The sequence below is a fragment of the Corvus hawaiiensis genome, chromosome 4 (assembly GCF_020740725.1).
Source record: "Corvus hawaiiensis isolate bCorHaw1 chromosome 4, bCorHaw1.pri.cur, whole genome shotgun sequence".
In the NCBI taxonomy this organism is placed as follows: Eukaryota; Metazoa; Chordata; class Aves; order Passeriformes; family Corvidae; genus Corvus; species Corvus hawaiiensis.
Window position 1 is genome coordinate 76,125,875 of NC_063216.1, and position 143,540 is coordinate 76,269,414.

At 44.4% G+C, this 143,540-nt stretch overlaps 1 protein-coding gene across 3 annotated transcripts; it reads left to right on the plus strand.

Annotated features, from left to right (window-relative positions):
* The first annotated feature begins 2,461 nt into the window (after nt 1-2,461).
* SFMBT2 (Scm like with four mbt domains 2) lies at nt 2,462-108,121 on the plus strand. 3 transcript variants are annotated; one of them, XM_048300992.1, is made up of 21 exons: nt 2,462-2,651; nt 15,545-15,705; nt 20,435-20,529; nt 23,231-23,471; nt 47,007-47,095; nt 50,285-50,531; nt 55,271-55,368; nt 67,207-67,308; nt 67,951-68,098; nt 73,521-73,603; nt 76,800-76,926; nt 81,084-81,197; nt 82,493-82,535; nt 83,132-83,202; nt 84,323-84,462; nt 88,754-88,863; nt 95,791-95,966; nt 97,454-97,626; nt 99,363-99,611; nt 99,797-99,925; nt 101,897-108,121. In XM_048300992.1, the coding sequence occupies exons 2-21, from the start codon at nt 15,600-15,602 to the stop codon at nt 102,035-102,037; spliced, it is 2,682 nt and encodes an 893-aa protein (XP_048156949.1). In that variant the 5' UTR covers nt 2,462-2,651; nt 15,545-15,599; the 3' UTR covers nt 102,038-108,121. The 3 variants fall into 3 exon arrangements, with proteins under 3 accessions (XP_048156949.1, XP_048156948.1, XP_048156950.1); XM_048300991.1 differs by lacking the exon at nt 2,462-2,651 and adding an exon at nt 3,325-3,438; XM_048300993.1 differs by lacking the exons at nt 2,462-2,651; nt 15,545-15,705; nt 20,435-20,529; nt 23,231-23,471 and having other exon boundaries at nt 47,012-47,095; nt 50,476-50,531.
* Nucleotides 108,122-143,540: the final 35,419 nt, after the last annotated feature.

Consider the following 143,540-nt stretch of genomic DNA (forward strand, 5'->3'; position numbering starts at 1 on the left):
TGAAAACAACAACAAAATTCAGATGTGAAACTTCTGTTCTCAACTTGAAATACAAGGTCAGGTGTCATGGTTGCCAACAAATGTAGCACTAAGGAGCATGGATAGCAGTGAAATTAATGGAGTTGCTTCAGATCAGTGGAAGATACATCCCTGAGTGTCACTGAGTCTGAAACTGGAGCTGATCTCAGTGTGGTTTTTCTGACAGGGCTTAAATCCATTTTACATTTTGGGATACTACACTGGGACAATTCAGTATTTCTCCAAGCACTTTCTTTTTTTCCCAATGCTGCTCTCAAAGGTTGTATTAAAATGAAATCTATTTCATCATTTCAGCTATTACTGCAGTTCATGTCCATGAAACACAATTTGTATTCTCAGCTATGTACAAGATGCAAAGTCTTTGCTGCCAGCTGGAGCAGTTAGTCATCCCCAGACCAGACTGATATAAATCTGCACCTTTTCATTCATATCTGAAAACTTTGCTGTAGCAGCCACTTAGAAAAGTTCCAAAGGAATTTTGTTCCTCAGCTTTAATTACTCCTAGTTTCTTTTTTTTTCCAGACCACTTCCTTAGACACCATCCACAGACGTAAATTAGATCACAAACTCTTTGGACAAGGAGAAGGCTTTCTTCCACATCTCTACGTACAGGACCAATTGCATTGTCATTGCTTCAGAAATAGTCTCTAAGTAAAACTAAAAGAGGCCAGGACAGAGAAAATCAAGGTGAAGAGGGAAGAAGAAGCTCCAGAGAAGACAGAGGAACCAAAGCCTCTAAGAAGACCACTTAAGCATGAATGGAAATAAAGCATGAAGGTATCTGGTGTTAAAAGAAAAGAGATGGAGAAACACCTGAAGTGCTGTGAGAACCACTGTGACTGTGTCTGTCCCAAAACTGGATGGTGCCCCCAAGCTTTAGATGAAGATAGGCTGCAGCCAGAGGAATCTCAGTGTAAACTAACTCAGAGCAGATTAAAAGGACAGAGAACACAGACATGGTGTTTGCAGAGCATCTTCCTTTCAAAAGTATGTTGAAAATTTGAAATGTCACCATGCTGAAAATGTCACCCACTTTCCACAATCATCTGGAAAAACAGGAGTTCAATGCTCTGCTGGCATCTGGTTGGGTTTTTGGTCTTATTTCGAAGTTCTGACAGTGTTCCCTTGCTGTTTTGAAATCCCATCCAGCCCAAAGCCTGAAAATAGGAGCTGCTTGATTTGTGTGTTTTCCAGAAAATCTGCTGGAACAGGAGAGGCTGAGCTCATGCCCGTGGCCTCTCAGAAATGGAGTGTGAATAGCAAGAACATGGATTGTGGTGAAGAAACACTGTCTGCAATATTTGCCCTTTTTTCCCAGTCTTCACTATCTTCTCAAATGTATCCCAGAAAAAAATCACATCTTTCTTCATCTTTATTCCACTCCTCACTTGTCCTCTTGCACAAAATCCATGTGGTGTGCTGGGGGTGTCTATGAGACGCTCGTGGAAAAGAAAGGGATTGAAGAGAGTGGAAGAGAAACGGACTGGGGAGGTTCAGTGATGAATCCCCAGCAAGAACCAGTGAAAAGGGTGCTGGTGCTTGCAATGGGGCAGAGAAGAGCTGGGGTCACCTGTGGGAAATCAGGGCTTCCCCAGGTGTGAGACCACCCTCCCTGCTCCTGCAAGAAGGGATGCTCACAAAATCAACCTGGAAACTTCAAGCCTCGGCTCAGAAATGACCTGAGAAAGGCAAGTGGAGACAGCACTTGCATCTGAGCTTGAGGGGTGATGTAAATTTGGCAGCCCGGGCGTGGGGACGGACACAGCAGCGTTTGGGGTTAATTCCAGGGTGGAAAGGACAAAGCCCAGGACTGGTTGCTGCCTCGAAACAGGGATATCCCTTCCCTCCACTCTCCTCCAGACCTGTTGAATGTGTGTTCCCTGCACCAACCCCCACCCCGGAGGATGCTCCAAAAGCATCCACTTGAATTCTCAACCGTACCAATCATGACTGCAGGAAGGCAGGAGCTGGGGCTCTAAAAATCCCCATCAAAGATGCTTTACGCAGTCCCTGAGCAGGGCTGCAAAAGGGGAGGCGAAAACCCTGCAAAATTCACCCCCAGCCCCGCTGCTGAGCAAACCGGGACAAGGGAACCTCTGGGATCTGCCGGCGGTCGGAGCCCCCCGAGAAACCCCGGCTGCAGAGGGGGGGTTTATCCCCATCCCACTCATCCCTGCGGATTTTTCTGGCCCCCCCGAGGACCGGACCAGCCGGGGTGGGGGGCATGGACAGTAGTGTCTGGCATAATTTTCCAGCCCTGCAGCGGGGCTGATTTCTCGAGACGGGAGAAAAGAGTATGTGTACCATCTGAAAAATCCCGCAGTGTGCCTGTACGTGCAAACACCCCCGCACCAGCACGGCCGCGCACACCGGCGTGCAGCGCGATGCCGCCGTGAATGCCCCGCAACCGCAGAGAAAGGAAAAACCATCAAATAACCCGAAAGAAAAAAACCCATCCAATAACCTGGGGAGCAAAGGAGGGAAAGTTGTGCGTGTCCCTGCGCGCCGGGAGGGCGGAGGGTGCCCCACCAGTTGATTTTGCATCCTGCCTTGTGCCTTCGCCGGCTTTTCTTGATATATTTTATTTATTTTCTGCAACAGGGAATAAACAGGTAATGCCGGAGCCCGGCGAAGCGGAGGGAACGGGCGGGCTGAGGGATGCGGTGCATTTTTTGCTTTCCCTCTTTTCCCTATCTTCTTCCCCCATCTCTTTCCCTGGAAGTTTCTTGGCGACACGAAATGAGGAGGAAAAGCTGAATAAAAGGTGGCGGGGAGCGATGGGGAGGGCAGGCTGGGAGGCAGCGCTCCGGTGTTGAAGGCTGTATGATATTTTATGGCATTTAACACGCGGGCGGCCAGTCCGGGATGCCGCTGCGCGCTGCCCCGCGCCGCGGAGCGCGGCCGAACCGCGGCATCACTTCCACGCGTGGATTCCATCCCTCCCTTCACCCGCTGAGCCCAAATCCCCGGCGGAGGCGCGGCTCGAGGCGCGGAGGCACCGCGGGCGCGCAGCGCGGCGCAGCCGGGGCGGTGTGGGTTGGGATGCGAGCGGGATTATTTTTAGGGATTTTTTTTTTTTTAATCCCTTTCCTTGAAACTGCTGAAAAAGGTCACCGAAGGAGTTGGCTGCTAAATATTGAAAAAAAAAAAAAAAGAAAAAAAAAAAAAAAGAGAGAGAGAAAGAAAGGAAAAAAAAAAAGAGAGAGAGAAAGAAAGAAAAAAAAAAAAAGCCCTAAAAAGAGCGGCAGGCATGCGCATTGCGCGGATGCCATATTGGAATGAGTCTGCCGCGGGTGCGGGCGCAGGCACGGGTGGGCTTCGCTCCGCGCAGCACCGCGCACCGCTCCGCGGGGGGGGAAAAAAGGGGAAAACACCCCAAAATAAGCCAAACTCGCACAGGTAAGGCACCGCGCCCGGCCGTCCCCCGTTCCAAGCCATCCCGGCTGGCATTTCCCTTTATTTTATTTATCGGGTTTGGCAGCGCTTGGGTGGAGAGAGTCGCTTTCCCCTTTCCAAGATGTATTAAAAAATCTGTATAATTTTTTTTCTTTCTTTTTAAAGCGCGAGAGATGTGTGTGGACTTCTCCCCCTTTTTTCCAGAGGGTGAGCCCGTGGTGGAGTTGTTGGAAGTGTTGGCGTGCCGGGGCTGAGCCCCCGGCCGGGACCGGCGCTCGGAGCGCGGCTGCCGCTGCCCGGCTGCGCTCCGCGGGCCGGGAGGGTCCGCGCTGCCTCTGGGATCCAGCGCAGGCGTGGGGAGCTTTCTTTTTACCTCGACAGATCGCATTTTAGATGCTCCTATTTAATTTTTCCCCCCCGTTTTCCCGCCCTCCCTTTCCCCCTTGTTTTCTATTTCCCCCTTATTCTTTTTTTCTTCTTTTTTCCCCTCTTATTCTCTTTTCCCATCTTTCTTTTCTTTTTTATTTTTAATTTTTTTTTTAATGCCTATGATTTTTTTGCTTTCCTCGGGCGACCTCCTTTCAGATTTACGAGGCTGATGCACATCTCTCGGAAAGAGTTATTTTGGGTGTGCGGGTGGGTTTCTTCTGAATCTGTGGGGGAAGAGGAGGGGGGTAAAAAAGCTGCTGCAGGAGGCGAGAGGGAAGGGGGGGAAAAAAAAAAGAAAAGAAAAGAGAAGAAGGCAATCAGCTGTGCCAAAATGTGGAGCCCTGATCTAGACATATTTTCCCGTAGCGCTCCCGAACTGCGGTAAATGAATATTTATAAAGCTTGTTCAACATGGCGGGTTAAGGTGTCTTCAAAAACTGCAAATAAACATTTTGCGAGGAGAAGAGGAGGGAAGGCGGGGTGCCGCGCGTTTGGTTCAACTCTCTTTTGTTGCTCGGAGAGGTGCGCTGGGGGATTCAGTGCGGAGGGATGAGGATGGATCCCAATTAAGGGTCCTCCCCCCGCAGGACCCAGCGGTGGGAAAAGTACCGGAGCATTTGTGTGTGCTGGGAAGGGACGTGTGGAGTTGGGAGCGCGGCCGATTTGCCTTTGAATGCCGAAATTGCAGGCGTGCCATGAGAAAAAAAAAAATAAAATGCGCCGGGAGACGGAGCGCTGATTTATTTTGCATTAGCCGTAGACGTGTCGTGGGATGAGATGTCCTGTTGGAGCTGTCAAACCTTCCTGGGCGCAGTCAGCCGGGAATGTCTGGGGTGGGATTTTTTTTGCTTTTTGCATGTTTTTGTTTAGCAAAAACACTCTGGAATTGCTCCACGCAGAAATTTGGGCGGCAAACAAGTGACTTGAGCAGTGCGACCTGCGTCTCTCTTACAGAGAAACCCTAAAAGCCCCACAGTGACGGAGGCAAATCGCAGCTTTTGCAAAGCAAGAGAAGGACTTTGCAGAGAGTTCTCAGGGAGTTGTCTGTGCCCTTCCCCGTTGCCTTTTCCAAATGTATTTTCCAGGGGATTGGAGGAGTGAGGCTGCCTCAGAGGCAGGGAGAACTTCCCCGTTCCCGTTCAGGGAGCACTCGGTGCTGCTGTTCTGGGGCTGTTTCACCGTGGCTGTAAGATGTTAACTTTGGAGCATCGGTATTTTGAAGTGCGGGAGGCAGTGGGATGCTCCAGCTTCGCGGGCTGTCAGTGCCTGGCTGTGGATGGAGGAGCCGGGGAGAACCCAGGAGTGGCTGAAGAGCTGATCTGCTGCTCATTTCCCTGTGCCTCTTGGAGGTGCTCCCCAGAACCTCACTGTGATTTCATTTAGCAGGAACAGTTGGAGATGCTGTTTGCACACCTTGTCATGCAGGGTGAGGTTTCCCATTCCAAAAGGGCTCATCATGATCCATCTGCCCTCCCATTTTCCCCCTCCTTTCTCCAGCTCCCGGCAGGACCAAGCTGGCTCAGGGATCCAGCAAGCTCACACTGGAGCATGTGGTGGTGGGGAGGGGGGCAGAGGAGAAGATGGGGGTGACATTGTGGTTTCTTATCAAAATAGCAGAAAATGGTATTAATTATAAGCAGAGAGGCTTGGAGGACAGTTATCAAACTGTGGTGGGATTTGAGTGGCAAAATCCAGAAGCTGCAGTGGGGTTTTCTTTGGGGTGGGAAGGGATAGAACCATTGCAGAAGGGGAAGGTGTCTTCGCTCTCTGCTTCCTTGCATCTCCCCATCCCCAACTCTGCTGTCCCTTGGACAGGACAGCTTCTAAAACCAGTTTGTGCCCCTGGTGCTCTTGGGAAGAAAGTGTGGTAGCACAGTGGTGACCTGGTGTCTGAACAGAGAAGCAGCTTTTCCTGGTTGTGTGATGGGGACGTGGAAATGGAAGGGATTTGATAGGGTCTCTGGAGATCCCTCTGAAGCTGGGGCAAACCTTCTCCAAGGAGTTTCTTCCTGCAGTGCCAGAGAAGGGTGCTGGCTAGGATTTAGTGCAATTTGTTTTCCTCTCTGGAAGCCTTTAGGTGAAAACAAATTTGATTTCCTTTGCTGGTGGCAGAGTAAGTGCAGGCGAGGCAGGTTCTTTCTCTGAGGTTGGCACTGCTGCCTGGGTGAGCAGGGATGCAAGTGGCTTTATTCCTCCTTTATTTTTTCCCCCTCTCTCCAACAGATTATTTATGAAAGGGAAGAAAACATCATCACAAGTCTAGTAACTTCAGTGCTTATAAAGGATTAGGTCCTAATAACTCCTGCGATAAGATGGAGGCTTGGTGTAATCTAAGTGAAAATCTAAAAGCCATGTAAATAAATGCAGCAAAGAGCTATAGCGAGATTGGTACCTTGTACAAAGCAAGGAAATACCTTTTTAATGATTTTTAAGGGGTGCACAGGATAGTGGCACAGTAAATATATTATTAGCAAGACAGAGTAATTTCAGTTCTATATTGAGGAAACATTTGCAAATATTCAGCAGATGTTCCATGTGGCAGAGGTGGAGAGTGTGTTTTGCACAGATGTAAGAACATCTGTAGAAGACAGTATATAGTTATATAGCTGTGATTATGAGTGATAATTGACTGGCTGGACAGACAGTTGATGTTTTGATGACGCATTTATTAAAACTTTATGGAGGTGTTACTAGAAATAGGATAAACACCACAAGTGCCAATGCTTCAGACTGGGATGCTTTTCCCCCACTCTTGGCTTGTGCTGTGCTGAGCTGGTGTATTTTGGGTCATTTCTTCTGGCCTTTCAGAGCTGTGGGATGCCGGTCTGATACGCGTGAGGGGCTGTGATGTTACCCTGTTGAAGGACAGGAGATGGTAGAGAAGGTGCCATCTTGTTTCTCAACAGATGTTGTGAAGAAATTCTTGGCTGTGAGGGTGGGGAGGCCCTGGCACAGGGTGCCCAGAGAAGGTGTGGGTACCCCTGGATGCCTGGAAGTGTCCAAGGCCAGGTTGGACAGGGCTTGGAGCAACCCGGGGTAGTGGAAGGTGTCCCTGCCCGTGGCAGGGGCTTGGAACAAGATGGTCTTGAAGGTCCCTTCCAGCCCAAACCATTCTGTGTTTCTGTGAGTCTTCAAGGACTTTTCACTGGTTAAATTCACTGGTTAAATTGGGGTGGGGTAAGCAGAACCATGGAGAGTGTCCGAGGAGGTTTGCAGGGATGATGATGGTTGAAGGAGGTGTCTGGTCCCTGACTGTCCAAGTGACAAAGTAAAGGAATTGTGGAAAACTTCAAAACTTGTGACAAGTAGCCAAAGCTTGAAGCAGAGGAGCCAGAGGTATGTTCATCAGGGTTCACAGAAAAAAATTAATGTGGTGATCACAGGGTCCATGTTCTAGATGACCTAAAGGTGTCAGAAGTATTTTATTACTATAAATATTGATGCAGAGTCTATCAGCTGGTGCAGCAGGGTCCTCAGTGCTGAAAATGAAATGCTTTTGATAACAGTGATGCCACCTGAAATATGAGTTTGTTCTGTCATTGTAACATCTGGTCCCTGGGAGCAGGGTTCTTTTAGGATTAGAGTAGCTGATGGTACCTTGTCAACATTTAAAACTCATAATTTGAAACTGTTATCTTTGCATGACAGACCCTGATGAAACCTGTCAAATACATCCTATGGGTTTTTTTGCCAAAAGATTTCTCTTTCCTTTATTTTCTGTGTCTTGAGGTATGACTCCTACAGTGGTTAAAAAGGTTTGAGTTACAAAATAAGGAAATACAGAAATAAGAGTGAAGACTTTGTCACTGACATTTAAAAAACTCCTGAAAAATTCTATTTTGAGATTGGCCTTTTGTAAGACCTCAACAAAGCATTCTTGTGAAGGCTGGTTTGGAAAATGTGTTCACAGTGTACTCCCATTTTTATGAATCAGAAGTGTTGCTCTAAAATTAAATAGTAACAGAAAGAAAAAGAACCCAAAACCAAGTAATTCTTGACAGCTGACCCAGAGATCAATTCTGAGTAGGTGTGAGGCTTAAAAAAAGTATGTGCAGAATCCTTGCTATTTTTACTCCCAATTCCTGCTTTCATGACTAATATTCTTAGCATCACTGGATGTCTTGTGCAAAGGAGCCCTCTTTTTCTGGGTAAAGTTCTGAGACCCAATTTAAATATAAGTTAATTAGAAAGTCTTGCATTTATTTGCTTGGCAGGGAAGTGGAATTCCCTCCTAAAATCCAGGAGGTGACATTATACTTGCCCCTGCAGTGTAGGAGATCAGACAGGACAACCATGGGTTGAGGATCCTTAAAGTCTAAAACGTCCTAAGTCCCTTGTGGAGCCTTTTGGGTAGAAAGCCATATCTCTCCTAGGTGCATGAAAAATACACCTTTAAAGAAGGTTCAGGAAAAAGCAAAAATAACTGGTTCTTGGAAGGTGTTTTGAGCGTGGGATCTCAGGGCAAGTGTAAGATCAGACTGCAAAATGCTTTGTTGGGATGGTGGTGGGGCATTAAATCTGGATGCTTTGCAGCAGTTCTCATGTTCACATGAAAGGGAATCCGATTTGTTTTTGGAGAAATTGGGTGGAATTAGCCCTGTGAATGGGACTTGTAGGACTCTATGAGTTAAAATGTCTTGTGCAATTTGGGTCTGGATAGACCTTGGCAGGGGTCTGCTGGCTGCTCTCCCGTGTGCTTGGCCAAGGGAAGGGTCCTCCTCTTCCTGCTGTTGTACTGTGAGGTGGCTGGAGATGGTTGTGGGGGCTGGATTTTTAAACATTTTTATTTTTTTAGCAGATCCTGCCAGTCGGTGGAGCTGCTTCTGGATGCAAAGCACCGACAGGGATGTAAGTGCATGTAAGACTAAGAGCCCAAGCACTGATCAGCTGTGCTGTTTAAATGAACCAAACAGTGCCAAGATCTAAAATGTCATTTTTTTTCCTAAAAAGTGTTGGAAGCAGATGGCAGATGTTTCCTGGATTCTGGTTTGCATCTTGTATTTTTTTTTTTTTTTTTAAATGGCTCTGACTGCTGCAAAGGCATAGAAGACAGAACTGATTGCCCTGGACAGTGGGAGTTTGGTTGATGAGGGACTTCTGAACTGGCCTCTAAATTAAGTCCGTGAAAACAGCGTTTTGTGATTCCTGCTGGGTGACTTCTGTGGCTGGGCTGATTGGTCACACTCAGGGGGTCTGACTGATTAATTTGGTCCATGTGGCTGGTGTTTCGAGGTGATACATCAGGTGATGGGGGTTGGAACTCAGTGATCCTTAAGGTCCCTCCCAGCCCACACCACTCTGTTCTGTGGTTTTACCTAAGGAGATGAGATGTCTCAGGACGATAAAGCAGCTCTGTGTCTTCAAGTTACCCCTCTCAAAGGCTTCCTATTTTCAGCTCTGTTTCAAACACAGAGGTGGATGAAGACAGAGTGTTGCACATGATTGTTGCTGTGTTTGTTCCTTGCAGTTCCTTTTCCTGTTATAAAGGGCCCCAATCTTCTTCATGGCCCTGGCTCAGGTGAGAGCTTTAGAAGATGCCCAATCTTAAATATGCCATATTTCCAAGTAGTTGGTGTATGTTGGGTGCTTAGCATGGGTAGAAGTGCTTTACCAAAATGGGAAATTGTGGAAATTGCCTGTGGAGTCATGGAGAAGGTGACAGAACAGCTGGAAACAGGAAATGTTAGTATGTGGTGACCTCCTTCTCCTTGGCACGTGTGCTTCATGGGATGCTGAGCGTGGGGATGTCCAGGGTTCACAGGGGTGATGGCAGGCATAGAGGTGGGGCAGCAATACCTCCTTGCCCTTGCTTGTAAAACATCCAGCTCATTCAGAAAGAAAACTTAATCAGAAAGTGCTTAAATTTTTGAGGTTTGATCTAGTCTTCAGAGAAGTTTGTGGCAGGTTTTGGCTTGGAAGTCCATCTCTGGGGTCCTTAGGTTTTATTTACACACAGGACAGCTAAGAGGGGGATCTGTACCCAAGCCTGGGTGTCTGCCTGTTATCTGTCTTTTTTTTTCTTACTACTGCAGGGCTTTTTGCTGTAAACAAGTTAAGAGTCTCTAGTTAGATTTATTTTACTTCCTGTTATCTTATCTTACTACCATTTATCTCAGTGTGTATCCTGGACTCGGGAGCATGCCAGCTAGGGAGGATGAGAAAATTGCTTTGTGAGACAGGTTTGTCTCTGTTGGCATCAAAAGTGTGAAGCTTTTGGCACCAGTGCAAGAAGAGAGGAGAGCAAGGACCAGCTGAGTTACAGGGACTGCTACCACCTTGCATAATCCCTTCTCTGCCATGTGCTTTCAGAGAAGTTTGGTTCCTGTCCTTCTCTGACTTTGAGGTGGACAATCCAGGCCTTCCCTACTCTGGTGGTTCCCTAGTTTCCTGTTCTTGCATGTTTTCCCTCCAGGCTGACTCATTTATTTTCTGCTGCTGCTCAAATGTTGACTTCAAGAGCAGAAAGATGAGCCCTGTTGAGTGGCTGGAAGGGGCCTTGTACAGACCATCCCATACCCCAGGGCAGGATTAACTCTACCAAGATCACTTTCTGGACAGATCAGCATCCTGACTCCTCCAAAAAGCCCTTTCCACAGTGTATCCCACTTCTTCACCAGATTCATTGTAAGTGATTTCTTCTCCTGCCCAAATCAAATGTCCCCTCCCTGCAGTTTAAACCAAACTGCCTTCTTTGATCCACCAAGAACATGGAAAACACATTATATTCTTTCCCCATTCAGCTGTTTTTTATGTATTTGAATATTGTGAAGATTCCTGGTTCTCTAGAGTACATGGTATTTGTTTCTTCCACCCTAGAGTACAACACAGAGCTGTTCAAAGCAGTAAATTTTCCCTCATTAAAATCCTATGGGGTCTTCAATATGAAAGAGAAATTGTCACTTGATATAAGTGAAAACATTTGGTGAGGGAAGCTCTCAAATAAATAATAAAAAACCCCTCACAGGAATTTGGAATAAAAGGTTCTTAAAAGGTTTCCAACTTGTACTTTGTCTGAGAGGAGAGACAGGCCCTTTTTCTAGGAGGTAAAACTGTGCCTTGATGTGTTCAGTAGCCCTTTTGAGTGAGCTTGCACTGCATTGTGCGGATGCTCAGGGATGTAAAAGTTGTGGAAGGCTGCCACTAGCAGTGCATCCTGGATCATGTCCCACAGGGATGAGTCCCCCTTCATCCTGATCCACGAGCAGCACCAGTACCACATGGCATTTGAGCATCTCCCTTCACTTTGTCTAGTGGAAGGTCTCCCTACCCGTGGCAGGGGGGTTGGAATCAGATTATCTTTATGGCCCAACCCAAACCATTCTATGACTCTGATTCAGCTTGTCTGCTGGGGAATTTGGATATTTAAAATCTTAACAGGTGCTGTGCAAGAACAGGAACCCCCTGAGGGCTGTTCATCTCATCTGAATTTCAGGTGTCTGACTTGGACCACTTAAGTCATCCTTTGGGCACGATTTTTCTTGGCTTGGTTTAGGCCAGATACTTGGAAAAGGTTCTTCACCCAGAGCGTGGTTGGGCACTGGAACAGCTCCCCAGGGAAGTGGCCACAGCACTGAGCCTGACAGAGTTCAAGAAATGTTTGGACAACACTCCCAGACACATGGTGGGATTCTTGGGGTTGTCTTGTGTAGGGCCAGGAGTTGGACTTCGATGATTCTGGTGGGTCCTTTCCAGCTCAGGATGTTCTGTGATCCTCTGACCTTGCAGCCCTGCTGCCACTCTCAAGTGTCACTGCGCTGAGAGGTGGGAGCATCTCCAGTCAACGTCTCTTGCTGGATTTTGGAGGGGCCAAAATCAGTCCCAGTTCACTGGGAAAGCAGTGGAAGTTATTTCTCCACTTAGCATTACATGGGCACACCTGATTCACCATTCAGGCAAGAGGTTTCAAGGATGTACGGTCTTCTTTGTCCTTCTTGTGTCAATCCCAATTAACCAAGTGTGTATTTGAGGGAGAAACTAAATTTTTCAGGGGTACCTTTAAGCAAGAGCCCCAGGGTGCTGGATTTGTGTGTGGGTAAGGGACCTCTCCCTACAGGGAATTACTCCAAAGGGAGAAAACCCAGGATTGAGTTGACAGGAGAAATGTAAAATGGTGTGAGGAAGCCAGTGCTGGTGCTTGTACAAGGAGCCAATATTGATACAGATGACAAGGCTGGAGATAAAGGCAGGGCTGAGACTGACAGCTGTGGGAAGAAGGAAATAAAAGAGATTCTTTATTGTATTGCCTGGCTTTTCCTGCCTGTGAGTTAAGAGCCTGGATCTGAACTAAATACCAAGGGAATGGGAACTGCGTGGGGGGAAGAATCGGATCAGGCTGAACCACCACTGTGCAGAAACAATGAGCAAGGGATCTGAAACCAGGGAATTTCCCCCCTCCCTGCTCTCTCAAATGCATTTCATAGAATTTTCCTTTGTGCTCCTGCCTGGTGTAATGTCACCTCGAGCCTCTTTTGGTGCTGTTTCCCATCACCTTGTTCCCGGGCTGGCTGTGTGGCGTTTGTGGTCCTTGATTCGGTTTCCAGTGGATTTCCGCTGGCAGAGGAATTGGAGTACAGTGGTGTGTGCTGCTTGTGTAATGTTGATGATTGCAGGCCAGCCAGCGTGCTACTGTTAACAATATGGCTGGGGACTCTGTTTGAAGTGTTAATTAGCAGCAATTAATAAGAAGTGAAAAATTAATACCCTGTGTCAGCTTTCTTTGCTAGTTAGTTATATCAACACTAAAGCTCAGAGCTGTTTTGAAGCTGGTGTTTGCGTGAGAGTTTGGTCTTGTTGTCATGTGGTATTGGGAGAATACTGAAGTGCTCTCCTACTCTAATTTGTAAACTAGTTATTCCCAAAGTAAGCCAAGTAATGGCCTCTAATAGATCCAGTTTCCTTGGCATGTGGGTGCTCTCGACATGACGTTTGAAAACCAATAAGTTGCCCATAGCTTAAGCAAAAAATACATTAAAATAGAGTTTAAAATAGAGTTCAAAAACCCAAACATGTTGATGATGTTGCTGAATGTGCCTCAGAGGTTCTGTATTTCCCCCCTCTTAACTAAAGTGGGCTCCAACCCAGTCCCAGATGGGGCCACTGAGGATGGGTTCCAGTTGTGTTGCAGACACCTTGGGCAGGTTCCTGCTGGTTTGCCCATCCATTTTCCATTTCTGATGGGAAATTCCATGATCCAGGGGTTTGAGTCCCTCATAGGTCTGGTGGCAGATTTGGGGCTTGGCTGTGTCAAAAAAAAAAAGGCAAGTACTGTTGTTGTCTGGTAGGGCACCTTCAGCTTTTTATCAGCTCATAACTTCGTTTTATCAGCATCATAGAGGCATCACGAGATTTAACTACAATACCAAGAGGGTTATGTTCCTTCTTGGTATATATATTGTTACCCGTGAGCTCTCTTTAAGATGGTGGATTTGTTGTGTTTAAATTGATCTCTCTGTTTCTCTCTGTTCTTTGAATTTTTTTGGTAGACCTGGGTTACCTTCCATCCTTGTCTGGTCCCAGGCAAAAATGAAAACAGCCATGTCCACCCAAGGTTTATCTTCAGCTGGCATCTCCCCTCCTCTCACATTTAACAAGCCTGATGTAAAATCCTGATACTTAACTAATTTATTATTAATGATATTTATGGAAGTGTTCTCTACCAAAGGAGAAGTGGGGTTTTTTTGGCTTTCAGTAAACTGACTGCTTCTAGTTTCATGGTTAATTGAAACTTAATATACACTGGGGATGAGTGATGTGTATGTTCTGAGGTTAGCTGCACTCAGAACATTCGGAGTCTATAATACACTTAATTCATTAGCAAGTCTCATGTCAACAAAGAATGAAGATGAAGTGCTGTAGTGGCAGTGGGAAAAGGGTCGTATTTATGGATAACTGAAAGTTCAAAGAGCATTTTGTGAAGAGACCAACAACCATATTGCTCTGAGCTGGTTTATGATCTTCCTTTTTAAAAATACTTTTTTATCTTTCATTAGCAGGTTCCTTTGGGGTGGGGAACATGAATTTCTAACTTTGCCTGAACAACCTTCAGTGGGGGGTCGAGTCACCTGCCTTGGTAATTTGCTTCCACCAGTGATTTTTCTGTGAAACACCCGTGGTTTTTGCAGGGTTTAATTGCAGCTGTGATTGCTCCAGCAGACAGTCCCACTGTGGTCCAGTTAATGGATATCAAACACTTGACATGCTCCTCGTCTTTTTCGCTTCTGCTATAACTGCTCACACACGTCTGTTTCTTCTTTTAAATTGCCATTGTAGCTGCCTTAAAAACTGGGAGTGAGAAATCCATGACAGAACACTCTCCTCCTTTCTATTTTATAACCATCATATCTAGTCTTCTAGAATATGCCTCCAGAGTAGTAAAAGTTGAAAAAAATCCCATATATTTTTACAATCTTATTACACCCTGCTTTGCCTGGCTTCTGGCAGTAAACTTCTTTCCTACTTTTAGTCACACATTTTGCAGAGCATTTGGCATGGGTGCTGCCAGCACAGTCACCTCTGTCCTGCAGGATTTGGAGGCTCCTCTAACAAGCAGGACCAGTCCTCCCCATCAGATATTCTGGACACACACCTTCCCTACTGCCTGTCTTTGCTTTAGCATATCTTGTGTGAATAGCTGGTTCCCTCTGTGCCCATAACCCCAGCTCTTGGTTTCTCTTTTTCAGTCGTCCTTTGACATCTCGTTATTCATCAGCATCTCAGAGTTTTACTGAAAAGCTCACTTTGGAGTTCTTTTTAATCTACTCCTAAAGGTGTATCTCGGGGTATTGCTTGTCTGGTGGCTTACTGGGGCTGGAAATGCAGTTCTCATTTAGTCTGGTGTCTGATGCAAAATCTGGTCAGCCTGGATGCCCTTTCTCATATAATTTTTAATTTCTGTGTGTTTTTATTCCACTTTGAATTTACTATGGTCATTCCTTCTAGAAGAATCTCCTCTGCTAACGTAACCCAATTTAAAATGAGTTAGTATTTGCTGCCCTGCATGTTAAAACTGGTAGTTACCTTAGGTCAGTCTGCATTCAATAAACAGTTGCAGCTAGCACTATTTCATGAGGGTATCTGCATTTTGCATGCTCAGTTTTATTTTTTAGAGTTACTTCAGTCTCTCTCTCTCTCATGAGTATTTTTGCTTCAGTGTTTCCTCTGTTTCATTATCCCAAATCTCCCCATTTGGAAGTTTGAATATTTATGGAGTGAGATACCTCACACAGTGTTAGCCCTCAAAAAGCTGGAAATCAAGGGCTGAAATGGGTGGAAGATGGTGGAGATGGTTCTTGCCTTTTTTTATTTGTTTGTTTTTTTACCATGGGTTGTGCTGCCTTGTGGGCTGATCCTTCTCTCTCTGTTGGTGGCATTGGGAGCTGGAGGGAACTTGGAGATGTGAAGCCTCTGAATACTGCTTATTTCATTATTGTTGCTGTTGATATTATTGCCACTATGGTCCTTTTTTGTGGTTTTCATCCACCCCCAGCTTCAGCTTGGAGACAAGAGCAGGATGGAAGGGTCACCATCAGAGAGTCATGGAATTTTTTAGTCTGGAAAAGGCATTTAAGATCTTTTATTCCAACTGCATCCAGATGGGATGACATGAGTACCATTGGGAAAGGCTGAGGGAATGGGTTGGTGTAAAATAAATCACTCATTGCTTTTTTTATTTTTCCTTTAGCTTGTCCTCCTTGCTGCAAGATGAATTAGGAAGGCAAAGCCTCTTCCTCTGAGCCATGGAGACAAGGGCATCCTTCATTGCCAGCATGAGAGAGACCCAGCACCTCTCCCCAGAGCAGGATCCCAGCCCAGCCAACGGCGATGGGGAGCAGTTTGATTCAGGTGAGCTCCCCCTGCCCTCCACGAGTCCTTGTCACTGCTGCAGCTCATCACAGGTAGAGGTGGGGACAGCCATGCTGCCAGGGAGGCGTTGGGAATGGTTGTACAGCTCCAAACCCTTTTACAGTCTTAGGGATTCGACTGCGTCCTGCGATTGGTGGGAAACAGGAGCTTTTCTTCTTCGGGGTCTCTTTGACAATATGTATCAGCTATTCAAAATTTAAACAAAAAGCCATGGAAAACTTTTCTCAAGGCATCATATTGTGTTCTCCCAGCTTCCCCACCATTTTTTATTACGTTGAAGTTTTGTGGTTAAGAGAGACGAAACAACCATTCAGAAATTACAGCATTTCTCTTCTGTTTTGACCTGCCCCCTCATTTCCTTCACTATTTTTCAGAGTGCTTCAGGTGAGGGGGCTTCACGAAAACTAGACCAGCCAGAGGAGAGCTGGTCACATGTTGTCCTTGTGCTCATGACTGGATGCTTTGTAGTGTTCTGGGAGGGGCTCCCGAAGCTGAGGATTTGCTGTGCTAAATTTGTTCATTCCGTGATAGATACAGAAAAGTGGATGCTACATTCTGATGATTTCTGATGGAATTAGGTGCTTTAACTTCCCATATCCAGCCTTAACAGGAGGAGACCATGTCATATGATGAAAAAGTACAGTCTGGCTAGACCTAACCTACTTTCTTTCTGATGCCAAGCTTTTCCCTGCTTCTCCCTCAGCATGACAGACATTTGGTCACCCAGCCTTCAGTTTCTGCACTTCTTGTAGCAGCTCAGTGATTTTCCTGTTTCCTTGGACACCAGGTCCTTGGATTTCCAGCGTGGACACGTCCAGGGTGATACAGTCACCCTGGATCTGTTTTAATCTGTGGAACAGAGATGGGAGCCTCTAAGATGAGGTTCAATTGGCCACCCATAGACCTTTTTTTGGGAATGAGAAGAAACTGGCCTGCAATGCCTAAATTTCTGTGAGGATAAGGATTTTGATGGCTCTTCCGAGGCCATTTGTGGTTAATCAGGTGTCTGTGTGTCTCCTTGTCCCCACCCCTCGTCTGTGAGCACTTCAGTGTTCTATTCACTCAAAAAGTCATGTATGTGTATCTAGCTGCTATAAATAGGATATTTAAGCAATTTGCCTTAAATACTTTCTCCTACAGTGAAGCTTGGGGGAAAAAAAACAAACTTGTGTTTCTGGAGCCACAGAATTTGGGTATTTTATCCCCTTTTTTTCCACAGCTGAGCATCCCAGGGGGCTGTTAACAGCTGGAACAGTTGCATTTTTATGGTGTCAATGCACGAGCACTTTAAAGCCATTGAGAGGCTCGCAGATAATGACTTGTTGATTTTATTTGCCATCCTGGGCTTGTTTATACATCACTGTATTGTAAACCAGCCAGCCTTGACTCCTTCATTAAGAAAAAGCTCTGGACCTAAGTACCAATAATTGGAAAGGGAGCTGATATGTAAAATAGGTTTAATGCCAGATTTATCACCTCTCAGGGGGTCCTGTGCTCCTCAGCTGTTGGGTTTTTCTGATGGATGAGGAGATTTATGTGCAGCCCTGTTGCATGTGTAGGTGGTGTTGGGTCCTTCGGGCTTGTCTCATCCCAGTGCCACTCTGTGCCTGCTCTGGATGCTCTCCTGCCAGAATTCCAGCAGGGAACAAAGTCCATTAAAAAACCGTTTTGAAAACATACAGTCCCTTCAAAATTCGTTGTGGTGAAATGAAGCAAAATAAACCACTGATGCTGTGATAAATGAGTACTCTGACATTATTTTTACGGACCTTGTAAAAGTAATTTCCTGATAAAGTCTGCAGATAAAACACGGTAGAGGAGCCAGGCTGGTGATGTGTCAGAGAGGAATGAGCTGACAGGGAGGGAAGGCTGCAGCTCTCACTCTGCCTCACCTGCTGGCCTTGCAGCCTCTTTATTTGGGTTTAGAAAGGAGAGATCTGGGTGATATTTTGTTGAACAGGTGCTGTTGAGAGTTTTGCTGGACAGCATGTGAAAGAACCTGCCAGCAAATATCTCTATGCTGGCCTGTGGCAGAGTAGGTCAGGGTTAATAAGGTTATGAAGCACAGCAGGACTTCATGCATCCATAACTAGCACCTATTTATATTTATTGAAAAGTTTTGCCAAATTCTGGAGATGACTTCGACTCCTGGAGACATTGCTCCTTGCAAGGGCTGGAGATTAGGCACTGAACAGACTAAAAACCTCTGCTCCCACTGCTCTGTGGAATGAATCTTTCCCATAAGATTGCTGAGGAAGGCTGGAGAAAAGGAGACATGCTGAAGGAGGGCTTGGCTCACAAAGGAGATTAGAGCAAAAACAGGAATAAAGATTGAGAGTACACAGAGAGCATCCTGGGCTGAGGGAAAGGGCACCTGCTCTGAAATGGAAGTGTGTGAGCAGGACAGAAGAGAGCCCAGGGCTGACCTGGAAGTGATAGAATCACAGAATTATTTAGGTTGGAAAAGACCTCTAAGAGCTTTGAGTCCAACCACTCCCCCAGCACTGCCAAGGTCACCACTAAACCGTGTCCCCAAGTGCCACATTTGTGTGTCTTTTAAATCCCCCCAGGGCTGGCGACTCCACCCCTGCCCTGGGCAGCCTGTTCCAAATCTCCTGTCCATGTCCTGAGGTGGAGATGCCCTTGGGGTTGTAGAGCAGCCCATCCCCAACCCCACAGACACAGATGGGTGTGGGAGCAGGGAGCAATGAGGCAGAGGGGATGATGCACTTTTAGCTTTTCATGTCAGGTGCTTTTGACTTTTGGTGGGATGGGGGTTGGTTGTGCTCAGGGTAAAAAGGTAAGCACTTTTAAGCCTGGAATGGATAATCATATGTGCCCATCTACTGATGGACTAACATACTTGGTTTTAGAGGCCCAGCCTTTGAAATCTCTGCACCCAGCTCTTCTCTGTAACATTAACTCTGCAGGGTTGCAGGCATGAAGGCTGAAAAATATCCCTGTTCATCTAAATTGCCTGCCTGCACGATACAGAATTTTTCCACCAAGCTCCTACCTTGTGGTTAAGTTGTGGCTTATCATTCAGTCAAGGTTGAACAAAGCCCTCATTCTGGGTCAGATATCTCAAGTAGAGCCAGCTTCTGTGCCTCAAGGTTTTTTGCAGGGACTGCAAAAATGAAAACGAAGCCCATTCGCATTGAATGCGTTGAATTTGTCTGGTTTTGGATTGTAATCATGGAGTTGGGTTATTTCTTGCTGAGTTGAAGAGTCATCTGGTAGCCTCTTTATCACTGAAGTAAATGTTGATTTACATCTCCATATTTAAGCAGATTATTGGAGTTTAGGGCAAGGAGTTAGACTTGATGCAGCAGCGTGCAAGTGTTTAACAGTGTTGACAGCTCAGCTTTGAACTCCCAGACGGATCTTTACCCTCCAACAGCTCTGTCTCAAAAAGCCTCTTCTGATGCCCTTTTTCCCCCCTCACCTACGTGGGTCTGGTGCCACAGGCAGCAAATAAAAACTGAGTCTTCCCCTTTTAATAATGAGAGATTCCCCTTGCACAACATAATTTTCTCTGGTCCTGGAAACTGGAGACCTGTAGCAATAATTGCAATAAATTAACCCTGCCTTTTTCTTCATAAAACTGTCTGGGGAGGGTTCTTAATTCAGTTTGTCATGAGTCACTTTAATTACATCATGACCACGCTGATGAATGTTTGGGCAGGTAAAGGGTCTCTGAGAGTTTGCCTGATAAATGCTTATTGCAAAGAGCTCATTGCTAGACTGTAAATATTTTTGCTCTGGGGATGAAACTGGGCTTGCAAGATTGCTTGGGAACAAAATGAAAGCAATCAGATTTGGCTGATTTTCTGTAAGTGAAAGAAGATTTATTTTTAATTATTGCTGTGTGCATTTCTGTGATGGTTTGGGGCCTTGGCTCTGCTCAGCGTGGTTATAAAGAAAGAAAAGAAAGAGTGGTCATGTCAAGCCCTTCCTGTGGGGAGGGATTGTGTGGGGCAGCAGTGTGGCTGGGCAAGAGAGAGTGCAGAGTCCCAAATCTGAAGGGGAGCAGGGAGCAAGAAGGCTGTAGGGGTCTAGTGAGGTGTGCTGGGGGGTTTGGGGAAAAGCAGCTGTAGTCTTGGGGGAAGAGGGAGGCAGGGGGGGTTTATCTGAGATTTATGGGTGGAGCAGTGCTGAGGAAAGAGAAAAAGGATGGCAGGAGTGAAAATGGGTGTCCCTCACCCCAAGGACTGGGGTGTTTGGTCTACACACTGCTCAGCCAACAGAAGCATCTTCTGATTTATCACTGGGGCTCTGCTGTAATTGACGGTGCTGGGTGAGCCACTTGGAGGGAACAAGGACATTGCACCTCAGTGACAGTGGGCAGGCAGCCACCTCCCTCGCAGCCAGAGAGTCATCAAATGCAAAATAAAAGAGCACGAGTGCCTGTTGCAGTGTATGACAGTTTTTGTGCCCCCACTGCCATGGAAGCAAAGTCATCGCTGGTGTCAGTGTTGGCTGCTAAAGCCCCAGAGTCTGCTGAAAGCATAATAAGAGCTGGTCAAAACACAGATCCTTACAGCAAGCTTTCTGTTTTCCCTTCTGTTGATGTTTATACTGGTTGCTATTCTCACCCTGAACTCTTTGACACAACTTTTGCCTTCTTTGGCTGTGCTTTAGGCTGCTTCTCTTTCTCTCGTTTGGTTGTTTTTTTTTTTAATTTTTAAATTTTTTTGCTTTTGAGCAGATGAGGGCTCCAGCATTGAGGACACAGACTTCAACTGGGATGAGTTCCTGGAGGAAACAGGAGCCAGTGCTGCTCCCCACACCTCCTTCAAACACGTACGTGCTTCCTCTGAGCCTTGTGGGTGTTGTACATGTTCCCTCTTCTGGTTTTCAGGGGCTCCCTGGAGAACTGGAGTGGAGTCTGACCATTTTGGGGAGAAACTGTCCCTCCACACATGTGACAACCTGAAGGGGAATAGCTCTCAAGCTGGTGTTAGGTCACCTTGGGGTGTTTGCAGTCATAGCTTGGAGCTCTGTGTCTGTGCCACTCCCTTATCTTCTCTCTTCCCATCAAATTTTCCATTTTTGAGGGCTTATGTTGCTCGCCTTTTGCTTATAATGCACTCATTTTTTTCTCCACCTATTTTCCCCTCTATATTCATTGTTGTCCATGCCAGCCTGTAGAGATTGATGTCACAAGAGTTTCTTATTTCTCCAAAGGTCCTTTTAATGCCTGATTTACTGACTGGCAGAGTCACTCAGCTCTAGAGTTCAGTGTGGCTCGTAGGAAACCATCTCTCAGCCTCGTGCCTGGAGATGCTTTCTCAGAAGTGTGGGAAGCAGGGAGTTGGGCAGGTGGTGCTTTTCCTGGGTGAACATGGAGCATACGGACAGCTGTGGTAGTGACAGGTTTGTGCACAGATCCAGCACAAGCAGCATTGGAAGAGACCTCTGGAGATCATCAGGTCCTCATCTTTGATGATCTCTGGAGATCATCTTTTTCCTCCAAGTGATTTTGTGGCTTATTTTGTAGGGCTAAGGAGCTGCAGGGATGGAAAAACCTCTCTTTTGTCTACCAGCACAGTCCTTCATTCCCTATTTTGCTTTCATTTTAACAACAGTGGAGTACTGCAGGGTGAAGGACCATAATTCTCTATACTGGAGAGTTACAGGGCAATGCTTATTATGGAGTTTATTCTTCATCCAGCAGCTGTCTGGACAGAGCATCTTGTCCCAGATTTCTGCTCCAGGCCCAAAGTAGAAAGTTTTGTGCTTCATGAAGCCCTTAAGGATGTCTTCAGTTGTGTGGAGATGTCCAGCTCATCCTGCTGATCCTGCTGACTGCAGTGACTCACAGCACCTCAATCCTGGGAATGTCAGCGTGGGACAGGTTGGTGCTGGCGACAGTCCTTGGTGACTGTGCTTCACAATCTGAAACTTGATCCTCAAAAATCTGGCCAGGAACCTGAAAGTTGTCAGAGAAAGATTATCTTATCTCTCTGATTCCACTCTTGATGTGATTTCCAGTCACAAGTCCCTTGCCTCCAGAGCACCATGTTGGTGTTATGGTGAGCACAGGGAGAAAAACTACAAATGAATCACACTCTGCAGTCATCAGGCTCAGGTGCTTTGAGCTGCAGCTGCCAGTCTGTACTGGGAGGAGGCCAGGAGATCCAGTTTTTACTGGGATGTGGGCCAGTCTGTACCCTGGATTATTTATGAGGACCCTGAGCATCACCAAGATCCTGTCTTAGCACTAAGTAAAGCAGTGAATGTCACAGACCACCTTCAGTCTTAGACCATCTCCAGAGGTCTCTTTCAGCTGTTCTGTGACTCTGGGCATTGATGCTGCTGGAAATGCCCGCACAAGGAAAGGTGCATGGAATTCTGCCACCTGCAAATGATAAATGGGTTTGGCTGGGCAGCCATTGGGTCAGAAGCTGGAGTTGGATGAGTGAGAGATTGCTGGTCACTTGCCAGAGGAGTGTTTTCTCAGCAGCTTGGCATCCCCCTGTCTGTGAAATCCTCCGTTGACCAAGTAGACCATGTTATATTTGTGAGTAAAAGAGTAATTTTAACCTGCCATTTCAATTGGAAGTCAGTCAGAGACAGGCTTACCCAGATTTAAATCCTTCTGGTTTCAGTAGCAGGTAAAGTTCAAACAAACCTGTAAGAAGCTGTCCTTAAACATCTAGGGAGTAACAGGTTACATTTTGGATGGTTTTGTGAAGACAAGGCTGGCACCTGTCCAGTGAGCTGGCATCCACCTCTTCCTTATCAACAACAGCTAGAGGCATCCCACTGGTCCCTGGGACATAGGTTATGCTGGAGCAGGCCCTGGTGTTCATCAGCAGTGTCCCAAAAGAGATGGGCTGGCATCTCCAGTGTCCTGAAGCAAGTTACAGGTGACCTGCCACTGCTGAGATAAATGGAAGTGACCCAGATGATTTACTTCTTTCAGTGACAGGTCATACCTCAATTACCAGGGTGCTGGGAGGGGGAATTGGCTGAGGCTTGAGCTGGTGAGGATGGGTGCAGTGGAAATTCTCTCCTTGGTCTGTCTGGTGCAGCATTCAGCCCTTGATGCTTGTCAAGCCTCTAGAGGTGTTTCAGTGTTATGTGACTAATTATTGTGGTTGGGCTTAACTCCTAGAGGTGCTTCATACCTGCCTTTTTACCTTGCATGTGTCCTGTGGTTTGCCTGATGGAGCTGTGCAGTGGGAAATGAAAGCTCGTTTGAGTTATGCTGACTGTATCCCAGGCATTAGTGAGATTCAGGGAGTGAGGATGGGTGCCAGTCCTCTCCTGGATGTAGTACACCTGAAGGTACCACTCCTGCACTTTGGGACCTGTGGGACTTGCATGATGGCATATGTGCTGGTGAAGCAGGAATGGAACTGCCCAGACAGATGGAGAAGGAGGTGGTTGGATTGAGACACAGTCAGCTCATGTCCTATCCCAGGGCAGCATTTCTGGGCGGGGTGGGGTCTCCCTGCAAAGCAGAAAAGGTAACACCATGCCTTTCTCATTTTGCAAGGTTGAAATCAGCCTTCAAAGCAGTTTCCAGCCAGGGATGAAATTAGAAGTGGCCAGCAAGAGCAATCCAGACACGTATTGGGTGGCTACGATCATCACCACCTGTGGGCAGCTCCTGCTGCTCCGTTACTGTGGCTACGGAGATGACCGCAGGGCAGACTTCTGGTGTGATGTGATGACAGCAGACCTGCACCCCGTGGGCTGGTGCACGCAGAACAACAAGGTCCTGATGCCTCCAGATGGTGAGTTCTGCCTGGTTTCTGCTCTAGGGTCGTGCTCTGCTATTGGGCTGTGGGTTCATCTCCGGATTTCTGGTTGGTCTGGGATGGGCACTCCAGGTCTTCAGCTGGTGTTGGGTGATGTGGGCAGGGTCATGTCCCCACAGGATTCAGTTTGCCAGTCAGCCTCCAGAAAAGGCATTTTTGCCCTAGTTGGTAACAACAGAAGGCACTTCCACAGGGAGCTGTCTTCTTGCTGCTGAACTGTAATGTTGTGATTTTCACTTCAGGGAGAAAACCGTCCTGTTCTGGTAGAAAGGAGGAGTGAAATTCAAGAGTGAGAACAAACTAAAATAAGCAAGATCAGTTTGGGTGTAACTGAAATCAGAAGCTGACTTTGCACTCAAAGTGTTTTGCCCTGAAAGTTTAAAACCTTCCACCACCAGACTCCAGCAGCTTTTAATTCCAGTGACAGATCCACGTGATTAAAGATAGCAGAATTTGGTCATTACTGGTTAGGACATGTCCTGATTGGCAGCTCTTAGGTGCACAAAAGCTGAATGGAAGCGTTGTAGGTTCCTGAGTGGCCCGTGTGGAGCAGTTTGTTCATGATACAGTTTAATCCCCAGTGTATAAGAATATATATATATATATGTGTGTGTGTGTGTGTGTATATATATATATATATATATATATAGGCTATGTACATCAACAGAGCAGCTGTGGTGTATCCTTGCTACTACATTGCTCCAAGCAGAGACATTGTCAGTGTTGCTTCTAAGCATTCCTGCCATATACCCCATTTATTCTGGATTAAGGGAAGAAGAGATGAGTATTCAGCCTCCAGCTTGTGCATACACTTAAGAAAAGTCTCATTTAAGGGATCTGCTGCTGAAGTTACTCTTTCCCTTTCTGCTACCTGTGGCCATTGGAAGCAGTGCATGTGCCAGCTGTGTGCCACGTGGGATTTCTCCTGGAGTAAGTGTTCCCTGATTTCCCCCTGAAGTGAGCTGTAGACACAGTCTTTGAATCAAAGCTGACATTTCCTGCCTTGCATATGCCCAACTCTGAGCTAAACTTACGTTTTTGTTCTGGTCTGTGTATCTTGAATAAACACAAGATTGATTGTTTAAAAGAAAAAAAAAGAAGTCTTGAAGATAAATACAGCTGAGAAATCTCTTGGCTTAGCACCAGTAAATCAAGCTGATGTGAGAGGGGGTGAGGTATTTTATTTTATTGGCCTCTTAAACTACGTTTTGTTATGTGGATTACAGTCAGCATTACCAGAAAGGTGTACAGTGCTGCAGACTAAATCTCAAAATGTGAGGGTCAGGGGGGTAAGAGAACTTCCTGAATGTCATAATAGAAAATAACAATTCCCTTATAACCAGAGGCAAGTGCTTCTCCTGGATTTGTTGGAATTTGCCCCTTGGGTCGTGGCTGCTCTGTGGGAATTGCCTTGCTTGAGTGACTGCAAGTGTGCAGTGTCCTACATCCCTTCTCCTCTGGTGGGTGATGTAACTGTACACCAGGGTCTTAAATTTGGGTGACTGCCCTGTTGGGTTCTTTTTTTTTGTTCCCCCCCCCCCCATTTTCAGTGAATAAACTTTGTTGAATATGTCATAGTATAATTCTCAGAAAGAATAAATTAAATGCGTGATTTGTTATTTCAAAAGAGATTTAAGCATTTAAAAGCTTGGCTCGTATTTTGGAATGAGGCATCTAAAATGCCCAAGAGGATCTGAACCTTCAGGACTTACAGAATCATAGGATCTATGCGTTGGTAAAAGAGAACCTGGTCTTCTCTGTGAACTCTGTGGAGATTTTTTTAAACCTCTAGAGCATTGCACTGCACCTTATTTTGTTGTCAGACCTGTGGGAGAAACAAAAACCAGCTTTAAATTGCATGGACCCATTTCTGAAGGGATCATTTCTGCACATCTTAATTACAAGAAGTGTATCTGTTGGCTAGAGCATGCAAACAGCATGGCCAGGGCTGGTTATCTGTCATTAGCCTGTGATTTTAATCAGGAGCTGAAGGCTTTGGTTAAAAAGCAGAGTTGCCAGAAGGGGCTAGTTTAACAGCCAGAATGACAGCGCTGGGACAATGCTCTGTACGAGTCAGGTTGGACTGATCAGTGCTCCTCTCATAAATGTGATGCCAGACAAGAATGGCAGAGTGATGGCACAAAGAATTTCATTAGATGGGAGAGAGATGCAACAAAATGGGCCGGTTCAGTTCAGCAGATCGATAGAACTTGATTTAAAGTCCAGCACACACAGAGCTTTTAAGAGGCGGCTGCCAAATAATTGTTGTTTATGATCCAAATCGGAGGAAGCCGATTAATTTACTGACTGCTGCTCCGTTATTTATGGGGTGACGTGTGTGTTGCATCATGGTGCCTGTGGCCTGTGAGTAAAATGTCAAGTCGTGTTCTGTCCTCCCTTGACGTGTTGGTGCAGTCACTAGATAGGAATACCTGAGGTGGCAGTAAAATGTCTTGGTTTATGGCAGGATGGTGCGAGTGCACGTGTGCCTGTGAGCTTCACCCTCCAACCCCCTCCTCCACAGGAAATCAAAGGAATAAAATTGTAGTTACTTCAAGCTTTGCCATTAATTATATTTTTCTCATTACAAATCGGTGTGTAATTTGAATTGCAAACTCAACTATCCTGGCAGAATAGATCTGTTTACCATTCAAAGCAAAATGAAAATTATTTAAATTAGTTAATATAGAACTCATTTGAATGAATTGGATGTTTATTCATGAACTAGCTGAGGCAAGTGTGAAGCTGTCCTTATGGTCTGTAGCTTTGGCACTGCTCAGCTCTAATGTCACGTCCTGGGACAGAGATTTCTTCTTTATTGCATATTAACTGTGGTGTAAGCAGTGGGTAACTACTGCCTGATGTAGCTGAGTGCGAAATTTTCATCCTTCCTGACAGGGCCCTTCAGCAATTGTAATTCATATGAGGAAGAACAACCTGCTTCAGAGTCCGCTGGCAGTGGCAGGGCAGTGATGGTGTGGGAGGCTTTGTTTCCTGCACTGTAAGGGTGGGATGTAAGGTAGATTTTCCATTGTTTAGTTAAAATTTCCCCATTATATCAGCGTGCATGGAAACAGGGACAGCAATTATCCCCTCTTTGTCTCATTCAAACACTGTCTTCCTCCTCAGCAAAGTGCAGTTGTTTGTCGACATCCTTGATCCCGTGGGATGTTTTACCCGTTGAGCATTAAAAATTTAAGCCTAACTAAACTTTCCTGACTAGTGAAAGGAGCAGAGGTGTCTCTCCTCTTTTAGCCTGTTCATTTCCATGTGCCGTTTTCCTCTGTTGATGACAGTTGAGTTCATGGACACATCCGCCATCGGGTGCAGGAGCGGCGTGGAGAACCTGACAAGTGTAGTAGCTAAATTATGCATCGTGAAAGAGCAGGGACGTCCTGTGATTGACACTGGGGGGTTTTTGTACAGATTGCAGATTTACAGCTGAGCCAACAGAGCCCAGTCTCTCCTGGCACTGTTTTAATGCATCCTGAGATGAGCTGAAGACACCGGACGACAGGATTGTTGTGTACACTTGTAATTGCAGCAGTGGCTTTGCTTTAATGTTATTGACAGATGGAAATTCAAACAGGGCATTTCTGTGTGCAGATCTGTGAGCTGGAGTCTGCTTGCCATGCAGACTGGGAGGCTGGAGATGGAAAGAAACACAGCAGGGAGAGAACCAGGTCTATACTTCGATTTTGCAGTGGACTGGTGCGGATGGAAAAACCTCTGAACGCTGGGCCTACCTGGGCTTGGTGACCAAGGTGATCAATCACTCTGTGATTCTGTGTAGGAAAGCAGCTTTTACTTTCCTGTTGCATCAATACAAGGGGGATTAAAGTTCTGAAGTCTGATCCTGGGGTGAAATAACCTCTTTCATGGTGTTGAGCTTTATAAAGTTGAACCAATCAAATACACCATTAAGAGGGGTAGACTTAAAGCATTTTGGCTGCCCAGGCTTTCTGTGAAGGCAAACACCATTATTTGGTCACTATTTGAGACAGGTTTTCGTGTGGCTCTCAGGTGAGATTAGCTCCTATACCAGATCTGGGCCAAAGGAGGGAAATTTCACTGTGGTTCTAAGTGCTGGGTCAGATTCTGGGCAAGATATGGTTGAAAAGGGAGCTAAAACTTGTGTCATGGCAAATTGAGTTGTCTTCAAGTGACAACTTACTGCTTTTTTTTGTTTGATTGGTTTTATATATTATCATCTGAATTTATCACAGAGCAAAATCCTGCTCTTTGGGGTCACTGGTGTAAAGGAGGGGAGAAATGGATCTGGTTGGCCTTGTCAAAATTTACAGCATGATGACTCTGAATGGATTCTGAATGGCCAGAAGATGGTCTGCTGTGTTGCAGGTGTGGATTTGGTGTTCCCCCAAGGCACACAGAAGGCTTTTTTGAGGGTCAAAGCTCAGGGTGGTGGTGATGTGACCCATGCCTTTGGCTTTCAGCATCTTTATTGGAGCTCCCTTGTGACTGCAAAGCTTGTCCATAGGCTTCATAACAGGGGGACACAGAGATCAAAGATAATGTTTCTGACAATGGATGAGGGTGTTCAAAACTTCTCTTTCAGAAAATACAGTCATGGATATTTTTTTTTTTAATGAAGGCAGCTTTTCCCTGGTAATCTCATCCCAGAGGAAGTAAAAATTAAACTGTGTGTGCCTGCAAGTCTGTAATTACAGTGCAGGTGGAGGGATCAGATGGGCAGGGTGGACTTCTCCTTTTGCTTTTTTACTGGTACGGAGAGCAGATCTGGCCCCAGTTTAGCTCTTTCACCTGAAATATTACTTCCTAAGAGCTTGAGGCTGGAGAAAATAAGTAGGCATTCACTGAGCTTACGCTGTTTTACATCAGCTAAGAACTGGGCCCTCAAGCCAAGTAAAATGAAACTCGGAAATCTTCTTTGGCAGGTTGCACTGTCAAAGACTGTGGATGTTTTTAAAGCAGTATCCAGGGCTGTTTTTTAAAATCTCTGCCCAGTCTTTATCCTGTTATTCCATCAAATCTGAGCTTAGACTAACCTAATGTAAATAGATGGCAGGATTTCTTTATTTTAAATGCTGCAAATGACTCCTAGTACAGTGTTTTATGTGTGCTTTTCAAGTCGACTTTAGCAGACTATTAATTATGCAGGGGTGACGTTAGCATAAATAACTAGTCAGCAAATAAATGTCAATTAAATATTCTATTAGCATAGTAGGTAGCTTTATGCATTGGCATAGAACATTTAGCAGATTATACTTAACGAGCATATAAAAAAATAGCTTTTTTTTTTCTTAGCTCTCCTGATGACGGCAAAGGGGAGAAGAGGAGGTAAAAATGCTGGCTTTGGCTGAAATTCGCTGTGGTAGGAGTCAAGTCAGTTGACTCTGGTGTATCTTAGGAGTTTCCAGGAGCTGGAAGTCACTGGAGCATGTCATGGCTTGGCATTTTCCCCCAGCCTCTTGTAGCCCCTTGCAGACTTGCTCCTGAGGAAAACATACTTTCATTACAGCACCTTCAGTAGTTTTTCCTTCCCTTCCTTGGCGTGACTCAGATTCCTCAGTCTGGGATGTGAAAATTCAAGAGTTAGCCCGTGGCTCGTGTGGCATCAGGGTAATGTTGTCTTGATAGGGAAAACGGTCTTTTCACTATTGTGTGAAACTGCAAATCTTTTGCATGTGCTGCTGGCTTTAGTTACTTTCAAAAGACTTAATATTGCTAAGTGAGGCCCTTTTGGGGTAAACTGAGCGTAACAGGCCCCCACGTGTCTTTTGGGAATGTGATTAATTGTTGAGCTACTGTGTAAATGTGGCACAGCCTGGCCAGTGGGTCAGGCTTTGCAAGAAGTTTGAGGCATAGGCTTCATCAAATGCAGAGGGTTTTGATCATCTCCAGGTTTGCTGGGCTTGAGGTCAACATTTTCTGTTTTGATTTTCCTTCTAATACTATTTTTCAGGTCTAGAGGCATAACTGCAGAGAACCTTGCAGGGATGAGATGCTCGCTGGTTTATTAGGTGGAGTGGGGAGTAAATGATTTATCCTGATGTTTCAGTTGTGAAACTCAGACAAAAAAAACACTTCCTGAGTGGGAAACACGAGGTGTGCACTGCTCTGGCTCTGGCTGTGACCGCTGTGAGTGATGGAGGAAATTGAGGGGAAAAAACAATGTTTGGTTAAACACAGGTCTTTTTGTTTAAAGGTTTTTGGGAGTGCTGTAGAGGTGGTGCTTAGGAGCACAGCTACCACAAGATTCCCAGCCTTGGCTCTGCAGTGGCCCTGTGGCTCAGGTACGTGGCCTTTGGGCACTCTTGGCTCTCTGCTAAGGGGAAAGTTTTCCCCGAGGCCAACTCTCATCATCTGGGGTCACTCTTTGTGCTTCTCTTGAGTATCTGGTGGAAATGGCTTAGAAAAGTTCCTTTTTCCCCTTCACAAAACTGTAAATTCAAAGCCACTGCTTTGTATTCACCAATATTTTCCTTTGGGAAAAAGTCAGCGTTTTTCCCCTCAAAAACATCAAGATGGCTGTTTTTGGGATTAAACATCCAAAAAACTGTCTTGAGTTGCTGCAGACTCAGCACCCCAGAAGTGGGTGCTGGTCCCTCCTTGCCCTTTTGCCTGGGTTAGACTTTGTCTCAGGAGGTTTTGGCCTCTCCTTGTGCGTTCATCTTGACATTCTTCTCCTTGATGCCCCGAGATGCGCTTGTGCCTGGGGAACCCAGCCCTTGCTGGGGATCAGGCATTTGAAAAATTGAAACCGTGCAAGATTGTTTACTTTTCCAGTGGAAAAAAAGAAAGCCCAGAGCTTGCACATGAAGTAGGCTCTGTTTATTAAAAGCAAGAAAAGAAACGCACTTTAATCAAAACCTAATTTTCCAGTAAGAAGCCGTTTCAGCAGAAATATGCCCTGCAATCCTAGTTTCCAGGGACAACTGCTTATGCTGTATTTATATTTATTTATGCTCACAAACAAATGGAGGAAGGGAAAGAGGAGCAGGCCGGACCAGACAGCCTGTGGTCCAGCGAGGCAGGGATGTGTGCAGTGCCTGTGGGCAACCAAAACTGCTCAGGACCCTGCAGTGCTCCTAAAGTGCCTCTTCAGCATCTGTGTTCGGGTGCTTTTTTAATCATAGAATCCAAGAATGGTTGGGTTTGAAGGGATCTTACTGATCATCTCATTCCACTCCCTGCCATGGGCAGGGACATCTTCCACAGAGCAGAGTATTTCTAAGGGTAATTTGGAAAAATCAGATTGTGCCTACACCTAGATTAGGTATCAATGCAAGTCCTTAGAGGGTTGACAGTTTCACTGATGCAGTTGTCCCCTAACGCAAATCCTGGATTTTTTCAGATTTATGGGTGGAAAATACTTTTCACCTATAACTACAGCCTGTCCTTGTTCCTGTACTGGACTGAGCCATGTAGTCAGCAAACCTTGTAAAAGAATATTATTTAGTTTTACAGCTAACACTGGGGATAATGCAGCACTGTTTACTCTAGTGTGTTATTAACCCAGCTCGGAGCATGGGTTTAATCTGGAGGTTGGCTGGCAGCCAAGGAAGGGTTCAAGAATTGGTTCTCCAATGGATGAGGTTTGAGAGCCAGTGACTCAGACACGGCCCTACTGAAATGAATCCGCTCTCTGCCTGCTTTTCCCTCGCTTGGGTGGACTCTCTGTCCTGACTTTTATCTCCACATGCTGCTGCCTTCCTCCACAAATGAGGGATGTTGCCATTCCCACAGCAGCTGGATGGTTTGTAGCATCATAAAGGGTCCCTTTTGGGCGGTGCAGGAAAGGCTGAACGATGAATCCTGTTATGATTAAAGAAGCAGCACCTTGTGTACAAGCAACAGCAGAGCTGAGGATCAGGGATATTGCAATGAAAACTGAAAGCCTAATCCTTTTATAAACAGTCTGGAGGGGGGGAGAGAAAAGCAGTGATTTTCGGGGACTTTGACAAGTTATAAATATATCCTGAGTGAAACCAATAGTGTGGAGCTTTATGAAAGATTTAATGAATGAATATTTCATGCCCACATGGTGCTTCTTCTGTAACGTGTGCTGTTGGTAAAAAGCAATAAACAAAGAACCTCCTTCAGGGTTTGTTTGGGCTTTTAAATTAAACTAATTTAATCAACTTTTTCAGTCAAGCTTGATATTAGTTCATTTCTGTACACAGCACTGTACTCGGTTCTGTTTGTTTTCTCCTGATACCTGTTCCGCTGTTTGGAAGATGCTTGAATATCAGAGAATGATTCATTTCATCCTGCCCATATGCTGCATCTGGGTTTTCAAGGCAGAGAGTACAGTCCTGACTTTTTCCTTTTCCTAAAGCCCGAGGAGCCATCCATCCTATACCATCACAGCTGGGGGTGTTACAGGACTCCAGCTGAGGTCGTTATCCAGCAGGAAAATCACTTGAGCGTGTTGGTCATTTCTGATTGTAAGCAAGAAGAATTTTTCTGGGTTTTGGAAGCCTTCAGCACTCAGTTTGCTGCTGCTTGAAGGACTAGAACTGACCCAAACTGCTCTGGAGTCTGGCCCCATATGGCCAGCGAGGCTTGGATGCTTCTGCACTGGATGTCAGAGGTTTATGCAGGGAGATTGAAATTCTCCTCAAGCTCAGGCTCTTGGCAAGGTTGGGGCTTGGGTGTGCTAGTGAAGTTTCTTTATGCTTGGCTGTCATGACAAATAGCCAGGAGGAAATCAGGGTATGTGTTAGCTCTGTGTTCCATGTCTTTTGCAATAATTTCCAAAAAAACCTTGGGGACCTGATTCTTCCTTGGGAGCAGCAGGACTGAAGCCAGTTGATGTTTTCACAGCTGGACCAGCAAGTGAAAAGCCAATGAGACACAGTAGGGAGATAAAAGCAAGGGTGACTGGAGGGGTAGAATTAACTTTGGGGAGGCTTCAGCATGAGCTATGGACCCTCTCAACCCCACACCTTGCATGGAATGGGGCATTTCTTAGCTACTTTTGCCATGAGGAGGAGCAAAAGTGGGGGGCGGGGTGGTTTGTTGTTGTGGTTTTTTTGTGGTTTGTTTTTTTGGTTGGTTTTTTTTTTCCCTTGTGGAACCAGTTGATTTTGTAGTGGGCAACTTTGGGAACTGAAATTCATCCCTCTTGGCTGAATGCAGTATGGTCCCATGGGGTTTCTGCTACATATGAGCAGGGCTTTGTATAGGAAGAGCGGTTGTATTAGAAACAGAGTGAGTTTTGCTTGTCCAAACCCACACAGACCTCAGTTTCATTTATTTTTGTAGCATTATTAGGCAATGTGTGAGATTCTCTCTATAGATCAAAGCTCAAGCCCACTGCACAGCAAAAGGGTTAAACTTCAGCAAAGACTGATGCAGCAAAACTCCTTGCAGATGATGCTGAGCTGCAGCAGTTGACTTATCCAGCCCAAAACGTTGGCAGAACCAATTTCTGTGTCAGCTCCTGACCTCCTGCAAGGAAAACTCATTTCGGTGGCACTCAGGCTCTGTTCAGGATGCTTGGAGCACTTGAGGTGAGCAGTTGAGCCCCCATGGCTTTGCCTTCTGTTGCTCATGATTCTGGTCACAGTCTGCAGGGTAACTCTGCAGCCTCCACTGTGACCAAACCATTGGTTTTGGGCCTGATGTTTAGTGCAGGTTATGCTGGAGGAACAGAGATGGGGAGGAAAGAAGTAATTGCAGCGTGAGGTAGAGACTGTGAATGAGAAGCTGCATTTCCAAGGAAATACTGCAGGAAAAGGCTGTGAGTAGACACCAGAGTTTTCTGGGAGTAGAGATTCAGGTTCCTGAGATTTCCTCCTTCTGTAGCAGCAAGTGGAACAGGGTGGATTTTTGGATGGTACCTTTGAGACCATTTCAGAAAAAATCTCCCATCGACAGTTGTTGCAGAAAACTTCTTGCATCCACTGAATCAAACAGCAAAATCCTCCTCCCAAGACACTGAAGTGCCAAGATGGAAATTATTTCATAATCAGCCTCAGTGAGGCTCCTAAAAAAAGAGTAAGTTTTAGAACCCTGTTGCTCTGTGTTGAGCCAGTGTTTGACATCATCCAGCCCCTTGGTTCAGATCATGTGAATATGAAAAAAAATGCAGAAAAGTTGAGAATCTGTTCAGTATTGAACAGAAGAATTACAGCCCTGTTTGTAGGCTTGGTGTGTTGTCATTGAGGAGACTCCAGTGTCATTATTCATTATTCAAGCAAACATCACTGACCTGTGCACCTTGCTCGTGACTCTGGAGGTCTCCACACCCTGAATAACCAGCAGTGAATATGCATAGTTGTTCTTCCACACTCACATCATGTCCTTGGACATCTGCTCTGAAGCTGTGGAGATAAAAAGCCCAGAAACCAGAGAAAAATGGGAGGATTGACCCTGAAAGCTTAACAGTGGGTGCAGACCACTCATTTTTTGTAATTGTCAATTTAATTAATGTCTGGCTGAATGCATTTTTAATAAAATACTCTTTAAAAATTATTAGTTTGAGAAATTTTTAAATAGTCACTTCTGATAATTGCATTTAATTTCCCTTCCCTAGTCTCCTGTAATTTTCCCCAGAGGAGTTCTGGAATGGAAATGCCACCTCAGCTGTAAGACTAGACTTAGGTAGTTAATGATACAATAGGTAAAACATGGTCAGATTTAATTAATCTCTATTGGAGACATCTGTGGAGACTTAAAAAAAAAAACCCTATTGCCTTCATATTCTGAGTTAGAAACGCTTTTGGGTGTTTGTATCTGAGAAGTAGGTGATTTTTTTGGTGCATTGGATAGGAACTGGGAAGGGTGAGTAGCACAAGGGATTTGATCCAGAGCATGCCAAAGTTGAAGTACACTTTTCTACGGTGGACCTTTTTTGGTCAGTTTGAAGATTAAATTACGTCTTTTAGTCCTGAGCTGAGGGAGGATTTTCTGAGCTCTTTTAGGCCAAGGACAAACCCAACGTGACCAGTGCCACGTCTTCAGCAGAGCTTTCCTTCAGGTGCACCAGGGGCACCTCGGATTTGTGAGGAACAGGCATGGAGTGAATTTGGGAAGCTGCTAGTGGCAGATGCAAGCGCCAGCATGATCCCAAGCCAGCTGTGACTTGCACTTGATTTTTCCTTCATTATGCATGATAATGTGGGCTCCCAGTCACCGTGGAAGGGGCTGGATTCCTGAAGCAGACCATATGCTCCTGGAGCCCATGGAGGTGGCTCGTAACACAGTGCGGAGGTTTAAGGGATGCTCTTAGAAAGCATTTCCCTGATGACACTTAAAAATCAATTCTTCTAACCCAGATACCAAATTCTGGGTCAGTTCTGGTCCTTCTGCGTGACATTGGAAAAGTTTTGCTGTGAATTCCCAAATAATCTGTTTCTATGTCTCTGTGTGTGTGCTCTCACTTCCATTTGATTTCGGTCACAGAAGGAGAAAAGAAACCAGACCCACAAACGAGCTTAAGGACATGCTGAAAGCCATCCTGATTGATGGTTTATTTTGTGTTGTGAGGCAGAGCATCCACCTCCTGTGTTTGTAGCTAAAAAAGGCTTTTTTCCCCACGCTGCCACTTGGGAATGAAGAAATGAGGGGAAAGTCAGCGTTTTTAGGTGTAAAAATATAGCTACTTCCTAAAGTGCTGGAGTTGATGTAGAAGATTAATTATATCCAGGGAAAACCTTGCCAGATTCAGGAAACCATCCTGCTATGTGTTGTACCAGTTTTACTGAAGAGGCTCTGCCACGCTGAGTACAGAACCTAAAGAAGGGGAAATCCTGCAATTCTCCTGTGCCAAACAACTCTGGGAAAGTCAGTGAGGAGTCCCTGGCCACGTGAAGCATCTACACCCTGAATATTTTGACTGCTGAAATGACCTCTTCCATAGAGCCCTGCTTTGCTTTGAGCAATTCTGCTGTTGCCCTTGGCCTTTTCAGCCTGGATATCAGCAGGTGGATCTGTTGGGAAGGCCTCTTCCTGTACACCATCTAAATTTATTTAGAAAGAAAGAAGCCAAAAAAACCTTGAAGCATTATATGATGAAGATGAGATTAAGGGCTCACAAACCAGTTTGATGAACCATGGCTCTGCACTAATATCTGATTTAGCAGTGAGGGCATTTGGGTTCACCAGAGCATCATCATCTCTTGTCAAAATATCCTAGGTTGATGGCGAAGCTGAAGTTTTATAATTCAAAGGAAGTTTAGAGCACTGTGGAAAAGCTGCTCCCGTTTCAGGTCCTGTAGCACATTGTCATTCTCATTTCAGATGTTGCCTTGCATAATGTTCCACGTTGATCTCAGATTCAGATTTAAACTCTTCAAAGTTCGGGGGATGTTTTTGATCCTGGGATTTATAGTTCAAGCCCCTTTTCTGTTTCCAAGTGAAGAAAACACATGTTTAGCAAGCACAAAATGAGCCTTGATGGAGTATTTCTTTGATGGTGTTGTGATGATGATTATGAATTTACATTTTGTGCATAGGATGTTAAGCACCTCATGGGGCCTGGCTGTGCTTCGACTGTACCATTAATTTCGGGAAGGATGCATGATGAATGTTCATCAGGCCCTCTAGGTTCTGATTTGTGGTGCTCACATCACACAGCCGAGAGGCTCCGGAGTGATTAAACGGGATTCAGTCATTAAGAGCTGGCACTACAAATGTGATTAATTGCAGAATGCACTGTATATTGTGAAATGAGTTTGATGATTTTTTTTTTTTTGAAAACATATGTTTCTGCTTCATGGGGCGTCAGAAGTTGGTGTTGTGGTGAATGAGGCTTGTTTGCTATTTCCATGATAACTTGGGAGTGTGCTGGGTCATGGGAGTGGTTAGATTTCCACTATTGTCTCAACATCTGGGTGTGAGCAGTGAGATTTGTTGAGAATCATGGCCAAATCCTTAAATTAGACCTTACAAGTCCAGCTTTGCTATTTGTACCTCACTAACTCAAGCACAGTGGCTCCAGCCTCCCCCAGAGTTTTCAGAGTTTTCCAGCAAAGAATCCCTTTGCCTCTTGCCTCTGAGATGCATTTTTGTGTTGGGGGTCTCAGGCTGAAACTGGTAATGGCTTGCTTTTTTCTTTAAAATCACTTATTTTGGAAAAAAAGTTGGAAAAAATTTGGAACACACTGCCCAGAGAAGCTCTGGCTGCCTCATCCCTGGAAATGTTCAGGTCTAGGCTGGGATGGGGCTTTGAGCCACCTGGTCTAGTGGAAGGTGTCCCTGCCCACAACAGGGGGTTGGAACAAGAAGATCCCTAAGGTCCCTTCCACTCCAAACCATTTTATGATTCCAAAAACACTCCCCCAAAACTTCAGTCCTTTTTTTTTTTTTTTTAGTTGGTGTTTCTTCTGTTGTGTATTAAACAATATACTAAACTTGTAAGCATCATCACCATTCATTCTCCTCTTTCTGTAGAGTACAGAAAATGAAAAAAATAGTCCAAACCCAAAATCAGAAGGGATTTCTTGGACATCACATCCCTTTATTTGTCTTCTGTGTTTTGATGCCTTTATTTGTAGTGGATATTTGCTGTAGTCTGTTGGCACTAGGAGGGAAAAAAACCCATAATTTTGCAGTTGAACTGGTTTATGCAGTGTAAGAACATTGTGCTGCTGTAAATTTGTTGGGTTTTACGGAGCTGTCTCCAAAGAATATCCTTCAGAAAGCGACCATGGGGTTTGGGAGTGAGAAAAGGCACTTAGCATGGGGGATAATTGGATGGAGTTTGGAGGTGTGAGGTCAGAGCCCTGGGCAGGATATTTATTCTGCAGCAACATCCCCGGACAGAATGACCCATAAATTTTAGGTGTTGTTATGCCACAAAGTCTGTCTGGGGCTGGTCTGTGAGATCTCAAAGACACATGACATGGAGCTGCCTCTTCTGTCCGTTGCCAGGGCAAGCCAAGGGGAGGATGTTTGGTGTTCAGGAAAGCTCCAGATTTTCTTTCTTCCACTTTGTGGCATCAATGACACCCGGGGCAATGCAATTTTATGTGAAAGACTCCAATTCATACCCGCTGTTGGCATGGGCCAGTGTGTGCCCGGTGCTGCCCTGAAATACTCAGGTCTGAACCAAGCTGGTGGCTGGCTTGCAATAGTTCTGGCTGTGGTTAGGAATTCTGACTTGGATGGGGATTTATCTAGGAATTTAGCATTTTGCTTTGTAGACATATTTTTTTTCCTCTTTCTGCATTTCTGGTGTGGAACTAGTACACAAGGAGCTGTGGACTGCTACAGGAAGGCTTTACCAGGGTGACGCTGGGCAAGCAGCACAAATATCCTCCCCCACGGCTTTCAAAACTTTTAAATAGGGATTTTACAATCTTTGTTACATTTGTCTGTGCATTTCTGTCTACCTGCAGCAGCAAATCTCTTTTCCTCCATAGATGACTAAATATTCTCTTGGTTTTCACGCAGAGAGACTACCATTTGGAAGGAAGTAACTGTGCAAATGCCTGCTAAGTGAAGTTTTGTGCAGAGAGCCTGGTGTATGTACTTGTGTCTCATATGGGTGAATTCATAACCTTCTCACGCAGTCACACCCTGAGCTCTGTGGTCTGGTTTTGCTTGTGAGCACTTTGGTTAAGATGCTGATTTTCCCTGGATAACAGCGCTCTTTCAATTTTATTGTTACTAATTTTTTATGTCTATGGATAAAAATCGATGTAGAAATTACAATCACAATACCAGGTCCCCCCTCTTTCCCCTGATTTGAACTGCTGATTTGAAAGGGCCTTCATTAAGACTCCTGGGTCTGGAGATTGGGAGCTCTCAGTGCCCATGATCCATCTCTTCTGAGCCCTGGGCATGGTGCTTAATGCACACGGACGGAAAAAATAATCAGGAAATGTGCGTGGAGGCTTGGGGTTAAGTGCCAGGAGCTGCAGAGTTTGGATGCTCATTTTCACAGTGAGCCATCACCCTAATGGACATTGATACTAATGATGGGGGAACCCCTATGGTTATGTGGTGTGTGCAGAGTTTTCAAAATCCAGGCCTTGCCTGGCTCTCAGAAATGCCTTTCAGGAACTCTGTGTACACATCCAAGATCATTTAAAGTCAGCTAATCCTGATTTGTTTCTAAGACCGTTGTTGACAGCAATGAAATTCAGTTAGCTTGTACCTAGAATTGAATTGGGCAGAGAGCAGTGCTACTGCTGTGTTTAAGGAGCATGCAGTTTCTGTTTAGGTAAGAAGTTTTGGAGGAGCACAAACCACTCGCTCTGGGTGAAACACTCTGACTTTGTAGTTATGCCTCAGGTTTTCTCCTAATTTATCACAGAGGTAACTGAGACTAAAATCAGCCCATTTTTGCCACGCTGGATTGTGTAGCAAAATCAGAATAATCAGCCTTCATTTGTGCCTGCAGATACAAGAGAGCAGATAAGTGACCCACTGAAAAATGGTCACGTCAGGAAGATATTTTTGCATTCCCTTCCCAGTTCGTGGTGGTGTTAGTGAGGGTGGCTTTTGGTACTAATCGAGGTGACAACGTTGCAGAATCGTCTTCCAGGTGAAATCAATGTAAAAACATCTTAAAAATAGATAAATAATTGCAGAATCATTTGGGTTGGAAAAGACCTCCAAGATCATTGAGCCCAACCGTTAACCTGGGCTATAAATATGTGGCAAAGGCTCTAAACAGCCGAATGCTTCATCCTTGAATTCCACCCTGTTGAGGCTGGATGGCCACACGTGACTTCTTGTTATGCTGAGGGACCAGCTGAATGAATTGGTTGCATCCCTGCAAAGTGAAGGATGGGAAGAGATTAATTCCCCTCTCTTGCCATGTCCTACCCGTATCTCTCTCCCCTCTTCCCCCATTCCCATATCCCGAGGGAGAGCAGTGTTGTGCCTGGATGATTCCAGGCTGGGTGGTGCTGATCACACTTGAGTGAAGTCCTGAAGCAAAGGGAGGTGACAAGTGCAAGTGGAGCTGATAAATTTGCTGCTATTCGTTATCTGTGTAATCTGATTGCAATTGATAAGTAACACCACCAAGACAGAGTCGCTTCCCATTATCAGCACCCCTCTCCTTTTTATCCTCTTTTTTTAGATTTTAAATAACTTCAGTGCAAGCCAAGTATTGACTTTGACTGAAGGGAGATAATTAATCACAGTACTTATGAGTAGATCATTTATTGCTGGATGGGTACCTGATGCTGTTGTGCTCAGGGAGTCAGGGCAGGCTGATCTGGGTTTGTGTCACTGTGCTGTTGGGATCTATGAGGCAAATTTCTCTTCTGATCTTGGGCAGTTTGACTTGGAAGCAGAAAGCCACCGCAGTGGGATCTCAGAAGAGTGTGTCTGTATATCCGTAATGTTGTGTTTGGGGTGAAGACAGCTGATCCTACTGCATGGGAGTGCCTCAGTATTTGGTGGTGACCCTTCTGCCAGGCAAAGTGTATTGTTCAGCTTCCTGAGCTGCAATGAGTTAATGGAGGGGATTTTTACAAAATTTTGCATAATTAAAAAAAAACCACCTCACTCTAATAGCATCCACCCACCCTGTCTGCACACACTGATGGTTTTCTCCCACAGCATCCACCTCTTCCACCCGTAGTTCCTGCAGCTGGGTTGGAGTTTGTAGCCAGTGCAAACTTCAAGAAATGAAAAAGCAACTCCCAAGCCACCCGCTACTCTTCTTATTGTTAAAAAGATAGCAGTTAATTAAGGACTACAGAAACCTGAGGGGAATAGTGTGTACGTCTGTGAAGGGCTCAAAGGATGTTAGGAAACGAAGTGTCCTGTGGACAGTGAGGCAGCTTTCTGCACATGAACTTTCTTATTTTGACCTAAAGAATATAAGTAGATAATTTCTGGAAACCCTGAATGGCAGCAGGAAGGATAAAAGTAGCATTGTACTGAAATTCAGTGTAGTTGAATAGAAAAAACTGTAAGGGAATTGTTCAGGTGAGAACCTAAAGTGTGTGTTCATGCCTTTCTCTGTTTGGTTTTTTTTTTTCCCTCTACTTTTTTAATCAAGGAGTGCTTTTTCATGCAGAGTTGGGCATGCAAGGATTAAGGTCTGTGTGTTGGCCCTTTCTTGGGTCAAGATGATAGAAACTGCAGCATAATCTTATCTTAGAAATGATTTCAGGATGGTTTAGGTAGCCTGAAAAAACAGAGGGCACCAAATCTCTTGAAGACAATTAAAAAAGCATGCAGAATATTCTTACTAAATTAAGTAGCTCATGTAGGCCAAACATTAATTTGAAGATTGCATTTATCCAGTTTTATTTTTTTAAAGGTGAGATAATTAAGAGCTGTAAGAGCAAGTAGATCAATCAACAGCTTAAAGGAGCATCTACTAAGGGAATACAAGAGCTACACATTGTCCTACAGACATCACGCTTCCTTCCAGCGTCTGTTCATTAGCCTGTTGTAAATTCACATGGATGGGGCCACAGAGTACTGCTGGTCCAGAAGTGTCTTTTAAGCACCTGTATTCTTTGATGGACAGTTGCTTATGACTTCTGGTTTCCATGAAAATCCTCTCTGTAGAATATTTTCCTTGAACACTTTATTTAAGGCAGGTGTATAGAAGGCAGTGCCTGAGCTCTGAAGTTGGGGCCTCATGATATTTGTGGCTGCACCACAAGAAGATCAGATCAGCAGTTCTTGATGAACTTTCTTTTCTTTTCTGGACTGAATTTGCATTGTTTTGTGATCCAGTTCAAACCACAGAACTCTGCTGCTGTGATAACAGAAGACTGTTTGAAGTTTTAAGTAAGAAGTTTGCTTGAAGATGTCTTTAGCCCCATTTGGCTTTTTTTCAGGGAGCCTACAAAAGAGTTCAAGGCAAATAGTAATTTTTATTAAAAAATGCTATTAAAGCACTAAGTAGATTCTTCTAAAATGTAGTTTTTATTTATTTTATTTTGGAAATACTTAATGGAGGATCTGGCTTTGTAGGGTATGCAGTGAAGTGTGTTCCCAGCCCTGAAGGTCTTGGGGAGGGTTCAGAAACAGCCTGAGCCTTTTGCTTAGGGACAGCACTCAACCCCCATCCTGTTTTCACATCCAGTCTGGTTCACAAGGATGTAAATAGTTCAGCAAGACGAATGAAAATGTGGGGATTCAACCGTTTCCTGTCAAAATGCTGTTTTATCAAAATGGAAATATTTTGTGAGAACATGTCAGTTTTGACAAATTGTTTTGATGGCTGAAGTCTAAACAAATTGTTTTAGCATTCTATGTTATTTTGATATAAAGACATCTCATTTCGACTCCCATCATTTAGACCTTTATAACATAGTTACAACATTTATATGTTAATATTTTCGTAACTTATAAATATTGCATCAAATGTGTGACAACTTTAAAATTAAAAGAAAATGTCAATATTGTAAGCTTTCTATAGTTTTGCAATATGCCGTTTAGCTTTTAAAAAACTGTATATCTTATCACAGAGTCACAGAATGGTTTGGGTTGGAAGGGACTTTAGAGATCATCTTTTTCCACCTCCCTGCCATGAGCAGGGACACTTTCCACTAGACCAGGTTTCTCCAACCCCTGTCCAGCCTTAGTTTTCCTGGATGGGTGACATGTAGCAGATCTCCACTACAATGTCACCTGTCCTTGCTGGATGGAGTGGCTGGAATTCCTTTGTGCTGCCCTTCACGTGCTCTCCTGCTGATCTGTGATCCTTCTCCAGGCTCTGGGCATCTCTTGCTGGCACCAGCAGCTTTAGTTCAGTGGATCTTAAATGTATTTCTAATACACCTATATATAAATTTTTGAACATCCTGAATTATTTGTTTAGAAAATGAATTTTTTAATGAGATCCTGGTATTTTAGTTTATTTCACAGTGGAGTGAGAAGAATTGCCTGGGTCCTGCCCAGCTATAATTCATCTTGTTAACTATTTTTGTTCATTCCAGTCCTAGGAAAGAGTTAAATTTTTAATGATAAAAATAGTTTCCACACTGCAAGTGTTGTCACTTAGCAGATTAATCTGAAAGATCTTAAACCATTTTATAAAGCTGTTTAAGATGCTGTTCTTCACGTATGAGAAAATTAAAACTCTGCTGTTTAGAGGTTGATGGGTTCCAGTGGGGATTCTCCTGTAGAGGTGTCGACAGGTTGCTGGTGATCCTGGGTTATTAAAAAAAAAAGAAACCCAACATGAAGAGTGTTTTGTTGGGTTTTTGTTGGTTTTTTTTTTAAAGTATAGGCAAAAATGAGCATAACTTGATATTACTGCTTGTTGGGCATGTGTATCCATGGGACACACTGAGGTGTTTCCCAGGAGTAGCTTATTTTTAGGTGCTGTATGCCTGTAAGTTATTTATGCTGCCATTCCTTTATTTTACCAAATGTAGCAGTTCAGATCCCTGAGTCTTTTTCTTGTCAATCAAGTGGGTGCCTTTGGGGGGGAAAAAGCAGTCATGAAAAGTAAAAAACAAACCACGTTCTTTCCATTGTCTTGTCGGTTTTTCACATTTCAAGGTTTTTCCTGCACTTTGCAGTGTCCTGTTCTTGAAAAAAAAGAAAAGAAAATGAGAATTCTCATGTAAACCCATGGCCTGAGAGGAGCAGCTCTCAGAAAAACAGCAACTACTAGAAAACTAGATAAAATCCCAAGAGTTGCTAATGTGATAATAGTATCTCATATTCATTGAATGGAGTGCCTGTGCCTCAGTGCTGTCATGGGACTGCAAATGTGCTTTTAATCTCTTATTTCTCTGGAGAGGCAGATAAATCTGAACCCATTATGTGCTGAGGCTGAGGTAGGACACAGAGATTTACAGGGTTGCAGGGAATGAAGCTGCTGTCCTGCCTCTCGGGCACTACTTCAGTGGGATTGGAGGGGATGGGCTGTGCTCCAGCATTTCTAGCTGCTCCTGGAATGGTTTTCATGGTCATCACGCACAGAGCAAGGGGAAAGGGCTTGGTTTGAGCAGCTCATGGGGAAAACCTGGTGTCCAGTGATAAATACAGGCCACAGCCTGGAGTCTCAGGACGCAGCTGGGAGAATGAGACCAACGAGTAAAAGTGAGGAAATGGCAGTGGGTTAGGAGGGGAGAGGCCTGAGAGTCAGAGAGGTTGTGGGCCAGGTGAATTGGGTAGAGCAAAGTGGGAGGAATTTGAGGGATATTGGATCAGATCCATTTTTTGGTGGAGTCCAGGCCTCTGCAAGGGGAGCTCAGTTTTATAACCTGAGTCTTAAGGTGGAATGGTCCTTTTTCTTTCTGATTTAAGAATTTGCTTTAATGTTTGCCAAACTAGAAGGTGCTCTCTGAAATAAATACTTTTTTCCATGGAAGGAGGCAGTGAGCTGCAGGGACCTGGTTTTTACTGTTGCAGGTGTGGATAATTTCACTGAGTTCTGTTAGGAGTGGCTCAGCCTTCACCAGCCCAGCCCTGAGCCTGGGAACTCAGGAACGGGTGCATCACTACAACTGCTCCTCAGGAATTGGGGAGGGAAATGTGGGATCTTTCACAGGTCTTTTTGTTGTGATCTGGATTCAGATGGGTTTTCCTGTGTGTGCAGTTACTCCTAAATGAACACAACCTGGAGCAGAGCTACTGGGGAAGTTCACTGGAGTCTTCTGGGAAAATGGATCTGTTGAAAGGTGAAGGAAGCATGGCTGTCTGAAACCCATGGACCACTCCTGACTCACTGAAATTATTTAAGGCAGGAAAAAATGTTTTGAAAATAGGAATTCTAGTGGAGTTTAGGTCACCATGGAGCAGGATCCTTTATCCTGGCCACCTTCCCTTCCCACCAGTGGTCCAGCTGCAAAAAACCAGCTGAGTTCTCCCAGCCTGTCTGCAGTAGGAGAGGTTCAGCAGAGCCTTTTCCTGTAGCTAACGAGGGAAAATGGGAAATAGTGATTGAAATTTCACTTCTTCAGTCCCCAGGTGCTGAGTGTGATATGCCAGAGGAGCGCCCACATTTCTGGAGAGGGATGCTCAGATTGGGCACCCATGCATTGCACTGACAGCTATTCTCATTTACCCAGCAGATTTTCCTTAGTTTGAATATATTTGTTTAACATTTTGCTTGGTCCTCAAAGGCTTTTGCAGATACTGTGATCATTCAGATTCTCTTCATTACTACTAAAAATTAATGTTTACATTGTGGTAACTTGAAGTGTAGAACTGAGAAGGCTGATTGTGCTCTGTAGGCACAGAGGAAGGTACAAATCCCTGTTTCTGCAACTTCCAGTGCAATTTATTGTCTCTCAGAGGTTTTCAGAGTCGTTTTGTCTATGCCACAACAGCGGAATAAAATAAAGGAAAACCCTAGAAATTAGATTTGTGCAGGAGGGATGGTTCTGAAACCAGCTAGAAACTGAGAATAGCTCATTTTTTTTTTTTCAACTGAGCCTGTTTAGTGTGAATACAGAGGTCACCTTGGCACTTAAGGATTTCGGAAGCCTCTAATCGAGATTTGAATGTGGAGGGAGGCATCAGTTTATTTAGATGTCAAACTGTGAGGTGCAAATCTTTTAAAAAGGACAAGGGATTTTTTTTCTCTCTGAAAGGCACTGGAAGGTAGACTGACTGACAGACAGCCAGATCTGTGAATCAGGCACTGTTACGACATCTCCAATGGTGCATCTGGAAGTGGAAGCCCCTGAAATCTGTTAATCTGTTGTCAACTTTGAAAATCCTATTCTCCTCCCACCTCCCCCGACTCCTGCCAGCTTTGAAAGTTCAAACTGTGTGCTTTTTATCACATTTGTCATTCCTTGGTAGTGAAGCTCTGGCATTCAGAATTTGGCTGACAGCTTTGTGGGAATGAGCGAAAATCGAGTTCAACTTGCACCTTTCAGTGCTGTTCTCAGGGAGAGGCAGAAGTCTGAACTAGAGGGACTCCAGCCTCATTCATTACCACAATTACTGTCCTCTCCCTGATGCCAAAATTCAGTTTGTGTTCTTTATCCTGATGTAGGTGGACAGGAACTGATGAGGTTACGCAGCAGGAGTGTTGAGAGAGAAAGTGTCATATCTAAACCATTTCTTCTCAGGCTGTTCTTTTGTCTTAAATAATGCAAAGGTCATAAATCTTCTGGAAATAATGCAAAATCAGTGCTGCAGAAGACTTAGAATGGTTCCAGGCAAGTTCAAGTGTTATTTTATGGAGGCTCGAAGTCCAGCACTGCAAGATTTGATAATTTTAAATACATTTAAATGCACTTTTAATGTAATTTAGATCTATAAACTGGATTTATAGCTCAAGCTGGGAGCACTGGCTTTTGAGGAAGGAGCACAACTCAGAAATGAGGTTGAGGTAAGGTGCACTGGGCATGGCTTGTGTCTTTATCCATGCCCAGTCATATGGATTGCCATGGGGTAATGGTCTTTACACCACGTATCCAGTTGTTTATTCAGAGGAAAGGTTTAAATTTTCAAATGCTCCTGATTTTTCCCTTCTATAGGTGTTTCTAAGGTAACGACATAACTGTATTCCTAATGATTCTGTCACATATAAGTAAGATCATTTTTGGGAGAAAACGAAGTTCCAGATGTAATTTAATTCTCATTTACAGGTGTAATTAAAGTCTGATTTCTGCATTTCTGATTGCAAATGCACAATGCATTTGAAGAGGCATCTCCGAAGCTGAGATTACCTGAATTATTGCCTTTATGTGTCCACTGATTTCAACCAGAACTGACCTGGAATGTGAATCCTAGAGGCAAAATTTATATATTTCAGTTCAAATGTTATAAAACTGTCTGGATGCATGTCCTAAAGTAACACAGGTTCACAGTGTTTAGGTCAGAAATTACTCAGTTTCTTCTAAATGAAACAGAAGTTCCTGATAAAGGAAAGACTCTTTCAATCTTTCTTCTTGCTAGTGTATTGACTCAGCAGCTGATATATGATGTTCTCAGGCTTGATTTTTCTACTTTGTTGGAAAAGCACCTGGAGTTTCTGGTCTCCTGTCAAGGAACTGAAAGTTTGCACAGCTTCTTTTTTTCCCAGAGGTCATTAGTGAACATACAAAAAGACTTTATAAATCACATCTGAGCCCAGGTGATAAGCAGGAAACGAGTGGTTACACAAGCAGTGGCCAATTCTGAATGGGAGAGATGGGGATGATAAGCCACGATGTTGTAAATCACTGTCAGTGGCTACAGTGGAGCAACACCTTCCCTTTTTTGGGGGATTTAACCGTGTGCACAGGTTGCCCAAAGAACTGGACAATAAACCAGCTTTTCTTCTGCTCTGAGTTGCAGTTGCATCCAAAACTTAAGAGCTGGTAAACCCCAAGGAGGTGTTTCTAAAATCATGGAATCACAGGATGGTTTGGGTGGGAAGGAGCTTAAAGATTGTCTCATGCCACCCCCTCCCAAGGCAGGGACACCTTCCACCATCCCAGGCTGCTCCAAGCCCCGTCCAGCCTGGCCTTGGACACTTCCAGAGATGGGGCAGCCCCAGCGTCTCTGGGCACCCTGTGCCAGGGCCTCATCCCTCTAATAATGAAAAATTTCTTCTTACTAAATACACCAAATCCATTGCGTGATACACACGTGGTGAGTCAATGCAGTCTGCTGTGCTAAGCATTTCTTTTCTTCCCTCCCCTTCCCCAGCAATCAAAGAGAAATACATGGACTGGACAGAGTTTCTCATCCAGGATCTGACCGGCGCCAGGACGGCCCCTGCGAATTTGCTGGAAGGTGTATGTATTAGATTGCAGTTCCTCTCCTCCTCGGTGTGTGTGCTCCCAGCCTGCAGAGCCGTGTGCTTGCTGTGTCTGTGTGCCAGCCCTGGGACCTGACCCAGCCCCACCCCAAAATCCATGGCACCAGTGCCTGGACTCTGCTTCTGACCCAGTCACGGGGAGTTTGTTTTGCCTTTTAGTTCTTAAGAAAATTGGGTGCTCAAAAAAGGCTGGGTGGGGAAGGAGAACATCCATACGGAGGAGAACTCAGCCCTTCAGTGCCCCAATAGATCCATCAAACTGGTGACCTGAGCTGCCAACTCAGCCCTGCCCCATCCCTAGAAGCGTCCAAGGCCAGGTTGGATGGGTTTTGGAGCAATCTGGTCTAGTGGACGGTGTCCCTGCCTGTGGCATGGGGTTGGAACTGGATGATCTTTAAGGTCCCTTCCAACCCAAACCATCCTGTAATTCTGTGGCACAGGCTGGGGAGGGGGTTTAGTAGGTTGATGGGGAGCACCGTCAACTTTATCTCTGTATGGAAAGAGCTCCCCCAAGGACATTCCCTCTACCTAAATCCAGCAGTCACATTTAGCGGGGAAGTTGTTGGGTGAGGTGGCCTCAGAGGAGCAGAAGGGTCCATTGTTTAGATGCACCCATTCAGCCAAGAGGCCAGTCTGTGCAGCAGATCCACAGGGTGACTTGCACCCAGGGACAGCCTCTGTGTGCCTTGAGATCCTGGATAAAAATCCCACGGCTTCACCTTGAAACCATGGGCAGCTTTTCCATCAGGGCCTGTCCTGCTCTCATGTGGATGCTGTGGGGTCATTTGGAGAGGACACAGATGGTCCTGCAGGAGCCCCTCATTCTTTGTCCCTCTGCATTTAGGCTGAGAGTGAGGGCATACAGAAGCTGACCTTTGTGAAAGTGCTCATGTTGGCCTGTGGGAAGCCACTGTGCATCCAGGCACCATTTTTGATCTTTTTGTCTGTGGTCACTTCCACCAGCCACAGCTGCATCCTTTTTCCACATGCCCATGCCTAACAGGGAGAATTAATATTGTACCATTAGGGTTTTTTTTCCTCCCCAATCTGAGGGATGAACAGCCTTTGCAGATCCCAGATAATCCACTTCCTTGGGCCTGCTGCATCCCCATTCCTGGACCACTCCCAGGTGGCATATGCAGAAATCTGATGGTGTCCAACCTCCATCTCTGGTGTGTGCCAAACCTCTCCTTTCTGCAGGCAGGGAAGAGAGGCAGCCCTAGGCAGAAAAGCAGAGAGAGAAAACATTGTGTTGTCTTGAAACAGTTTCTGACCCTTTTCTGGTGTTTTATGTGCTCAGTGCTGTCTGTGTCGTGCAATGTATGTTGGCCCCTGTTGACAGATTTGCTGTTCTTGAGTGCTGCAGATTGTTGTTAGACTGCTAAATCAATATGTAGTGCTACTTTTTAAATCTTTTTTTAACATGCCAGCTACGCATGTGAAGGGTTCTTGCATTATGGTAAATGTTAATATTTCATGCAAGCCGATTATTAATCCTAGCCATTCAGTTCTCGTGGGGTAAGTGACAGCCCATTGGCTTAAAATTTAGCACACAAATCAGAGAAGCACTATTCACTTTGATACAGCCAGGGATTTATTATAATAAGTTAAATCATTACACCATAGTTTCATATTAAAGAATATTTTGTTGCAATGAAGCAGTTGTATGAGAGGGGAAAAAAATACACATTAAAGTGGATTTCTGTTGTATTATTAAATTCTGACACTGCATTTTGCCATGAAATAATATTTGAAGAGATTATACAGATGCTTGCAGCTTGCACTGTAGAAAAGTAGCTTATAATGAATGGCAAATATATTGTTCTGAGAAATATCTATTAATCATAAAGCTGTTTAAAAGTGTACATGTGATAAGCTTTTAGTTAATTTTAATTGCATTTTTTTACCATATTCTCATTCTCTTGCCTGCATTTTTGGATTAAGAGAGATGTGTGAAAATCAGTTGCATCTCAAAATTCGAATATTTTCGATATTTGGTAGGAAAATAACTTATTGAAAAATAAGGCTTTCTACTTATTTTGTTTTGTAGCCACTGCTAGAAAGAACCATCCTGGACTGACTCTTGATTTACAGAATTAATATTTTTAAAAGTAACATGAAATGTTTATATGGTTTAATTAAGTAAAAGTGGGACAAACACACAGGAAAAAAAGAAGTTCTTGTTTTTAATGTGTTTTGCCTTTGCTTAGCATTTCCATTGGGGACCAATGCTTCCAAGTCTTGGGGTCATTTTAATATGCTGCACTTAAAGCCCCGAAATCGAGACACTGCATAAGAATTCAAACTTGTATTTAATTAAAAAAAAAGAAATCTAACCATTATGTTAAAGCTTGAGAGCACAGAGATGCTCACAGTCACAAAACAAAAACACTGAGCCCCAAAGTGGTTGTTTTGCAGAGCACCTCATGGTTTTTTAATGGCAGTGCTTGGCAGCTTTGCAGGTGGGAAGTTAGACACGTGTGTGAGTGGCTGCAGAGTGGGATCCCAGAAAATAACCACATATAAGTAAATAACCTCGGTCACTGGGATTTCTTGGGCATGGTGTCTTGACCCAACAAATCCTGTGTGCCTTGGGCTTGGATCCAAACCTGCTGTTGTCTTTGAGCTTTGGAATAACCCCCACAGACTCATGCATCCATGACTGGGGGGGGGTAATTTTCTCTCCACGCCAGTGAGAATGAGATAAAGCCTTGGGTGGAAGAGATCAGTACACAGAGTGAAATTTTTGGGTCATGCACAAAGTGGTCATCTTTCAGGTAAATGTTAGGGTCCAGTCCTGTGATTGGTTCTTATCAGGTGCAATCAATGAGAATTTGGTTTGAAATCCTCCAATATAACTGGGCTTTGAGTAGTTCAGGAGATTCCCAAGTGGATGTGCTATTCGAGCTGTTCCACCTTTTATTATTCTTTCTTCTTGTTGTTGTTGTTGATGATGTCGGTTGAGAAATTAGCACAACTGTTGTTTTCTGTTTTACTTCTGAATTTGCACTTGGAAGACATTGGGTAAAATAGAAGAAGAACAGACTGTTTGCTGATCGCTTGGATGATGGTGTGAAAAACAAAAATAATCTTCTGCTGTCATCTGTTTCCTTGAGAAGTCTTCAAATAAAGTTTAAAATAAGGAGTTTTGCTTCTATTCAAACAGCCTCTGCGAGGAAAAAACCCTGTAGACCTCATTACAGTTGATTCCTTAATAGAGCTGCAGGATTCCCAGAATCCCTTTCAGTACTGGATAGTTAGTGTGGTTGAAAATGTTGGAGGAAGATTACGCCTTCGCTATGTGGGATTGGAGGAGACTGAATCCTATGACCAGTGGTTGTTTTACTTGGATTGCAGACTTCGACCAGTCGGTTGGTGTCAAGAGAATAAATACAGAATGGACCCACCTGCAGGTAAAGAACCTCCCCAGAATACTGTCTCCCTTTGCGGCGTTCACTGATGTTTCGAGATACTTGTGCAGCCTGTTTGTCCTTCTCCAGCATTCACATTGCTTTGTCAGTAGTTTCTGGCTGTGGCACAAATGGGAGGTGAGATCCATCTAATTTGGGTTCAAAGTGAACTGTGTTGTTTATTAAATAAATTCAGTTGACGTCTTTACAAGTCTGTCAGACCACATTAAACATCAGGAGATTACAGCTTGGGAAAAAAGCTCTTTAGGGTTGAGTTTAATTTTCAAACCAGCTGGAATGCAGAGGGATTGGGACTGCAGTTAAGCCAGCCTGGGATTACAAATTGACCCACCTTTTCCTGTGTAGGTTAAAAACGTGTCCAGGTCTGTGCCTCATTTTCTCTGTGCTGCAGGTGAAGTTTTTCCATGGGTATTGAATTCCCCTCCTTTAGGAAGGTGCTTCTGCTGTGGCTTCTGTCCTTCACACCTAATGAGGAGAGTTTACCCCAATACGTTCAATTCTCATGTTCACAAATTTGTCGGGGACTTGGGTCTCGAGTGCTTTTTGGGAATATGTGTTTTTCTTCACTGATAGGTAGGAATCAATGTTCCCCATCACTTCTAATTAAGATGTGAATGCTGGAGAGCATGAATATCACCCACTCTTTTATTTTATAGACTCTTTGTGTTACAGAGAAACAACTTTTTTAGTGAGCGTCTCTGAACTCTCTTGGCCTGTGTAGATAGGTTTGGTGAATATAGAAGTGGCCCAAAGAAGATCTGTGCTTCCTCTTTGTTTATTCCATTTGCTTTCTACTCTTTCCTCCTTTTATCCAGTTGTACATCCTTTTCTGTCGATTCCCCACCCATCATGCCTTTCTTTTTATTTTCATTTTTATTCAGTTGTCTTGTCTGTTACTGGACTCTTACTTGCTGAAGTTGTTTACTTTTCTTCTCCCTTCTCCTTGATTTAACTTCTAAAACTTCTGTCTCTTGTTCTCATCTGTTCTCATCTGATACTTGTTTCCTTTCCATTGCATTTCTCTGGTCATTCACTTTTTAGTCACCATTGTTACTAATGAATTCAGTGTCCAGATCTTCTTCCTGATTTTCATTGACTTAAATAGGTATTCATTACTTTACACCTCCTAAAGTTGAGCTTCATAGGAGTTTGCTGAGAAAAGACCCTTCAAAGAAGAGTGCACTTCTGTTTTTGCCCAAGTCTTCTCCTGATCACTGCTTCGAGGGTCTTTCATTGACCCTCCATTCTGACCCAGTTGTCAGGCTCTGTACTGCAGGGAGTAGGCAGTCAGGAGTGAAATCTGAGGAGTTTCTGGAGGCAGAAATGCTGGTTGTTCCACTCCTGATCATTTGATGTCCACCTAACATGGAGGCACAGAATTGTTAAGACTGGAAAAGAACCTTTAAGATCTTCTTGTTCAACCATCCAACGTGTTCATGAGGCACAATGAATTAAAAAAAGTGTATGAGACCTTAACTCAGAGGAAGAAGAAACTCAGGGATGAAGCTACTAAACCACAGACTCTCAAAGAATGCAGGCTCTCAAAGACCTGAGGCCTGGAGTCTGTACCAGGATACATCCTGGCCTGCTTACCCTTTCCTAGTGGCTTCTTTAGGGAAGAGCATTTGGACTAGGAAGACCTCTGTTGTGTGAAGGACCTAGTGTGGACCTTCTTAGGAAGGAGAGGGAGTCTGCGGGCAGTACCTTGTTTTTTACACATCAGGGATTAGATTCACCTGCTGTAGTGAAGGCATCAAAAGACAGTTCGGGGGAGCAATTGCTTTCTCTTTATAATGGGTAGGGAAAAGGGGGTGCTAAGACACACCTAACGTAGGTAAGATAAAATGACATCTTTATAAGCTTATTTTTGTCACTCACGGGGTTTGCAACCAATGGGCACATACCTGGTTGTCCTAAATTTTGAACATCTGAAGCCAGTTTAGGTGACTCCTTGATTGATAAAGGGAACAGCCTTAGACTGTGTATCAAAGCTGTTATGAATCAGCTCTGAGGAGATGCTGAGGACATGCAGCTGCTTCCAAATCAGGCTGTGTGTCCCCTTGCTATCAAACAAGGGTGTTTTTATACGTCACTTCTGCAGCTTGTGACAGTGCCTTGCCTACCCTCAACTTGGATGCTACATATCCACCTTGAGCTTTATTTTCCTTTGTGTCTGGGGTGTGACTTTACCCTGTTGATCCACCTCTGGCACTTGACAGGCTTCACTTCCAGGTCAGTCTTTCAAGATGCAGAGCAGCTCAGATAAAGGAGATCCCATGGACTGAAACAATATTTTGGATGGAGAGGTCTCTTCCTTGAAGCCACCCACATCCTAACACCCACTTAACGTGCAAGAAGGTCCTTTGGGACTTGGAACTAGATGATCTCTGAGGTCCCTTCCAACCAAACCATTCAATGATTCTATGAAGCAGCATCCCAACTGTCTTCCCACATGGACTCTGTATATCTCACAAGCCCATTTAACTGAAGCAAAGGGGTTATAGCTTATTTTTCCCTTCAGATCTATATCTGAATCTGGAATAAACCTCCTTGGTAATGCAAATTGGCACAGGCTGCTCGACACAGAGCCACTGATGGCCTGAGCTCAGCTGTTTATGCAGGACGAGATCATCTCGGTTTATGTTACTTTCTATTTAAAGACAAATTGCTAGTCATTTTAATTGCTCACTACTTGTGAACCCTAATACAATTTGACACAGTACACTTTGTTCAATTACCTGCTGCCTTGGCACTTAAATAAAATGCTTTATGCTCTTTTAACCATGCAATTTAGTGTCCATACGCTCGCCAGCATAAGCGAGATGCCACTAATTAAATGTGCATATGATATTCCTTGCTGTTCCTTGAAACCACCGGAGTTGCCTTTGTATCTTGAAGTCTGTTGACACTGCCCAGAGAAGTTGCTGCTTGTTTTCACTGATTTTGGCCAAAGTTGCTCAAAACTTGGCCAGAGTTACCCAAAATGCCAATTTCAGCTTTCCTGTGCTTCACTGCCATCACAGCAGAAAATGAGGGTCTGTTTCCAGCAGGGAAGCATCAGGCACAGTTTTTCTAAACTCAGTCTTGAAACAACAGGCTGGCTGCAGCGTGGGGCAAAATCATATTGTATGAAGTATTTCCCTGTAAGTTAAACCAAAAAAAGAAAGAAACAAGTGAGTCGTTCCCCTCCCTGCACTTCATGCTGATCAGAGTTCCTGCAAGCAAGGGAGAAGTGGGGCAACAAAACTATAAAATAATGAACAATTATTTAAAGAGTGCACTTCTTAACACTTGTGCCCCCTGCACACGCTGTAAACAAAGACTTGAAATCTTTATTCCCATTAATAACCAGACAGCTGAGGAATTAAAAATACTGCCCTGAAAGGTTAACATCCCACTTCAAGTGTGTTTAAATTCATATGCATATCCTTGATGTCTGTTCTGAAGTAGTGGGATTTGATATAGTGGAAGTATAAATACATCCACTTCAGTCAGTGATTCTGCAAATCCTGTTTTGATAAGGTCTTAAATCTGTTGAGTTCAGAGCATAAAATTCTCTTGTACCATCAGTGCTAGGTGGAAACAGTGCTTGCCGGTTCCTTTCTTTTTTTTATGCATATTTTTTATTCCCTCCTTCAGAATTGTAAGATACAGCAGTAAATCTTCTGCTAGCCAGTAAATATATATGGTTATTAGATGTACAGGATTTAAATGCAAATTGGGCCAAATTGAACCTTGATGTAAGTGTGGAAAGTCACACTGGCCAAAGAAAAGCTCCACACTCTTCACTCTGTATTAAGTTCAGGTTTATTATTGAGCAAATGTTCATTTCCATTTTAATAATTGTTGCAATCTATCTACCTATCTTCTCTCTTTGAGGCCTTGATATGAATGTTCTGCAATAACTTGTTATGTGCAAGATAACAATATGTTTTCTAGGGCAGGAGTAAATCCAATATAATGTTCCTCATCACAGTATTGTTTCCTACATTGTTCCCTTTGATGATTCATAGGCATTTCACTGCACTGCACTGCACCATAAAGGGCTTGTTAATATAATGATTTTGTAATATTAAACCTGTGTAAAGAAACTCACTGGAAGCAATGTGAAGCTGCACAAAGATGTTGCCTAAAAGTATAATGATGAAAATTCATAAGTGTAAGTTTTGCTGTGGTGTGATGCTCTGGTTTGAGTGTGATACCAACAAATGTCTGGGTAGAGACTGAGCTGAAATGTTTCTTCCCACACCCACCCCAACCCTGCAATTAAAAAAAACCCCAACCACTTTCCAATGAACAGGTGCCTTAATAATTTCTGTTTTGTTCAAATGTAACTAATATTGGCTGAAGACCTGAGGCTTCTCAAACTAGGAAACATCAGGTATTTTGAGAAATGAAAATCAAAGGAGAGGTTTTTTTGCTATTTTCAAGAAATGAGGTAATACAATTCTTATTCCCTCAGCAGTAGGTGAAGAATGTGAATTTTTCTGGGTTTTACTTCAGGATAGAAAACACAATCTTCCTCCAATGTGCCCCTGCTAGTTGCTTTTGTGTTGAATGTATCCATGCTGCATGGCCTGGAATGCACACACTGTTCATTTCACTTGTTCTGTCCAGTCATATGACTTAAGAAGTTTAGGCTTCCAAAAATGTTTGATTTCCAAACAGTCACCTTTTGGGTTTTTGTTTTTGTTTTTGTTTTATTATTGTCATCCCTTTAGATATCTATTCTCTGAAGACTATAACTGAGTGGAAATGCGCTCTGGAAAAATCCCTTAATGATGCAGCAAATTTTCCTCTTCCAATGGAAGTGTTTAAGGTAAAATATACTTTTCCTTTACTTATGGAACCTCTGATGAATAAATATCATGCCATGTTTAGCAGCTTATGTTAAACTTTTTTCAGGAAAGGCCTTTGCTGTAATACATAACCATGGAAGGTCACAAGTGGGATGGTTGTATAAAACACATTTTTGTGTGTGGACTTACCTTATTTCATGGTCAGTATTTTCTGGGGCTGGGGGTGATCAGCCAGGGTTTCTCCAGTTATTTTTTGTGTGTCTTACTCTGTTAGACCTGTGCAGAGACATCATATACAACTGTGAAGTAGTAAGACTGTGGATAGAAAAGTTGACACGAACTGGACAGATTTCTGTGAGCCTTCTACCAAAATTTTTAGCTGATCACAAGCCACAAGGTAGAGAAACCTCCTTCAGGGACTTGTAATGAAAGTGAGAGATAATTTTGTTCCCACGTCTTCCTTTTTAAATTTTTTTTTAATTCTCACTCTGGTTTGTAATAGTTAGAGATGTGCTCCAGCACCGAGGCACTGGCTTTAATTTCCCATGTAAATCTGCACTGCTCTTAACCATGGTGGCTGCAGATAATCCTGATCTATGGCTGTGCCTGCCTGGTTTCCAACAATTCCATCTTGGCTGGGGTGGGATGGGCAGTGAGAGGATGCTCAGGGACGTGTGTGGGAGCACAGCAATGCCCCCGTGTCTCCAGTGTCACCTCCTGCTTGGGGACCTGGTGGAGCAGATTGCCCTCCCCACCACCAGCCTGGGGGACCTCTGTGTTCCTTCCTGGCCCTTAAGCAACACTGCAGTGGGATACTCCAAAACATCCATGGAATTGGTGCAGTCCCTGTGTGGATGTGGCACTCAGTGGTGGCCTTGGCAGTGCTGGGTTAATGGCTGGACTTTGATCTTAGAGGGCTTTTCCAACTGAAATGATTTTATGGTTCTGTAACTGGAACAAGGCCCTCATCGTGCCCCATTCTAGCTACCACAAAACCCTGGTGCCACCTTCACCCTCCCTGTAGGGATGTGCCAGCAGCTTCCCATGAGGAATCCAGGCTCCTCACCCAGCTGGGATGCACTCAAATTAGCAGCATTAATTTGGGGACACTTTGCTAATGGCCTGGGCAGTGGCTCGTGCTGGCGGTGTGGGAGCTCTGCTGTGCTGGGAGACGTGGGAAGATTTGTGTGTTGGCCTTGGGCACGGATGTGGGCTTGAGGAGCCCCGTGTTGGGGTGGAAGTGGCATGCAGAACGTTCTGGGTCTCTGCCATTTATTTCATCCACGACTTCCATCTGCCACCTCTACTAAAAGTTTGCATTGGCAGCTTGGAGATCAAAAATGCGTTGTGTGGGGCAGGGATTCAATCACAAAAGGGAATGTCTAATGTGTAAATTTTATTCCTGTGTATGTGAAAGAGTGAGGAATGTTTCTGATGAGGCTCATGAAACATCCTTTTTGAAAAAAAAGTTTATAACTAACAGCTGTGTTGCTGCCTCTTCCCAGCGTGCCAGACTTATACCCACTTATTTTAATTATTGCATGCAGGTCATAAATTTGAATTCAGCAAATCCCAGTTGCTGTCTGTGTGGTTGTAGCTTGCAAAGATGTTCCTCTTAGAAGACAATGCAAAACCTTGGAATGCTTGAATGGCCCAGGAGAAAAGTTACTTTGGGGACAAATGTAGCAAAATGTCAATGTTTAGGTCATTGATTAGGTCAGTAGGACTTCTTTGTTTGCTGTAAAGTGGAAGCTGAGCACAGGATGAGCAGAATTCAGAGTTTGGTGTTGTCTGAACCCCTGTTCTGGTGCTGGGAAGGCAGGAGACTGAATAAATTTTTTGTGTGTGGGCATCACTTTATTCTGCCCATTTAGGGTGTATCAACCCCATCTTGTGCATCTTAATTAAGGAGAAAAAGACAAGATTTTATCTGTGCCTGTGAACAAGTCTTCTTCTAGTAATGACTTAAACATGAGTTAAGGCTTTAGGAGACTATCTGAGAGTAAACTCGACTGGTCTTGCAAAGAAAGCAAATGATTATGTGTGGGACCTTCAAGGAGAATCCAAGATCCTGGCAAAGAGTGTCATATCCAAAGATATATTCTTTTTAAATTTTTCTTTTTATTTATTTTATTTTACAAACCCAGCACAGAAGTAATGTCTCTACACGGTGCCTGGGGCTCCTTTGCTACTGTAGCTGTCATGTGTTAGATGAGATAAAAAACACAAGGTTTGACAGCTGGCAACTCTTAGAGATCTTGTGGAAAGCTGAAAATGTCTGCTTTGGCAGACGTGGTAAACTGCACACTGAGCAGTTACATTCTGGTTTTTCCACATTTCCCTACAGAATTTCATGGCCGAGGAGGGTGTAGGTGTCTGCTTGCCCTTCGTGAGCCATCCCCAGGGCAAGCACATTCACGTTGGTCTGGATTATGACTTGAATCCATGTTGTCCTTAAAGCTGTGCATCACTGTGGGAAGTGGTGCCATCATACTGTCCCCAGGAGGTGGCACTGGCAGAGCAGAGCCGCGTTTGTAGTGGGAGAAGTAGCTGCTCTTAGGGGTCTGTCAGCCCCTTGCTGCTGTCGGCAGTGACACTCCGTGGTTTTGGTGTCACAGGGTTGGGTTCTGCCTGAGAACTCACAAACCATGGGCTTGAGCCTGAATTATCAGTGCTCAGGAGTGTGGCAGAGCTGGACTTGGCACGTGGTTGGTGTTCAGCAGCAGGTCCAGAAATTCCTTGCAAAAGCTCAGCCCTGATCCCCTCTTGGCATCTGGGGAGAGGACACTGGACCACAGAAGCTGGTTGCAGAAATCAGGGAGAAGGCTGCAAACAGGATTTTCTTTTTTATTTTTTGTTCCTGGTGCTGTTTTACACTTGGCCATATGTTGGAAGTGTTTGTAAAATGCTTTAGGATCCTTTGAGAAAGGAACGTGATGTTTAACTGGCAGAAAATGCTGCTATTATGCAGCTTCTAAACATAGTGTTTTGCAAACTGCACATCCTGGAATAAATTTTTCTCCTCACAAAAGCTTTTTGCAGCACACCTGCTATTTTGTTGTTCCCTGCTTTTCAGAAAACACGTTGATCCTTGAAGAAAAATAAATACAGACAGGATTTTCAAGGATGTTTGAATGTCTTAGGAGCACAAATCCTTCCAAAAGGCCACAACCCAAGGACATGAGTCCTTTGCTGTGTCTGCTCTGATTTCAGGTTACTGTTGGGATGCCCCTACACTTGGTTTGGTACTGGTCATAAATGATGGCTTGGGCTTCAGGGGACACCTGATAAAATGGTCAAGGCTTGTTGTGCATAAAGATGGTCAAAGGGTTATTGGGGCCTGATACCAAGTTGTGTGGAGCAATTTCAGTGGTTTGCTTCAATGCTGGCATTGCTGGTGCTCTCTAAGACAAACACAGCCCTATTACTACAAATCAGTGCATATTTTAGAGTTTCAGCCCAGCAGCTTGTGTAAGGTGAATGGATTTAGTTTCCTGGAGAGAGGCAGACAGGAGGTCCTGTAGATCCTCTCTGACTTCCCATTCTGCTTCCTCCAGTCTCCTGTGGGTCCCATGCAGATGTCGTGGATCCTCACCTCAGACACCTTTGTTTGGGGAACTAAATCCCACCCAGGATTTGGGGTGCTCATCATCTTTCCATGGATTTTGCATATTGGCATCCTATTCCCAATTCCTATGAAGTGGATCCTGATGGCTGCCCTGGATGGAGCTGTTGCCAGCCACATCCCTAAACCAAACTCTGATAAATTGCTTGAAGGCCGCTTGGGAGAGAGAGGTGTTACCTAACACAGGTGGAAGTTCCTGATTCATAGCCTTTGGTCCCATTCCTCTTGTTTTCCACCCTGCTCTCCTTCCCCAAAGTTGTTTGTTTTTTCCAGCTCAAAATCTTTCTGGCAAAAAAACCCCCTCTGCATTATGCCCAGCCTAATGTTCCCCTATTTCTGACTGGTGTTTCTGGATGTCTCCTGTTACCAGTTAATAGAGTAAGACTAATGACATGGAAGGAATTGGCTGGGACAAATCTCTGCTAAGGAGCCTGATGGAGGGACCATCCACCATCCAGGCAAGAGCTGCCCCTGAAATTCAGGACAGAGTGATGCTTCTAGTTCTGCACTCACAAGCCTGAAGACAAATGTTAAACAGGACTCCTTCCTACCAAAAAAATACGTTTTTTCCATTGGATGAATTGTGCATTTTAGTAATGACAGTAAGATTGACACTTTCTCCAAGACCTTGATTTTTTTTTTACTAAAGGAAGGCAGCGTCTCTCAGAATTTGGTAAACACTTTGGGTGTTTTTGAGTGTTCTCTTCCAGTGTTCTGTATTCTGGAAGAGTTTAAGTTAGAGAAACCCATGGGATACTTTCAACTAGTAGGCAATCCTGACCTGGCTGCATGAGTAGCCTTGAAGTCCAGCAGGGTTTTACTGTCTTCATCCCCCCTCAGTTGATGGGCACGTGCTGATGCAGCAGCTTAAAATGAGCATGCCTTTGGTTTCCCTTGGAAGCCAAATCCCAATCCCGAGCCCCTTCATGCCCTGATGGCTTGGCTGGCCCTGGCTCCGCACGCTGCGCTTTAATAACCTGCGAGTTGCTGTTTTGCCTGCAGGCTGCCAGATTATTTATACTCCATCTGTTCTTCCCCACCCGTGGGCTCACCAGCCCTTTTCCACGGCTCCTGTTTGCCTGGCTGGGAGACAGCCATGGCTTCCCAATCCCTCTGTTGTTCCGCTCCCTTTTGACCCACTCTTGCCTCAGCTCTGTTAAAAGCATTTATCTTTGTAAGTCCCAAGGGGTACCACAAAGGGAGTAAGGATGTCTCTGATGCCAAAGGGTGAGTTGGAGCCTGGTGGTACCTCTGTGAGCAGTGAACAGCTCTAACCCTCTCCAGCTCCGTCCTGACTATGGGCTGTGCAGGGATTTGGGTTGGGAGAGCAATCCAAGGGGTGGGTGAAGCCAAGCCCTGTCTGAGGTGCCCCCAGGATCTGTTTGGCAGCACCATATCAAAGTCAGGGTTGGGAGAGAAATGCCAAAGGCAGTTGAAACCAAGCAGATGGGCTGAGTGAGAACCAGGTCCCTCAGCCCTCCTTGTCCCCCTGGCATGTGTAATTTTCTCCATTGCATGTTGGGGTCTCTCAGGATGGGGACAGGTCAGCAAAAGAGCCTGGTTTAGTTTACTTACTGCGTCCAGGCTTGGTTTGAGGGAGGTTGTGGCATCCTGAGCTCTTGCCTTCTGCATCCTTGGGCAGTGTTTTCCACTGAGAGGGGCTGATGTGCACCTACAGCAGCATGTACAGGTTTGGGTGAGAGCTAAAAGTCACCCACTTAGGGCATTTTTCATGGGAATGTAGTGATAGGGCAAGGGGGAATGGCTTAAAACTGAAAGAGGGAAGGTTTAGATCAGGTAATAGCAAGAAGTTCTTTCCTGTGGGGGTGGTGAGGCACTGGAACAGGTTGCCCAGAAGTTGTGGCTGCCCCATCTGTGGAAGTGTTCAAGTCCAGGTTGGATGGGGCTTGGAGCAACCTGGGATAGTGGAAGGTGTCCCTGCCCATGGCAGGGGGTTGGAATTAGATGATCTTTAAGATCCCTTCCAACCCAAACCATTCTATGAGTCTACTTTGTCTACTGTTGTATGATCTAAAGATGCCTTAATGTCTTCAAAGAAAGCAAAAGCAGCTCTGGTCCATAGCTGTTTTTCAGGCTGGTTGCAGCTCACTATGTGCATTGAACTGGCTCCTGATGCTCTCTGCTCCAACAAATTCCTATTGATTTCTCAGTAACGATTGCTGCCATGATGTTACCAAGGGCAGCCTCCGTCCCTCCTCACAGTTGAGGGGCCGTGTGTCGAGGGGGTGTGAGAAGAGACGCTGCTGGTTTCACTCTGAGCGCTCGAGTAGCTGTTCCCACCTGTGTCACCCTTTCTGTGTGACTTCACCCCCCATGAAATGGGACCTGTGTAACACAACCGCGTCTCACAACGCGTTCTCAAAGCGAATGCTTGTGAAACACTGTGGCTCTGAGATGCTAAAAAACCCAAACCAAACACGCCAAAAGAACCCCAAGTGGATGCATATCCATCTCTTTTACCTCTGCCCATGCTTCCAGCGCCCAGGCAGAGCCAAACAGGTGCTGTGTGGGAGGGGATCTTTGCCCTAATGCCATCTGTGGCGGGCTGAGCCATACGGAGAAGGTGTGCTTGGATTTCGACTGGCTACTCTGCAATGTTGCTGTTTCTATGGCAACTATTTTTTATTCAACAAGAGGAGCTTAAAATCCGTAGGGCTAAATCCAGTCCTCGGAAGAAGCATTTGCAGTTTTTCAAGGGGCTCTTCAGTAGGTGCAGTTTGTAGCTGGCTCTCGTTGCTTCAGGGTCGTGGTGTCTCTAAAACCTCCCTCCCAGCACCCTTTCCTCATCATCCCACCCCACATCTCTACATTTTGGTCTTCCTCTGCTGGCTCTTGTCAGAACAAGGGGACAGTTTGCACGTGCTGTGTCTTACGGGGTATTTCTGTCTCCCTGCAGAGAGTGCACCTTCAGGGAAAATTGCCCTGCGTTTAGCAAAGGAAGTTGGTGAATCACAAACAAGGCTGATTCATCTACAAATAATGCAGAGGGTTGCATTTGGTAGCGTTTCTTTCTTTATTTCCTTTCTTTTTCTCAATAAAAAAACAAATGCCAGATTCCTGTGGAGGCAGTTTAACCACTGCTATTACTGTGTTTGTGCCTGGTTACCACACATGAGCTTTGTGATTAAAATTAGGCAATTAGAAACAGCCAGTTTCTTGGAGAAATCAGAGAAAACACAGAGGGGAAGTGATTTCTTCAAAAACAAAAACCAAATCAACTAAGATATTCCCATTCATACCAGGTGGGGCTGGCTTCTTCTGTGTCCTTTATTAAAGTAAACCAGGAGAGATGGGACTGAAGGCAAGAGCATTTCCTGCTTTTACAGTTAAAGGAGGTTCAGGTCAATCGTTTATTAAGTGGTCAGTGTTTCTAATCAGCCTCTCAACCTTGCAACTTTTCAGCATTCAGACTTAGTTCTGAATTTTGCATGAAGCTGCAGTTTTGTAATTTGTGTGCATCTGACTGTCCTGGACCAAAAGAGCCCTGACTTTTAAGAATATTTGAAAGTTAGCCTCTAATTTGAAAATTAGGTTCAAATGAGAGCCTTTTGCTCTTATCTATACACTGCGTAAGCTGCTGTACTTAAAATTACATTATTCCAGTGGTCTTCAGCAGAATGGGCTAAAAGTGGGCATTTTACAATCCGAAGGTGATGCCTTTCCTGGGGTTTGGGGACACAGAGCAACCAGCCCTGAGTGCAGCTTCCCTGACTGTCACAGACAAAAGCAGCTTAGCCAGGTCTCCCTGCTCTGTCAGCTTTACCCAGTGCCCTGTAAAATTGCCTGAGCTCCATTCTTGTGACGTGGACAAAATAGACTTTATTTATACCTAAATGACATTTGTTGAGCAGAAATGACATTTGTTGACCTGGTATTTAGGTGCCAGGTCAGGCAAATGGCTGTGATGATTTTGAAGTCTCTCTGAGTTGATCACCTAAAGCTAATACTTAGTGACTTAATTATCAGGACTTAAGCAAGTCACCCATACAGGTATTTCACTTCCCTAAGGCTTACTCGCATCTTGTAAGAGTTGGAACGCTTTTCTAAATCTGTGGATCTCTTTTGGAGTCACATTTAGGCTGCCATGTCACCTGGCATTTCTGAAACCTGCACTACTGGTGGTAGTTTCTCAGCTGAGAAGCAGAAAGCTGTGTGGCTATCTCAGACCCTAAAGAAGAGGGTTGGGAATTTGGAGCCTGTTTCTCCTCCCAGCACTGTTCCTGACTTGTTACTTGACCTCCAGACGTAGCAGTTCCCAGCCCTGCGTGCGATGCTGGGTACACTGAGCTGTTGCAAAGCTCATCAGTATTTTTTGCAGAAAAATTACAGAAGCACAAGCCATGTGAAGATGGAAATGATGGTGCAGATGTGTATCAAAGCAGGGCTGTCTTTCAGGTGGCCCAGAGAGTCACAGCCTGTGCATTTGCAAATGCACCCTGCTCTAAAGCTGTGAGCGTGGGACTGAGTTTAATTGCTTTTTGGGGATTATAGTGAGAGCTGTGACAGCTCTGGCTTTTGCCACTGGGTTTGGACTGTGAGTGACAGACGTTCATTGAGGGGTTTTGCAGTGCTCCACTCATTACCCGTGAGCTGTAATCCATCGTTAGAGATTGTGACCCTTGGAGTGAGCAGCTGTGCTGCCCATGCCACGTTAATTTGTTGAATGTTTTGTGGCATCATTTTTCACACTGCTCTAAGGGACTCTCCTGCATCCTTGCTGATTGTCAACCCAGTTTATTTGGCTGCTCCTCAGCAGCCAGAGGGTGTTTCCATTGCCCCCTCAGGGCTTGTGAACCCCAGGACAGGCAGTCTGTTGGTATGAATTATATAATCACAAAATCGTTGACTCACTCAGTTTGGAAAACACCTCCAAGATTGAGTCCAACTATTAACCCAGCACTGCCAAGCCCACCATGTCCCCAAGTGCCACATCTACTCAACTTTTAAATCCCTCCAGAGATGGTGACTTCCCTGGGCACCCTCTCCCAGTGCCTGACAGTCAGTGTAGAAATTTTTCCTAATATCCAGCCCAAACTTCTGTGTGGTCAGTGAGGCTGCTCCTGGGAAGCACTGACTGCCAGTAGGAGTAAAGGCTCACGATGCATGGGGCTATAAAATGCTCCAGCTAGTCAAAACTATTCTACCTGTTGAGCTCCATTTCAAAGAAAATTGAAAGTCACTTGGAGAAGTTGCTGAAAAATAATGGCTGGTGAAATCCTCACTGGTGGCATTGAATGCTGTGAAGTAGCAGCAAAGGGTTGAATTCTGCCACCCATAATCATTTCAGGCATTTCTTTTGTTCAGCTGCAGAGCCCAGCGGGGACCAGGAGAAAGTCTCACCCCTCCAGTCCTTTCCCTGTAGCTGCTTTTATTAAACGGGCGTCGTTCCTGTCAATGTGAATAAAGGGAAGAGAGAGCAGTTCATTATCCAGTGTATCACTTTGAGTCTAATACTAATTAAAAGCTTTGCCATCACTTCTCTGGAACCTATTCTTAGAAATTATGTAAATTAATTGGAGTTTTGAAGAGGAGCATATGCCAAATCCTAAGTAATTCCCTGCTGGCTGAGGCAGCTCCAGCACTGGAACCGGAGAACGGCATCAGGAATCTTTTTTCTTTCCTTTTGTGGCTGCAAATATAGAGCTGCTTTGGTAAATTTTGATGATTCTCTTTAGTCAGTATACGAGACAGATCAAATATCCAGACCATTTTCCAGAGAGGTGCGATACAAAGGCTTTTTCGCCATGAAAGCTTTTCCATCTCAAAAATGACATTTAACACAGACAGGGTTTTTACTTCCACAGCATTTCTCCAAAGAAATGCATGTTCCTGCTTCAAAGAGGATTTTGACCCTCAAAAGGGAGATGTACTTGAGATCCTGTGAACTCCCCTGTGAGTTCACTCTTGCGACTGATTTAATGGGGAAAATATTTACTTGCTATGTCGAATGACAAGGGAGATTTGATCCCAAGGTACAGAGTGCTTTTGAAGTAAAATAGCTTTAAATATTATTAGTGCATTTTTCCCCCTATCTGATTACTTTTCCCCTTTGAAAAAAAGCCAAAGCAAATAGAAGGAGAAACACCAAAGAAAATGATTCAGATAAAAAGGAGAAGCAGTATGGTTTGGTGTCAATATATTTTGGTCCTAATCAACAAATCACTTTAAAAGTTGATTAAACTACTTGCATGTTTAAAGATAAACATGATTAAGTACTTTGGTGGTTCTTGGCTTATTACATATTGAGGCTGGATCCGAGCGTGAGTTGAATCATGGAACGTTTTTGGGGAGATGCTGATTCCAGATGCACATTTTGCAAAGTTGCCTTTTCTTTACAACCTCACCTCATATATCAAGAGACTCGGGATGTGGATGCTCAGGGAGGAGGAGGAGGCAGCCCTGCAGTCCAGATGCTTTTTTTGCCTTTAGGAGTTTGAAGTTCAGTGCTGGTGAGGTTGGATTTTTTCAGCCATCATCTTTTCCCTCTGAAGCCTTTTCAGTATTAAAGGTGGCAGTTTTTGATAGGACCTTAAAGCTCATCTTGTTCCACTCCCTTGCCACGGACAGGAGCACCTCCCACTATCCCAGGTTGCTGGCCTTGAACACTTCCAGGGATGGACATCCACAACTTCTCTGGGCAGCCTGTTCCAGTGACTCACTACCCTCACAGTAAAGAATTTCTTCCTAATATCTGATCTAAATCTGCCTTTTTTCAGGTTAAAACCATTCCTCCTCACCCTATCATTGCATGCCCTTGTGAAAAGGATGCTCAAACTCCTGGCTGTCTGCTCCTTCCTCAGCCATTAGTTCCTTGGGCTCTGGGCCATTATTGTTAAATGTTCCTCAGTTTCCTCATCAGTATTTTCTTCTGCTATGAGACTAAATCCATTACAGTTTTTTGTTTGGTTTTTTTTTTGTTTTTACTGCTTTTTGGTTCTCACCAGAAAGGGTTCTGTAACACTGCAGGTTGGTAAGATGAAAACAACCATTCATTTAGCTGTGGCTGGAGCTTGTAAAAATCCTTATCTCTAGCAGCAGTTGGAATGTAAGATCCCAGAATAGAAGTTGTTAAGCCCTTACAAGTGCAGACAGTTCTTGGGAAAAGAAAGCACAATGACACACAACTCTGGATCAATAGAAAATAATTTTAGAACAAGAATACCACGTGTAGCAATGAATGTAGATGGGATTGTTGTTGCTAACCACTTATTAGATAGCAAGCTTTCTGCATGTATTTTGGAGTAGTCTCTGAGCGTGTGCTAAATATAACATCATTTCTCTTTATGCTTGTATTGGCTAATACACCAGTGGTTTAGAAATACTGTGGGACATTTTTATTGAATGAACACAAAATGCAGTCATTACCCTGGAATTAGGGTGGCAGCTTGTATGACTGTTAGATAGGGGCCACAAGGGATGGAGTAATTGGGTGTTAAACACTAAACTGGTGGCAAAGCAGGGAGTTGAATCTGGGTTGATTCTGAATTTCAGGACAGCATCCTGCTGCCATCCCCAGAGGTGCTGTGGGGAACCCTCTGCATGTAGCCTGTGGGTGCAGCTGGGTTTTTGGTCCCAGGTAGAAGTGTTTTGTTGGGCATGTACTTGCACACAGCTGCCTGTTTTCCCATCAGCACGTGCTCTTATTGCCCACATTTTGGGTCTGAGCCTTAGTCCATTTCCAGGTATTTGGAAAAAAAAACCTTTCCATCTTTCATCTTGGAGACCAGCCCAGGTGCTTATTTTGGTGCCCTGCAGGTGCTGGACATCCATCAGGGTAAATAAGGGCCATGCTGAGCTGTTGGCATCCATGTTGTGCATTACCCTGGGGGGCTTCGGTTTGAGTCTTGGCACCTCTGGACTCTCAGCTGCTCCCAGAGAGTGTCAGAGGTAGAGAGGCTTTGCCCATGGGAGATTGTAAAGCAGCCATTTCTCAGCCAGGTCCTCATTTTGGTGAGCACAATCTCCTTGTGGACCCAGGTTCTGGTTGGATGCTGCTGCTGAGATGGACATACCCTGTGCTTTAGATATGATGGGCTTGGTGCTGTAGATGTGTCCTCTAGGAGAGAGGTTGTCCCCTTGCTTTCTGTGATTGGGTTGGCATGAAGAGAATGTAGGACCAGCTAAGTGACAAAACACACGTGGATGCCTTCCAAATAGGTTTTCAGATGTATTGGTTCCTTCTTGGTGTCACCATGTGTTCCTCTTCCCACAGGACCATGCTGATTTGAGAAACCACTTCTTCACTGTGGGGATGAAGCTGGAGGCAGTGAATATGAGGGAGCCCTTTCATATCTGTCCTGCATCAGTGACCAAGGTGAGTGCTCAGCAAGGAGGGGTGAAAAGAGCCTGACTGGGAAACCCTTCCTGATTTCCACCATGTTTAGAAAAAAACACGAGTGGTACTTAAGTGGCTGGAGAACACGTTAAGCAATAGGTTTAAAATCCATGGATGTTCCCAACTAATTCTTTCTTTCCCACAAGCATCACCAGCTGACTCTGTGCACTTAAAACCAATGGGGATGAGCATGTTCATGTACCCCTTGTGTGCAAAAAAAGTGGATCCCTTGTTTGTCTCCTGTCCCTCTATATGTATTTTCCCTGCACATCTGGGAAACCTTTGGAAATAAAACAGCTGAATGACAGTGGTAGCTGGATATTTAATCCACGTTCTCAAAAAGACAAGAGAGAGGAAGACTCTGGGGTCTCCAGGATCATCTCCAGTCCCTGCTCAGCTGTGGGACCCTGACCCTCAGCGCTTTCCATTGCTCCATTTCACCCGTCTCTAAAACTCAGGGTTTGATCTCTTTGGTAGAAACACTTTGATGAAAAGGTTTAGTTGGGAGCAGGGTATTTTCAGTAGTTTGGTCCCCAGTTTGCCTCTTTCAGCTTTCCAGGTTACCTTTTGTTGTAGCAAATCTAACTCGTGATTTTGGTTCTCTTCTTTTTCACCCCTCAGGTTTTTAACAATCATTATTTACAAGTGACCATTGATGACTTGAGACCTGAACCCAGCAACATCTCGATGCTTTGCCATGCGGATTCCTTGGGAATCTTGCCAATACAGTGGTGCCTTAAAAACGGAGTCAATCTCACACCTCCCAAGGGTCTGTATTCCTTCTCAGTGATTTTTGGGTTTACTCTGAAGGAAGTTTGCTTGTTATTATTGCCTTTAAAACTATGCTGGTGGTTGCTGCAGAGCATCAGCTGAAGTATCTCAAGCCAGAGTAGTTTTCTGGAGTTACTGGGGCTGTTCTGGCTCTTACCAGCCCATGAACATGTCAGCAAACCTGTGTTGCTGGTGGATTGATGTCCCTGTGCTTTGAAGTCTGATTCAGGCGGTACCAAATCCTCGTGCATTCCTGTGGAATGAATCCTAGCAATTCGTTGTGTGTGTAGAGAGCAAAAGGAGCATTAAAAGGTCCTGTTATTGTAGAGGCAAACCCTATAGCATCCACCTTGGTGCAACGCCGAGGCCAAGCAAAGCTCCTAAATCTGAGTGTTTGAGCTATAAACAGCTGCCTGCCCAGGAGTGGGGAGGGATTTCCTTGGCTGTCTCAACAAATCCCAGGGCACATTGCAAGCAGTGTTCAGGTCAGGGCCAGGAGAAACAGCCTCCAGCCCTGCTATTCCCCAACTTTGTAGCAGTGCAGATAATTACTCCTGACTTCAGACAACCACCTGTGGTGCCCTAGCAATATTTATTTGCTTGCAAAATGCGTTGGTTCCCTGGAATTTCAGGTTTTTGAAGCTGGCCAGGATGCCAGTGCTCTGATGCCAAAAATTGTTGTTGCTTGGGAGAAAGAAATGCCTCAAAAAAAAAAAAAAAAAAAAAATCAAGCTAAGTTTTGTGTATGAACATTTGTCTTCATTTTGGAAAAAGCGTGATGCTGCCAAACCCAGGGAAGGGAAGGGTTATTCCCTACCAGATTCAGAATCCTCTTATGTATGTCCAGAGTGCTTCTTCAGCACGTGTAATTTGAAATTCCCACCAAAGTCCTGGAGCCCTGTGCGTGCAGCTGCATGCAGTGCACCCATGATTGCTCTGCTGAAATAAATCTGCTCTCTGGGGCTTTAGCTCTCTCCTGCTGAAACCCAGGTGTAATGATAATGCCTGTGTAAGCACTCACTGACACTGGCCAGAAAATTTGCTAAAAATGAAAGTATATAGAATATTTTAGGGTTTTTCCACCCAAATTCACGTGCAGCTTGCCCCAGGCAGGATAATTAACTGAAGGAGACCGTAGGCCAGACATTTCTCTTGATGGGGTCACGGCCTAAAAATTTCCAATCCATGCTGATACAAAGCCTGTCTGAGGTGGTGTTTTATGGGTCAAGTGTGTGTGAACTCTCTTTTAGATGCCAGCATTTTAAGACATATCTGAAATAACTGTCATGGGAATATTTTTCAACTTGGACAGGCAGTTACCTGGTCCAGTGAAAGGGATCCCTGCTCTTGGCAAGGGGTGGAACTGGGTGACCTTCTAAGGCTCCTTCCAACCCAAACCGTTCTGTGATTCTGTGAGCTGGTGTGATGCCTGGTTATTGGGATCCACCTGGGCACCTGAGAAAGTGTAGAAAGCCTCTCCTTATTCCCCTGGTGAAAATAAAATTTGCTTTCTGCTGTGAGATCAGAAATCCTGGGGGGAAGCTATTAAAAAGGCATAAAGCCAGTGGCAGATAGATGCATTCTATATGTTGCTGTATTTTTATACTTTGTACGAGGGCTGCATGTCCAAACTGAATTTTATCACCTTAGAAACCTTTTCTATGGGCAGAAAAAGTTTTTTGAGTTACTCAAATGCAATCAGGTATTAGAATGAGTTATTTGAGAATAAAACAAACACAAACTAAACACAACAAAAACCCATAAACCACGAAAAAAAAAAGAAAGCAGAGGGAAAGTGAAAAGCATCCAAACCCCTTCTGGAGGTGCTAGACTTCTCTGAGCAGAATAATAGCAGCTTTGGGTAAAAAAATATGACCAGGACTGATCTGAGAGGGCAGCAGTGCTGTGGAAGTGAGGGAAGGTTGTGGTGTGAGCTGGCTGCCGATGAGCAGGTCTGCCGAGGAGGAAATCCCACCATTTCCACCCTGGACAGCTCTGCCTGCCCTGGAGTGTAAGGAATTGCTGCTTCTTGCTCCTGCTGCCCCAGGGGTCACACATTTCCCCACCATCACCCCTAATGGAGAGGAAGTTGACAATACTTGTTCACAAAAAGGGTTGTTAAGCATTGGAACAGGGGAGGGTGGAATCACCAGTCCTGGAAATATTCCAAAAACATGTAGGTGTGGCACCTGGGGACATGGCTTAGTGGTGGCCTTGACAGTGCTGTGTTAATGACTGGACTTGATGATCTTAGAGGTCTTTCCCAACCTAAATGATTCTGAAATTCTGTTTAGCGTTTCCCAGGTGTCTCTCCCTGTTGAAAGGCAGGAAGCTCCCACGATGAAAAGGGTGGCAATGGAAGGAGTACCTTTTCTTTTTGTGGAAAGAATTTCTTTGCTGTTTTCTGGGCTTGGGTGTTTTGGTTGATTTACGGTTTACAAGGAGGTTTTCTGATTGTAAAATTACTGATTTTATTTCATGAGAACAATGTGCCAGGTTGGGGTATTGGAGTTCAGAGTCCTTTATTTGTCTGATATCCATTCTCTTGCCTTTTTGCCTATCAGGGCTTTATTGAAGCCAAACAAAGAGTAAATGGGTCATGAACAGGAGGTGCAAATATTTGCTACTCGAAATAGAGAGCAGTATTTTCCTGTACAGTGCCAGAAATGAATACCCATTAACTGCTGCTGTATAAACATTGAACAAGCTCTGTTTATATTTATTAGAGCTGGATTTATAGACCACTTCCCTTTAGAGTAACAGCCATTGTTTTATGAGCTATTAAGTGGTGGAAAAAACATTTTGATAATGCTCCTAGCTGTAAAGCTTACTAAAGAAATGCCACTTCCAAAACCTCCAGTACGTTTGTATTGTTATATTTGCTCCTGATTAGGCTGCTGGGCTCTTCCATGCCCAGAGCTGAGATGGCAAACACAGTGAAAGGTGTTGCATGTTTGAGGAGCGGCAGCTGAGTTGTGCGAACGCAGCTCTCAGTGTTGTCACTTGGGCTGGCAGGGTGTGAGTGCCGTGTGCTGATGGAGGCACTGGGTACCTGGTACCTCCCCATGTGCTGAGGGAGGCAGCTGAGAGCAGGATCACAGAATCAGGGAATCTATAAGGTTGGAAAAGGCCTCCAGTCGTGTAGGGTCATAGAGGCCAAACTTTGACTGATCCCACCTGGTCCCCCAGACCAGAGCGCTGAGTGCCCCGTCCAGTTGTTTCTTGACCACCTCCAAGGGTTGGAGACTCCACCACTTCCCTGGGCAGCTCATTCCAGTGCCTGACAACCCTTTCAGTGAGGAAATTCTTCCTGATATCCAACCTGGCCCTCCCCTAGAGCAGCTTAGTGCCATTTCCTCTCCTCCTGTCCCTGTTCCCTGGGAGCAGAGCCCGACCCCCCCGGCTGCCCCCTCCTGTCAGGGACTTGTGCAGAGCCACAGGGTCCCCCCAGAGCCTCCTTTGCTCCAGGCTGAGCCCCTTTCCCAACTCCCTCAGCTGCTCCTGGGGCTCCAGCCCCTTCCCCAGCTCCATTCCCTGCCCTGGACACGCTCCAGCCCCTCAAGGTCTCTCTGGCCGTGAAGGCCCAGAACTGGACGCAGCCCTGGAGGTGCAGCCTTGCTGTGAAAAGGCCACGTACAGGTCAAAGCTTGTTTGAAATCAGTTCCTGGGTGTTCCCCTTCTTAGAATCCACCTTGTGCTGCAGCAGTGAGTTATTTTAAATTCTCCAGCTGCCCTCCAGGTTCCGTTGCTGCTGAAGCCTAAAGAGAAAAGTCTTCCAGTGATTCCAGTGGTGCAGGACCAAGCCAACAGGTGGTTGTGTGGCAACAACACAGTCAAGTTTTAGTACCTCACTGAAACCTCTTTAATGTGCCTTTTCCATCCGCTCTGCCAAGATCTGTGTAGCTTAAAATGGAGATGCAAAACCCATCCATGAGGGGTTTAAATTGGAGATAAAAAAAGAGATGGAGAAGAAGTGTGAAGAAAATACTGTTGAAGAAATTGTTAAAAAACAGTGCAAGGATATTGTTTTGTATGAAAAAAGAACATTCTTTATAAGTAACTGCTCTTTTTTTTTTCTTCCTTGTGCCTGTTTAGTTTTTTAGTTATTGTGCACTTTAATGCCCCACAGAAACAGGCATCTTAGCTCAAGGCTTTATCTCGGTAATTTGTTTGTCATGAATGCAATTACTAGGATTAGAAATCATCTTATCCCAGATACTTGGATCTTAGCAGGATGCTTGGCACGTTGTTTTCAAAAAATTTACCTACTTGTTTTTGGGATCTGGCAGACTGGTAGGGGATTACACTTGGTATTCCAGTCCTTGCCCATAAAAAAAGTCACAATTTTCATTGTCATGAATGATTCATTCACATTTGATCTTGAGTGTCCCTTTTTGACTATCAATGCAAAAGGCATTTAGGGATGTTCTCTGAAATGAGGCTGGGCTGAGATGCCGGGAAGGGAGATTGAGGGGAGATTTTGGCCTTTGGGTGACTCTTGAAACTTTCCAGTGAGAGTAGTTCTGCAATAATGTCATTAGAATATCCACAGGCCCCTGGACAGGATTAGCACTCACTGTTTTCAAGCCCTGTAAAAAATAGAGACTAAGACACAGGCAGAAAAAGGCCCCAAAAAGCAAATTAAAAAACCCATTTCTGTCCCAAGAATTTATTGCCTAAATAGCCAAGTAAGAATAGTGGGTGCACAGAGGTCTGATTTGTCTTTCTGTGATGCGACTCCTTGAGAGATGCTCAAGTAAATGAATCCCTTTATTTTACCTTGAAGCAGAGGCTGAAGGGATCATCTGCTTGCTGAGACTGGGAGATCTGTGCTCATTTTCCAGCTCTGCTCCAGATTTCTGTAACATTTTTACTGTGATGGGGTTCAGCTCACACACCCTGAGCTGCTGGGGAGTCAGTCAGGGAGGGTATGTCAATGAAGAGAGGAGAATTTATCTCCTGCTTTGAAAGAGAGGATGGATCAGCTTCTGATTGTGCTGATCCTCTCTCTGTCCCCTCCTGAGGGACCAGCAAATAACCCATGTCCAGACCCATCTTTTGGACATCTGAAAGGAGAAGAAAGAAGTCCGTGACTAGCCCCATGTGGAAATTTGGGACAGTGGCACTTCTCATTAGTTATGGGTTTATTAAAAGTTGGGAGACGCTAACAGAAAAGGGAAAATAAGGAAAATAATTATGTCTTACTACTTTTTAGTGGAGACTTGGCAGTGAAATGGCAGGAGGTGTGTGAGTGGAGGCTGGAGAAGCCATTGTCTCTCACAGTGTACAAGCTGACACTGCACAGGTCACTGAGGCAGGATGAGATGCTGAAACACAGATGTTCATCTGCTTGGGGCACATTTTGTCCTCTGTGGTGTGGAGTGGTGGCTGATGGCTCTTTTTGTTTTGTCCCCCTGCAGGTTACTCTGGTCAGGACTTTGACTGGGCAGACTACCAGAAGCAGTGTGGAGCCGAGGCAGCACCTCAACTGTGCTTTAGAAATGTAAGTTCTTCCTTTTGCTCCAGTCCATCCATGTGAAACAAAACACATGTTTGTTTCGCATTGTTGCTGCTGCAAGACTTTGGGAGGTTCCCCCAGGCTGCCTTAGGAAGGAAACTGGAGGAATGTTCCAGGTCTCCAGCCCTAAAAGAGAAAAAGCTTGTTTTAGTCTTGCCTTTATCTGTAATTATCCTGCTCTTCATCCCCTATCTGGTTGTGTACAGCACAAAAAGGATCTCAGCTTGTTATTGCAAGTAATTCAAGTGCTACTAAAAATAATCTAGGTTAAGAAATTGCGTAGTACCATTTGCTCCTTTTCACATTTTGGGTGTTTTCTCTGTATCCCAGGGGGCATACATTTAACCAAACCACATGTATTTTAAGCTAAATGTGTGTTGAAAATGTGTGAGAGAAGTGATTAACCCTCACGGATGCTTTGGTCTTTGGGACAGTTCATGTCCTTCCTTGATGCAGCAACAGTGATGTGAGAGTGATGGATGCCATTAAGATTCACAGCTTTTGAAATAATCTTTTGCCGGCTGTTTTATGGCAATGACAGTCCTGTGTGGCTTGATCTGACAGGTATTCATCACTTGGGGAAAGGCAGATGTAGCCTTCTGCCTCTTCCAGTAACCTGGTGCTCTTCTTCATGTGCCCATCAACTGATGGAGGTTAAGATCCTGTCTGTAACTGAAAATGTTCCTGATGGTGGTACCTAAATGTTACTAGTGTACCTAAAATGAGCACAGAAGGCTTTGCAAAATAAAGTGGTGGTGTGAATGATGTACAGGCAGGTATCTGTAGGAATTGTACGGCTTTTCAGTGTACTCAGAGGTCACAGGACTGAGGGATGGGGTGTTCACGGAAAACAGAACGGAGACAGGCACCAGCTGCGGCTTTCCATGGCCTCCCTCATCTGCCTGGGGCAGCCTGGCTTGGAAGCTTTGATGGTGAATTGGTGATTTTTTTTCTTGATGAACTTAGAAGACCTGTACCATGAAGAGAGTCATGAACAGAGTTACTCTGGTTTGACCTGGGAGTCAAACCAGAGTAAGGATTTCTTTGCCCCATTTGTTGTGCTGTCCTACGCAGAGCCCTCTTCCTGAAGGAACTTCAGGCAAAGATTTCCAGCAGTGCTGAGGGTAGTGGGGCAGTGCTGCCTAACACCAGTACAGTGGGGCTATTTTTGCATTTCTTGTGTCCTGCAAGCACCCCTGCCTTTTCTTTACATCTCTCTTCATGTTGCCACGTAATGGATCTGTTCTCTCAGCACTGGCAGCCTTGAGAAAAGTCTCTGCATAACATCCTCTAAGATTAAGTCAGGTCTGAGCACTTTCTTTATCCTTTTTTTCTTTTTTTTAAGGAAACATTCACCAGATGAGCATGTGTCTGTTACTCTTTCACTCTTAATAACACGATTCTTTGCAGAGGGAACTGCTCTGTTGTCACTTGGGCAGCCTCCTGGCTGGTTGGTCCCCTTGATTTGTGGCTGTGAGGGGCTCTTTGATGGAAGCTTTTTTCATCTCCCACCTCGTGCAGGCAGACGTGGTGCTGGCAGTGAAGGTGCTGTAGCTGTTTTCCCGGGAGGGATTTTTAACAAGGAGAGGCAGTTATGAAATGGATTGACGTGCCCAAATGCTTAGTAAAATAAACTCCACCTAACTGTTTTGCCATTGATTCTGTACAAATGAGCCTCCAGCACCGAATTGCAATGAAAAGAGCTGGGGTGATGATAAATGGCGTTTCCTTGTTAGGGAACATAAAAGACATTTAAACAAACTCAGCCTGCATTCCTGCAGCCCTGGCCATTAGCAGCTTTTACAGGGTGAAGCTGATCTGCCTGCTGAGCAAGGCTTGAGGCAGTCCAAACTGTGTGAGAGTAGCAGCATGTTCTTGGATGGGAAAGAGACCAAAGCCACGAGGTTTTAGTCTGTAAAAGAGCTCTCAATGGCTGTTCAAAGTGAAGTGCCCATGGCCCTTGGTGTTGCACTAACAGGAGAAGGGTTGAATTTGAGCCTGGCTTCCAGTTTCTCACATAGGATGAGAGGTTGGTGTCATTTTGAGTCAGTGACAGTTATTACCCATCCCAATTACTGTTAGCAAAAAATCCCATCCCAGAGGGTTAAACCTTTCTACTGTGTGCAGAGAGATGCAGAGCAGGTGGGACAGAGGGGAGGAAAATCCAAGGAAGGGAAGCCCTGGCATGGCCACAGGTATTGCATTAGTGAGTTTTCAGGGATGGTGCTGGGGGAGATAACTGGGAAGGGACTGAGCATAAGTGACAGTAGGGGACACTGGAAGGAACAGTGGCAGTGAGCACAACTGGATCCATCTACACTCCAGCCAATGACCTCATGTACCTGGAAGCCTTGTTCATTGAACTGAAAATAGAATCACAGGATGGTTTGGGTTGGAACGGACATTGAAGACTGTCTAGTTCCAATCCCCCCATCCCATGGGCACTGCTTCCACCCACTAGATTGGGTTGCTCAGGGGCCCATCCATGAAAACTCCATGAAGAGAAGGTTTCTCAAATTTCTTCAGCTTCAGTCGGCTTGGGTGACTGAATATATGAAGAGGTTTCTCTGGTCTCAGGCAAGATGGTTTTTTGCTTTATAAGGTTTCTCCTAGCAAGGTGAGAGATGCTTAAGCACAGGAGTTCTGGGAACCCTCTGGGTAATATCACATTAACAGCAAATGCATCACTGGCAAGCATTCAAACATGCTTGGAGCTGATGTGGAACAACTTCCTCCCAGTCTCCTAAGAGTTAGGGATAGGAGTAGAACATGACATGCATTGCATCATTGATTTGTTGTCGTAACTGATTTTTCATGTGGGTGGCATGGGCTCCTCTCTCCACAAGTCCACAGGTCCCTGCCAGGAGCCTGCTCCAGCACAGACTTCCCAGAGAGCCCCAGCCTCTTTTGGGTACCCATCTGCTCTGGCATGGGGTCCTCCAGGGGCTGCAGGTGGATCTCTTCTCCCCTGTGGACCCCCGTGTGCTGTGGGGACACAGCTGCCTCACCATGGGCTGCACCAGCCCAGCTCTGATTTGCCTCGGGATGCCTTTGCATTCTTCAGGGTATCCTGCCCTTCCAGTGGAAAGCAAACCATGCTCAATTTATGCTTCCCAGCAGACAGTCTGGTTGGAGTTGTGCTGCACTGCTGTGTTTCAGCATTGGCTCTTGACTCTTTCAGACATCCTTCAGCCGTGGCTTCACCAAGAACATGAAGCTGGAGGCGGTGAACCCCAGGAACCCTGCAGAGATTTGTGTGGCTTCCATCACCTCGGTGAAAGGCCGGTTGATGTGGCTGCACCTGGAAGGTACGTGCTCTAAAGGCTGCTTGTGTCTGTCTGCTTCACTGACTCTCTTAATTTTGTCCTTCATCCTCTGCACAAAATTGCTCTCTCCAGCTTTTCAGTTTTATACACATTGACCAATAATGTGTCGTGAGGAATTACATTTCCCTGCTCTTTCTCTGGGGGAGCTGCAAGCTCTTCCACCCTCCCATCCACAAGGTCTTTATCACCATGATAACAACCTCCTCCCTGCCATCATGATACGCCTTCATCCTGGGAGTGGAAGTTTGCCTCACTTGTGCAGCTGAGACTTCCACAGTAATTCCCAACCTGACAATTTGTACAAGAGGAGAGGTCTCCAATCAAAGCCCTTAAAGTTGGTGAAAACGCTGCCAGGTAACCCTGAGTATCATAGTTCCTCCTGAGTGTTCGTTTTTGGTAGAGCTGTGTGCAATGGCAGGTTTTGTTTTTTTTCTCTAAGATAATTGTTTGCCTTCTAGCTCAACGTAGCAGCAGCTCATCTGCAGCCTGGTCTGGACACAGGGCAAATATTTTTTTATAAGAGCTGGAATCAACACTCATTTGAAATTCCATTCTCACTAAGGCTGTTGTTGAATTTACCCCCATCTGGGCAAGGAATCTGACCCATTTTGGAAACTTCTTTTCTTAAATGACCAGGTACCTTCACTTGTATATGCCAAAGACGTGGATAGATGCAGGAAGAGGGCAACACACTCCCATCTTGCTTCCTTCTCTCATCTCTTTCTCCCTGCCTTTTACTTTTTAATTTCTTAAAGGACGTCTTTTTACAACTTAGCATAAAGACACCCTGTGTGCATCTCCTTTCTTTTGAGTTCTGATATATAGATGCTTTAAGCTTGGTTTATATCTCAATACCAGAAATGGAATGATCTGTAGTAAACAGAAAAGATGCAAAAGACTGCAAAAGATGCAAAAGACTGGGGCATAAAAATTTTGCTGCTGTAGGAATACATCACTACAGTATGCACAGTGTTATGCTAAAAGCAGGCATTAAAAAAAAAAAACCACAACCAAAACACGCCTGCTTGCAGAGTTGTAAAATAAATGTGGCTTGAAGTGTGGCATGGGTTTTTTTGACTCCATTAATACAATGTTGTTTCTAACTGATTATTTATATTCTGGAAGCAGCAAGGCTCCCCAGCTACCACAGGAGCCCCTCGCTGAACACCTCGAGTCCCATCATTTATCATGGGCACCTCTGAAGCTTTCATTGTTGCCCTCCCAGTTTCCCAGTTTGACAGCCTGGGCTGCAGCCATGAACCAGGAACACAGGAGTTAAGCAGGGCAGAGTTAGACATGAGGGAACATTGTGTGATAAATCACACTTTGTACAGTAGCAAAACCCTAAACTCGAGGGTGAGCGTTTAATGAGCAGCAGTGCTGTTCCCCCGTGGTGGAGGAGAAGCTCAGGACTGATGGGATGCTCTGCGCTTTCTGCTACTTTATTACTCATCATCTGCATTGTTAATTTTTACTGGTTCATTTTAGATTTTAGAGCTTGAAGCTTTCTGGTTTGAATTTATACAAGTAATAATGCACGCTCCCTGCACAGCCCAGGAATTTGAGGAAAGCCCTTTGGTTAATCACTTCCCCAGGGGGGCTTCCTGAAATTTCCCCTTCTACAGTTTTCTAGAGTCGCTGCTCTGTTCTGCCCATCCTGTAAGATTCATAGGTGGACACAGACATTTTCCTCACCCTGTTTCCAGTCTTCTTATTTTCCCTTTAACCTCCCAATTCCCATGGACACTAATGGCTCTGAGAAGAGAGCAGCATAAAACGCAACAAATGAAACTAATGAGTCTCAAAAAAGCTGTTTTCCACTCATTTGAGTGAGCCAAAGGAAGCAGTGAGATGTTGGGAGTGGAAAGCAGGGTTATCAATTGCCAGAGGGTGCAGTGCCAGGGTCTTACAAGAGGAATAGAAGTGTTGCAGGAGAACGGGCATTGTGGTGCTTTCTTGCTCCTCAGGGTGGCTGCAGCTGTAAACTTGAGAACCAGAATGTTCATAGAACCATTTTGGTTGGAAAAGACCCTTCATGTCACGTTTATTGTTGCTTGCAAGCAGGAAAGTACATTTGATCTGCTTACTTCATTATAATAATTTAGAACTGTAGAACCATTAAGGTTGGAGAAGACCTCTGATATAATTAAGTCTGTTTTGTGAGAATAGCACCATTACAGTAATGAAGTAATGGGTATTCTCAGACCTGGTGACATTTCAGTGGGGTCTGTGTTGATTTCATACTCTTTTTAGGGCTTGATCCAAGGCTTGCTCACTGTGTGTGTGTCTGGCCACTGAATCCACTGTTCTCACATCAGCTCCTGGCCTGGATTTGTGCTGTCAGGTGAAAATGTTTTCCCCACTGGAGAGTGCAGCTTTCATTACATTCAAACTGAGCAGTGACCACGTGGTATTATCTTGTGGAGGGAAATGGTTTTGCAGAGAATTTCAGCTGCTGAAATCTTGTATTCCCCATATGCCTTCATCCTGTCCTCTTCCCTTCCCCATATCCCAGTGAAAAAGACACTGTATTGTCAATGTATAGTGCGTGACCACAATGCAGGGCTCAGAGGAAAACCATCAAGACATCCATGAATCTACACAGACATCATGATTGCGTTTTTTAGATTATTTTCTCCAGCACTGTGATCACCAGCACCTATTTCCCTGCCTCCTTTGGGTTTTTCATGCAGCCACACACTCTCAGAGCAGCAGGTTTATTACTGATCCAAATGCTGCACCTCAGCCTCGGTGCTGTTCCCATCACAAAGTTCAATTACTGTTTCAATTACACCACAAGCCCTTGATGAACATTCATTAGTGGGAGGCTCCCTGTAGTCATCTGGCTGTGCACAGTCAAACACTTGCTGCCTCAAGCAGGAGGCAAAGATGTTGTAACAGATGCCAAGGCAAGGGTGATGCAGGGGAAGCTGCTGATCCCTTGGTCCCTTTTGTTAGGAGATCACCTCCTGCTGGTGCTGGAGCTGCCTGTCCTGGGGTGGAATTGATGGGAGGAGGAGGTGAAGTTGCTGGCCCAGCTGTGCCAGTGTAGTTGAACTTGGAGTAGTTAAATGGTGCATTGACTCAGGACACAGAGTTGTTTTTGAAACAACTCAAATCCAGCAGTAATATTTTTATTGGATTTTGGGTGGAAATCAGGTAAATTAGGAAAAAAAAAACCAGGAAAAATTTCTTCACTGAAGGGGTGTTCAAGCACTGGAACTGCCCAGGGTAGTGGTGGAACAACTGGCCCTGAAAGTGTTCAAAAAACATGTAAATGTGGTGCTGAGAGACGTGGGTTAGTGGTGGGCTTGGCAGTGCTGGGTTAATGGTTGGGCTTGATGCTCTTGGAGGTTTTTTCCAACCTAAATATTTCTTTGGTTCTATGAATGGGACCCACATAAATGAAGACAGGAGATTGTCTTCTAAAGGGGGTGTAATGACCAAATTGGAAGGTACTTGCTTTAAATAGAGACTTCAGGTGAAGTTTTGGAGTCAGCATTGTGCCAGAGACTGTGGTACATGTGCCCCATTTGGGGTTTTTATACTGCTTCTCTCCTGTTGCGTGATCAGCTGTTGTTTCATGTGAGGAACCCTAGGAGTATTTAGGGCACTTCTGGACAGAAGAGGGGCCACCTCTCACCCTTAAAAAATGGGACTCAAGGGCAGAGCTGCGCAAAAAAGCTCCAGGGAAGCACTGGGGCATAAAAACCTCTCTCTCACATTAGCTACCACCCTGTGAAAACCTAAATACACTCTCTTACCATTAAGAGCAAGCACCCAGCAAGTCCTTCTGACTCACTTATGCAACTTCACAAAAAATCCGAGGGTCAGTCAGGCCATCTTGTTGAGAGAGGTCGTGTCTGTTTAACCTCCCTGACTTTTGGCTGCTTCACTGCACACCCTCAAAGTGCTCTTGTGGGGTTTTCCTCTGGGCCACATGGCACTGTAAATGCAGCAGCCCCATCCTTGCTGTCTGTGCAAAACTGAAGATGAAATGGTGCCTGATTTTGATGCAGGGAAGCAGATTTATTTTTACACGCTCCATCATTCGCTTCCCTGGGCTTTGCATGGGTGCTTGGATGGCTCTGAGCTTGGTGTTCCCATGCCTAAATCTCATTATAAATTTGTGTTTATAGGTTCACAGATGCCCTCTCCAGAGTACATTGTTGATGTGGAGTCTATGGACATTTTCCCTGTCGGTTGGTGTGAAGCAAATGCTTATAACCTCACCCCACCACACAAAGCTGTTTGTAAGTACAAGGAGACCTGAGCAGTGCAGATGTTACATCAGTGGAAATATCAGGGTTTCTGCCTTAAATCTGTGATCCCATTTTTGACACTATCAGCCTACCCAGTAGACCAATAACCAGGCTGGAAGTGTACTGCGATAAATGGTAATAAATCTAATTAGTGACCAGACTGGAATTATGCAGTTTGTATTTGTCTCTGTGATCGGCCCCTCCAAAAATGGGATTGTCTCTGCTGGGAAAGGCTGTTCCATGGTTTGGGATTTCAGGGTGAGTTGTGGGTTTGCAGAGGAATTGTTGATCAGTGGGGTTGTCAGAGGGAAACCAGGTTTTGTTGCTCTGAGCCAAGTTCACTCAGGCAGCTGAGTGGATTAGGGACAAAGACCTCAAATTGGAAAAAAACCCCATAAAATATGAGGTGGAATGGACATACAGAGGCCATCCATGTGCCCCTTTCCAAAACAGGATCTGCTCCATCTAAATGGAGAAATAATTGCTGCCATTCTGTGATGGGGTTTCTGCCCTTTCCCAGGGTATCTGTCCTTTATTTCACTGCCCTTGCCAGCTCAGAGATTTTCCTAGCGTTCAATTCAAATCCCCTCGCAGCACAATTAAGCCCAGAGTGTTTTGTCCTGCCTCCAGTGCATATTAAGACAAATTTCTTCCCTTTCTATTTGCATTTGAAGGCAGTTCATGAGAGCTCAGTGGCTTGGTGGTGTTCTCCTGTTCCAACATATCCAATCTCAAGCCATGAGGTGAAAAACTGGCCTCACTGTTTGTATTAATTAACATCCGAAAGGCGAATTTTAAAATGTGTCAGCCCTTTCGAAGAGTTAAATATGCTTAAGTTAAAAATCAGGCAGCCAGAGCCTAATTTAGGAGAATACTGCTATGGCAACATTATGCAGCCTTATCACAATTTATAGCTGGGGATAAATTATACTGGAGGTAATCATGCTTGTAAAATGTAATCTTATCCATATGTGTTTCTGTATGGAAAAATATTTGTGTTTTTATTTTCATTTTTTTTCTTTTATGGTGATCCCATAAAACACAATATTAGCATTCCAGAGGAAAGATTAAATGTATTATTACATCCTTAAAGTAGGTTTTAATGATGTAGTGACTTACTTAAAAAATACCAAGAAAAGATGGTGATAGTAATTAAGTACCATTTCATTGTGTTCGAAGTCGTTTTATAGTCAGTGCATTTACACAGCTTTTTATGCATTCTGGGTGTACTTTATGGGACAGAAGGGTAAAACACTATTTTTTTCTTCCTTGCTTCATTTTTGCAGTGCGAAGGAAGAGAAGAATTGCAGTTGTGCAACCAGAAGAACAGTAAGTTGGGGTTTTTTTTTTTGTTATTTAAGGTGGTATTTCTACAGGAATGCATCAGGTCTTCCAGTGGGGATAATACACAGCAGCTGTGTGGCTTGGTAACTACTGCCCAGATACTGCAGCACAGTCAGCAAGAGGATTCTTTGAAATATTTGTTAGCATATTAGAAGGTCTCTGAAACAGCAATTTTTTGCTGGTTGGGGCTGCACAGCCCCTGTCTGATGGCCAGCAAGGGATGCTTAGGGAAGATGGACATGTACCAGGAGGGCATTTTCCCTGTCTAGCCCTTGCAGTTTGTAGAAACTTGAATTTAAGGGACTTAAGTGAGAATAGTGAAGCCTGGAGGTCTAAAGCTGACACATCAGAGTGTATTTTTGGAGAAGGGGTGGATCTGGGTTCTTCATCTGCAATACCCTGGTCTGTGATAAACCACATGGAAGTGGAATTGTGTTGGAGGTATCTCCATTCCTCATCCCAGGCTGTTGCTGGTGTATCTCTTAGTCTAGCCTGAGGGCAGGTTCTGGCCCTTTGTCCTGTCTGACACTATTAAGAACACCAGATACACTATTAAATGCACTCAATTGCTCTTTAAACAGGTTACCATCCTCAGTGCCTGTTGAGAAAATACCTCATGACCTCTGCCCGGTTCCTCAGCCAGACACGACAGGTAAAGATCTTTACTTCAAAGACCCATGTCCTGTATGGAAGGGGAGGACCCCAAAAAGGCAGTGAGTTTCATAGTGCTGGGGAGATGGAACCACATCCTCAGGAGGTGTAAAGTGGAGTGAACCCACCTGATGTACAGCAGGCGAGGGTCTGGTCCTCCATGTGTCTTGCTGGGGCTATCAGTTCTCCTGGGGCTTGCCCATTTCAGGTAATGATATTAAGGCTGGTGAATCTTTCTGGTGGAGGTGGGTGCAGGTTGTTAATTGACACCCGTGAAATTGGGTACAGCAGGACCTGATGGATCCCTCCTCAGGACTGTGTGGTGTGGCTGCTGCTTCTGTTTAAGGCAGATTTCTCTCCCCTTTAGCAATGGCAGGAGGTTCTGAGTGCAATATTCATCCAATTAATGGCGTAAACCCAGCAGCAGGGACAGGATTTCACACTCTTTATGTCAGCAGGCTGTGGGATAAATGTTGGCATTGCAGCCAACACCCCGTTACAGTAGGATGGGGAGAATCAGGGTCTTTTTGGGTATGATAACCGAAAAAAGTGGATAACCACTTTGAAAGCATGTGAATCACATCTAGAAATTCCTGTTTCTCTCCATGGGCTATAAAGGAGCCCAGAGTAATTAGCCTAGACAAGGAAAACTGCTCTGCAGACCCATGTCGGGTCAGGGAATGGCACTGCAGTGCTTGCTGGGTTGGACAAGAGCTGAAGAGGGGTTTCTAGGGCTCTCCACTGAGAGAATGTTCTCCCTGAGCTGATTGCCTGTCTTTGAGACTCAGCTCATACATCCCTTTCTGGCAGGTTGCAGTGAGTCACTGATGTCCACCTGCAGTGTGAGTTCTGGAAGAGGCCTGTCTCATGACATGGATGAAATCCATTCCCTGTCCTCCTTTCTGTAGGGTGTGCAGCCAAATCAGTCACTCTTAAAAACACTCACTTTTCCCATGCTGAACAGATTTGAGTAGCAGGGGCTTCCCTCCCCTCTATCCCAGGGTAGAAGTTTGTGCCTCCTTTATTCTCCTCCCCTTCCTCCCACATCTAGGGGGAGGAAGCACCCTTGATTTATGCTACAAAAGTGCTACAGGCACATCACTGCTGCTTTCTCCTTACAGGCACCATCAATGGGAGATACTGCTGCCCCCAGCTCTACATCAACCACCGCTGCTTCTCAGGTCCATATTTAAACAAAGGCAGGATCGCAGAGCTACCTCAGTCTGTGGGGCCTGGCAAGTGTGTGCTGGTCCTCAAGGAGGTATGGCCCAGCTCTCTTTTGGGGGGATTTCAGAGGGAAGTATGGGTCATGCCAGACCCAGAATTTGCTAACAATGCGCCTAAATTTGTCCTGGAGTGGTTTCCACAAGGCAAAACTGCAAGCTGGGAAGAGGGGGCAGGTTTGTGCTTTGTGGGTTTTGGTGGTTTTGAAACATGGGGTGTTCTTTTGGTTGGGAGCAACTTTTGTGTGGGTTGCCATCAACATAGGAGCAACTAGCAGTGTCATGGAGACGTGGGCATCTTGTTTTGGAGACATAAACAACTTCCCAAGGAGCAGGACAATGGCAAGGGCCCAGCATTGGGAAGTGTTACTTGGCAGAAAAAATTCAAGCTTCTTGTGGCCATAAACTCAAGCTCGTTCTGGCCGTGGGAACCAGTTCCAAGTTCTGGAAAGGGTAAAGAGAAGACATTCAGGGTGATGCTATAGGGGAGGTACACCTGATTCCTGATGAGATGAGAGAGGTGCCAGCAGCTTGGAGAACCATGGGCAGGATGGGGGTGAAAAAATGCAGCACAACTGAAGTTCCTGATGCTCCTCAGCCCTTTGCACCCAAGGCTTTGTCCTTACCTCCACCACTGATGCAGTGAAGCATCATCCTGTGTGTGTACTCTTGAATCCCAAAGTCTCAGGTGAGTAACAAGTAACTCTGGTGCTGTTTAGTGCCAAACTTATTTTTACAGCCTATCTGTTCCTTATTCCCAGTGCCAGCACAAGTTTTCTGCTGGGACCGCAGGCTTATTGTGGTTTCTTTCACTGTAAGAGGCAAGTGAGGTGGCAATGCCTGTGGTTTGACATCAGCTGCAAAGTTTGTCTCATTTCTGAGGTATTTTGTTGGAAAACAGGTTGACACCTGGAGCCAGATACAGTGGGACAGCAGCTATTGCCATCCAGCCATTGCACCTGGGCTGAAAAGTGGTGACTGTAAGGTAGCTATTCTGTATAGTAAGGGCTGGCTTGAAGTTAAATTAAAATAAATACATTGTCAGCTTTAGATTTAGTTCTGGGGTCAGAATATCTAAGAAGCACTTACTAACAGTTCTTCATATATGCCAAGGACTCCTCAGTGGCATTGTGAAATAAAACAAGGTGTCTTCTTAAGACTCCAGATGATCTATAACCCACCACATCTTAGAGAAATATGCTGTAAAGATTAATTAGCCTCATTGCTTACTGCTCTTACTATTTTTAAGACACTTTGCTCTTTCTCTATTTAAAAAGAGAATGGACTGTGACAAAAGATGCCTTTTAGATCCTTGATCATCTAATGAAAGAATCCCAAGTAACTCTTAATGCTCTACTCTCTCTATCCCACAGACACATCAGTTCTCCAAGTTAAAAAAAAAAAAAAATTAAGTTTACTGCCCTGCCTTGAGGCTACCCTGGGATTTAGCATCTCTTTTTAGGTAGGAGATGTGGGATTATCTCTGAGAAAGAGGAGGGAAATTGAGTTTCTCCTCATAAGAATGCTGATCACTGAGGTCTTGAACAGGAGAAAAGAGGTGTGATTATAGTTTTAGCTGTGCATTGTCAGTGATATCTTCTACGAAAACTTCACTGAGGGTCGAGACCATTTAAAGGGGGATGGAGATGGGAAGTGTGTGAGCATTAAAGAGCTGTGATGGGAAGAAAAGTGCTGAACTGCCCAGTGGCATCAGGCACACCAAATATACTCAGAAAAGAGCCCCTGTGCACATGAAAATACATGACATGGAGAACTTTATGAATATGAGGTGCTTGTGAGGTTGGGCAGAGGGTTTTGGTGGTGCTGCGTGATCGTGTTCGCTGGTGTGACTCCAACTCACTCAGCTCTGAAAATCCAAAGTTCAGCAGTACCAAAATAAAACCTAATCCCGCCCCCTCTCTGCTCCAAGGCACAGGTGGCTGTACCCAAACCATTCCTGATAGAGAGAGCTGAAATAAAACCACTAAAATCTCAGACTGGTCACACTCCAGCCAAAGGAAATTAGACTGGTCTGAGATGGTTGATGTCATTTTCCATCTCCAGAGAAAGTTGGAAAGTGGTCCAGGTTTCTTCACTGGTTTTGTTTAAATCACAGTTAATTTTTTCCAAAAATCTGTTTGTTTGCCTTTAATAGAGTGTAATATGAAGTGATACTGTTGCTGGAAGGTACCACTGTTACTGTGATGATGGACCTTTGCTGTAGGGTAAAATGCCAAACCTAGTGACTCATTTGAGATACAAGAAGAGTAAAAGCCAGAGGTTTTGATTTTCTTTTTCCTTCCCTGAAAGGGAAATAATTGTTCTTACAAAACACTCTCTTTTTGAACTGAGTTTAGAAGTTTACAGAGTTCTGCTGGTGACAAGCCAGCTTTGAGAAAAATCCTGGCACTGTGGGTGCCTGTGTAGGGCTGGAGTTGATTAGGTGTCTGGGAAAATGCCCAGACAGGGCCGCTGGTATTGCAGGGTTGGGTTTTCTTTTCTTGCTCGTTTCCCAGCTATTCTGACAACTCATAAAAGCACTATCATGCTGGTGAAGGGGCAGGACAGCACTGTTGGTGGAAATTGGTCAGCAAGATGCTTTCTGCCCCTGGCTATCCCACCAGCATGTGTGGTGGGTTAGGTGTGCTTGAGAGCTTTGCCTACAAACTCCTGCACAGAGGTTAAATAACTCCCTGGATTTGTTGATCAAGGCACCTGATGTGTTGTGAATGAGTGTGGTAGCTCTGAAGGCACTTGATGTTTTTGAAAACCCACTTCTGGCTTCCTGACATCAGGTGTCAGAGACTCTCTGTTAGAGGCCAATGTCCCTCAGTTTGTGTGGGGAGGGACAGGCAAGAGAAGATGTGGGTGAGCAACAGGAAGGACTCACTCACTTTAAATAGCATTTTAAAATGGTTTGAGTTGGAAGGAACCTTAAAGATCATCCAGTGCCACCCTCTGCCATGGGATGCCTTCCAATATCCCAGGCTGCTCCAAGCCCTGCCCAACCTGGCCTTGGACACTTCCAGGGATGGGGCAGCCACAGCTTCTCTGGGCAACCTGTGCCAGGGCCTCAGCACGCTCACAGCCAAGAACTTCTTCCTCGTATCCAGTCTAAATCTGCCCTCTGTCAGTGTTTGGTGTCTCTAATTAGACTTTCTTGAAGAGTGGTTTGAGTAATGTTTCCAAGGGCCCAATGATAAATTAAATTTTGCTTCTAGTAAATAACCTATCCAAGCAACTCCAACTAATGCCATTTTACAGAGTACTCTGCAGCATTAAGTGAAGCCCTTGCCTGAAAATGATTAATCCTGTAGGGTTTTCAAAATGCTAGCAAATCCTCAGGTTGCTGGATTTTGGGGGGGCGGGGGGAAGCCAGCCCAGAAAAAACCAACCAAACAAACATAAACACATTGGTCACTGCAGTATGACCTAATTATTATTCCATTTCTGATGAACTGCGTTCATGGGTGCTGGATAAACTTAATGTTCATCATACTGAAATCATTTGCAGGCCCCCAAGGAATTAAGAACAGGCATTAGGTAAAGAGCTAAATTAGATGAAAAGCAATCCAGACTCACTGTGGGGTCATTCATGTGCATACAATGCAGAGTGTTCAAACACACGGTCTGGTGCTGTTAAGAGATTTGTTTTCCTTGTGTTTATCTCCCTATGCCAAGTGTAGGCTATTAAAGCTTGGATTTCCCGAGCCAATAGCAGGAATCATTTTTATTCTCAGGGATTTTGGATTAAAAGGATTGGCACACGTGTTCTGTTGTGCAGAGTGGACACACACTGGGTTCCAGGCACACCTCCTGCAAACTCTTTTTGTGGAGACTTCATTACTATTCTGTTAATACAGTCAAGGCACACAGCACTCAGGTTTATGAACATGACCTCAAATGTGTGAATTTCCCCTTCAGTGTTCACTGTGGGATGGTGCACATGGCACTGAACCTGGCTGTGCCTTCCGAACTGTTTCTGTTTTCACTTTTTTATTAAATGGATCTGTGGTGGATGCAGCGAATGGAATCTGCTTTGGGTGACAGGGTCTGTCACAAAGACAAAATTACAGGTTAGCAGATTTTTGGGGTTAAAGAGCAGCATTTAATGCAGTTACCTTATCAGACACAGGTGTTATCTATAATATGGCAACAGTGATCCATTCCGGGGCCTCTCCTAATTGCATCCAGCACTTACCCTGTGCAACCAGGACAGAAACAGGCACCTGCAAGCTGCTCCTGCCTGTGCAGCACCTGGGACCATATTCAGTGTGGTTAAGGACTGCTTTTAAACCCATCATTGTTGTTGGTTTTGTCTCCCCATAGGTTCTCAGCATGGTGATCAATGCAGCTTATAAGCCAGGGAGTGTTTTACGAGAACTGCAGCTTGTGGAAGACCCTCAGTGGAATTTCCAGGAGGAAACACTAAAAGCAAAGTAAGTCGTCAATGTGTGTTCTTTTATTTGGGAGGTTTCAGAAAGGGAACTGACTAGGGAAAAAAAAAAGATAAGAAAAGGGTTTTTTTCTTTTGTGAGTGTTTTACTTTTCTCATTATCATTTTGCTTCATTGAATTATTTGCCTCATTCCATAGCAACTTCAGAAATGAAATGTTCACCTGAACGGTTCATTCCTATTGTCTTTCTCCAAGCAGCCATCCAGTTTTTGATGGAGTCCTGAGTTTTATGATAAGCTGTTCTTATAAGCTTGGCTATTACTGAATGAACTCAATTCCTGGCTTTCTAAATGGAGGAGTATTGCTGCTTTTAAATTAGAGCCTGTCAGGCTAATGCAGAAAAAACTGGTGAGAATGAATGGCACCCAAAAAAGTTCAAGCAAATCAGCAGGGACACATTTTTTAGCAGGAGTGTGATTAGGGCAAAGTAGTAACAGATCAGAGATTCAGGTCAGGATTTGATGCCTTTCTAGAATATATTCTTCAATTCTGAATTCCTTCTTATGACATTAAAATCTGCCTATTTGTGTCTTCTTTATGTAATGGGCACTATACTTAGGATGTATTTAAACAACTGTTGTCTCTCTGAAAAGAGGGAAGTCTCACCTAAGCTCTCTCCAGAGTCCTTCTGAAGAATAATTCTTCCCACTTGAAGATGGATGCCAACAAATAGTTCTTTGAAGACAGCTCTCTTTGTTGACTAATGGTTACCTTGACTTTTTAAGTACTGAGTTAAATGCAGTGAATCTCACCCTTTATACTGAACTCTGTTACTCCTTTTCAAAGAAAAGCAATTTTCTCTTGGTTGATATGAATAGCTGCCAAACACAGCACTGTTGATGGCTGCTGTATTTGATCTTTGCCCATGCAGATACTGCAGAGAGTTCATGAGTTCTCTGGCTGAGGGAGAGAGTTGAGAAACTTCTATTCTGCGTACACTTCGGCTGCTTTTCTGAAGGAGGATTGCAAACTGAAATGAAAATCTACTATTTTTAATTTGCTTCTTTCACGTGTGGGGAAAGTCAGGCTTTTGTGTTTGTCAGTGGAGATGTTGTGGATGGAAATCTAAAAGTCAACCTCGTGTGTGCAGATTTTCATTAAAAACAAGTCTTTGTCTGTGACCTGGTTTTCACTGCTTCTAGGATCCCACAGCTTGTGCTACAAATACCAGATAATTCACTCCTACAGGTATTTAGCAGTTGTGAAATCAAGTTGTAATGCTCTATCTTAACATCTCCTCCTGCAAAGAACTGAGCTTACAGGCAGTTTTCGTACCAGCAGTATCCTGAGTAGGATTTTGTTGGGGTTTCCTGTTTGAGTGTGGGGATCTGCCTTGCGCAAAAACAGAAATATCTATTTCTTAAGGCTGCTGCAATTCATATTTCTAATGGGAGACAGCCTGAGAAATGTTTAACTCACCATCCATGATCGTATTTTATGTTGGCCCCCCAGTCATGGCCCCTGTACATGTTCCTGTGTGCCAGCTGCCCCAGCAGGCACCAACCTCAGCTCTCCAGGGAGTCAGGCAGCATCTTTCAACTTTATTAAGCCACAGAATGGATCATCACAGGCTCAGAGCTGGGACAGCAAGTTTTGAAGTGCCTTCTGAGAACAGCAAAGGATTCTCCTCCAGAGTGGCATTGCCCTCTGGCTCCTGAGGAGACAAAGCCTGTGGGGCTGGACAGCACCTTGTTCTTGAAACTCTCTGGCTTCTGGGGCTGGTCTCTTCACAGAGCAGTGCTTGGTGGCCATGCCAGCTTGCCTCTGGGTAGTTTGAGTACTTTTAAGAGTGGATGGCAGAGAGTTGACATGCCCCAAGACTGTCTGGCTGCCTTAGGACTTCCTTCTTTTTTCCTTCCTGAGTTTTCTTGAATTGCTTCATCAAGAAGTTTTGGTTGTGCAGGAGCAGAAAAGAAAACGTGGTCATGAAACCAGATACTGTGGAACGTGCAAACAGCATGTGACACCTTCCATCAGGTGTGACAGTGCTGCAAAATCTCAAACAGAGACCTGCAATGAGCAACAGAGACCTGTAATGAGCGACTTCCAGCTCCATGGGGGCTCTGGATGGTGCCAGTTGCTAAGGATGACCGCTCCAGAGCCAGCTGTCATGGGACACATCGTGTCACCACCTTCCTTCTGATGTGGACTGGCACCCCCTTGGATCTTGGTGGTGTTGTTTGTTTACAGTGCCTGCAGTAGGCTAGAGCAAAGGAATTGGTGAAGAGAAGGCTGCTTTTCCCACTGTCCCAAATGCCAGGTTTTGCACTGCCAGACATGCATTATCTCAGTGCTGGGGCAGCCTGCATTTAGTTCACTCTGCTGTCATGAGTGACCACTGTGGAATCAATTACGCTCACCTTGCAAAGAAGATAAAACAATTTGGGTTGTCCAGAGAGATGTGTTTGCTCTGTGTGATGGCAGCCGTTTCCCATCAGCGCTGCTGGCTCTGTGTGAGAAGAGTCAAACCTGATTTATTGGTGATGATGGGTTAGAAATGTCAGGCTGGCGTGATCCTCTTGAGTTCCCATCAGGGCCAGTTGAAGCTGTCAGCATTCAACCCTTACAGTTTTGATGCTCTTAAGTTCAGTGCCTACATCTCGATTTGCCTTCCCAATTCTACATAAAATGCTTAAGGGACTTTCTGCTTTTCAAGGGTTTTCATTTCGAAGGGCTGATAGTGGGGCTGTTTGGACTTACCCATTTTTGCAGGACTTTGGACATAAACAAAAGCAGTGTGTGCAGAGAGTTATCTCCTGGGTCTTGTACGAAGCCCAGTTGATCAAAATAATAAAGATGAGTATTCCTGGACTCCCTCATTAAATGAAATTCTGAGAGCTGCTCAAATTCAGCAGCTGAACTCTAGGAATATTTACCCCTATGCCAGACATCATCGCTTATTTATGAGGCTGCATTTCAAAGAAAGCCTTTTCATTGCAGTTGCTTTAGAAGACTGCCTTTCACTTGTGATAGGTGAGGCTGAGATGTTTGAAATCTTCTTTGCCTCAGCCTTTGCTAGTGAAGGTTGCTCTCAGGCCTCCCAGGACCCTGATCCTGTTTGGGGGAGTGAAGTGTTACCCACAGTAAATGGAAAAGAATCCAAAGACACTGGAAGCAAACTGGATGTGCACAAGTGCCTGGAAGCATTTGGGATGCAGCCAACTCTGCCTGGGAGAACTGGCCAGTGTCATTGCAAGGCCACTCTCTGCCATGTGGGGAAGTTGATGAGGATGAGGGAAGTTCCCTGATGTCTAGAAAAAGGCAATCATCACACCTGTCCTCAGGAGAAGGGCAAGAAGGAGGATCCAAGTAACTACAGGCTGTCAGCTTAACTTTCCTGGAAAGGTTATTAGCCAAATCCTCTTGGAAGCCGTTTCTGAGAACATGTGGGACCTTTAGGGGACTGACAAGAACCAAAGGCCGAGTGATGAGGCAACTGGTTTGGGGTTGAGTTAAAAACAGTGGAAATTAATTTATGTTCATTTTTAACAAAGCTTTTCAAACCAGGACCAGTGGAATGACTTAAACCATGTATTTCTGTGATCGGGAGGAGACTTAATGAGACAAGGCCTTACAACCAGAGCATTCCAGTGCCCTTTCTGAATCCTGTCTTCAAGAGTACAAAGTGCCTCTGGATGATAAAATAGCTTTGAAGGAAGTTAAGTCCTAATGTTTGGCAGACTTTAAGGTAGTAAGACGGAACAAACTCACTGCAAAAGAGCAGAAAGGAGTTTTTGGTCCCCCAAAAGGAAATTGAGGCTTTTATCTACTGAGTTGTTCAAATTAGTCTCAAGAATTTTCAGAATGCCTTAGAATGAGCCTTTTGAAAATGAGGTTCTCAATGTTCTTGCTGTTTGAAGTGCCTTCAGCATGAGGCTTTCTGTGTCATCACACAGCAGTCCCTAACTGGAGCTCCTAGAAGACAGTATGTTCTTATGAACCTCTCATCTATTTTAGGAAGCTTCAACAGAAGAACTCTATTGCAAAGTGCTGTTCATTTAATACTTCTGCTCATGGATCAGCAAGTGTATTTTTCATGAAAATAGTTACAGCCTTAAGATTTTCTCTGAGTTTGGGATCTGAGGGCAGAGAAGGGGAAAGAGGAAAGAAAGGTTCCTTTGGTTTTAGCTGAAAAATACTTTTTTTTAAAGAGCAGCAATTTCTAAGAAAACTCCTTGACACAGCAATTTTCCAAGTCTGCAGTGCTGCCATGCTATGCATGCAGATACTTGCTGCTTACAAGTGAGAAGACAGGAGCCCTGGTATAAAAACATAAATAGGAGTATCAGTAGTTGGTAACTTTTTGAGAGATGCTAATGGAAAAGGTTTTCTGACAAAGGAGCTCCTTCCACATGGCTGTCCTAGAAACAGCTCAGATTACATTTGGTGGTGCCTGCATTAAAAATCTTTAGTGTGTGAGGAATGTGGAAAATATTAGTAGAACCTGGTTGAAAGAGGTGCTGCCAAGACCAAAATTATGAAAATTATATTGCTGTGGCCAGTACTAACACCTTGGGTTATTGAGACTGATTGATGCAGTCATGGAGATCTCCATTTTGCCATCCTCTCTGTTAATTAAAATGTGTGTTGCATTCAAAGCAGACTATGAAATCAGTCAGTTGTTCATTTTCCTAGTTTCATCTTTTCCTTTCAGCAGGCACTGTAGTACAATGGGTCCTTCCTGGGCAGCCAAACACAATAGGAAGCACACAGTTAGAGAAAGTCAGCCATTCTTGAATAATACCCATCAGGCAGCTTTCTTAGCTTATAAGAAAGAACATCAAGAGGCAATTTGATTAGAGTACTTTTGCAGGGAAACAAAACCAGATGCAGTCTTTTCATCCTAGTGGTGAAAGTCAGAACAAGGACAAATAAATGTGAGTTAAATTCAGATGCATCCAGACATAAAATAAGGTGTAGGCACATGAGGTGTAGGTACAGGTGCTCCCTGTGCCGTCATTTTTCCAGTGTGGAGACCCTTGAGGCCAGTGCTTGTCTGGAAGTGCTGGTTTAGTCCAAGCAGAGTTATTTGGGTCCAGGTGAAAGCAGCACAGTGAAATCCTGCAGGCTGCCACTCACTGACCCAACAATCTGGGCTGTTGTTAAACTTAATGGCTCTTGGAGAAGTAATAAGTGCAGGAGTCTTTTCAAACACATTGAAAAGAAATGTAAAACTTTTATAAGTAGGTACATTTAAATGCCTGTGGCATTTGGTCTTTTTGGTATTAGGTATTGCCAAACCCTCCTCAGCCAGCCTGCCTCTGCAGCTGTTTCGTAGGGAAGCTGGGATCGTAGCAGTGCTCTGTTCCTGAAAGGAACACTTCTCCCTTTTATATCATCTGTCCAGGTCTTTAAGGGTGTGTGAAAAGTTGGCTCATTAAGTCATTCATGCATTCAGGTGAATGAATCCAGGGTTGTCTTGGCACCAAATGGGGTATCAGAGTCAGCACCTTGCAGGAATGCTCGTTTAGGTTTTATGTTGAGGTGATAGTTTGGATTGCCGCCTGAGGATGGTTGGACTGGGCTGTTCTCAGACCCAAGTTTCATTTGGTTTTCCCCTTCATAACACTTTATGTGCCACAGTTTCAAACCCTTTTCCCACACCCCTTTGTTTCGGAAAGAACTGTCTGAATGTTTTAACTCTCTGGTCACATTTTTATTTCACCACCTCCTCCTCTTCCTCTCCCATATCTATCAGCAGCTGCTAGGAAACTGCAGATCTTAATACAGTGATAAATGCTTTGTCTCATTTTTCCTGGTGACTGTATCTTTGTCTTTCCTTGCCTCCCATCCAGTAACCTTTCTTCCACTGTTGCTCCCTCTTTTCTTTCGTGTGTGTTACTTTTCCCTCCTCTGAGCACATTTATAATGCTACAGCACCGGCTGCACACGTGGTTGTCTCTTGTGTTGCATTCCTCAGGATGCGTAAGAGATGTTTTAAAAACCTTATCTCGCTGTTTACAACAGCTTGCTGCTGCTGTTTAATAAATTACAGGGATAATTGGTTTTCCAGGGTTCACATCTACATTGTAGTACAACAGGGATGTAACTGTATCTTTCTCAGCCATTTATCGCTCAGAAACACTTAGTATAAAACACCAAAATAAATGTTTTGGTAGCATAGCAAATTTGAGACAAACCTTTCATTTCAGGTTTCTGCTCCAAGCACTCCCTGTAGGAATCAGTTTCTAGGGCCTGTTGCTGCAGTCCTGTTAAATAACTCCAGAGGCTCCTGATGGGTTCCTCAGGTTTTGTAGTGCCCACGTCTGTGACTGGGGAAGTCATCTGGTCCTAGGGTGGCAGAGACTGTTGTTTCACTCAGATATTTCTTCACAATGATTATGTGTCCTGGTAGCCACGGCTGGCACCATGAGTCTTGGGGATTGTTGGAGCTGGAATGTGATATGGGAGCAGGAAAGATGGCAATGGAGAAGACCAAAAGTGCACTGAGGGCTTACAGAGTTCAGCCCAAACACAGGATGGTGACCAGAAAGCTCTTCAAGGTGTATAAACATACGATCATGGGTCAGTATATGAAGAGAGACTGCATCCCTCTCTCAAAAGCTTTCCATCAGTTCATAATAAGGGCTTGCTTTCCTGTGTAGTATCCTCACCACGGCTGCTGAGGTTTTTTTCCTTCTCTTGCCCTATCTACAGATATATCCAGTGTGCACATGGATCCCTTCCCAAATCATGTCCACACCTTCAATTTATTTCACCCTTTCCTTCCTCGAGTCCATCTGAAATGCAGCCACTGAAAAAAGTAGACATGTTCCGCCTGCATTCCCAAAAGAGACCCTCTCCCAAAAGTCCCTAGGGAGGATCTCTCCCTGGCAGAGGAAGAGTCTGGTCTGTAGCACCACAGGATTTTGCTGGATTGGTGACATGGGGTCTTGTACTACTCCCTAGGTACAGAGGGAAGACGTACAGGGCGACCGTGAAGATCGTGCGGACGTCGGACCAGGTGGCAGATTTCTGCAGGAGGGTCTGCGCAAAGCTCGAGTGCTGCCCCAACCTCTTCAGCCCTGTGCTGGTGGCCGAAGTCTGCCCTGAGAACTGCTCCATCCACACCAAAACCAAGTACAGTGAGTATTGGAAAAATCCTTCTTGGTGCTGGCTGGGAGCCAGAGAAGTGGGAGATGGTGTGTGGTGAAGAACAGGAGTTGTGTGATATGTTAATACTGACTAGGATTCATCTCATCTAAGAGCAATTATTTAATCCTGAGGCCACCACAGGTTCCCTTAGAATCCTGTACCAGAAAACTGCCCCATCTCACTCCATCCTAATATATCTCTTTGAAAGTCATAATTTTTTTAAAGTCTTGACTTTCTTTCTTACCTAAAGTTAACACAAGGATCACATAAAAGGAACCTGCAGTGTGAAGCTGAGATTTAAACTTGCTACGTCTGAGAGGGCTTCATTAGGTGAGATGAATCCTCTTGGTAAAGATTTCTGGCATACACACACCAGCACAGGCCAGTACCACAGTGCTGAGATGCTGGAAGATTTGGGAACACTGACTCCCTACTCAGTGTTTAATATTTAGACATGATCCTGCCTTTTCAGGAAGGCTGTTGTCAGGCATGTGTTCAGCACTTGTTGTTATCAATGTTACTGATACTGTTGGCTCTTAAACAGGTCAGGAAAGTGGAATAGTGCTGTCCTTCTTCCACAAAGGTTGTAGAAAGCAGTATGATTGATTTAAAGCAATTCTCTTGTGTTTGGTGCCACAGTAGAAGAAGGGGTAGGCTTAGGGGGATACTGAGATCCCTGAGGATGGGTCTCTGTAGAAGTCTACACCTGAGCTGGAGTCCTGGCTCCCACTGGTAGCAAATGGGGAGCTGGAGGAGTGCAGCTGGGGGAGCTCCAACTGAGGTTGTCCCATCTCCAAGTTGATGGGTTTATGTGACTGGATTAATTTTTTCCTCTAAACTCCATTGATTTGTTGAAAGGCTCAGTTTAGTTACGAACTTTGGCATGGGTGCCAAGTGCCACTTTAGTTGTCCTGGGATACCCTATATGGTCAAGGGCAGAGTGTCTTTCATCCCCAAAACATGTCAGAAGGCATTTAACACAAGCATCTAAGAGTCTGAAAGGGGACACTCACATCCTTAATTTCAACTTGGGCCGCAAAATAGTTGAAAGCAATAAAAACCCATTCCTTTGTTCGTGATTGAGGATAGCTGGCCCTCTCCCCTCTCTGCTGAAAACATTAGCAAGTGGAAGGGTGTCTGAGACTGTTACCTCACACAGAACTGCATGGGATCAAATCTGGAACTTGTTGGCCTGTGTCCCTCCAAATCACTGCTCAGCTCTGCCTAAACACATACTGTTAAATTCTGAAGTCTTCGTTCATCATCAATAAATCTGGATACATAACAGCTGTAACACCCTATGCTAGTGCAACATGGCATCTTGTGTTTATGCTGGACATTTTTTTTCCAAATCAATGTATTTTAAAGTTTAAATTGTACCTAGAATACATTCCTGAACCTGTAGCAATGAAGCAAGGCAAGGTTCCTTCTTTTGGTGGTTAAAGTTTTTAATGGGCATTGTGCTTCGTTTCTCCAGCTTATTACTATGGGAAGAGGAAAAAAATCATTAAGCCACCAATTGGGGAAAATAACAACACGAAAAGTGGCCATGTCAAGCCAGCCAGACGCAGAAAGAGGCGGAAATCCATCTTTGTGCAGAAGAAAAGGAGGTCTTCAGCTGTGGATTTGAATGCTGCAGCCTCTGCAGAGGTTTGTGTTGCTGGGATAAATCAGCAAAAACCCTTTGGGGCTTCTTTTTGTCCCCCATTCTGCATTTTCCTTTTGGGGGGCTTCTCAGCACACCCGAACATTTCTAGTTTCTGTTTTGAACCCTTCCTTGCTCCTCTGTTCTTCTAAGGTCAGACTGGTTTTATTGGGGCACTTCGGGGATTTTTACCTGGTCCATTTCAGAAGTAGCAAGCAGATTTTTTGCTCCCACCTTCCCAATGCTCATTGGTTGACGTGCTGCCTAATATATCTTTGTTTTATTTCCTTCCTTGAAAGCAGGCAGATGAGTCTGTTAGATGCTTTGCATAGCATTTAGCAGAGTGAAGGAACTCTGTGATCCATGTCTAAGATCTCTAAGTATTATAATAAATAATGATAGCTCATGAGCCATTGTGGTTTGAAGGAATTTTATTTTTTTCGTTAACTATTTGTCATATTTTTTGGCTCACAGCATCAAGCCTTAGCATACAAGCAAATGGTTTGTGTCCCAGATACACAGAATTTGAGGGCTCAGTCTTTCCACTCTGCTGTGTGATGCAACAGGGTCTGAGCATCAGCAAAGATTCATCTCCAAATTAAACCTGGAATAGACTTAGTTCTGTGTGGGCTGTTTCTGGGGGCTTTTCCCATGGTAGCAATAACAAGGTTCATGTGTGGTTTCCCTTCCTCAGCTGAGTGCCAGTGATTGCTGCTTTGTGCAATGTGAAATAAAACTGGTTTACTTAAATTCCCTCTACTTCAACTAGAGTAAGGTATTTTATTCAGCTTTCCGTTGATTGCCTTCATCTTCATGGCTTGGTCCTCATTCAGGTGTAGTTCTGCTTCATTTCCTTAGATTATACCTGCTTCAAAGGAACTTAAACTTATGTTAAGCCTAAATCAACCATTAGCAAAGTTTTTCAACCTTTCAGCCAGTACAACTATCTTTGTCTAAATTGCTCTTTCACTCAGTACCTGAGCATACAGCTTTGGGTGCCTGCTCACACTTGGATCAGAGCTAAGCTGTCAAAGCTGTTTGGGCAACTCGTGTATATAAGGTTCAAAATGCACGGTTTCCATCAGCTGGTGTGTGCTTGCAAGCTCTGTGTGACAGAAGTAACAAGAATCTGGTGTAATACTTTAAATGGACCTTTGGGCTTCACCTCCAGCAGTTCAGTGTTGGGCTGAAAGCAGGGAAATCTGGGTGAAATCCTCTGTCCTGAGTTTTGCAGAATTGTCACTAGAAGAGTGCTATCTTGAACATGTAGATACTTACAAAAGGCACCAAAATTTCCCTTTTTTCAGGACCAATAACACCCAAACCAATTTGAAGCAATGTGAAGGTTTAAAGTCAAGCCTATTTCTGGTCTTACTTCATTTCAATCAACCTGAATTTCATTTTATCCTCGTAGTATTTTCCATTTCTCCTCCTGTGCATCTGCAGCGCCACAGGTTTTGAGATACCAGCCCAAGAGAGGAACATTTCATGCTGGATGAGTTATTGCTGTTGACCTTTAGCTAGGAGGAGAAAAAGGATTTTCTGCCACGTACTTTTTTTCTTCTGTGTTTTGTAACAAACCTAAATCGAGGGCTAATTCACTTAGCGCTGTAATGAAAACGAGGTAATTCAGTTAAAATAAATGTTACCCCGGACCAGCATGACCATGGGAATGCAGTTTGACCCCGTGCCTTTGGATTTGCTGCTGTATCCATCTCCTGGATGCTGTTTCTCTGTGCAGGAGAGCGAGGACGACGAGCCGGACGCGATGGAGGATGAGACGGGGAGCGAGGAAACGAGCTCGGAGCTGCGGGATGACCAGACGGACACATCCTCAGCCGAGGTGCCCTCCACCAGGCCCCGGCGAGCGGTCACCCTGCGGAGCAGCACCGAGCAGGACAGGCCTCCTCCCATGGAGAGAGCCCGCCGGAGCCGGAGACCCCAGCCCCACGCCTACAGCGAGGCAGAGAAGGGCACGCAAGCCAAGGAAGTGAGTGTGTCCCGTTTCATAGCAGAATTCCTCCTAAATTCACCTTCAGGGCCAAACCTCCCTGGCCTGAGGGGGGTATCCCTGCCCTGGTTCTCCACAGAAGGTAGTTTGCTTTGTGAAAACTTTCCTTCTTTTTTTTTTTTTTTTTTTTTTTTTTTTTTTTTTTTTTTTTTTTTTATTTGCAGGAAATTAAGCAAGAAGAGGAAGAGAAGCTTGTCCTGGACAGTAACCCACTGGAGTGGACTGTGACTGATGTCGTGAGGTTTATTAAACTCACTGACTGTGCACCCCTTGCCAAAATATTTCAGGAGCAGGTAGGAGTCCTTTTGTCACTTGTCCCTTTGTGTCTGTGGTGCCTGTTCGTGTAACAGCACATTCCACCTTGCTGGCTGGGCCTGGGGCTTTGGTAAAGAGATCATGACCAGACTTCAGATCCATCAGGCCAAGTTATAACACCAGTTTTGGCAAGGCATGTAAACCCTTAGGAATTTGAGTCAGAGCCTTGCCAGATCCTCAGAGAGTCCAGAAACTCAATAGCCTTGTGAAAAACCCTTGGGGAAAGCAGGTTTGGTCGTTTCATGCCAAGGTCCGTGGTGCCATACTGGTGTCCCATAGGTAGGAACCTCAGTGTAAAAACAGGTAATGGCTGCCTGGCACATACCAGGCTTTCTCCCAGGCCACATCCTGTTCTAAAATACTGGCCTGGGAAGCAGAAGAGTGCTGCTTGAAGCCAAAGCTGGCTGGCTGAGTTTTGCCATTAACACCTAGATGCCTCTAGTGTGTAGGTACCCCATTCCTAGCTATGTTCCTCTGAAGATCTGCCAGTCAGGCCTTGGATGACCTAAATTTAGGAGATGCCAATCTTCTCCCCGTTAAGGAGATAGGTTTGCAGGAGCAGAAGCCAATGTTCTTCATCTCAAGCCAGTGTGAGCACGTAAAATTTTTATGGAAAAAGCCATTCCTTGGCTAATGAGTAGCAGCCACTGCTGAGGGTAAAGGGCAGCACTAACGAGCCATAGTTAGGAAGAAGTAAGTGTGGTTAATTAGTCAGTGGTGTGGCCAACTGCTCATTGAACTATTACTGATTCTTCACCATGGATAACTCCAGCTGCTGTGGCTGGGAGAAGGTGGAGGGTGAGTTTGGAGCGAGTGCAACTCTCCAGAGCAGGATGCTGCAGTTGCTGTGTCACAGCGAGCTCCAGCCGTTTGTTAACCAGCCTGGAACAACGCCAGGGCGTGGAGGCCAACCCTGTCTCTCCTTTGCCAGAGAGTTTTATAGGGACTTGAATCAAACACAGATGGCTGGAGCTTTTCCTTGTGAAGCTCTGGTGCAATGGGCCATGCCATCAGCCTTCAGTGGAGGATGAACCTGAGCTGCAGACAGTCCTGATCAAAACAGCACTTCAAGTGTCTAAATCCTCCTTGTGTTCAGTGCTGCCTAATCAGGGCTGTCCTGAGGAGTTTATGTTGGCTGTGAGTTGCTGTGCACAGGCTCTGATCTTCCCTAAGGGGTAAAAAGCAGTTTTGTGGCCTGATCATCATCTCAGTCCATTAAAGAATTAAGAGAACTCAATCTCTTTATTAAGAAGAGGATCATAAAGCCAACAGTAGTCCCCAGTAAAATTGCTCATCTGGGGTACTGGTTCATGGAGTTATGCCTGAGGGAAGGAGATGACCTGCAGAGGTCCTTTCCAGCTTACACTATTCTGGGACTGTGGGGCATTAGAGATTGCAAGGGCTCTGGGCAGTCGGGGCTCCTCTTTCTTGGTCATTCAGCAGGGGAACAGGGCAGGTCCTGGGTGGACCTGGGGACAGGGCATGGAGCAAGGCAGACACAAACCTGTGCTGAGCAAATTGTGGGCCAGAGGAGGTGGGGAAAGGGTCTGACTTGACAGTGGGACCAGCATCAGTTTCTCCATTCAGCTCCCTCCTCTGTCTCTGCAGCCTGCCCCTTGTTTCAGTTCCTCAGGCATGAAATGGGACTGACCAAATGTCTGTGGACTCTGCAGAGGTTCTTTAGGTGATCCCTCATTTCAACAGCTGTGAGGCTTTTCCCAGACTGGGGGTTAAGGTGAGAACCTATGAAGAGACCCAAGACAACTTCTGAAAAAAACATGTGTCTCAGGGAAGGGAGATGGGCAGCGTCAGAGCGGGACAAAAAAGCCGAGGACAAAAGGACTGAATTTTTAGGGCAAACTTCCCTTCTTGTTCCTCCAAACTCACTTACACATTCTGCCCTCCAGGGTCCACAGACAAATCCATTTTCCCTGTGTTTCTTTCCCCAGGACATCGATGGCCAGGCCCTCCTGTTGTTGACGCTGCCCACGGTGCAGGAGTGCATGGAGCTGAAGCTGGGTCCAGCCATCAAACTGTGCCACCAGATCGAGCGAGTAAAAGTTGCTTTCTATGCACAGTATGCCAACTGACTGCAGTTCTCTGTTCCTTCCTGTCCTCCTCCTTGTTCCCTGTCTTTTTTTAACATCTCAGCTTGTTCAAGAGATTTTCTTCCCCCATATCCTTTTTCTTTTCTGAGAGCAAGTGGAATTGGAAGCACTGGGAATTAACCCATAGCGGGGAAGAAAAACACAAAAGAAAACTAGCAACAAATGGAACTAATTTTTCTGTACTTGTAAAGCACATGGAAGGACTGCTGGCATCTCTTCTCCTGAGCCTCTCCAACCCATTGCCCAGTGGTGCAAGGCCAGCACGGATCAGGTGGTTTGTCACCAAACCAAACCTACCAGTGGCAGACACATTCCCTAGGAGAAGGGTCAGACGTTCCCAGATGGTGATGCTTTGTCTAGGACAATTTCTGGACATGAACATTTCTTTTAGATAACTCTGACACTCTTCTTTCATATTGAAATGTAAGTGATCATTTGTAGCATTACCTGGGGTTTAACTGCAAATTTGATCTTGGTGATCAATGGGCTTTTTTTTTTTTCTTTTCTTTTCTTCCACCTCTCTTGTTTTACAAAAGGAAAAAGTGTTACACCAGGCTACGCTGGTAATTCCTGAGTCAGTTTTGAAAGGGGACTCAACCCATGGTCTCTCTGATATCAAAGTTGCAGTGAACTGACAGGGGTGACACAGGACCTGGTGGGGCAGCAGAACATCCTGAGCCACGCTGGCTCTGCACAATCAGCTGAGTATCTCTGTGATGGGATCTGTACAACGCTGCATTCTTGTACAGGAACATGAAGGCTTTCAACCTGACTTTTAGCCATATGGTGACAGCAGACTGGGATCAGGGACTCCTGCTTACCCCTGTGCTCAGAAGAACCTACTGACCAACACCAGGCTGCACCTGCTGCGTTCTCCTTCTTTGGTTTCCTTCTTAAATTCTTTGGAGAAGAGAGGCAACCTTGAGAAATAAATACTCTGGAATAGATCTAAATCTTGCCCATCGAGTGTGTTAGGCAAGAAGCATTGACTCTCTTTGCTATGCATCACTTGGGAATTCCTAGCTGGTCTTTCAGTGAGTTTCCTGATTTGCCACTGAGGAATGGGATGGGTGCAACTGCTGCAGGCTGGACCAGATGCTGAGACATTCATCAGAAATGTTCTTACATGGGAGATGGACAGGACTGGATCTGTTCTCAGCTGTTGTTTTGTACTGAAGATCTTGTTCAAGTTTTAATCCGTTCAAGGGAGTATTAGTTGCCTCTGCATCAAATGGTGGGGTTTTGTTCTTCAGAAGTCCAGGAACATGGTTCTGTAGCGGGGCAGATACTAAAAAAACCTGGGTTTTAGACTGGATTTCCTACTGACAGTAGCAGTGAAATGGGTCACTGCAACTGTTTGAGAACTACTTTGGATCCCTCTCAGGGTCCCCTAAAAATGTTGCTCCTTGTTTCACCTCTGAAAGACAGAAGGATTGCACCCAGCAAAGTGAGAGCACAGCTGAGAAAATCAGGGAGGCTGCTTCTCCCATCTCCTCCTTGCTTCAGCCCAGTCCTGGTGTTACAGCTGTCAGCAGGAGACAGCTCTTGGGAGGATTCTGTCAGGAGAACTGGCGCATGAGGACATTCCAAGGAAGGGAAGCAGAAAGGCTGTTTGCTGAACAGCGTTCCAGCACCAATCCTTTACTCGTCACATCCAGCTTCTTTTGCTGCTCTGATGGTCTTGGAGTTTCTGGCCTCTGGGATTTGTCAGAGACATTTAATGCCTTCTGGGACACACTGCAAAAATGTCATTTTTTGTCTCCATCAGCCTTGTAACTGTAGATATTCCTATGGCAGCTAATTCCTCGTGGAGGCACAATCGGGGAGCAGACACACACAGACTCTGAGAGCAGCCAGCTCTAGTCCTGGCCAAGCAGGGAATGGGTGAAGCATAGAGCCAAGAACATGGGAATCTTTACTGATTGTTCAGGGAAGTTTAATCATATTGAAAACTCGAACTATTAAACAACAACAAAAAAGTTCTAATTTTACCTTGAGCTGGCTCTTTTATTTCCACAGGTTTCTCTCTCCTCACCATTTGTCTTTCACTTTACTGTTCAGCAGTGTTGCCTCATTTATCACTCTCTGTCCTTTCAGAGAAGTTGATAAGCTAAATCTTTATGCTAAAATTACCTTGGGTGGTAAATGCTTTACTGTTTATTTTTAGTCTGCAGGTTGGAAAGAGATATGGGATTGGGGTACTGTTGTCTGTTGCATTGATTGCTTTCCAGAAAAGCTGGAGCTGAACTTCTTTGGCCGTTTCTTACACAAGTGGAGAATGGTTGGTGTGTGGTTTAACTGGACAATGTGCTCAGATTGAGCAGAGATCAGAAGGAACTAATCACTCTTGCCTGGACTTCATTTAAATTCTGGAACATCAGTAAAGCTTTGGAGTAATGTATTTCAAAGGAGATGATGGAAATCCTATCTTGCTAGGGTAAAATGCCACTTTACTTGGCAAAGTAGAAGTATAAACCACTGTAAGTTTGGGGGTGTTTTTGGTCCAGACCTGATTGATTGTAAGTTAAATTCAGAGCTGCTGCTGCTTCACAGATACACGAATGACAGTGGTGAAGCCACATCTTCTCGCCTCCCTGTCCTGAATTTGGCACCTAGGCCTGAAGTTTATTGTGTTACCAGCTGCAAAAGGCCACTGCTGTGAAGTGCTGAACTCATGGTTATCCAAGGCCGTTGCCAAGGGCTGGGGAGCAGCCCTGCTGTTGGATGCTGACCTTCAGCATACTGACACAGAAGGCTTTGCAGGTGTTACTGGACTCTCTTTGGGCATAGGACCAAAGATAGGCATTTTTGGAACAAAAAGAGGGGGCTGAAGAGTGTGTGGTGCCTGCCCATCGTCATCTGCACTGGCTTCTTTGGAGCTTGCGCTCATCAGGCTGAACAGGTCCATGGGCAGGTCCCTGCTCCTTTCACAACCTTTGCCTTGAGATTATCAGCCAATTCCCACTTTGCAGGCCCAAAGCATCCATCTCTGAATTGAATGAAATCAATAACTTAAGGAATGTCCATGATTCCCTGGCTGGTTGTCCTGCCTTCCTCCTGCTGTCATGGATGCTCTTCAAGAAAAGTGGTCTTTGGTTTCAGGGCTTCTCTTCCTTTTTCAGTTCACAAACACAGCTCCCATCCAGACTCTCATTTTTTAACTCAGTGCCAGGATGACCAAGCCCTGGCTTTTCCTACCTCTCAGAGGCATGAAGTCCCCTCAGCTCTGAGAGGGATTTCAGGGTCTCCAGCTCTTTTGTGTTACCTATATTCCGTAATCCTTGATAGTTTGGTCCTGCAGGGTGCAGAAACTGCCTAAAAATGCTGTGTGCCCTCAGGAAACACCAAAATCCAAGCACACCCTGTCCTTAGTGAAGTATCCAGTAGGTACATGTCCTAGCTGAGATGGCCTGACCCACACTGCCAGAGGTATTTGGATACTTGCTGAGATGTACACAGTTTGTAAGTGGGACACCTAAACTCCTTTATTTTACTCTGGGCAAACAGCTAATTTGCCTTAACCTGGAAAGTCGCCATTCCTTGGCTTTGACCTTCGGCCTTTTGCAGTCCCAGTTGTGTGGTGTCCCTGTCTCAGCCCTCTGAAGGCAAACCAGGCAATGCTGGGCTGCCATCATCAGCATTCAGTCACCTTAAAGCCTGCCTTGGTCTTGTCAGGGCACAGAATGGAATTTGGCAGAGCTGCTGTGCTGTGTCCGTGTTTCAGACGCTCCGTACAATCAGGGCACTTCAGATACTTTCTGCTTTCCTGGTGCAGTGCATCTGGAAAATGATGAACTCAGAGTGTTCCTCTCATTTCCAAATTCAAGTGCCAAAAGAGAAGAACATGCTGCGACTGAACTCCATTAAAACCAGCTTTATTGCACGTGGATAAGTACGGTCCCAAGGGCTCCATTTTGGTGCTAAGATAATGTCACGCTGTATTTTCCATCGCTTGGGATTGCAAAGCTGATTCCTTATTCCAGGAAATACTTTCTGTAATCTGCAACATCTTGAACATTAGGATTTTTTTTTTCTTGTGACTGTACACTTTCTAACTTTGATACACTCAACAAATACCCCTTCACCCACAATCCTGTGAGTTTTGGAGATGTTTTATACAGTATATTCATGTAAAAATTCTTTCAAAATGTGGATGCATGTATATTTTCCTCTCAGTAATATTCTTCATCGCATCAGCTGACCCAGAACTAAAGGAATCTGTTACTTAGGATTTGATCCAGAAATAACTGAGGTTAGCATTAGGGCCCTCACCGATGTGTGGGCTGTGGGACCAAATCTTCACCAATTTCTCTCACTTAGAAGTCAAAAAGTCTGTGCTTAATTAACAGAAAATTTAAATGCCTCCTTCTCCTAGAAGGCAGAAATGCAGCTGCAATCTGCCAGGCATCACAAGAGAGGGCTCATGTCCTTAGGTGCTCATGAACTCCCAGTAAAGGAGCAGAGGCCTTTAATGGTCTCATTTATTCTTTGGTACAATACTCCAGCAAGAAGTGTAGATGGTGTTAATGGCTGCATGTAGAATATGAGCCAGTCATCAAAGATGAGAATTTTATAGCCCAGCAGTCCTTTAAATGTCAGCTGTCCTGCAGGAGAAGAGTGGTTTTGCAGGGGTTTGGTGCTGTGCACAGGAATTCTCTCGCAGATGTGAACTGCACAAACCTGGGTCATAGTTACAAATACTTGTGGCCTTTTTTTGGGTTTTTTTTGTCTATTGTGTTAATTTTTACAGTGAAAAAGGTAAGTCTTGATGACTGCCAGGGATGTGGGAGAGGGGAGAGGGGGCTTCAGGAAGGAAAGAAGCTGGAGTTCTGGGTTTGAGGTGTCTTTGTGGAGAGGGACCTCTCACAACAGAAGCACAGCTGGGGTCTGTGAGCATCATTCCTGAAAGCTTTTCTTTTCACAGCAGAGATGGTTTTTGAGTCCCAGCAGGGGCCAGGTGAGAGGAGGGAAGGAAGCTGGCAATAGACTCAGTTCTTCAATGCTGAAAGGTTCTAATTGTGTTTTCCCTGTGGAGGTACAGAAATTTGGCTCAGATGTCTCTAGGCTCCTTGGCTGGATAGAAGGGAAAATCAGTCTGTCTTGTACCTAATTCCTGTGTGTCTTGTGGGGTTAGGGGGCTGAAGACTGTTGTCTTGCACCTTCCAGACCTCCATAGGAAATACCAGGCTAAAACTTGAGCTGTCTCCCACAGGAAAAGGCGACATTGCCCTGAGTTCAGGTTGTGGATCAGTGTTCTGGTGTGAGAGGATGAAAATGCTCATTGCCAGGGCACCCCACCTGCTTCTTGTGGCTCCAGCCTCACTGGAGATGATGGACATATAAATGTCCATAATTTATACATTGTACATGTGTGCATTCCATTTCCCAGTCCCTCTTCTGCCAGACCTGGTCAGGGTGTGCCAACACATGCAGTTACTCCAGCAGCCTTTGCCTTCAGGGACCTGCTTGCTGGAAGACTCCTTGGGAATGGTACCATGACACTTCCACATGCACAGGCAGGGGTGTCCTGTGTGGACCAAGAGAGGTGAAAGTCTCAAATGCAGCCTTGGAGGGGAGTTGAGTCTTTTCATGTGCCTTGTGTAGGACAAGGCAAGCGCTTAAACCCTCCTGTCTCTCACGGAACAGCAGGAATTTGCTCCACAACCAGCAGTTATGCTCCATTCGTGGTGGTGCACGTTGGAAAACTTCAAATTGTTTTGCATTCCAGTTTGTACTGAAGGTTTTGACTCCAAGTTTGTGTACATAATCCCTTTGGTGTGTTGATACGTATGTGCGTGTATATATATGTATATATATGTGCGTGTATATGTATGTGTATATATATATACATATAAATCAATCAATGCTGGTGTTTTTACTTTTTAAAGTTCCCAGGGCGAAGGGCATGTTGTCAGTTTGCTGTAAGATTCTATTCTGTATATATGTTTTCATGTAAATAAGTGAAAATCTATATTCAGAGTTATATTTTAATTTTTATTCAGAATGAAATCCCTTTTTACTTGAAACAGTTGTAAGCCACGTTGTTAATAAAGTAACAATAAGTCATTTATCTCTCCAGGGTGGTTTTTTTTGCTTGACAGGGCTGTGTTTTGATGTATCTGTGTGTCCAAGCTGCCTGGATCAGTTTCGCCTTCACTGAGCCCCCAAACTTCAGAGGTACAGCACAGCCTCCCTGATGCCCTTCATAGATGCCAAAAGTTTGGATTTATGTGTCTGGAAGTTCTTCCCAGAAGCAGGATGTGAAACAAGGAAGATGGTGAGTGGTGAGGGGAGGCAACAGAATCCAAGGAGTTTTTAGGAAAGTGAAGGGAGGAGGGTGAAAGGAATGAAAATAATCCAGTGAGCAACAGGCAAAGGAGAATATAGTGACAGAGGAGTCAGTGGTGGCAGGACAAGAGTTACAGCAGGGCCACAGCACATGGAGTAGGGAGGCAAAAAATAAAACTTCCCCACGTGCACAGCAGCCATTGGACATGGGGGAAGCTGTCCTGCAGTGGGGAAAAAGCTGTGGATTCATTCCAAAGGGTGGGCTTCGGACATACCCGCTTTGCCAGGCAAAACCTTGTGTTACGTGTCTCGTGTGATGTTTTCCCTGCAGTTACAGGCTGTGAAATGAGCTTAAATTCCAGCTTTGCAAGTCCTATCACCTTTCACACCTTTTTATGGCATCCTGAATCCTGCTGTGAGGGTCTCTGTGAGTTGGACTAGCTTGGCTACCACGCATTTGTCACTGGTCTCATCACTCATCCCCTCTGCCCCAGTGGAAGCAGGGTGGTGCACACCCCGACAGGACCCATTGATGTGTGCATGGGAGAGAGTGAGCACAGAGTCCACAGAATTGGCTAACAAGTGTTTGGATGACTCTTGGTTTTGTTTTTGCTCCATCACTCCTATTTAGATGCCTCTTGTGGATACAGTAAAAGAGGAGAAACAAAATTTCTCCCTCTGTGTTCCACCATTTCTCCAATTCATCAAGACCAGCTATTTTCTGTCAGGCAAAAACACAACCATGGGCAAGCAAGTGGGGCTAGGGTGACTTACAAAGGGATCAAGCCACTGCAAAGATTGTTATTTTACGATGTCAACAAGTCTTGGGGTGATAATCCTGTGGTCTGACTCCTTATGACACTGTCCTAAAGTCCAGGCTTTGGGAGGAGAAAAGTGTGGGTAGTCAGTGACGTGACCTGTCCAGACAGCCTTGAGAATAAAGCATCAGACCAATGGGTACTGCTGAGTGTTGACAAATGCCCTGCTGGACCACAGAAGAGCTCCCTGAAAGGTAGAGAATGGGAAGGATTTATCAAAGGAGATAATTCTGAGGTGAATCTGATGGCAGCATAAAACTGAAAGAGCAGAAGCTTGAATGGTTTATGATACTCTTCAGAATCCAGAGGTGAAAATAAATCCATGTATCTCCCCATAGCTCATTACATAGTCATTTAAAAGTAATGCCAAGTTGAGACACCAGTTTTTAAATTTCTGCCCCAGCTGAGGCAAGACATGCTCAGAGCTCTGCAAAGAGCTAATTTTTGGAGAATGGGAAGTGATTTTAGTAAAACGCTGGCAAGATACTCCCAACTGAGTTCCTTGAAATTAATGACCAACACATGAAATATGGTTGCCATATATCATTTCCTGAGGGGAAAAATACCAACCAGCCAGTCTTGCTTCTGATACCACAGGCCAAGATTTTGAAGACCACCTCCATTTTTAGTGTTTTTCATGTACAGTTAATTTGTGAAAGTCTTCCAGATACTTGATCTGATTTGTTGACACAATCAAGCAGTCATGTAGGTGGAAGTATGAACACCAACATGTCAACCATCCCATTAAAAAACACCTAGAAAACTAAAGTTAAATTTTCAGGTCTCTGAGGAAAGACCATCTTTCTTTCCTGCATACAGAATGAAAACAAGCAGGTAGTTATATTTCACTCCCACGGTTTGTAGACAGACTTTCAAGGCAAATAATTATTGTTTTTAATAACCATGTTGTTACTGTTACTGCTGCTGTTGATAGCAGTTTTACTGCTTTTTTAATTTCGAGATTCATGCCTTTCTGTGAAATTGAATGATTCTCCAAGTCCCTCTACTGCTACAATATTTTCTTAAGACTGATAGACCTCTTGCTGTAGTGTCTGTACTCAATTACTGTAAGTTGGTTTTATAACTACATCTCAGCCGAAGTTGCAATTATGCTGTCTTCTCTAATAAGTCATAAAACCAGAGAAAAAATAGTGCTGCAGGACACCTGGAGGTGTCAGGCTGACCGTTTCCCCTCTGCAAGGCAGGACCAATTAGACAAATCTTACTCCTATTTGGCATTTGTTTAACCTGACCTTCAGAGGGGTGTCAAAATAAGACCTCCAGCAACAAGCCTTTCCCCAGCACTTCCACAGCATGTTAAAAAAAATGTAAGTGATGGCATTTGGATGATGAAGTGTAATATTCCCAGGCAAAAGCATGGAGCTGATGTTGCCATGGAATGGCCGCTTCATTTTAAAAAGCTTTGTCTGACTGGTGATTAAATGTAGCAATTAATAAAAGTAAAAGCAGAAAATTCATGGTTAAGATGGATTAGATTTCAAGGAAGCAACTGTGGTTATCATTTCCATCCTAAGGAGTGGGTAGGCAGAGCTCATGATGGAGGTGACCGCCCAGGAAGAGCAGATGAGCTGGGAAGGGTCTGGAGCCCCAGGAGCGGCTGAGGGAGCTGGGAAAGGGGCTCAGCCTGGAGCAAAGGAGGCTCCGGGGGGACCTTGTGGCTCTGCACAAGTCCCTGACAGGAGGGGGCAGCTGGGGGGGTCGGGCTCTGCTCCCAGGGAACAGGGACAGGAGGAGAGGAAAAGGAAGGGAAAGGAGGGAAGGAAGGAAAGGAAGGGAGGAAAAGAGGAAGGGAGGGAGGAAAGGAAGGGAGGGAGGAAGGAAGGAAGGAATTCGGAAGGAAGGAATTCGGAAGGAATTCGGAAGGAAGGAAGGAAGAAGGAAGGAAGGAAGAAGGAAGGAAGGAAGAAGGAAGGAAGGAAGAAGGAAGGAAGGAAGGAAGGAAGGAAGGAAGGAAGGAAGGAAGGAAGGAAGGAAAGCAAGTCCAAACCCAACACCCACTCTGTCTGTATCAGCTGGACATGCAGAAGGAACAGTCTGTGTCCCTAAATCTCCCTCCCAGCCATGCAGAGCACCTGGGAGATATTCCCTGCCGAGGCCATCAGCAGCCTCCCATGATGATGCCCAGCAAAAAGCAAGGACCTGTTCAGGGGAAGAAAGTGTTGTTATCACTTTCATGGACTTGTCACGGAGACCTGGGGACCTTGCAGGAATCGGGGACCGTGTTCCCACTGGTTTAAGGTGAGATCACACGTCTCCAGGGAAGAGTGTGCTGGGGGAAATCACCACATCAAAATGCAAACATTCCTCTGAAATTCACTCTTGTTCGTAGCTGGAAGGACTTCAAACATCCAAACTGTGAAACTTCAGGTTTGCACAGGAACACTGCGAGCTCTGCTGAGCTCCTGGATATATGATTTGACCTTATTTGCTTTTTACCAGTGCAGTTTTCTCTTCAGAGCCTCCACAGCAGGACTTTCCCTGGCCAAGGAGGGATTGAGCACAGCGGGTCCCCAACCACAACCACTCAGTGCCTGCTCCTGAATTCCAGGCTTTTACACCTTGTTTTTGTGCTCTGTCAGGAAGATATTAGAGAGAAGCGCAAAAGGAGAGAAAACAGGAATCTGGACACCATCTGAGGACTTCTCTGCCTCAAGGACCTACATTAGCCGGGATTAAAGCCCTGAAATACAATCTCATTGAGGGAAAAAACCCTCCTTTTTTTACGTGCTTGTCCAACATCTACAACTGCTGGCTCCTTGGAGCTTGACTTCATTTTTAACCTATATTATTACAAGTGATAAATACATTAATGAGAATGTCGTCAACCAAGAACTGGAATAAACTGGAATAAATTCATAGACCCTTTTTCAGTTGGAAAGTCCTGCTGTCCTCTCTTATCACATGAACCACTGAGGCAGGCCAGGATGATCCTGCACATGACGCAGCGTGGCAGTGAGAAATTGGGAATCTGTTTCCTCATGCTCCCTGATCCAGGGTCTGTAACACACTTAAAAAGTCAATGTATAAACTTCCCTCTCCTTCAGGTGCTTGGGAACACAGTGTTCCGAAGAGGGAGGTCGGGAGGTACCTTTGTCATGGCATTTCTGGGTGAAATCTGAGTTTTTATAGGAGTACACTGTGTCTGTGTGTGTGGGAGGGCAGGGTAGAAAAGAACCAGTCCAAGCCCAAATAGTTGTTGAGAATGCAATGGTGGAGGATGAGATCGTGTCCACAGGTCTCCAAGAAGGTTCTCTCTCTTATTTCTCTTCTGGGAATGGAATTGCTATTTGAGGTTGGTGCTGGGGGCCTTTTACTTTATTTTTTATTTTTTAAATTCCAATTTAATTCGTTTAATAAGAAGCAGCTTTTCTGTTTCCACTTAAAGTTGTTCAGCTGTGGCATCAGTGTGCCTGGATGTGTCTCTGTGTGTGAGTCTCCAGTCCATTGTGAAACACAAACCAGAATATCAAGTCTTTGCATTGCCTTAGATCGTGTTTTTTATCTGATATTGAATTAAGTAAAGGGCTTAATGTTCAAAGTGGTGTTCGGGGAGTTACTTGCACAAATTCTGTTATTGCTGTTAATGGGATTTGTGCAGATTGCTTTGAAGATGAGTCCCTTCATGTGGAATAGGAAAAGACATTCTAAATTATAATTTATTTCAGACAAATCTATCTTCAATTTTTTACTGATAGAGCATTAGAGACATGAGGCAAAAAAGCACTTGCTGAATTTTTTATTAGTATTATTGACAGGCATGTGAGGACAGGTTTGGTTCAGATAATCGACTGAGTATTTGGCTAACTTTTAGAAGTGGACAGAAAGGGACTTTAAATTTTGGAATAAAGATAAAATCTGGTGACATTTCAGAAAAACTACAAAGCTGGAAAGAAATGGTCACGAGATATTTCCTAGACACCACCTTAACAATGCAGACTAAATACTGAGGGAAATCTTAATTTAGAGAGTGGACAGCTCAGCCTGCAGCTCAGTAGTGCCTCTTAGTTATTTCACCCAGTGATGACACCTGTGGAAGGTGTCCCTGCCCAGGGCAGGGGATGGAACAAGATGATCTTTAAGGTCCCTTCCGACCCAAACCATTCTGTGATTCTATGACCACCCTGGTTTTAAGATGTAGCCAGGAGCAGGCAAGAGCAGGCAAGCCTGGCTGGTGGGACTGTAGAGAAAAAGGTTTGAGGATCCAGCTTTTTCTGGAGAAATCTCATCCCTTCTGACTCCACAGAGGAGTCAGATCAGGTTTGTCTTACATGAGCTGAGGACAGGGAAGTCTGGGCTGATCAGGACACCTGGGGGCTGAGGGTTACAGGCACTAATGCAGAGCAGGACAGCAATATTACAAGTGTTATTTAATTTGCAGGTGTCTGGGCAGAAAGTTTCTCACCTGACTCCAGCCAAGGCTGGAGATTGTGGTACCCCAGGGCATCCAAGATATGAATGGGATGGCAAATCCAAGGAGAAGTCACACCCTCTTGGAGCAGCAGAAGTGGCATTTTGAGGTCTCTCAGGTAGTGGTAAACACCTATTTTGAGTCAACTCATTCATGTCCCGCCTGGATTTCTGCCTCTGCAGCTTCCCTGGCTGTACCAGGTGCAATCTGATATGCTTCCAGACATGGAGACTTCCATTATCCTTTCTGGGAGAACCAAGACCCACACTCCCTTTGTTGTTTCTGTCTCTGAAAGGGTACGTGGGGTGATAACCACCCTGGTCCAGGCAGCTCCTAAAGATGGATGAGCAGCTTAATGCTGCTTTTCTCACTGCTGAGCTTGCAGTGAAGATTTGTGGGCTGCTTCCTCCTCAGATCCTTGCAACCCCTATCTTTTATCCTCTGATCTGGATAACAAAGCTGACAGAAGTTGTATAAATTACAGTCTTCAGAGTATTAATGGCCTGGTTCTAAATGATTAATTACAGGGGATCTCTTGCATTCACAGATCAGTGTTAGTGAGTCACGCAGTATTATTCCACAATAGCTCTTCCTAAGTCAGCCTGCCCTGGATGGAAACAGGTTGGTAGTTTCTGAGCAGAGAGGTGTGAAGAAGTTACAGGAGGAGAAAGAGTTTGTGCTTTTTCTACTTGTCATAACTACCTAAATATAGGCTTGTGGCTCAAAGTAAACATGGAGCAATTTAATGCTCTTAACTCACAAGCCAAGGTTACTCCTTTGGAGGGAGCAATTGCTGCTTCACTGAGTGGTCCCATCCCCTCCCTGTGTTCCTCCTCCTTTGTGCCTCATGCTCACATCAGTATTTTGGCAGTTGAGAAATTCACCTTGGGAGAGAAAGAAGGAAAGCATCATCTTTTTCAGCTGCTCATGGATTTACACTGGAATCAGGAACAGGATTTGCCACAGTCCTAAGGACAAGGGCAGACCCTTCCTCACACCACGTGCAGAGCAGGAGAGTTGCATCTCACACAGCTCAGTTATTCACACTTTTCAGTTAGATCAAAACTTGGCTCACTGTATTTTTGCTCCATTAAAAAATAAATCTTTATGATTTTGAAATGAGATTTCCCTCTTTCCCTCCCAAAAACCTGAAAAGGCAGTACTCAGCTGTATCTTCAGGCACTTCTAAAAAACTGGCCCTAGGGGAGCAACTATTTACAACAAGCCAAAACAGGTCCTTTGCTAAATAAAATGATTCCCTGATAATGCAATTCCCAAGGTAGAGAGGGACAAGAGCAAGGACAGCATAAGAGACTTTAATTGTCTCCCGTTTCCAGCAGGAAGCAAGCAGAAGGAATAATTGTTAATTGCTGTTAATTGTTGATTGCTGCCTGCTCCATCTGCAAAGTTTCCATTAGGAACTAATGAAACCTTGGAAGAGCTTGGATGGTTGTATTGTTTGTTCTCTGGCTCTACAACTTCTTCCCTCCAGGAACAGGGTGAGTTTTCCACTGAGCTTTGTTTAGAAGGATGCTCAGAGCTTCTGACCCTGCCGTGTGTTTTCAGCCATGCCAGAGGGGCACATCTCTGGGAAGAGTTTTATTTCTTCCACAATATGATGAGTATTTAGCTATTATTTTCATAGAATCACAGAATGTTTTGGGTTGGATGGGACCTTAAAGATCATCCAGTTCCAACCTCCTGCCTTCTAGTGGAAGGGACACCTTCCCCTAGACCAGGGTGTTCCAAGCCCTGTCCAACCTGGCCTTCAGCATTTCCAGGGATGAGGCACAACCCACCAAAAGAGGTCTTCAGGACACCCATTTCTGCTTTTCTGCCTCCCAACAGCAGGTTCTTGTGCAAATAAATTTAAGGGCAATTCATCTGAAGCAAGTATTGATACTGAAGCTCAAAAAAGGAACCAAAAAATCCACTTCTCATTCCCACCATTAATTATTGTGACAAAAGTGTCTGTCTTGACAGAAAAAAAGTTGACAAGCTTTGCATCTCCCCTTATCAAGCCTTTTACCTCATCCAGCCTTATTATTTTACTTGGGTCAAATCTGGAGGCACTGGGCTGTACGTGGGACAGGAAGATGGCATATCAGTACCAGGAGCTGCCTCACCTCCTGCCAGCCACTGCATCTATTTCACGTATTTTTTCCATCTCCTTGTCTGTAAAATGTGCAAAGTGTTGCTTACTGCACTTCAAGAATCTTGTGAGTTCCTTAGCTGTGGATAACTAAATATTATGACATATAAAAGCACAGGGTATAGATATATCGTAGACTTCACACTTGTATTTCACACTCTCTATTAATGTGGCACTCCACAGTGACATGATATTTACCAAAAACTTCCTGGAAGCAGATTCAAAAATTTTTTTTTTTTTTTTTTCGAGGCTTAAAACTGTTAAGCTCAGTGTTTATCTGCAATGGCAAGGCAAGGTGCTCAATGAATGGCAATGAAAGGTTTCTAGTCCTAAAAATAGCCTTTCCTACACTGAGGAAAGAAAAAGAAAGAAAATACCCTGTGAGATTTTTCTGGAATTAAGGCAGTCAAATTGTCTTTTTAAATAGTGTGAAAATTGACAGATTATAAAAAATAGAGAGAACAATCACCGGAGAGTGTACGATAATCTGGCAATATGGAAATTACAAATTTTAATATTTCCCCAGAGCCAATGAAATATGCAAAGGAACAACTGCATAATGCAGCAGGCTCTGTGTAACCCTGAGGTAGCTTGAGTTAGCAAGATATTCTATCCCAGTTGGGTTTTTTTGCTTGGTTAATAACAAATCCACCAAATTACTTCAATGGTGGAGGACAGAAAAATCCTCTCTGAAGTTCAGTTGTTGCACAAAGCTGCTCCGTTAAATATCCAGATTTAATGATGCTCTGGTAGTTCCTGATCTTGCTGAATTCTTTACTGCAACATGAGAAGTCAGTTGCTCTAAATTGGTGCAGCTGCCATCAGCATTCAGTTGCCATAATGGATTTTCTTGGTGATCCATCAAACACAGGTTTTCCTCCAGCAGAAACCAGCAAGCCATCCGGAACTGTGGGGAGGTTTGTTCCCTGATCCACGCTCTCCAGCTTGTAACTGGTTGCCTTTTTAAATCACAACATTTTGCTGCAAATTTGGAAGAAATCTGAACGGATGTCACATCCAGGATTCCTGCCTCTTTGGTAATGAAACTGCCGAGTAATTCCTTCTTTAAAGAGAACAAAATATTTTAACTAACATCGGTCACAAAATGGCAATGGTGGTATGTTCCTGCAGACAAACAGCAGCATCAAACTCACCAAGCAGAGTCTGCAAGATGTGAGTTTTGCTTAAGAGTTTCTTTATCCAAGAGCTTTTGTTTGGTTTCAGTGCCTGGGCTGCATTTGGAATAATGGATTGCAGCAATTTCAACATACAGCAGAAAATTCAGCCCAAGCTCGCTCAGGCTCCTGATTCAGAAGAGCACTTCAACATGTGCTTAATTTAAGCATACACTTGAGGGTCTGAAGGGCTGAACAACACACTTGTGCCCCTCTAATTAGAGATTACTCAAATCGTGCTGCAGCACAGACCAGCAACAAAAGATGACTCAACCCATCTTCCCCTAAAGCAGAGCTGGAAGAAAACTCCAGTGGATGAAAAACCTACTTCTGACAAAAAAATACAAGGATATGCCTATACTTACAGTTACACAGGCATGTTCTGGGCTAAACTAAACAGGGAGGTACTGGTAGAACTGTCCAGAGAGTTCCGAATGTAGAAATTGGATAAAACATTAAAATCAGACTGTTTTATTCAATCCCTCTCCAGTTGTCATAGAAGGCAGTTGCTCAATGAAGCGATGCTTGCTTTGCCTGGAGAGGTGATGTTGACAGTTCACGGTTGACCTACCTTAGGTCCAGACTTACTAAACGTAGGGCAATAAACTTTGCATTGTGCTGGACCTGGACAAGCAGTTTTCTTTGAAGGTGAGGCTCTGCACCAGTCAGATTTTATCATTCAAAGTTTCCACTGAAAATCTTCCAGTTTCCAGTAGTTCTGACTGTAATTGTCCCAAATACTGGTGCTTCAGACAGGAGATCCTCCTCACACATCTTCCCTTTTAACAACTAAACCAACCTGCCTTGCAGTGCTTGGGCTTAGAGGATTTCAATAATGGTTTTGATGCAAGTTTATCATCTCCCTTCCCTCTCTCTACAAACTATGGGATTTTTTTGTTAAATGTGCCAGTTGCCCCTGGATCAACAAGCCAGAACAAATACAATCCTCCAGTAGCAAGAGGAGCAGCCCTTTTTAGGGGGAGCAATCAATCCCCTCCAGCGACACGTGCCTAATGGATCTGTCTCCTTCATTAGCTCTGGGCTCCTAATAACCACTGCCTTTGCCAAATGAGGGATGTGTTATGTCGGCCTCCTCTGCCGTCTTCTCCTCCCTTCCCTGCCTTGTCAGCAGCATGCTAATTTATGTAATCAATTCATAGTACTGCTTAATGAATAGCTTTGAAGTCGTTAGATTCATCTGCTGGTAAAGGGGCTGATTGGTCAGCCTCTGAATCGTTTCCATTTTCTGAGGCTCGAAAGTGTCAGCCAACATAATTGCTTTAGAAACACCCTTGGGAGACACTTGGGAAGTAGCTGTACAATCCCTCTTTATATTTAAGTGGAAGACAAAGTGGAACAATAATAATACTTAGCATTTTTACCACACTTCATATCATTAAAACACTTCCCCAAACATTAACTAATTCTTGCAGTATGCCCAAAAGGTGAATTATTGCTTCACTTACACAGAAGAGAGCTAGCAGTAAAGACAGTAGATCTCAAGCCTCTTGGATGCTAAAGCTGATGGGTGCTTTTATGCTCACGAAGGTGTAAACCCAGATTCACAGTGTCCCTATGGAAATCCCAGGGGAATGTGAGCTCCAGGATTTTAAACCACACAGAAGACAGAAATCTCCATTGGCTTGTAAAAGGCACATGGTGGGACTCTTGGGGTGGTCCTGTGCAGGGCCAAGAGTTGGACTGGATGATCCTTTTGGGTCCCTTCCAACTGTGGATATTCTAAGATTTCTCTGAAATACTGGGAACACTTTTGAACACTTGTTATCCTGCTCCTCTCAGGAACGTGGTCCTGATGGAGGCACACAGGCAGCCACTCAGAACTTACAATTACTGTGCTTTGGGGCAGCAAGATTTTTGATCTGATAACAGCTCAGTGGATGCCAGCCAAGCACTCTTCTGTCTTTACATCCAAGTCCTGACCTCCTGATGGAGAAAGCTTGTTGAATTCCCGCCCCCTCCTCCCCGCCCCCCAAAGTGGATGTGCTGGGAGGGGACCCTGTGTGGATGGAATTAGATGCCTGGGACAGACACCCAGCTGTGTGCACTCAGCCAGCCCCATCTGCACACATGCAGGCAGGGACAACAACAAAACCACACTGATTTAGCTCAGAAATGGAAAGCAGAAGGTGAGATTTCCTTTCAGCTCAACTGTCTGCTACCAACAGAGCTGAGTACTTCTCTAATGACTTGAAACCTTTCAAACACAGACGGTATTTCAGTGCTTTGTAATGTTTATTCAGACTGCACAGTGAGCTGTGATGCAGGGTGCCCTCTGGCCACACCAGCTCAGTAATGACTCTGGCATTTCTGACAGAGACTAATAGCAGAAATTGTTATCAACGTTTTTAGCAAAATACTGCAAGCTAGAAATTGGATTCCCCCCCTTTCTGCATCCTCCTTCACTCGTTAATGAGCTACTTCTTCAGGGTGCCAATGGTAAAGCTGTAAAGTGAGATGGGCAATTTATTTTCTGGGCTTGAGACCCTTAGACACAGGAACACACAGTTATTTATTTTAATGCATCATTCACATAAAATTACATCATGCTTTACTGGTGTAGCAGGAAGACACGTTTCCTTATCCCAGGGACTTATAAGGAGATATTGATGAGATGCTGGAGTAAAATGAGCATGAGATGAAGAAATCTCTCACTCCAGGTGTAGGTGAGGGTGGTGAGAACAGTTTTTGCTATGCATTAGCATGGGGACTTTGGGAATTTGGGAGTGGCCAAGTCATTTCTTTCTTGATAGGGATATTTGGACTTTTTTTTAAATTACTGGAGAGGTGCAGCATTTCCAATAGAATGATTTCTCCTGCACTAGTTCAGATGTTTGAAATCTGTGAGATCAGTAATGCTGTGTTTCCAATTCTCTATTTCCCACCGTAGCCAGCTGCATATCTGTAACTGCTTCCAGTGTAGGTGTTTCCACCTGCAGTCATAGACATTTCTGGACTGATGTTATCTATGTAGTAAAATTGCTTTCCTTCATATTCTCCTCCCTTTCCAGAGCACCCTAATTCTTTGAGGTTGTTTTTCAGGCTGTAGAGATATATAAGTTATCTCATATTTGATGGATGAGCTTTGCTCTTTGTCTGTAGAAACTCAGGCATGCTTCATCAGCAAGAAGCTATTTTATAAGCATATTAATATTTTTATTAAGGTAGGAATATATTAATATTTATGGGTATATGAACATCTCTATTAATATTTTAAGGAAAATACAGAAAACAGAATATTCAAGTGTGCAAGCATGTGCCAGTCACTACCAGTGCTGCCCCAAAAATGAACCTCTCCTGCCTGTCCTGTGCCACATCAGCCCCACGGGGGTCATCTGAGGCATCCCAGGAGGGCACAGCCAGTCCTAGAGGTCTCTGTGTGAGGCACAGCCTCGTGCCTGGACTGAGTGGTGGAGTACAGCAAAGAGAAACAGGCACTGAAAGGGTTAGGAGAGGTTATCCAAGAGGCCTGATGGAGGATGAGCCTACCCAGAGGTTACAAAGGATCTGAGAGAGTAGATATTGGTGTTTAAAGGGAAACTCCCTTTAAGCCTTTAGGAAACAGTCACTCTAATCTTCTGGATTCTGCACATTGACAGATGACATCAGGGAAGGACCATGACAAGGTCTTGATTCTTTACTCCAGGTAGTCAGGGATGAAGGAAATACGTTCCAGAAAGGGGACAACTCAGACATGGGCTTTCTGCAGGCAGGAACAGTGACCCTTGGCAGATTTTTTCCCCCTGTTTTTCTGTTAGTGTTTTCCTTCCACTTGCTGAGAAGGCACTGTGATGCTCTCCCCATTTTTGCTTCCAGCAGAATGGAGACAAAAGAAGAGAGTTGTGACCTTCCCTGTGGTCACAGAGGGGCAACATCTGGTTTTCCAGTGAAAGGTTGCAATACCACCCATCCCAGGTGGGGGATGCACCTGCTGACAGGGACCCCCAGGATGTGTGTAACCCTACAGAGGCACCTGTGCCAGCCAGACTCACAAAGTCACCACGAGAGGTGGTGCAGGGAAGTGGGGAGTTTGTCCATGAGAGGGAGCACAAGGTGAAGCCAGGATGGATAGGGACACGGGGGACAGCGGGGACAGTCTGTGTGGGTCCTAGCCATCACTTATTTGCTTCTACTTCCAGGGAAGTCAAACATCACTCACCTTGTCATGGTCTCCAGCCCATGCCACCACAGGTACCCAACATGTTAACACCTTGCCAGCCCTTCTGCACTGCTCATCCAGCCTCAGTTTTAATATCCACAGAAGTTTAAACAAGAAAACCACCACCAGCAACCCAAAGGCTTTGCCTTCACCATGGAAGCAGTTTAATTTCTTGACAGAATTCCAAAGCAATCCCTTCACCTGCGGTATCTCATATAATTACTGACAGCGTTGAGAGGAAAAACCTTGTCCTTGCTGCTCAAGAATGTCCAAGGGACCCTAATGCACTGTTATTATTTTGCAAGAACTCCTTTCATTCATGATATATTTGATTTGATTTATAAAGGGTGACAGCAAAGCAGTTGTCACCTCTTCTTCCCATACAGGTGTCAGGTCTGAGCAGAGACAAGAGGTGAGTGGTGCTTGGTGACAGGTTATTGCCAAGGTTGAGATATGGGGCCTTTTTGTTTTATTCTCCATCTGAATTAGTTACTGCAAGGAGATTTCCCTGGTGGGAAATGCGTTTCAATATTTATTTCCTACCTGACACTTTATTATTCTTTTATTGAGTGGAATGTGTTCTTGCTCTCTCAGAGTAGGTTTTCATGCAGAACTCGCTATAACACCGCTTTGGTCTATAAACTCACACCAGGTGCCTGATCCTGCTGGCTGTGAAAAATGAAAAACTGTCTGGGGGCTGACCCCTTATCCACCCTCAAAATTAAAGGGAATGCAAACATCCACTACAATGTGACTCAAGATGGAAATAATAAACTTTTTTTTTTCATATTAATTAAAAAAAAAAAAGAGGGTTGGGGGGCACCTAACACAACATTCTTATGAATTAGCAGAAATACGTCATTCAAAGTGTTTTATTTATAATTTGGTAATTTGTGACAATAGAAAAGTAGACTGAGGTGGTTTTTATCCACTGGGGAAGGGAGCAGCTCAGGTTTTGGAGATTCCAAAGTCTCAGGTGTTGTTCTCTACCTCTCTCTGCCTGGGAGGATGTAAATCATAGAATCATTAAGTTTGGAAAAGACCTCTGAGGACATTGAGTCCAACCATTAGCCCAACACCATAAATGATTGGTGATGTTCTACATCTGCATTGTGGGGTTGGACTAGCTGGCCTTTAAAGGTCCCTTCCAACCCAAAGAATTCTATAATTCTGTGGTCTGATTCTTTCTGCTTTGTAGAATATGCTCAAACATGCACTGGAGAGGGACTGCAGACGTGGCCTAGAGGCAGGGACTCCTTTCTCCAGCAGTTCCGTCTCACAGGTTTTTCTACTGTCAGGTAGGGGCATATAAATTTTGCACAAAAAGCACAGGACCTGCTTTTCATGGTGGACCAGGGCTCCAGAAAAAAAAGAAACAACTTAGCAACCTATGTAATTTTTATATTTGCTTCCCTTGAACAAATTTCAAGATGCATCGTATGGCTCCAAGAGGAGAGAGCAACACTCCTGCCTGTGTTACACCTCAGACTTTCCATTAAAAAGGATTAATGTGATTACAAATTCCTGCAGGTCAAGGAAATTGAATCCTCATCTTCCACCTCACAGCTGGATTACAAAAAAACCCCACCTTAAGTGATTTAAATATCTTAAGTGATATAAATATCACATACTAAGCCAAAAACACTGCACCTTCTTAATGATGCTTTTTCTTGGTCTTAAAATCAAGAGTCAAACACAGTTAGAAGGGAAAAAGGGATTTTACCTTGGTATTTATTTTAAGGATCCATAGGTGCACCACGTCCAGGTCAAATGCACCTCAATGCACACCTCAATGCACACCTTCAAAAGATCCTGGTATGTCATTATAGGTCTTACTAATTAGCATATCTATCAAAAATTCCCCAATGAGAGGCTTGAATGAGCCCCCCCCTCCCCAAGGAACCTTCCCCTGATGGTTCTATCTCAGTTTACAGAATGTGTTCTGGAGAGGACCTTGGGGTCTGGGGCACACTGATCCCTACCTACGAAGCTTCTAAGACGTTTGGTCTCTTGGCTGAACAAACAAGTCCAAGAATGTAGGCAAAAAGCACTAAGAATACAGAAGTTGTAAAAAGGTATAACGGGTAAAAAGAAAGGCAAAAAAATCTTCATGGCATCAATAATGTTCTGACTTCAGCAGAATTTCAGTAATTCAGCTGCCTCTGGGGCCCTCTTTATCAAAATATGTGGTGAACACATTGAAGTCACCCCTCAAATATGATGGAGAATGAGCAACTCTTATGGTGCTTTTCCTCAAAATGCATCAAGTGGTAACCAAAACTGAGTTACAAATAGATTTTATGTATTTATAAGGTACAGTGGAAAAGATTTAGCAAGAGAATATTTATAATAGAGCTTTTTCACAAAACAACTCTATGCAGGACAATATAATATTACAGAGCATATCAGACCTTTACATTAAGAATGTAATCTATTTTCATAATGGAACTATAAGAGTTTCTGCTGATGTTTTGAAGACTGAAATGTGTTTTCCTCCTCCCTGAGCTGATTATTTTTTCTCAATTTGGCATCTTATTTGTATCGTTTCTTCTTATACAATTTTATTGTGACATCTGGCTGTAAAATAAAAAATGTAGCCTACAGGAAAACTTAGAATTGTGCTCCCCACAGTGCATCAGTCAGACAATAAAATAGCCATCACTAGAAAAGTATGTTTACAAAAGCTACTCTTAGTAAACAGAAAGGTTTTTTTCTGGGCTTACATTTGAGTGAATGCATAGGGACAACATTCCAGGTGGGGTAAGCTGGGTTCAGGATGGCTCTACCAATTTTTCCTTTCTACCACTTCTGAGATAATTTAAAAATTCACCTCTGTTGGGTGAGTTTGGGGTTGGGTTTATTTGGCTGGTTGTTTTTTGTCCTTCTGTGTGAGGATTTTCATCCATTGTGTTCATCCCACTGTTCCTTCTCATCCTGTGACCAACTCCCCTGACTCATCTCATGGTTCTCTCAGTGATGTGTGTCCAGATTTAAGCAAAGTAATAGTGATTTGGGATTCAATATCCTCCTTTGAAAACTATGAATAATACAGCTAACAGGTCAGTGGGAGAGTTAATACCAGATTAGAAGCGGCTCCAAGATTGTTATCGCAGTGTTAATACATTTATCTACTGCAGGCTTAGGAAAAGAAGCAAAACAGCATGATTACCTTCTTACAAATTGATTACATCCATGCAAACACTGCAGAGGAAAATGCAGGCAGATCAAAGCACAATTTTGACAGCAGACTTGCTAAACAAGTTATTTTAGCAACTCCTTAGGAGGCAAAAGAAGGAAAGTCTTGGCTGGAGGACCCATTGCATGAAAAAGAACTTAAAGAAGGGAGGGATTGGTTTGAGAAAAGGTTGTTTGGAGCTGGTAACTCTGTCCTGTTCACCTTATTGTGCTGGAAAAGGACTGTACTGAAAGGATTTTACTAAAAGGATTGTACTGTAGTACTGCCATGCACTGAAATAGAACAGGAATGTAGAGATGAAATGGCAGCTGCTCTTACAGATCATGGAAGGAATCAAATAATTCTCAGGTATGACTTGTTTTGGATGGTCAGTTAAGGAGGAAATGAGGTGTGCACCAAATCTCTTTGCCTCCACTCAGAAAAGAAGATAGGTGACCAATACAGATGAAGAAACCTCCATTACTGTTCTCTCAGTGGAAATGAATCCTGACAGGATTTCAGGAATGGCCATTTTCAAAGAGAAATTATAAGACAAAAACCTAATTCTGTGGTTTAACTCCCATGCTCTTCTGGTAAAAGTAGAGTCATAGGTTTCACAGGATGGTTTGGGTTGGAAGGGACCTTAAAGACCACCCAAGGTAGGATGTAGGTAAATACAGCATAAACCAGCATGTAGTACCATGGCACTCAAAAATGTTCCCTTGCCTACCAAAAAACTTCACGGGCTCATGACATTTAGAGTGGCTTTGAGGGCTCCACAGTAAAGCCACAGGTACTCTGACAAGTGACATGTAGGAAGATCATAATTCCAACCTGTAGGCACCTGTAGCCCATCCCAGCTCATCTTGTTGAGGTTATGTTGGTTCTTTTAGTATCTTAACGTATAGTAATGTTCATTATGACCACAGCTCAAATAAATCCATGTAATTAATTTTTTTACCAGTAATTATCTGCTCATCCAGCCATGATTATGCAGATCAGGGTAACTGCACTAATGTTATCCAAGTTATACAAGCCTAATCAGATGGTCTTTTGACCTAAGATAACCACAAAACATGCATTTCTTGACCTCTCATTCTCACTTCACCCTTACACAAGTGGAGGTGATAGATCAATTCTACTGGGTCGAAGGCAACCAAACTGATCTAAAAGGTCCTTCCCTACCTGCCTCATGATCTTGTAGAAGATTTTAGTCAGGGGCAATTTATGTCTTCAGAAGGAAACACGACAGCAGGGCCCAAGCAATACAGCGCCAAGAGAGAAGAGCTGGAGAGGTGGGGATGGAAGAAGCAACAAGGATAAATTATTGTGGGTGTTTTCAACCACCCAGATTCTTCAGCTTGTCTGAGTTCCACTTCAAAAGCCTTTGGTGATTCTGTCAGAACAGGTGCAGAAATCAGTTTCATAAGGGCCAGAGTGTGCAAAAGAGAAACACAAAGATAACTCACCACTTTCTTCTGTTACTTTTCTTCTTCCTGATCCAAACGACCAAGGCAACAACCTGTGGTTGCATCAGCAGATGGTGACTTGATTGCCTGTGAAGAGCCCATTGTTTTCCAGTGGCTGCAGATGGCACAGGTTAGAATTCAGCTGATCAGATATGCAGCCCATGTGTGTTAGATTAATTCCACCTATACAAGGTGCAGCACATCACTCACCCCCAGCTTCCAGTAGAGCCAACGGACACAAATATTCATTTTTAGAATCCGTGTGATGGATTGTAGACAGTTATTTTACAATGAGATGAATGATTTTCCTAAAAGTGCAGGAAAGTGCTCCACTGAAAATAAAAGTAGTCTAGATAAGTAGTTTGGTACTGGAAGATTCTTGATCAAGGCAGGTGTGACCATTCCAGGCTGATTTCATACTCAAACTAACCTGCAATCCTTTCCAGATCAACAAACAGGCATTTAATTAATTTAAAAAATGATACAAAGGTGTGAATAAATACTAGAATATTTACAAATATGGGGGTTTGAGAGTACACAGTCAAATACTTGATTTATTTCACTTTAATAAGGTGCTTAAACTTATGTTGACAATATTTCAACATCAAGAATTGATATCTCTCTGCAAGATGAGATGTAGTTTAGCACAGCTTGTTGATCTAGAACAGTGATAACTGTAAAAATTATATATACCTGAAATTAAATGTCTATCTATGTATCTATCTATATTTATAAATTGTGTGATCTTGCCTTTTCTGTGGTGCAGTCACAGCATTTAACTCAAATATTCGTACCAAAGGAAAATCTTTTCCCAGGGAGTTAAACTAACACTGTGTAATTTAATTAACCAGTTGATACAAATATAGAGCAGTGTAGTCTCAGACTACAACATTTTTGATGGTAGCAGAAATACACTGTGGATTTTTCAGTGTCATATTTGCTGACATTTTTCTTAATAAGCTTAGTGAGTGAAGCTCATTGAAGCACACCATCTCCAGAGGCCCTCCTGTTTAGTTTTACTGTGGACTTGGATTTTTCCATTTAAGGCCATTTTAAATCCCAAATGGTCTCCTTCAAAGCGACTTTCACTTAAAAGTAAGTTGCTGCAGCTTCCTGAACTCCCTTAGAAATCAACTTATCCAAATCATGGCATTAAGTGGGGCAACAGTATTTAATTTCAAACAGTCGAGAAATTGACTGTTACACGGCTTTGGTGGTACAAAGATTGTTGGTAATTTCTAATTTTAAAGGTCTTTTGGAGGATTCATAAAGCCCTGGAGAATACTGCAAAGGAACACGATTCTGTGTTCTGCTGCTAACGAAATAAAGTGTTTGAGAGATTAAACAGAGAAATCTTGCGTTAGAATAGGTTGACAAGACAGATGAAACATTAAGAATTCATCCAGCTCATCAACAAAGATCTGACTAGATCTCAAACAGCAGAAATCTCTATGCAAACCTCACTTGGATGCCTTTAAATCTGAATCTGACATGGCAGTCATATAATTCTCCTTTTCCCAACAAAATGGTGTAAAGGTTTCATTGGAGAGGGGAATGGAGAAATTGTATTTGCAAGAAGCACGTATTTAGAGGCTAAAACGTGAAGCTGTACTCCAGTGTCAAGTCCTCCAAGACCCTCTTTATCTGAGGATCAGCTAGGGGTTGATCTCTTGGAATCACAGAATCATTAAGGCTCAAAAAGTCCTTCGAGATCAAGTTCAGCTTTTGACCAAATACCACCATGCCCACTAAACCATTCCCCAAAGTGCCACATCCATTTGTGGTTTTGAACACTTCCAAGGATGGTGATTCCACCACCTTCCTGTGGAGCCTGTTCCAATGCTTAACCACTCTTCCAGTGAAGAAATTTTGCCTACTATCCATCCTGAACCTCCCCTGGCACAACCCGAGGCCATTTCCCTTTGTTCTGTCTCTAGCTGCCAGTGAGAAGAGGTCAACCCCCATCTCGTGACATTCCTTTGTGAAGAGTCTTGGGACATGGCCACTGATAAATACACCAAAAAAAGGTGCAAGATGAATCCTGAGATCAAGAAAACCAACTAAAGGGTGCAGTGAAACATGATTACAGGCGTTGTTCACTCAGCAAATCCCACCCCACTGCTCACCACCAATCTCTGTCAAACCCAGAGTACACTTCCTCAGCTACTCCTACAGCCCAGGCAGCTCTGTTGACAGGAAAAGAGGTTTTCTAACTTTATGGGAAAGAAGAAATCAGAAACTGAGTGTCATACTTAGCCATCCTCCTACCTGCCTGCTTCAGTTGTACAGGGGAGACTAAGGGATGATAAATCCACCTCCTTACTCCTCACAAGAGCAGCGAATTGGAGAAGTCATTCCAGGACTGAAAAAGGAGTTATAACTAAATTATATCAGTATATCTATGCCCTTGTCTTCTCTCTCTGCTGGCATTTTCCTCCCTACAGCTGAAAATATCACCCATCCCAGGAAAAGGAATGACAAATGCCCATGGAATAGGAAGGCAAATGCATCCCTGCTGCCTGTAGATCACACGAGCTGAAGGCTTCATGTCTCATGATGATAACACAGCACGTGGCTCAGGACCAGGAGGCTGCAGGACGAGTGTGCCACTGATTCATCCTTCCTGCATGGGTCCAGCACACAGCAGTACTTGAGGCACATTTGTCCAGCTGATGGTTTGACTTCATCTGAAATGTTTTCCCGGGTCACTGACCTGCTAATTGTAGGCAGAGCGCGGGAGATAATAAGTAGTCGATACACTCCTGAGTCAGATGCTTTCCTCACAGTTACCAGGCAACCTCCTCTGGCTCTCCACAGCTCTGCTAACACTTTTCCCTCCCTTCCCGCTGCAAACTTAGGAATGGAGAGTGTGTGTTCATCGGAGGGTAAGAGACAAGGCAGGGCATATTTAAGTTGGATGGCTTTTTACAAGCATTAAGCAATGCACTCCTGTAATAAACAACTATGCCAGAGCTAATACTCAATAAACAGTGTGCTTTATAAGCAATTAGGGACTCACATTGTGGAACAGCCATTTCAGGGGAAGATACACTACCCCAGCAATGCTTAGCAAGATAAGTGGCTTGTTAAAAGCATCATAATTCTCCTTTAAAAATCAATTAACAGTTTGGTGCATTTTTTTAGTGTAAGGACTGCTGAGTGTCTTATTCAAATGACAATGAATCCAGGGAACTGCTTCGCATGTTCTAGTCATTGGCTGGTGTTTAACTCCAAAAAGTGCAACTGGAAGCAAACCTGCAAAATAAAGAAATAAAATTATTTAACTGTGGTCAAGTTCAGTTGCCAAGAGGCAGCTGAAGATGCTCAGATGAGTCAGATAAACACATTTTCTCTGGGCAAAGGAGAAATCAGAGCACATTATAAAACCATTTCCTTTGTGTTTCTTATTTGGTGTTGGGGTTTTTTAAGATTAAATTCATTAATAATCTCTTCCCCAAATCACGATGGATTCACCAGCAGAGGTTTAGTTAGAGACACTTGATTGTGATTTCTACACAAAAAGGCAATGCGTAGTCCTTTTCTTGAAGTTACAGAATGTCTTCCTTTTCTTCTAAAGATCCCTGGGAAAGATAAGACCTTCAGAGTACAAAGCACAGAAAAGAGGGAGAGAAAATCCTGGGAGAGGAACATCCTTGCCATGCCTCTCCTCCATGACCAGCAGCAGGTCACTGGAGAGCCAAATGGCTTCCTCTTTTCACCTCACAAAGCTGGAGGTATTTTCAGCCACTTCTGCATGCAAAGGTAAAAAGCGAAAGCCCTTTTCTAAGTGAGACTGAATATTTCCAGCCTCTCTAAATATTCAAAGGATTATTTTTCCCAGCCCAGTCTGATGCACTCCTTATTTCTGAGCAGCAATGTGCTCTCCCTGCCATTGATTTCCCATCAGCCCTTTACAAATGCCTTCAGTCTTCCTTCCCTGATTAATTATTAAACTATTAAATCAATTGCTGCATCCAAGAGTTTGCAAACAAACCACAACCTCCACCTGCCTCTCCTCAAATGCAAAAGAGTTTGGACAGACAAAGTAGTTGCCAAAGAGTTTGGACAGACTTTATAATCCTGCTGGACTGTGCTGATCTCATGGATGGACGTACCCTTGCACTGCAGAGCCTTGGAGGGGGTACAAAAGAAAATTGGGCTGTTGTTGATGGGACACAAAAATGGAAAGCAAAGGATTTCAGAATCAACCTTCAGTAGGAATCGTCGTGTAACATGAGCTGTTCAGAGAAGTTTCCAGGTGTCATGCTTGGATTAAACGAGCTAGAAAAGTGCTTTTCTGTAATCTACCATGGAAAGCTTTGTGCTTCTGGGAAATAGATGGGGAAAAAAAAGAGTACTTTGGCTGTCTAAAAGTCAAACAGTTTAATTCCCCCTATTGCCAGGGCTGCAGAGTCAGTTGGCTTTTCCCTGCTTTCCTCCCCATCCCCCAGTCTGCCCCAATGGGCTGGTTGCAGTGGTTTTGCTTTACAGAGCCACTTCTCCCAAACTCCTCTTTTAATCTCTACACTATAAAATCCAAAAGCAATTGAACAGACTGAAAAGTGGGAGGTGGTGCCATCCAAAGAGGCTGCCACAGCTGCTCCAGCTAGAGATGTGTATTTCTGAAAAGTGTGAGTGCATCTCAAAATATTTACTTTTTCAGTCTAGAAAAATTCTCATGTCCACACACCTACATAATTTTTTTCATCTTGACAAAGAGCATCTTCCACTAAAAAACCAAACAAATGGCACTGCTGAAGATAAACCTGTTCTTATGTACCCAAGCCAATATATAAATATCAACCTAATTGCCAGTATCAACGTCAATAGAGAAATCTGACTCTTACCCTAAGGTTTATACAACAACAAAAGCTTTGCAGATACAACCTGAAAAAGAAACCCAAATTACTCTATATGGCCTCATAGCTTTTTTTCTCCTTTGATTTTTTAAAAATTATTTTGCATTTAAATCACCTCTGAATGGGGTTATTGGCAGGTCAGAGAGGAACTAATAGCATTTCTTAGGTGAAGTTTCATGATCCCTGCACCCCTATTTCAGGCAGGTCAGACCCTCTTCAAGAGGAACTGAAAGGCTCTTTGTGACCTTTTGAGTGGAAAAGATTTTCAGTAACTTCAGAGAACTTTGGCGCACTCTTCCACCTTTTTGCTGAGGTAGTAAAACAAGGATAAGGCCTGTTAGCCTCAGTAAGCATATTTATACTGATTGCCTATGAAAAGTTTGCATTTAAGTAACAAAAGTAGAGGTTTTTAAAATCTTTCTGGGTTTCTAGTCATGGCAAGAATTAAGCTGTCAGGTCTCATAACTTCTCTCCTTACCAGGTCCTACTATCTTTTTAGCCTTGGTTTATAAAAAAAAAATAGCACATGACTGAAATCCTGGCCTTTTTTTACTCCAGGAAGCTGCTGAATTTAGAGGAGATACACTTAGCAAGCTTCGAGGGTGGAAATGCTGTCCCTGGCCTCCAGTCCATTGTTGCCAGAGCACTTCAGCTGTCACTGAAGGGAAGGCACTGCACAGGGAAACATCTCACCAACACTGAAGAGATTCCATCTCTTTCAAGGCCAGAGTCTTAAGGGGTCAATGGTATCAAGATTTTTACTATGTTTATGAATTGAACTTTTCTCTTCTCTTCTCTTCTCTTCTCTTCTCTTCTCTTCTCTTCTCTTCTCTTCTCTTCTCTTCTCTTCTCTTCTCTTCTCTTCTCTTCTCTCCTCTCCTCTCCTCTCCTCTCCTCTCCTCTTCTCTCCTCTCCTCTCCCCATACCATACAAAAAGGAAAGCCCTGCTGATTTAGTTCCTCCAGACACAACCGGGGAAAAAAAGTGTTTTTTTCCAATTTTAGCTATAATATGGTGTATTTCACCCCAACCAAGGAAATTATTCTGCCCTCATGCACCCTCGTTTTGTCTTCTAGATGACTTCCAAGACAGCTGCTGCTGATGGGCCTCTCCTCTCACCACTGACACATGAGCATCCCTTTGTCATAACTCATCTACGCCTCTCAGTCAATGTCAAAATCATCTTTAAACATTCACAATTCAGCCTGGAAACATCTCCTTGGCTCCAGGCTTCCTGGCTTCATAGGGTCTGGAAAGAAGCATTGTGACTGAAGAACATCCAAAAATGTGTAAATTTTCCTATATAAGGCCTCCCTGGGAAGTTGTCAGAGTGAGCATCCTTTTGGGAGCAATCAGCTCGGGATTCATCCCAGATAACCCTGCAGCAATGAATGGAGGCATAGCTAATTATCCTGGGCACCCTGTCAGCAAGGAGCTGGCCCCCTCTAAGCCTTTCCAGTGAACCCAAAAAGATAATTAAGGAAAGCCAGCCTGCAGTCCATAGATGGGAATTGCTCCTCAGGGTCTTCATCTCCAATGTAAAATATCTCCAGGGTCTGGCACTCAAAGAAGGGCTTGAAAGCCTACTGTGAAATCACCAGAGAGAAGCACAATCCCTTGGGCTTGATTTGGATTTCAGGGAATTACATTGTGCTCCTCAGAGAGTCCTCTGTCCTCTGGTGACTCTAGGGGAGCAGGTGGTGACTCAGTTTTTACTGTAACAGCTCTGGTAATTGTCCAAATAATTCAACTTGCATGTATGTGGGCCCTTACAAAGGTTCAGATCACCTTTTAAATCAGCATTTGCCAGGGAGGGTGACAGCAGAAACTCTTTGCTCCACCTGTCTGACATGATCTTGGCAATTCCCAGGGGTGTATTGCAGTACCACAGAATCTGGTGAGGGCTTATTTTTTTTTGGTAAATCTCCAAGTGTTGAAATGATAACAGAGTTGCTTCTGTCTATCTTCTTTGTATTCCTTCTTGTTACAGGAAAAAGCTGAGAAGTGGGAACCTGGAACACCTTGCTGCAAAGATACAGAAATAAAACTTTGTGTTTCATTATTTTTTAAACACTTAATTTTGTAAGCCCAAATTTTATGTCAGGAGCTGACTGATGTTTCCATGTTTTGAGTTTTGTCGGTGCTATGAGTCATGGAAACGGCCTCTGAGATAATCTCAGGCGAGGGGTCTGAAATTCAAATGCAAGCTCATGTTATCTTTAACCTGGTTTATGGCCAGTTGCATGGAAAATATACTGCGTTGTTAGGTGGCCAAGAAGTAGGCAAATAGGATTGTATCTTTCTCATTCTGTGAACAATCCCTGCAGCAGTAAAACCCGGCAAAGCCTGCTTTGTAAAACACATGATGAAGAGTTCTGCCATGTGCTGCCCATTTTCACCCAGGAACACATACTGACTGCTCATGAAGTCTGTTATGATACCTGAAAAGCCTTCACTGAGCAAAGCTGAAATGGATCATAAACAAAACAAATCCTGCTTTTCTCCAGGTGTGTTTATGGGGGCTGTCAGGGCAAGATGTACATTCACAGAATCAGAGAATCCAGAACGGTTTGGGTTGGAAGGGATCTTAAGGATCATCTTATTCCAACCCCCCTGCCATGGACACCTTCCACTATCCCAGGTTGCTCCAAGCCCCGTCCAGCCTGGCCTTGGACACTTCCAGGGATGGGACAGCCACAGCTTCTCTGGGCACCCTGTGCCAGGGCCTCCCCACCCTCGCAGGGAAGGATTCCTTCCTATTATCTGGTCTAACCCTTCCCTCTGTCAGTTTAAAGCCATTCCCCCTTGTTCTATAGTTACATTCCCTTTTCTGAAGTCCCTCTCCAGCTCTCCTGGAGCCCCTTTAGGCACTGGAAGAGGCTCTGAGGTCTCCCTGGAGCCTTCTCTTCTCCAGGCTGGACACTCCCAGCTCTCCCAGCCTGGTTCCAGAGCAGAATGGCTCCAGCCCTTGGAGCATCTTCTTGGCCTCCTCTAGACTCGCTCCAGCAGCTCCACATCCTTTTGATGTTGGGGACTCCAGAGCTGGAGGCAGCTCTGCAGGTGGGGTCTCACCTGAGTGGAGCAGAGGGACAGAATCCCCTCCCTCAACCTGCAGGTCACAGAGTCACAGAACATCCTGAGCTGGAAGGGACCCACAAGGACCATCAAGTCCAGCTCCTGGCCTTGCTCAGGACCATCCCCATTAGTACTTAACTGGGAGTGACTTCAGAGAGCAACTCCTGGTGTCCACTGACAGCCCCCTGACATCCTGGCAGTGCCTGTCTGAGTGTTGATCTGACAGCAGGCCACTGTTACACCGTGACAAGTTTAACTATGCCAGACACCTCTGAAACGCCTGTAGGATCTGGAAGCATTTGAGAAGGGAAGAGTGTCCCACTCTCCCTTCTCCACTCAAAGGAAGTTTGTTATCCTATTTAATGCAGCATGAACACTGCCTCATTTAGCATGACAACTATAACTGTGTGTATGTTAGCTCAACCCAGTTTTGACTCCAGTGTGAAATTATTCCTTTCCTGGTTGGAAATGAATGACACAGACTAGAAAATATCTCATGCTGAAATCCATATTTTACATACAGCATGCACTCAAGCTGCACAAGATGTTGCTTCCTCAGGCCATTTTTGTCTTCTGAGACTGTTCCAGCAATCCTCAAATTTTCCCCAGTGGGTTGGGAGCAGCTGCATGTTCTCTAGGCATGAAAAACAGCAGGAAGAGCTCTGAAAGTTTCCTGCAATGACACACCTTGAGCTCCAAAGACTGCTGATACTTGAACAGTGCAGACATAAAGCAGCTTCTACCACATGGCCTGGGGACCATGGTCTGTTCCTTGGACAAATCCCAAACACTGTATACATGAAGCCCATATAGTCCTGGCAATCACTTATCTCCCTGAGGACAAAGACCCCATCTGCAAAATATATGGAATAAACGTACCAGCTTCGCAAAGCTTTAATTCAGCTCATGGCTGCAGCTCTTCTAATAATGACATATGACAGCTCTGTAAAAGTGGTTTTAGCTGCCAAGACAAGCACTGGAAAAGGAAGGCCAGATTATGTTTGAGTCTACAACTTGAATCAGCTCCCCTTGTCTTCGCCTGTGCAGGTGGAATGCATTTTGAGGCAAAAGGGATTTGTCTTGAGCATGAGATAGGGCTTAAATATCTCCTGTAATGATGTGAATCCAGAATATTAGGGAAGAACAAAAAGTGCCTGGCTGTCAAAAAGGAAAAAGGGAGAAACAAGGAAATGCTGATAATTCAGTTTGACTTCAACTTCCTTTCCGGAGCAGAGCAAGCCAATATTTACACAATATAGGGTGAACAAGTCGAGCATATATGTGCCCGTGCTGTTTCCAACAGCGTGGTTGTATCAGCTGGGCAATGGCCTGCAAGACAATGGAAGTCAGTCTTCTGTCTGTCCCCAGTGGCATCCCATGTCTGGTTTTGATATCAGCCTTCAAGGAAGGTGGTTGGGCCAATGGGAGTGTTCCCAGGGGCAGTAAAGATAATGATCATCAGTGTGATGTGCATGGTCTGTAAGAAGGAGAGAAAGAGCTGGAGTTATTTAGCCAGAGGAGAAGGACTTAAGGGGAAGGTTTAACAATGTTCTTACAAAGGAGAAGATAAACTTTTTACATGTGCCTGTGGGTGGCAGAACAAGGAACGATGGACCTAAATTTCATGAAGAAATTTACAGGCTTTTTGATTCTCCCACCATTCAATCAAGCACCAGGCAGGGGAATGCTCAGTGTGCCTCCCATCCTGATTCCTTTTAGCAGAGCTGCTGGAATACATAAATGGATGGCTACCAGCGATGTCACTGCAACACCTCCTGCCACAGGCACAAAACCCCTCAATCTGTCTGTGAAGACACCAAAGCATCTCCTTAGTGTGCCGCTGCACCCTGCAAGTGGACTTCCTCCAGAGCTGACAGAACACATGAATACTGGATAATCAAACATCACCTGGCTGCCTCTCCTCCCTAAAGGTTTCTCCAAGCTTTCTTCAACAGCACATGTCCTTTTTTTCTCCCTTTGAACCTCCTTTAGCTGAGCCTGGAGTTGCCCCATTTACTCTGCTCTAAATTCCTCCAAAGCTCACCCTGCTGAACAGATCTGACCTCCAAATGACATGGCTGCTAACACCTCCAAATTTATTTCCCAGGAGAGTTTTTCTAAAGCTTGGAAAGCAATTTGGGATCCTCTAGACTATCATATACAAAGGAATATTAATTTCCCATTGCTCCCAGGGAAGTGAAAATACAGAAGAACACCAGATACATCTGGAGCTATATTATATTTACAGTCCATTGAGGGGGGAAGGGGCATTAGATCCCAGAGATTTAGCTTCAGGATGAGTTTTGCCTGTATCAGAGTTTGAGGCAGTCTTTGATGGTAGTGAAATAAAAGAGAGAAGTATTTCCCTCAGGGAGTGAGAAAAAGATATCCAAAATCTTCAGCCTGAGGTTTTTTGTATTGCTGCTCCAGCTACTGTCTCCAGAACTCATTACAATAAGCAAATACTCATATATCATTGGTTTAATATGACAACTGTGATGCTTAATAAGGCTGGAAGAAACATCACTGTGACTCTATTTGAGCCTCCTAAACAATCAGTTATTGCTGAGAAGGTTACACCAATTTTTATAGCTCAGGAGCTGATTTGCAATTTGTATTCATCTTTCATTTTGACTAGACCAATTGTGTGTTCTATCTGCATTATCAGCTCCATAAAAATTCATTCCTATCCATAAAAATAGAAGATTTCTAATAATCCCTCTCCTACTTTGTATGGGTGTATTTGGTTCTATTTAGAAGAGAAAGGCAGTTAATCTGGTAACTGGGTTGTCTTCCTGTCCAGTTTCACTGCAGGACCCAATCCATCTACTCTAAACCCATCCAGTCAGATTTAAACTGAATTGTTTTTATGATGAGATGGGAGAAATTTGTCTTTGCACAATGACAGTATGAATTCTGAGTAACTGTGAAATTATTGCCTATCAAATATCTTGCTGTACAGAGTCACTCGAGCAGATGAGGCTCCTGACAGGTATGGCCCATGTGGTCTGAAAGGTGGTAAAGAACCAAAACAATTAATGTTTGCAGCCTGATTGAGCAATAGACATGGTACAGAGGCTTCTGAGCTGAAGGTAGATGTTTAACCAAGGTCTGTCTCCAGAGAGCTGGAAAATCCCAGTGAAGGGGCAGAAATACAAATAATTGTAAAGAAGTTGTGAATAAAAGGAGTAACAAACGTATTTAAGCAATGACAATACCTTTGGTGTCAAAACCAGCCCCAGGAGCCTCAGGCACCTGTGATCTCTATGACTTCCAGGTGAGTCTGTGCCTAGAAATACTCTGGGAGAGCAGAGCCAGTGCTGGATTGCCAAGGGAAGGAAAAAACACTGACCTGTCATGACAAGATACAAATGCATGTCCAGAACAATGGCTATCACTGGGGCCTAATCGTTTCTCACCGTTGATTATCTTGGATGTTTGACTGGCATTTGCAGAGCAAAGAGCTGTGACACCATCAGCTCCTCCCAGATGTTTGCTGTCTCCTTCCCAGCACAGGTCGTGCTCGTGCAGCACAGGCAGCTGGAGCAAACATATGCTCCTGTCCCAGCAATGCTCCTTCACAGCCCAGTGTTCCAGGAGAAACAGAAACTCACCTTCACAAGAAGCTGGAGGCCGTGCATGAAATGGGGCAGCTGAGGTGGGACAGGTGTTTGGCTGTACCAGCTCAGCTGGAGGCCTTGACCATCAGCAAAGGTGGGACAGACAGGTGGTGTGTCCAGGAGTGGTAGAGGGAGATGGGCAAGAGCCCCTTGTGTAACAGTGAAAAAGCTTCCAGCTACTTAAGCACTAAAAGGACTTGTATAACCCTTCTGTTCTCCCCATTCCCCCACTATTCCTTCTTTCCCCTTCTTCCTTTTCTCCTTTCCTTCTCCTTCCTCCTGTACCTTGTTAAATTATCTTTGCCATGGATGGGGTTTTTTTCCATGATTCTTGAGCAATACTGCTCAGATGATGTGCAGGTAGTTAAAAAGAAAGCAGTTTGCAGCTTTTTCATTTCTGGCGTGTTGCTGGTCCCAGCTGATAGATCTCAACAAACTAAATATCCTTTCAAAATATTTTTTCTTAACCTGGTTGCTATTGTTGATCATTGTGATGATAAAATAAATCCAGAGTCTGCAAGGCCTTTAATAGGGACACAACCATATTTTATTTAAGAAGATAGAAGGGTGTAAAACCAGGCTAGCATGATAAAGAGCCAGAGGACCACCTGCCTGATCTCAGTGGGTAAAAAAGAAAAAAGAATTTATCTTTGGGCAAGTGCACTTTCAGGGGAATCCCAGAGAGATCTCTCTGGCCCTGCATTCTTCAATGTTCCTGCAATTCCTGAAATCTGTGAAATCCACTGGGCTGTATCCATTCTACCTGCAGAACATAAGCAACAAGCTCTGAAGTTTTGTCTTTGTCTTCCTCCCCAGGGACCTTGGCTCTGGCAGATCCCTGGGGGAAGAATCTCAGGAGTTCATTACAATTTTTCAGTGAGATACCACAGCAGTTGTGAGGCCTTACTTTGGCATTCATTGCCTACAGCATGAAATTTGGGCACTAGTGCTCTGTACAGGGCTGGAAACAAATGGCATCAGTCCAAAGAGAAGAAAGGGAATGGGGAACTGGAGAAAGGACAGCTCTGGATCACATGTTGACCTGTGATGACAGGTAAGACCTAAATGAATATCTTTACACTTGGCCCCTTCCTGTATGAGACTGGGAAGTAAGCTGTTATTTCTCACCACTGTAATCAATTTATGTCCTAAATTCTTTGTTAATCATTACACTTGTGGGATCCAGCCTTGGCTGAGCCCTGCTCCTCACTTCTTTGTCCCCACCTGCCTCAGCATCCTCCTCCCACTCCATTCCCCAGTGCTCCCCACTAAAGTACATCCCTTTGTCCCTACCAACATCCCACTTTGGCATGGCTGAATTTCCAAGAAGACAGTTCTCCAGCTGGGGAGGCAAAGTGGAGTCTGTATTAGGGTGGAAACAAAGTCATAGGGAGCTCTCTTCCTAAGAAGGCCTTGGAGTCCATGGCCCCTCTTTCTCCCAATGTGCAAACACACAGGTTGGCCAAAGCTCCAAGAAGACCTTTCCAGATTAATAAAGGCAGCTTCAGAGTCTGTAACTTATGATGAGTTTTAACTTGCAAAATACCCCAAACCACAGCTGCTTCATTCCAAGATACTGTAGCTTTACATGCCCAAGTCTTAGTGCATCCTGAAGCAACCTCTGACTACACCCTGCACTCCAAGTAAAGGAGTTTCTGGGCACCATTCAGTCCATTCCCTGCAACCTGGACAAAGTGGGACACTCAGTTCAAGTTTCCTATTAGCTTCTGCTGATTACATTGCATTCACCACAAGTTGTAAAACAGCTTTAAATAGTTGAAGCAGCAAATGTAAGCACCTTAGCAAATGGGAGACAGATAAGGTTCTTCATCTGTCAGCTCCCAGGCAAAGATCCTTAATATTCAGGTAAATAATATGAAAGAAATTGGAAGTAGAGAAAGACTTATTACGGCTGTAAGGCATGTCAGGACATGATTATCCTGTTTCACGCTGTCAGGAGAGTGTGAGATAGAGTAACTGACAACAAGCAAGACTTAATCAATCTGAAAAACCTGAAAGGAGACAATTTTAAATGGGAAATTTTCCAAACAACCTGCTTTGCCAGTTTAATGAGGGCAATGATCAAATGCATGGATTAGAAGAGGATCAGCCAGGATGAAGGGCAGTGCATAGATGCTCTCCAAAGCCGGCTGGGCACCTGCCTTACCACGATATATACTGTCCTATATATATATGGGACACTGTGTCCCAGTGGGGAAAAAAATTCACATTTTCACTCCTTTTTACTTGTCCTTTACTTTTTATGCTAAGCCAGTATAGATCAACACCTTGGCCTAAAGTGTATGAGCTTTCCTAAAGAATAGACATTTATATCAAAAAAGCACTACCAAAACCATCCAGTTACAGCTGTTTCTCCAGAAGATGCTATAGGAATTGGTAGATTATAAACTGGACCAATCTGCAAAGGTCTGGAATTTAGCTTTTCCATGGTAAAACCAAGAAATTGTGGTTTACCACCTCAGGTTCCCTATACACTAAATTTAAGATCACAAAACCTCTTTGAACAGTGCTAGGGGATCTATAGAAAGTCTGTTGTTGTTGTCATTATTATTATTATTATTTTATTACTGTTATTGTTATTATTACTGTTATTGTTATTATTACTGTTATATGAATAATGCAGTAACCATGTAGTGCATGAAACCACAAACTGCGGATGGTGGAGACAGAATATTTTCCTGATCTTCCCAGTTTCATTAAACACAAAACATGACACCAGACCTAGCAACCTCCTCCATGGTGGATGACAATATGGATGACATGGATGAAGAGAAACAGCTTCCACCCCTGTGAAGCATCACACAAGAACAAAAATAATGACAACTGCTGAAAAATTCCTTTGGCTGGGAACAGCTGAGATGTGGTTTTGTCCAGTTCTCATTTCAAGGACAGTGACCATTTCTCTCCTCCTCTCTTTCCCATAGTCCTATTCTTAGTTTGAAAATGTATCTCAAGAAATAAACATGGGGAGGAGATGGAGGTGTGGCATGCAGAGGAGGGGAACATTCAGCATTCTTTGTCTCAGCCCCAGCTGGATAAATGACATTAACACATCTGGAACAGCAGAGAGAAAATCAGCATTACCAGGGAGGCTTTGCTGGTTAAGAAACAGGAAGCAGCCCCGGAGAAGATGTATGGAGCAATAAGAAATGATTTACTTGCACAGCTTTTATTGTTTGAATACGCACACTCCCCCCATCTATTCTCGTTTGCCCCAGCACGCATGGCAGTCCTCCCCGGCAGAGGATGACAGTGCTGCATTTGTCGGCATTCCCACCAATATATCATGAGGAAAAGCTGCTCCTGGGCCCGGATGGAGAAAAGCAATCCACTCCCCATGCTAGGCCTGGTAATGGGAGCTCTCCATCATGCTGCCAGCTCAGGAACGGGGTGCAAGGCTTGCAGAGAAGGAGCTCATTGGAAGCGGTTTTGCTATGAATGTCATCATAAAGCCCAAAACAAGCAAACGCTTCCCAAATAACTCTGTTCTCCTTGTGTGCTCTCATATCGTGCCATGAGCAGCCTTATTTTGAGGAAAACAAGCAGAGAAAAACACACAGGATCTGTAATGAGCAGTGTTGCTGCCAAGATTTTGATACGATGTGGACGACTCAGAGGGTGGCCATGGCTGGGGATGTGATTCTCCTTTTCTGAGAAGGATCTTCCATTGATGAGTCTGGCTTGGTACTTAGTGAACCAGGGGTTAACTTCAGCTTACTCCTACTCAGGCAGGTGCTGGGAGGGAAGAGGACCCAAGTGTGGCTGATGACTTTAATGGGGAGAGCATTAGATCATTAATGGCTTCTAGGTGAGGGAGGGTAGGGTTAGATCAGATATTGGGAAGAAAAGCTTGGCTGTGAAGGTGGTGAGGCCCTGGCACAGGTTGCCCAGAGAAGCTGTAGCAGCCCCATTCCTGGAAATGTTCAAGGTCAGGGTGGATGGGACTTGGAGCAACCTGGGATAGTGGAAGGTGTCCTTGCCCATCAAAATGGGGGTGGAGCGAGATGATCTTTAAGGTCCTTTCCAACCCAAACCATTCTATGATTGCATGACTACATTTTAAGACCCAAACGGTACCTTAAAAGCTCTAAATTATTAATTAGGGATCCATGAACTTGGCACACCTTCCTACAGCCGAGCTATATGTGAAATAAGTGACATAAATGCTTATACAGATCATGTGTGAGAGATCCCACCTGGTGTGTGCTATGGAGAGTGCCAGCACATCTGGTCATCCTCTCCAATGCAGGAGTTGTTTGCAACTTCACTTTGCTCCACAGTGGGATCCAGACCATGCCAGGATAATCAGATGCCGTGGAGAAATGCAGATGGGGATGGGTGAGTAGGGAAGTGTTTGTATGACTGAAGAGGACTCTGGTTTTGGAAAAGTGGGGGCAGTAAGGTGAGATGCAGGGAGTTGATGTTGGACCCAGGGGCTGGATGAAGCTGGGGGCCAGAGTGTCAGATAGGGGTATAAATTAATCTTCTTAAAAACAAAATGCAAAACCCACAAGAGTTTCTATATATTTTCTTTAAAGTTTTCAGGCCTGAACTCTTCCTAGGAAGATAAAACTGAATTAAGTCTCACAAAAAGCCTTTGAATCTAATTTGAAGTCCATTACAATGACTTTAGATTAGGATTTTTATGGGTTTTTTTACATGATTTTACCTCCATAGTACAAACAGGCTCTGCAAGAAGAAATATTGCAAACTGTAATGGTGTGACTGATGGGTTTATTTTTTTCAGTTGTTTTATTGCCTTCCCCTAAAGGTACGTTTATATACATTAAGTTTTGAGGGAAGTCCTAAGTTATACAAACATCTCAGTACATTAATCTATAATCACAAAGGCAAGTTATGTAAAGAGAGGAAATAGCTGGGATGAGGAAGATAATGGAACAGCCAATTGGCTGTTCAGAAAATTATGCCTTTCCCTGCAATCCAAATAAAACACTCCTCACAGCTTTGGGGCCTAATTAGTTAATTATTATTTTAAATTATTTTAATTACTATTTAACTTTGAGAAGTTAAGTAACTTTTAGCTCATTACTGAACATGTGCAGAGGTTTCCTTCCTTTGCTTTGAAACTGCTCAGCCCATTCTACTGCTCTGAGAGTGGCCACATGACATGATCCACTTTGAAAATGCTGAACCTCAGTGGCACAAGGATGCAGAGAGTCTCGGGAATTATCCTGAGGAGTATTGAGATAAGCATAATAAAAATTCTGATGGCAACATCAATAACTGCTTCAGTGCTTAAAATACCTAGGGAAAAAAACCCCAGTGCTGAAAATCTACTCTAGAATTTTCTAGAAAGGAGAAAGGACTTCCTGGAGGCAAGGGGAAGGTGTGACTGCTCTCCCTGGCACATTATCTCTTTCAGTCTATATTCCCTTCCAAGAATTTTTTTACTAACTCTGCTTTTTACCATTTGTTGGCCGAATCTGTGAACAGGATAATTACGTCTTTGAAGAGATGTTTTGTTCTGTCATGGTGATGGCTTGGTCACAAAATCTTGCCTAGGGTTTGGTGAACCCCATTAATATCCTATTTAGTACAAGGCATTTTCATCATCTGTGCAAAATGGCAGAATTATTTTCCATTTGAGGTTGTGTCTCTGGTTTCAGTAAAGTTTCAGTTAGCCGCAGTTGCATTCCCTTTAGAAGTCCACAAACTTTCCAAACACTCTTTAAGCTTTCCAGGAGTCTTTCCAAAGGACCAGTCTCCAAGATGTTTAAAGTGTCAACCTTGCAAGGAGAGGCCCTAAAGCTGCAGTCAAGACAAAGTTCTCGGCCCATCCTGCCCAAAAGCCTGAAAGAGTTCAATTAAAAAGGTTAGTTTGGTTCAGTCTTCTCAGATTGACAAAAAAAAGGATGATTCATCAACTGTTCATTTTTCCACGCAATTTGTTCCTTGTTATTTTTAATAAGCTTTTGAAAGCAAGCAAAAACATCAAGAGGAGATTAATTTCTGTATGACAAGAAAACATAACAAAACTCCAAGCACAAGAGCTGAAAGTTTACAGATTTTTGTAGCTAACAGAATAAATAGAATGAAGAAACACTGAATCATCTTAAAAAGCAGTGGAAGGGAATTGTTGTTTTAGAAAAGCAACAGTCCCCTTGAAATTGTTACAGCCAAGGCTCTGAAAGGATAAAATCACTTTTCCTCACCTCTACTCAAGGCTGTGCACTCATAAACCATTCCAGCAGATGCTTGTGCTGTTC

Coding starts and splice junctions, on each gene's coding strand:
- SFMBT2 (XM_048300992.1), top strand. CDS start 15,600: ATGGAGACAAGGGCATCCTTCATTGCCAGCATGAGAGAGACCCAGCAC. Junction 97,627..99,362: donor ATGCTGCAGCCTCTGCAGAG/GTTTGTGTTGCT, acceptor TTCTCTGTGCAG/GAGAGCGAGGACGACGAGCC. Junction 99,612..99,796: donor AGGGCACGCAAGCCAAGGAA/GTGAGTGTGTCC, acceptor TTTTATTTGCAG/GAAATTAAGCAAGAAGAGGA.